The sequence below is a fragment of the Gordionus sp. m RMFG-2023 genome, chromosome 2 (assembly GCF_954871325.1).
Source record: "Gordionus sp. m RMFG-2023 chromosome 2, tfGorSpeb1-WG-v2, whole genome shotgun sequence".
In the NCBI taxonomy this organism is placed as follows: domain Eukaryota; kingdom Metazoa; phylum Nematomorpha; class Gordioida; order Chordodea; family Parachordodidae; genus Gordionus; species Gordionus sp. m RMFG-2023.
In genome coordinates, this window is record NC_088776.1 from 52,512,019 (window position 1) to 52,656,197 (window position 144,179).

The window sequence follows — 144,179 nt, forward strand, 5'->3', positions numbered from 1 at the left end:
TTACAAGAACTATCTGTTTCATCAAAAATATATATAAATGTTCTGAAGCCGTTTATGTTTTAGTTCATTATTTATCCAGTAGAAATATGATGGCGTTGTTTAGGATATAGGGGAGACCGGGAATAGGGTGTTCCCGGGGCAGGTATTTCCTTCTTAAACAATTTAACTAATAAATTTTGAGATTTGAAATTTAAACCAAAGATGTATTTAAATAAGGTGCTAAAGTAGGTCTTAAAATATTTCGGACAAAATTGCTCATGAAAAATTTTAATAGCATATTTAAAATTTAACATACCAAAAGTAACTTTTTAAAATTTTACATTTTTACTAATAACTTTTTCTAAAAAAGTTTTTCAGACTTATAATTCTAAATGATAAAAAAAATTTCCATTTTATCATATATAAAAATATTGACAATATTTGTGGTAATTTAATATCTTAAAATTAAATTTTAATTAATTGTGAAGACCTGGAGCTTAGGCGGGGTACGTATTAGCCATTTTTAAGCAGGGATTTTTTTTGAATAAAAGAAATCCACTAAATTTATAAAAACATTAGAAGCCACTAGTTTGTCTCGGGTCACGAATGACATTATGAAGGTGATTTACTTATTTTTTGTAAGTTATATGACAGTTTTAAGTATAATAATTCTTTCGGGTAATATAAGATGAATCTAATAGATTTAACATATTTGACAATTTATTTCTATTTTAGAAATAATATTTTCATATAAATTCTTTTTAAAAATCTAAAAATAAAAAAGCGTTATAATGCGCAACGCGAAAGGATAATAGGTACCCCGGGTGTTTTTCATAATTCTTGAATTTTCATTTTTTTAAAATTTCATATTAATTAAAGATTTCTTTTTTTTTTCTTAAATATTAATTTCTACTATAGAGATATATATGAAGAATAAAATTACGTTTAAACATTTTGGAAAAATTGCTTCATCTATTTTTTATAGCACTTCAATTTTTGGTGAACATATAACCCCGGTCTCCCTTACGTGATATTTTTGTCAGTAATATTACTGAGTACAATTACGAACAAAAAAACATATTGTTATACGAATGATTACTAAGATGTTTTTTAAATTCAATATTATAAAATTTAAAGTATATCACGTATATTCTAAATATACGTAGATTTTGAGGCAAGTTTGAAATTTAAGGAGTTGAAATACAATAATGTAGGCCCCGGGGGTTTCGGATTGAGTATCTCGGCATCAATGTTAAAGCACTATGATGGCCATATTTAATAATTTAAGTTATGTACCATATTATATGGACTATTTGTAGGTAAGATGAACAAAGAAAGAGCACAATGGGAGGCTGAGTGAAGTCTTAGACAGGCTAGTCAAAAAAAGTTATTTTGGGAATTTTATTATAGGAAATGAGATGAGTCAGATAAGTAGTAAGAACATTGAGAATATTATATGAGAGAGACCACGTGTAAGACATCGCCGTTACTTATTATTATAAATTCTGTGCAATTTTTTTGGTTACATCTTCAAAAAGAAGAAGTAGAAAAGAAAAAAAAAGAAAATGGCGTTCAATTAGTTTCGCTTTTTAATTTGTCGTCAAGTATTAATATATTTCATGTCACAGGATAGGCTGCTAAAAAATGATTCGTTTTATAAACGAAAATATTATTTTTTTGAGATTGTGAATATGGAATTGATTTTTTTTTTAAAAAATTATATTATTTACCAGTCACCGTAAATCCGTTCGAAACATTTTCAGGATTGACAGCGAATAGCCAATTGATAGATTCTGCTATGGGTAACAACATCTTCATGCTGTGGCTTATCTTTGGAGGCACCTGGCTGAGGGCTGTATAAATTCTTCCGTCTACCGTAACTACGTAAGAATGCAACTCTATATTTTTCAAGATCTCGCCGTTGATTTTACCATTAACTCTACCTATAACCCTCAATGGGGTTTCTGATTTAATATACAAAAAGATTGTTTAGATATCAAATAATTAACATACTTTCCTTTTTAATTGTGTATAATAATATTTTCTTTCATTTTGGGTAATATATTCCTTTGAAAGAATTTTTAATTAATATCAAATTAAATTAAACAATATTTAAAAAAAAATTTTTTTTACTTTCGATGATGCAATTGATTCCATTACCAAAATGTCCTGGCTTGCATTTGCAACAAAATCCTTTTTTGTAGTTTGTACAAATCGAATTTAAAGGACAAGAATATTCGTCACATATTTCAATTTCGTTCGATGCCGTTAAATCAGACGAGGATAACTCTGTAATAAATTAAAGAGCACGCAATTTTTTAAGAGATGTAAAATAAAATAAAAGAAAGGACCAATAAAAATTATCACTCCATTTACTTTTTTTTTAAGGTTTCGTTATATAGAATAATGGATTTTACTGTGTATTTAGCAAAAACAACAAAGAAACATGTAATAGCTTTCATTTCAAATTGATTAGATAATAAGTATAAAATTTTTTAAAGAATTGTATAATATTTCCCTTTTTTTTGTATTTTGGGACAAAATTTATTTATTTTTAATTGAATATTTGGATCAAATTAATATACTTTTGAGATGTTTTGGTTCATTGATTTGACGAACATATCCGATTTTGTATATCCATACACCAGGAATATCCACATTAGATCGCCTTGTTGAGTTTAAAATAAGAAAATACAATATAAAATATACAATTGAATATTTTATTTTAAAAAAATCAAGACTAAATTTAATAATCATTTTAATTTGTTTTTAAATTGATAAACTTCATGAGGGATAGAATGGCGTGACCTTTTGAGTTCGGTAATTTGTAATACCGGAAACCATCCCCAGCATCAAACCCAACCTATTAAAGGGTTTATTTTTAAAAAATATATATTGTATTCATATTTAATTAAATTAAGTATGGTTTATAGATATTGCATGAGTATGTTCTTAAATCTGACTGCTGTGCCCGTAGCCGTACACACGAGTTGCAGATGACACAATATTAATTAGTTCATATACCACTCGTATTAATCTAACTCAGCCCCAACATTGCAACACTCAATTTTTGTTCTTTATATCCCCTACTTTTCGTTTCTCATTTGTTTAGTTCCAAATACGAAAATGTATCCTCTTTATTAGCTCTATATCTAACTTTTATATCAAAACTCCCAATCATCAATAATCACGTTTCCAGTAGTGGCGAGAACATAATTTTATTTTTATAAACAGATAAATGCACTCAAATACTTAAGTAAGACACATTCCGCTAAATCAAATAAAATAGAGCTGATAAAAATAATAATTTGCTTGGTATATAAATACTTTCCCAACTCCCCCTCCCCTCCCTCCTTTTGGTATGCCTATGATCTATATATATTATACCATCATATGTATGAGATAGCTTGCCAAGTCAAATAATATCCTTAAAACTGACATTGAAGAATAAAAATTGGATTTGACCACATATTCAATAACCAATATATATGATATGTCTATATATTAATTAATAAATATAACTATAAAAAAAAGTACCTGAGCATTTAGGGGAGGTAAATTAGGCATTTTAGATTTTGTGGCATACCAATTAATGCCATCTTCTGGGTACAATAATATCGCATAAGTCGTATTGCCTCCGTTAGCTAAAATTATTTGAAAGGTATTGCCCTAATTTTATTATATGAAAACAGTTTTCTTTTGATTGTTTTGCAATTTCCACAAGAATTATGAATTTTTTTCTCTTAATGCATATAATATCAACTAGATCAAGAACAAGATCTATGAAAATTTGATATTTGCATTTTTGAATGTCATAAAAAAAAATTTGCATAATTTTGTTGATTATTTTTAAATAAATCATTATTTCTCATTATTTTTTTTCCTTATTATATTTGCTAAATATGCCTTAAAAATGAATAAATAGATTAATCTATTTTAAAACCTCGTTAGCCACTTGCAAATATCCTCTAACATTTTCCCAAGTAGCCGCAAATATGTGATCAACATGAAATTCCGTATCATTTTTATTTACAGTCTTAATAAGGTGATCTATAATTTCGCGCGTCTTATCATTTCGGTATTTCCTATAAAACAAAATAAATTATACTTAGCATGCAGTAGCGTCATTAAGAAGTGGTGGATAGGAGCTATCCGCTGACTATAAAGAGTCCTAAAAATATTGATTTTTTTTAGATACTGTTCTTTTTTTGCAAATTTTATGATATTTTTTGGTGATTTTTATAGAATTTTATTTTTATTTGGCTCATTTTAGATAGAATTATCTTTTTTTGGTAATATTGGAAATTTTATTTTAAAAAAGAACCCATCAAGTCGAAAACGCTAGTGACGGTACTAATAGCATGGTACATAAATTATTATAAGTTGTGTTATATTCTAACGAATAGCATTAAAAATAAATAAAGAATTGTATTTAAAGGCAAAACAATCGATAAATTGTTATGTCATCAAGTTTTGACCTGGATTGCATAATTTCTTAAATATGAAAATCGGAGAAATCTTTTATAAAACTTGAATTTATGTGGCATAAAAATGGTAATATAAGGGTTACCTTTTTTTAGCAGCCCGTAAGAACCGGGGGGAGGGGGATCAAAATATTTATGTTGAATAAAAGTAACGATATCCCGATAATATTTGATAATAATGGGACAAAAATCTACCAATAAAAGTTTAAAACGATAGGAAGGGTAAGGGGTACACTCCGAGAGTGGTTTTAAATAATCACTAATAATATCAAAGGTATACATATCATTGATATGATTTGCATGACAAAGCTATTTGATTTAACGTTTATTTACCAGCAATAGTAAGGGCAGGGAAAGTAGGAATTAGCAAGCAATTAAAATTTGTTTCAAGATTTATGGTGTGAGTGTGGAATTATTTAATTCAACGTTTAAAATTTAGGACAGAAAATTGCACTTTTGTATCATGAAAAATATGGATAATGTTTAAATTTTGTGACATATTTTTATCCACTTTTGGCATATCATACACGTATACCAAATCAGAACTCTATTTTTTAAGCTAAAATATTGGTCCAATCAAATCCACACTCTTGTTGTTAAAAGACTCCATTTTAAAAGACGTCTAACCCAATATTTAGCCAAAATAATATTACGAAAGCCTAGAGATTTCGTTAATAGATGTCCAAGCCTTTTCTGTCATCTCTGAGCAAAATATGCGGGCTTGCGTAATATTTTTTTTGCTAAAATATATTGGGATAGCCGTTTATTAAAAATCGAGCCGTTTACACTCACATAATAACTCATAAATTTATCATTTAAAAAAAAAGTATACTTAACCCATAATAAATCCTTCCAGATCTAGATAATTCTATATCACTGTATAATCCTGCTATAAGAGGGTATCCTATTGGGAATTCTTTATTAACGTAGGATGGAATTTCAGTATCGAAAGAGAGGATTCCATTGGAATTAACCTGAATAATATTTAGATTCATATTCCTTTAAGGGTTTTAAGTCATAATTCAATTCAATTATATCATTTTTTTTTAAAAAATTAATAGATGCATCGAAATTACAAAAACTAAGAAAAATTTTTAAATAAATTAATAGGTAAATTAATTTTTTTCCCTTTTAGGGGAGAATTACAAAAGTGTACAACACTAACATTTTTCAAAAATTTAAGAAAAAAATTGTATAAATTAACCCTTTTTTTTAAATAAATTTTTCCAAATTTAGCAAACTAATTTTTTTTTAACATATATTTTTAAACTAAATTCGTTTCTTAAGATAAATTGATTATTTTTGACGGAAACATCTCTATATTTTTTTTAATTAAACGATTTTGAGGGGGGAGGGGAGAGCAGTTCTATTTCATAATGAATTAGGAGAGGAAATGCCCATAGCTTTTTTTCTCTAAGGGTTTTAACATCAGCAGAATAGCGGATCTCAGATCACGGAGTTTGATATAGATAAAGGGTGCATTTTGAAGAAAAATTAAATAAAATATTAGGAAATCTGCACAATAAACATTAGTGTTTCACACTTGCAAGAAAAAATGAAAAGATATTTCTAGTAGCTTGGAATACGTGTAGATATTAAGGTGATTTTAAATTGCAGGAAGTTCCCAGAAAATTCTCCATTGTTTTCAAAGGAGCATCATTGGGTAAATCTACAGGAACCATGGTATCGATTTTTGGCTGATTTCTTTTGCACAATACATGGCTCCTATGACTTAGTTGTAGTAATGGGTGTAAAAAATTGTTAGAGATTATACTAATGAAAAGGATTATTACTGGTCTATTAATTAAATAGAATTTTGACAATTAAGATTTCCAAAAGAAATAGAAACTAATAGTGCAGATCTTAAGAATTCTAATAATTTCTTGACCATAAGTGTATAACACCTATATTTTCCCCAATTTACCATTTATATTCTAATGGGGAAGCGAAATAATGGTAAATCCGCCAAAGATGCTACTTACAAGATAAAGGATTGGAAGGAAGGTTAGTCGAAATTTTTAACTAGTCATAGGGGTGTTTATTAGCCAGTTTTTGGGGGTGAGTAAATTTTGTGGGATCAGATTTTCCCAGAAACTAATTTCAATTTCTTTGGTGAAATGAAATAATTACTATCCCAATTTCAACATTTTCGATTAGGGAATATGTACCTTTTAATAATGTAATTTTTTAATTATACCTATAGAATTTTTCTAAGAACTAAGGGACGAGGAGAGGAGATATGTAAAAAACATGCATATGTATAACTTTTTATTATTCACATATTTATTTGAAGAGTTAATTCGTCAATAAATGTGTACATGAAAAAGATCTTTTTCCACGGTAAAACATATTAAATTTTAATTAGTTCGATAATTGGTCAGAAAAGGTTAAATACGCTTTGTTATAAATATATTGTATTTTTACATTTAAAATGAATAATCTTATTTATGTCTTAACTGTCTTTAATTTTTGGAATAAGCTTTAAGCCGAGATTACCCATTTTTCAACTGTATTAATTAACATTTTCTGAAAAAAAATTTCACTTGACGCATTCAATTTGAAACATGCTTAAATGAAAATTTGAAAGGGGGTTGGGATTTAAATCGAAAAAAATTTGGAAAGCTTACGAATAGACTGGAATATTGCTTGTCATAAAAATATATCGGATATCCTAACCCAATTTCGTTAGAACTGGTTTCATCCAACGAGGCCAAACCTGTGGAAGATTGAGAGTCGTAAGGAAGCAAGAAAGATTTTTTGATCCCTGTCACGGACTTAAGTCGCTGATGGAATAGCAGATAACATATCAATATTAAAATCGAACTGCAATGCATTTGAATATGAATAGTTTCTTATTTTCTATTTTGGAAAGAAATAAACACTTTCTATAGAAGAAGAAAAACGAAAGATGAGAATAGAAATTCAGGAATTGCAATGTGTTTGTTGGTTGCTTACGGATGCGATCACGACTATAATTAAAAAATGTGTTATATTTTCATGAGAAATTGCATTTTTTTTCTTTCAAATTTAATTTTTTAACCTTGTTATTATTAGTTATATATATAAAAAAAATAATTGAAAAATATAATTATATATTAAGATTATTATGTGAATAAAAATAAAATCTTTGTTACACCATGCGATTTTTTTATATTTTTTTTTAAAAAACAATTTGTTTTAGGGATCCCTGAATTATAATTGCTTTGATAAATGGAATAATATATTCGCTATTTTAATTTTATCGGATAAATGTGATTTAGACACTTTTTCACATTCAAAATATTTTAAATAAGAAGGAATCTTAGACGAATCTGCAGAATTTTAATACAAGAATATTTTGGTTCTTTTTTTTGCTAATATAAAAAGATTATCCTAATGGATTATAAAGTATTATTAAATTAATATAAAATCATTTTTTAAAGTTTCAATAATTTTAAAAATAACTACTTTTTAAGTTAAGAAGTGTAATGCAATATGAATTTTGAAAAAAAAAAATGAAGAAAGCATTGCGGAATATTCAACACATGTCATTTGTTTATATTTTTATTTTAAATCATCAAATTAAAATTTAATGTTGATGGTTTGGTTGGGTGGTTGTATTAATATTGTAGTAGGTTTTAAGTAAGAGATAAAATAATGAAATATTTTTCATTTCAATAAAAGAAAAGAAAAGAAAAGAAAAGAAAAGAAAAGAAAAGAAAAGAAAAGAAAAGAAAAGAAAAGAAAAGAAAAGAAAAGAAAAGAAAAGAAAAGAAAAGAAAAGAAAAGAAAAGAAAAGAAAAGAAAAGAAAAGAAAAGAAAAGAAAAGAAAAGAAAAGAAAAGGGAACTCTCTATTCAAAAAACGCTATTAAATTTAAATGTTTTTATCCCCTCCCCAATGATGCCACCTCATCACGACTAACTTTTTAATAAAGGATAATATTCTTCTCTTTTTTTTGCCTAAAAAAAATAATCATGATCTAAAAATTACCGAAATGGTGAACCCAATGATTTATCTTATAACTATAACATAGTTTTCTTTATTTTGTTTTATATAAAAAATAGCACAAGCAATATATTGATTTATTTTTGATAAAATGTTTGGAAAAGTTCAATATGTAATCGGATTGGTTAATAAAATGTTTTATTTAAAAAAAAAAAAATTAGTCTAGTTATTTATAAAATAGGTTTTAAAAAAAATTATGAAAATAGTTTTGTTTAAAATAAAAAATAATTATATCTGATATAACTACCAAAAAAATAGAAGTAGACTGTTAATCACCACGCCCATTATTTCTTTTAAATTATTTTCTAAAATCAAGCATTGTCTTATGAATGAATATCAAGTAAGTAACTAGTGGGTAGAACTTTGCGAGCCGCCGCTTGGTTATTTTAGTCATGCCACGGGGGCGATAATATATCGGCGAGGCGTAAAGCAATTATGTTATGGCTATAATATCTATAATTATAATACATTCATTTTTATGATTATATAATTACATTATAATTATAATACATTCTTTTTTATGATTATATAATTAAATATAAAATTGTAGAGAAGGGCCGTACTAGAGGGGGAGATTTGGGGAGCCGGCCTCTACGCAATTTTTGTCTCGCTCCCAAAGATTGCAGATTGTCACTTTAATTGTAATAGAAAAGTATAAAATAAGGAAATAACCCACCATGTGAGAGAGAGGAACTTGGCCTTCAAATTTGTTTCTAATAACTTAAATACAAATAAATTATTGACTCCCAATTAAACTTTTGCAACCCCCCCCCCCCGAACTGAAGCTTCCTGATTACGGGCTTGCCAAAATATTACATAAATTATTTTATTATTAATATTACCTAATTTAGTCATTTACCAATTAGTGATATTTTGCTTATGTTTTTATTTATTACATAATTCATATACTAATATGTATCCTCATAAAAAATGATGAAAAGTGATCGAAATATGCAATTACTCGTCGGTGATCGATATGTGCAATTTCTAACCAATTACACAAAAAATTTATGCCCCATTCCCCCCCCCACCTCTTGAAAAAAATGCCTAGTTAATGCCATGTTTCAAAGTCAATAAAAATATGTAAACGTCTATTTGCTGTTTATATAGATTATCATCTCATTAAGCCTAAAATATTGCATGCCATGTATAATTTATTTTGTTCTATAAGAAATACCGAAATGATACGACGCGTGGAATTATAGATCACCTTATTAAGACTGTAAATAAGAATGATACTGAATTTCATGTTGATCACATATTTGCGGCCACTTGGGAAAATGTTAGGGGGTTTTAATTTATTAAATTTTAACGCATTAGCAAATATATAAGGAAGATAATGATAAGATATAATGATTTTTTTAAAAATAATCAACAAAAGTATGCATGTTTTTTTATGAGATTCAAAAATGCCAAAATCAAATTTTCACAGATCTTGATCTAAATGAAATTATATGTTTTATCCAAAAAGCACAGTTTACATTGCCCTATAGTTTTAAAGACCGAATCTTCAAGCACAACCAATACACTTTTGATCAAACCGAGCCTTTAGGCCTAAGGACTCGCCATACTTGAACCACCTGTAGAATCCCCCTGATCCAAGCTTCAATAAAAATTTTACACAATCGAAAACTTATATTCAAATATAAATGTTAACAAAACATAAACTTAAAGTTCATAATCAACTTTCATAATGTCTTTGCCCTCAGTTTTAAAACTTTTTTCCCAATTGAAACATCGGCCTATAAAATCGTCCTTCTCACTTTTCCACTCTCATCTTTAACAACCGCATATATTATTAACGATTGCTTTTCTTTAGTTTCTTATACGACTGCTTGCATTTGACAACCATTTTTTGCATATAATGATGACTGATAGACAATAATGATTGTATCTTCCATGAAGCTTAACAGATATCGATTAGCGTAACAGATATCTATTATACTGTTTTCCTTATCTAACGATAGCTTTAACTCTTAACGATTTATCTTCCTCTTTTTTCAAACATGGCTTATAGACTATTAACAATTATTTCTTCTATTACGCGTAACAGATGCCAATTATACTGTCTTCTTTATTTAGCGACAACTTGAATTGATCTCCGTCTTTTTTCAACTATTTGTTGCTTCCAAAGACCGCTTGTCAATTACCGATTAATTCTATTTTTTTCTCACGCAAGCTTGTAAACCATTAACGATTAGTCCTAATCATTTTGGATTTTATTAAAAGAAATTATATGAGTCACGAGATGATATAATCAATATTTTAGGTTTTTATGTTGTGGCCAGAAGTTAACAAAGTATAACCTTAGGGATTACAACTATAAAAACCTAACTTATTTTAAGTTGGAGTGACATTAATAAGGCTGTAGCCCTGCTTAGAATTGATGGAATTTGTTTAAAACTCATTGAGGTAAACAATAAAAAATAGTAAAAAATAATTATAGGGTGGTTTTAAAGGAGAACGTTTAAATATTTGAAGTCGATTTACTATTAGTTTAGAGTGTGCCTCAATTTTATGATATTAGAAAATTGTCATTCCAGTGAATAGAATATATGATATAGACAGATAATTAGATAAAGGTTAAAAAAATAGATAATAAGATCAATTATATGTAGGCAACACTAGGTAAAATAATGGTAGCTTGAAGTTTTGAGTGGATTAACATTTATCTTTAAGCCCAGAAGTGAGACAAGTTAGTCATAAAGGTTTGTTTTTAGTTCTGAAGATTTCACTTCTGATCAAAAGTATCAGCTCCAATTTTTAAAAGTCTACTGATTTCAAAAGATTAGGTGACACAATGTATTATTTAGATGATATAATGTTATCAGATCATTTGAAAGAGGAGCATGTAATTAAAGTTTTAGAGATAATCTTAGAAAAGCTTTACGAACTAATATGAAATAAATTATTTTTGGAGTAAAATAAAAAATATTTCTAGGTTATCTGATAGAGGAAAGCAAAATTTCTCCCAATTACTAAGAATATTAAAAGGATTATTATCATAGGATTACCGATTAAATGGGTATTATAATTAGTTAGAATAAAATGTGAAATTTATGGTTCCACGGGCGGAATTCTCATATGATAATTCGTACAAAAATTATATTTCTTTATTCAATTTAAAATTAAATCCAAAACTTTCATATAAAAATATAATTATTTTATACATATAAAAAAAACATTTTATAAAAATAAATAAATATAGTATTGGAGGATATGTTTGTGACGGTGTTAAAAAAAAAATAAAAAATAATATATTGAGGTTAGGAAGGATAATCTTGTGGGGAGAGACTGCTTATGAAGCTAATATAATTAGCCTTGTGTATTGCGATGGAGAGCCTTTGCCTTAAGAAGAAGCCCTCGCGGGGTTCACCGGTTAGTTGACGAATGTGGGAGCCGAGTTCCTTGAAAAAGGAAAAGGCATATTTCCCAAAAGTAGTAAGGGTAGTGGAAATAATGGGGATGAAAATATATTCTTGAGAGATTTCGGAATATTTCGCTATTTTGAGTGTCTCCTTTTTCTCGAGTATATTGACTGTTTGATTTGATGGAGCGAGTGGATCAATACAAGAATAGTCCCAGACCAGGAATTAACCGCGCTTCCAAGGAATTTGCGAAATACCGTCAGGCCGTTTCCCATCAGATCTGAAAAGACCGGATGGTTCAAGAGTGGAGGGGATTTGAGCAGATCTAAGAGCTCTAAGAATGATCGAATTGCATAGATTATGTCTTACAATTCGACCTTTACATGAGCGACAATGAAGACTATGTCTTCCATTGCCCAAAACTGCGGAGCCGCAACCTGAACATATGTGGGGTTGGGTAATAAGGCAATTTAAACGGATACCGATTGCATGTGTGAGCTCGTTTTTATTTAGTTGTAATTGCAGATTAATAGACGGAATGGTCTCGAGAAACTCATGGCCTGAACCATTAAGCAAAGAAGAGAATAAGGGACGGTCTGATAATTGCATTCTGGAAAGAAGTGATTCAACGCAGAGTGCAATAATAGGCCTATCCCAGTCCTTCTGCTTATTAGATTCAGGAAGAGGGTGATCAGCAGAAATTCGTGTCCTCCATTCGATGATTGCATCATTAAAAGAAGAGTCGGGTTTTAAAGAATTGGGATTTATTATGTTTTTAGTTAGTAGGCTACTGGATATAAAGGCCGTTAAGGCGAGATCGGATGGAGATCTGAGGCCCAGACCTCCCATCTTTGTGGGTAAAGAAGCTTGTGTCCAAGCAATTTCATCGAATTTAAGATTAATAAATCCAAAACTTTTATCAATAATCAAAAAATATCTTTTCTCCCAAACAAAAAGCGTTATTCATTTTAAAAAAATACCCCACACTCTCCAACATAATCACCATATCTCTCTATCATATACTCATAATTACAACATCTCCCCTCCTGTACATTTCTCTCTCGGCCTCAATTGATCTTGACTGCAATATACTTTTTCATTGTCATCTTCAACCTTGTATTTGGCACTGCCAATTATTTCTTCCATCTTTCCCATCGTCCATCTAAATTTTCTCTTGAACATTAAAATATATACTTCTTGTCCCAAAGTCAAATTTACTAGATTTCACTAATCCAGCCTTTTCATTTCCTCCTTCCTTTAACGAATCCAGCATTAAAAATGTCTTTCCTCGCAAAAAAATTTCCGCCGGAGATCTATTTCCATTCCTGCTATTATTGAAAATAATTGCAATAACCATCTTTCACCGTCACCACATCTTTCCTTTTTCAACCACGATTTCACCACTAAAACCATTCTCTCGGCCTGACCATCATATACTCATAATTACAACAATGGAGTTATAAGCTTTTTTAGGCGTTACTATTATAGTTTTATACAGAAATTTGCCGAGATGAATACATCTTTGTGTAATTTTTTTTTAAATATTATATTTGAATGGGGGAATAGGGAAGAAAAAGCTGTAGTTTTAAGGAAGAAATTATATAGAAACCCGATTTGACTTGTTTTGATGAAGCTTCCTATATAATATTGGCCGTAAATAAGTCTAAGGAAGGAATCGGATGATATTTATTCCAAGTCGTAGATGATATTGAAAATAATATTGTTAAATTATCTACCTTTGGCCAGCTTCAATCCGGCTTAGTCAAGCCTTTAGACTAAAAAGTTTACTTTAACCTCTCAATTGATTTTCATCATACAGATAGGGGCGTTTATTTTAGAAACGAAAGGTAGAGGAGCGTTTTTGAGTTGTCCAAAGTTACATGATTTAACAAAGTTAATAGTGGGTATAAAAAATTTATTATTTAAAAGCGAGATACTTATTTAGTTATAGTTTTTTAAAATAAATATTTTGGAGGGCCCATAAACTCCCATGCCACTATAAAATATATACATTAATACTCTAATGTATGTATTTGTAACTCCTCATTATTACTAGTTGTATTTCTAAAAAAGTTGCTAATTTATTTAGAATTTTGAAAATAATTTTAACTAATATATAGCTTTAAAGTATTCATATTCATGTTTATATACAAAAAAAGGTAATAAATATTCGAAATTTGATGAGCAAAAAATTATTTTAGCTACCTCCCAAATTAGTATCATCCCTTGCTTCATAAAACCTAAATCTTTCAATAATCTAAATTAACAAGAGAGTGCGAAAAAGAATTTGAATGTAACACTCATTTGAGGACACCTAAATGAATATAATACTTTCTAAAAAAAAGACTTTTAATAAGTCTAAATCTATCTGATAAAGGCTGTACGACTTGCGAACTCCTCATCTTTATTAGTTTTTAATTGTAACTTAAGGTCATTTTAGAAAAACAGTTCCAAATTATAATTTTGTTATCAGAATCAATCAATATATTTTGATTTTTGATTATTGCATTAAAATTTTTGTCTTATTTTCATATTATTTACTTTTATTTTTTTCTCTAAATTTATCAATTAAAAAGATTTTAACATTAGAATATTTAAACGCGTTAATTTTTAAGCATTAAATATTCGAAGCCTTATTATTTTATTAATATATCACCACAACAAAGGAGTATAGAAGATACTTTTTAATTATAAAATATCATTAAGCTCAATTGCGAGGATTTAGAATCAATGTATGGGATCAAAAACATCCAAAAATAGTAATAAAAACGTTGCTTATAGAAAGGAACCATCCGAAAGAAACTGTCTATCTACAATTCCATTTATAAAGAGCACCAATTCGGAGAATTCTCCCGAAAAACTGGTTTCTAAGAAGAAAAAAGACACGGAATATTATTCTCCGGCCTATTCTAAAGACTCGAAATCCCCTACTTATAGCAGTAATGACAGTTAAGTTATTTATATCTCATTAATTTTTATTTTTTTAGTGGATACTTTTTGTGTAAATTATTTACAAACACTAAAAAAAATAAAAAAATTACTTGATCACGAAGTTGGCAAAATAATAGAAGTCTCATCTTTTATACAATACTTATTAATTTTTGAAATAAATGCATAAGATTTGAGCGTAACCAGTTAATCTGTGAAAACCTGTGTAAGTAATTATAATGATTCATGAAATCGCTTAGGAGTTTAAACTGTATTAAGGAAAAGATTATTGTTTTTTTTACTCATTTTACTAGGAATGATTATAATTTAAATGTCTAATATATATCGTCGATGAGAATTTGGTTATTTTATATCTTCTATTTGTCAAAAATGATTTTTTTTTATATAAATCAATTTTTTATAATATGCCATTCTATTTATATTAAAAAATCCTAAATATTTATAAAATAACTCAAATTAAATCCGATATTAGACAATCCTTTTGAAAACAGTAGAAACTTAATTTTTATAATTCTCTCCTGTAAAATTATAAAAAGTGGAGATAGAATAATCTACTCAGGCGACGATATATAAAGTTAACATGGATATATTTAAACGTTGTATATTATAGCAACGCCACAATCTTCGTCTGAAGGATCGGTATATACTCCCTCAAATGTCTCTAGTTCCCGCCAAACTTATTCCGAAGGTGTATATGGTATACATTATTTTTATTGATGAATTTCTTTTAAAAAAACAAATTAAAGGTTGAAAATTCCGCTCTGTATAATAGTAGAGGTAGATTTGCAACCGGTGGGTTTTTGTATGGTTAAGAAATTGTGAACATTTGGCCAGCGAGTGGAATAATTATTATTTGACAAACTCAATAGTTTTTCTAAGGTTATATCTATTTTTTTCCTAAAGGGTAGAAAATTCCATCCATTTACTAAAACTATTCAAATAACATTCTAAAAGTCTACTTTTTTAAAACAATACTTCTGACATGTCTTAAAATTAATAGACGCAATTAACACATCACTCCATTCCCTTTCCTAGTAATACTGCTGACTCTCGTAATCTCCCGAAGTTGTATAGTTAGATATGGATTAGGAAGTTAATAATATTTCTATAATGTTTTGCATATATTATACGGATACACTCAACCCAAATATGATTCCATCATGATCCTATAAATTTGATATATTGATACCATTAGTCAATGAGAGTTGGTTTTAAAGCATATGTTTTTTAAAAAAGTATTAATTGAATGACGCCATGATTAGGGTACGGGATTTTTCTGTGTTGAAACTAGTGTTAGTTAAATTGCTCGATTTTTAAAAATGGTCATCCCATATTTTTAGACTATATATTATACAAGCCCGGCGAATTTACTCATAGATGGCAGAAAGGTGTAAATATCTATTAGCAAGAAATCTGGAGGCTTACGTAATACTATTTTGGCTAAAATCTTAATTTAAAATCTGGTAAATCGATTAAACTGTTGATTTTAAGATGGCATTCACCTATCCTTCATTGATAAAATATAATACTTATAGTTATAAAATAAACTTTGATTATATTTTATAAAGATTCAAAGACCGATTTCTTTGGAAAAAGGTAAACTATTTTGGTTATAACTAATAATATTTTGTCCACCAAATTTAAATTGATTTCTACCTTTTTATTTATCAAAGCTGTATCCAAAATATTAAAAAAAATTTAATTCGAAAACTTTCAAAACTTTAACAGAAAAGCAAGAAATAAGCCCCTTTTTTTAAATGTAAAATTTATAAACTTGGCTAAGATATTTTTTTAAAATTTTGTGAAAGTTTCAATTAATATATCCAATTAAATTTTGAAATCTTTCATAAAAATTTTAACACAGCCTTATGTAATACCTCATTTATTGGATAAATCTCTTTTTTTATTGTATATCCAGTATAATAAAAAAATATATTATCAAAGATTTCTGCTATAAGTAGGGAGGGGGGGGGGGGTGGCACAAAAAACCCAATTTATTTTTGAAAATTTGTTTAATTAGTTTGATCTATATTAGGCCAAAATTTCATGTATAATTATAATATATAAACTCATTGAGACTAATATCATAGTAATTTTAAATTATGAATCAAATAATACAGGTATATTATTAATAGTAACCTTTCCTTACTCCCTTCCTTAAAAAAATTTGTTATATAGAAATTAGTGTGATTTGGGCCGATTTTTATAAAAGATATTTTTTTGGCCAGGTCCGATTTTTAAAAATATTTATTTTTAATTTTTAATTTTTATAGATAACAATGTCAATTTAAATATTAGATTTTAAAATATACGGAACGGCCCTGTTGTTTTTAAAAAAAAATACACCTATGCACATGTACCCAGGGGCTTAGGACCGGGTCTGCAGGTCTCTTATTTAAATATTTCAAGATCTTGTTCTACGATTTCTATTTCAAGTTCTCCCCTCTTTATTTTCCATTTTCCTAAATAAAACATCTAACTTAAATTAAATATATATGTATTTATTATAATTATCAATTAATGTCGTCACGTTTTCAAAATATAATTAATGAATACAGGAAGTGAACGGATTTGAAAATTATAAATAAAATAACTAAAATTAATTATATTCATCATTTTAAAATATTAATTGGATTTTTTTTATGTACTAAATAAGTAACTTAATTTTAACTATAGAATTTTTTTTTATAAAAATGGTATCGTTACAAATCTCTACTAAAAAATGTATCGCCATACTTTTAATAGCTACTTTAACAGCTGATATATAATAATAATAAATCCGTCATGTCTAAACTTCTGTAACCCAATTTAATTTATATCTCGTATAAAATATCATTAATTAAATGTGTGTCTCATTACAAACTTTACGAATATGATCTAGCTCAAAAGAAATTAACTTTGTTTTCATGTGTTCACCCAGAGATATGGGTAAGTAGTAATAAATTAATTCATTGGAATTGTGTGGTATAGGGTCTTATGATTCTATATCATCAATTTCAATAATATCGGTAGGAATCAAAACACAAAGGCGGGATTTCATGCATTTTTTTTTTACCAGTAGTCTGTATTTACCCATGTTACAAAATGCATCTAAAAGGGAAAAGTATATGTTATAGTTTCCATTTTGTTTTACATATATTTTATTTGATAAAATGATTAATTTTCGAAAGAGCTGTTTGATCATATTCATTACGTTTAAAAAAGAAATTATAAAGATCACTTAATTTCGCGAATTTTTTTATGTTTTAATTTATTTTTGAAAGAATAAAAAAAGAAAGGAAAAAGTGTATCATTGTAAATTAACTATAAAATATCGCCATCAACGGTGATACTCCTAAATTTTAAATAAACTATCCCTCGTTTCTTTCGATTGTTTTCTTATCTTCTTTACAATTTCCAAAGTATATTTTATTATCTGATATTGATACATATATAATAAATAATTATAAAATGCTACAAATAAATTCAACAGATTAACAAATAAACTAAAGGAGATGAAAAAAATTTTAGGTATGAATGACGTTGAATGGACGGATGTTGTAAAGAGAGTATTTACGAGGTGTTCATTATCTGTTCTTGCCATTGAATTTTTCTTCTTCTAAAATTTAGAGCCCTTGAAAACTTTTTTATTGCTTTGGTTAAAATCATCCAACAATTATTTTTAAATTATTTTTGAAGGTGATATCCTGGATTGATCTAAGCCCTATGGCTGTTTGAATCAAATGATAAAAAAAAAGATGGTTGAATCAAATTAGACAATGATAAAAAAAATAATTATCAACAATGGAAGATATGCTAAGGGCTTTATAAGAATATAAATTTTATATCACCATAGTAAAATTTTTGTTAAGGGAGTGTTCTGAATCAATTTTAAATAAAGATACTCAATTCTCCTAAATAAAAAAAAATAAGGAAAATTTTAATGTGAAATAGATGCAACAATAAGTCATACCCAATGAATTTTATGAATTATAATTTTAATTTTTAATTATTAACTTCTAACTAAAAATTATATCTTGGATCGGATCGGACCTTAAAAAAATAATGCAAGGTTCTAATTTGCACTAACCTCCACCCCCCAATCCCCCTGTTAAGAATAAAGGAGGGGGAGGCACTCTTAAGTGAAAGGTGTTATCGATATCACTGAATGACATGAATTTTTTCTAAGAAAAATTAAGATTCCTGCATTTATACTGTTTAAATTTTTTAGATTAAATCTATTATAAATAATAATTTTATTTAATCTCATTTTGAATTATCGACTCGTAAAAGAATTTTTTTTAACATAAAAAAGAGGGCTGCAATTGGCTGGTCAAAAAATTTAAATATCTTGTGAGCGGTTTAAAAATATATGAACCAATGGGTGGGCGATTAGAGCCAAACCAATCAAAATAATTAATAAACATGCGAATGGTAGATTATACAAATTTTTTAGACAAATTGACGAGTGGGCATCAAGGCTAAAAACTCTATTACAGCGTTCTAATGCAAACCTTTTAATTTACACGAACTAGTTGAACGGCAAGATTTTGGATTTACCTTGATAGTTGAGTCAATTTTTTGTTTAATATTTTTCTTCCTTTATTACTTTACTCTTTATTTTTAAATCCCAATAAAAAATAATATCATAAAATAAAATAATATACAATAAAATAATATACAATAAATAAAAATCAACAATTGTCAACTGGAAAACATAACAGATCATTATGATTTTTAGATAATAAAAAATAAAATATTGAACGAAATATATATTTTTTCAAATCAAATTCAAACAAAAATTTTATTTATAAATCAATCAATAAAATCATTTTTTTTAAGAAAAAAAATAATAATAAAGGTTAAAAATTATATAATATTCTTTATCGTTTTTATCCTTCATGATTTATTTTCCCCAAAATACCTCATTGATTTATGAAAAGAGTTAGAGCCAATAATAATTCAAATTATGTTCGCGTTCGTAAAAATCTCTTTTATTTTACATCATAATTTAAATTATCCTAGCTTAAAATTATTCCTTTACCTTTACCTTAAAAAAATGAATTGAATCAATTTTTTGAAGACTCATAATCAAAATATTAATGGACACAGCGGCTCTCGATGCCGATATTCCTAAGGAAGAAAAAACGAAAGATTCTTTTGTTAAAAAAACAAATCATCGGTAAAAAAAATAAATGAATATATTTCTGGAGTTATAATGAAGATACATGATATTTTTAAATAAAAAAATTTTATTATTTAAATATTCACCTTATTCATCTTTAAATTTTATTTTTATTTACTTTTATATTTATAATTATTATATTACCCGAAACTATAAACCTTGTTAAAGTTATCGCCAAAAAAGAATAAATTGTTATTATTTTAGATAAATTGGCTTCTTTCACTACTTTGTATTATATAATCTTATTAAGATATTAGCACGATGCAGCTTGAACCGCTTCTAGTTATATTTTATATAAAAAAAATGAAATAAAAATTATTATTTAACTTAATTTCTATATTTTTGTTTTTTTTAATTAAAAGCTTTTATATTTTTTATTTAGATTATTAGATGACAAGATATTATAATAATGATGATTAATTTTATTAAATAAGTCTGAAAAAAAGAAGAATTTATATAAATTTTTTAACCGAATAGAACCGATAATAAATCGTTCAAAACCGAAATTGAAAACCGTTTTAAAATTTATTACTAAAAAACCGGAATGTAGCTGAACCGATGGAACTGAACCCTTATAATTATCGGTTCGACACTCTGATTTCTATATTTATTTACAAAATCGTATTTATCATAATTTTAATTACCTAATCGCGGGGAGCGTTGACAATTTGAAGACTTTTGAAGGTTAATAAAAAAAAATATAATATTTGATTTGATTTAAAAATTTAAGGAAAATATCATGACGCGAATCCGATTATAAAGAATTCTTTCCTTTTGTCTTTCTGCCACAGTATTTTTGTGTTAATAAAAAAAAAATTGAATTCTTTTAAAATATATAAGAAAACTTTAGTCGAACAGAATTGTCCTTAATCTCAGGGCATCTTATAAAAGTTTATCAATGAGGTTTTAAATTTAATATTCTATGCTTATTTTTATCAATGTAACCATTTTCCTTAGTTAAAGTTATCAAAATATTGTCAAAGTTTTCCCAATTTCTCATAAACTAATAGGGAGGGGAGGACCATGCAAATCGAGCCTATTCTATAAGCTTATAAAAAAAATTTTAATATTTTCTTAATAAAATAAGGATTAAGAAAAACACTAAAAATATAATACTTTTATGATCTAATAAAAATAATAGGAAATATTTTTTTTAAAAAAATTATATTTAGATAATATAAATAGTATAGGTTCTCACTCATGTGAAGAGATGATTCTAAAAAAAAATGCTTATATATTTAATCTTGTGATATAAAACTCAGATATCTGATAAAATAGATTTCAAGCTTTGATTTGATGGATTATTTATATGGGACTTAAGATAATTATTAAATATCATTCATAAAATTTCCAACATTGTTAAATATTTTAGATCAGCATAACTACAAAATTTATTCGAAATTGTAAATTTCAATTTCGCAATTATATAATTCAAAATTATATTATGGTTTCTTATTTTTATAATTAATAATTTTATATTTTTTTTTATTTAAAAAGTAACGCGCTATTTTACTCAACCAAATTATTATAAATGATAGATATATATATATACTTTATTATTAATACATGTTTTAAACGTTTCTTATAAAAGTTACTTGTAACTAATATAAAATTTATAAATTTTAATTAAAGGAATTTAAACGAAATAAAAATATTTATATCCCCCGAAAAAAATATAAAATACAATATAATATTTACACTTATCATAAAATTCTGGGCTTAGTAAATTTTTATTTGATTTTATTGATAATAACCTATTTTCAAAGTTGGTGTATAAAAGGTATGCTAGTTTTTCTCCAAATACAAGGTTCCCTAAACTAAGCAAATTTTCTACAGGAGAGATATTTTATCTAATAAACAATAAATTTTAAACTTGGGAAATCGTCTTATAAATTAACATATTTTAAAAAGCAAGTGACAATACATCCCCAAAAAAATAATCCTTTTTTTTTCAAAGTAACTACTTATAGTATTTGGCAAAAATGTAACTAATGACAACACTAAATTAATTTATATTTTTTTTTAAATAACTACTATTGATTTTCATTTCACATTGAACTTTAAACTTGCTAAAAAAACAAAATAAATATTTCGAAATTAATTTGTCTTTTAATTATAAATACATATTTTTTTTCAATGACAAACCTCATATAATTTTTATATTATTTTTTAAACCATATTGTAAATTATATTTTATAAATTGATAAAGGCATACCCCAAAACAAATTACCAATCTAATAACAAAATTTTTCCTATTCTTCGTTTTAGCGAGTCGAATAATTTCATATTGTAGGCCTTTGACTATATTACATTTTTAATAAAAATATAAAAATAGTTTTGGGTTTTCACCTTAGGCGAAGCCGGGTGGGAGGGGGGCAAGGAGAAATCTCCCTTCAGAAATTTATCACTTTTTGTGAATATCATATTAAGTTAATAAAAAATATCCCCCTTAGCCCCCCCCCCCTACTACCTGACCATCAAAAATGTATGTATATATTATCTTAAACAATAATTTGAAAGAAAGGATGTAAAAGTTGATATTTATTTAAACTAAAACTATTCATCATAATTTATACATTTTTGGAAAAAAGCATGCATTTATATATAAAAAAAGTGAACCAAAAATGTTTTTAAAGAAATGGAATACAAGCCAAAGATAAGTCTTAAGACAAAAGTGAAATTTATTATCATTATATTAATAGATCCATAAAATTACTAAGGACATCAGAAAATATCTTTTAAAGACATTATGGGATGAATAATATGAAGATTAATTTTTAATATCATTTTTTATTTTAAATAAATAGATGGCGTTAAATAATTGAATGCAAATTGTTGCTATATTTATTATCATTGATTAGTAAAATTTGTTAAAATATTACTGTAATATATTCTCTAACTGTCAAATATATTTGTAAAAGTAGAATTTTACCTAGTATTTTATAACCAATTCTATATAGGAGAGGAATATCAACTATATATCTACTTACTTTTTATAAATAAATTTCTTAAACTTGTTTGGAATAAATTATTACCATGCTTTTATATTAATGTTTATACAAGTAATTTATTATATTTTATATAAACTAATCATATTTGTTCCAGGCTTATTTTTTTTATTAAAATTAACCTCCTATCTTGTAAAAATATTTTATGACTATACATAGACTAAGGTAACCCGGCCAAAGGCCCTCCCAACATGGGGTCTGGGAACGAAGCCCTCAGAAATTTTTTAACCCCCCAGAAATTTTTAACCCCCCCCCTAGGAAAATCCTGGCTACGCCTATGGTTTTCACAAATTTTTTTTGGGGGAGAGCTATAGGGGGAAATCTTTATTAGCTTAAAATGATATTTACGAGAACAGGTTTTCGAAGGGGGAGGGGGAATTTCCCTCTTTTCTTCCATTGGTTACGAGACTGGTGCCCAATTGATGCTGAAAAATGAGCGTTTTCTACAATGTATAAAGACTTTTGGATAGGCTGCTTGTTTTAGTCGGTGATGCATTTAATATAAGAATATTATTCTTTACAAATTTTTATTAACAACTTTTAAATTCTGATGAGGCCCAACCCCAGTCGGTCTCAGGCAGACATTTTCTCGGACTTGAAACGGTTCGGACCTCGATTTCAAATTTTGTTTTCGGATCGGAAGGGACTCGGACAAAATTTCAACAAAATTTTATTTAATTTTATTTGATATAAATATCCTTTTCTTGAATAACGTAAAAATTTTCTCTATTTCAGGGGTTAGAACTTGTTCCGCTTTCATTAAAATATCGTTATCATCTATTATCGATCCTTCTTTCAATTCTCTTTCATCTTTCTTATTTGCTTGTATCTTATTTTATTCCCTCAGTTTGTTTAAATATGCGCGTTACCAATAATTAATGAAAAGGATATATCGCGGTTTTACCCATAATCAGAAATTTATTTTTATTTTTTGATTATCTCATAATCATCTATCCATTCTATAAAGGCCCTGAGTCTGACTTTATTTTTCTTAATTAGACCCGATTAGAGCAATATTTTTACCCTTTATAGTTAATTTGACATCATCTAAATTGCCTGTTATATTACAACTATTTAGAAACGTTCAATGATTTTAATTTGATAATATAATTATAAATATAAATATATAATAAATTTTCAATTGTATTTTATAATAGTTGGACTAGCACATGTTTTTTGCTTGTATTTTAACTAATTAAACAATAACATATTTTGTATATGGAAGAAATAGTTTTCCACTTTTCCTTCTTACCTTTTCTCCAATACATTCATAACTTTACCTCTCTAATACCATAATAGGATAAAATCTAGTTACACTCATTTTGTCAAATTACTACTGAGTTAAGGTTTGTTGGTATCCTTGAGAAAAAAATCCGCACAATTATATGAAGGGTGGGCTTTTCATAGAATTCACGTTCACTCACCTTGGGCAGGTTTGTGACTGCTAAATAAGATAAGATTAAAATAAGAAGAATATCTTTTAACATTTCGCCATTTTTTGAGTTCCGATTTTGGCCATATTATAACCTTTTATATCATTTGGTTTTTGTGATATGCCATCGATTACAAGTGTGTTGCAGGTAGAATCTTAACAATATTTATTATAAATGCTAACTTTTTATATCTAATATTATTTGTATTTGCCCCCTGTGATGCCAATTGGTGTCATTTGAACCAAAAATGTAGCACTTAAGGCCTATATTAATAAAAAATATATATATTAAAAAACTTAATTCGATAGAATCTCTATCGGAGCAGCAGGGCTTTACTTTCAATTAAATGCTAACATTTCAGTTTGCGTATTAAATAATTATCTAGAAATTCTATCCTTCTTTTTTTTTATTGTTTTTTAAAAACAGGCAACTGACGACAATCAATACATTTTTTTTTCTGATATAAAAATATTTTAAAACTTAAAAATCAATAAAAAACCAAAATTCAAAATCTTCTTTGTAATTTATATTACCACTGGGTTCACTAATATTTCGTATTTCGGACTTGTTGATATTTATTGTTAGAATGGAAATTGTTGGTTTGTGAAATTTATTTATATAACTATTTTAAAATTATAATTTTTGAATATAACATATTGCAATTTAGAACTTGTACTAGAAGTTTTGCTAATTGTTTAAAAAAATGGGGGGGGGGGGGGGGGGTAGATTTTAAGATGAGCAAATAGCATTCTTTTTACCCTTCATATGCCCCTATTTTCCCCTCCCCTTCCTCCATCCCTTTTTAAATTTTAAAGACAAAATATCATTTAAGTAAGGCTAAAAAATATTAGAACTTTTCTGTGCTTCTTAGCAGTTTTAGTTACACAAGTCAGTGTGAAAAGATGGTTTTCTTCGTAAATTTATATCATCATAAGGACCTCGAATAAAAATTTATTGAAATATTATTTGTAAATATTCAAATTTTTAATGACCATCTGAAACGCATCAGAGCCATGCTAAGAGTTCTGGCGGCTTAAAAAATGACAAAATAAGCAACTGGATTCGCCATTTAGAAAAATGGAACTCATGAATAATCAGTAACATACATAATCCTATAGCCTAAGAGTAATCTTGACAAATTATAACCCTAAATGTTCGAGGAATGGTAGAAGTTGTCAGGGTTTTTAAAAAAAATTATAATAATTTTTGCTTCTGTAAGCGTATAAAAATTTTTTAATTTATTATATTTTATAATTACATAGGATAACGGGTTGGGGCGAGTACATAAAAGGGATATTTACTATTTAAAATAAAATTTAGTTCAGTAAATAATTAAAAACAGTTTTAAACCTGATTATCCTTATTTGAAAATTTTGGTAAACAAATCGCATTTCATTTTAAAAAAATCTTTAAATCTAATATCACGTTCGATATAGCGTTTTTTAAACATTTATTTTTTTTTCCCCTAAAATTTTCATTTATTTTATTAAATATGAAAAATAAATTTATTACACTGAATTTTCTTAAAAAGTATACATCAATCCATTTTATCATAGCAGAATATTGTGCTCTAACCATTTTGCTCGATTATAATTATAAAAAATCATATATTTTTATACTATCAATTATTTATTTATTTTTAAATAGAAAAAATCTTCCAGCGATCATGCCGTCCCACGAAGATGTCAGTATTTGGAGTATATTGAAGCAATGCATTGGAAAAGTTATGTACCTTTATTTTTATATAACTTTTTTAGTCACGTAGCTTCCTTTTTTCAATGCTAATTAGACGGAAGGAGAGCACTGTATAACGGAAAAAAGATATCTTGCCTTCTTTAAACTATAAGGTTTAAGAACCACTAAGAAATTTAGAACTCGAGGTCTCTCATTGATTCTAAAATAAGGTCATCTCCTTGATTTTATCGAAAGTAGATATGGGGGTATAACGCTTGATGTTAACTAGGGTAAGATGAATGCATAGAATAAAGTCTCAAATGGGGAAGGGGGGCAAGATTTTTCTAGAATTTAAACTTTTACAGTTCGAGTCTAAGTTTTCTTTATCTAAGTTGACGTTCACTGTCCTCTAAATGAAAACTCAATTTAAATCATTTTAATTAAAAGAAATCAAATTTATTTAAAAAAATTTATTGACAGGATTTATCTAAAATAACTATGCCCATCGTCTTCAACGAACCACTAACATTTTTACAAAGACTTGCGGAATATATGGAATATTCGCAACTGTTGGAAAAGGCTGATGCCTCAGAAAATCCTATCGACCGAATGGAGGTTTGTATGATTATTATATGAAATGGCACTATTTATTTAAAAAATAAACAATTTTATTTGGTAATGATTTTATGGGGTGTCACGAGTATTAGGTAGGGTAAAATATTGCATTTTAGATTATAGCCATAAATATAATTATTTGCGCGTTATTTTTTTTTTAAAAAAAATCGCTAGTACGTAGCAGCCTTTGCCGTTTCTGGGTGCGCCACGAATTGGGAAAGACTCGGTAAACCTTTCAATCCTCTCCTGGGCGAAACTTATGAATTCGATATGTAAGGCTAAATGATCACTCGAATCTTTCATTTGCAATTATCTGCAAAATTATTTTCTTTTATCATTTACTATTAAAAAATTTTTTTTTTAGTTTGGACCTTATGGATTAGTTTATACGGAGGTTTATAGAACATCTTTGTTACAAAAATAATTAGTGTTGTTAAATGACTCGATATGTGCCAATTTTTAAAAACGGCCAATTCAATATTTCAGCCAGAAAATTATGCCCTAAGCCTCGAGATTTCTTTAATAGATGTTTAAACCTTTTGTGCTATATATGATAAAAATATTATTGAGAAAAATCTTAAGGCTTGCGTAATAATTTTCTGGATAAAATGTTGAGTTAGCAGAAACGTGCGGTTTAACCACACTAAAAATAATGATAAAATTGCATATTATATATCTAAACTCATTCTGAACTAAATATATATTCGCAATTTCAAATATTATAACCAACAACTATTTATTATTATTATAATCATCTTAATAAGGAATCTTTTTATATACTAATTGAAAATTTTCTTTAAAAAAAATAATTTTCTTTTAAAAAAAAACAGGCCAGAACAAGGTTATACAATGGTATGTGAACAAGTATGTCATCACCCGCCTATTAGCGCGTTCCACGCAGAGTCTAAAAAATATCTATTTCACGGTTCCATTCAACCTAAGAGCAAATTTTGGGGCAAATCTTTAGAAGTTCAACCACTAGGAGTCATCAATTTGGAATTACTAAAGTATTTTTTTCTTTTCTTTTAACCACGAAGTAAAAAATTTTATAGTAACTACTTCTATCTACTGATAAATAGCTCAATTCAAGGAATGTTTAACTAAAGGAAATTTTTTAATTGGATGAAATATATTTAAAATTAAACAAGTATCTGAAGTAAGGAATAGGATTAAAGGTAAGAGAGATATGGGTTAGCTTTAATTAGAGGTTTGAGGATATGGATCAGGGTTAAGGTAAAAAATTTTTTAATCAAAATTTAATCATTTTTATTAATAACTTGCTTGTCAAATCTGACAAGTTTATATTAGGGAAAAAAATCATTTTTCTTTCATACCATTTAAATTAAAGGTTAAATGAAGACGCGAATTATAGAGTAAATAAAAAGTAATAATTCTTTTTTTTTAAATATAATTTAGCCATCACGAGTGTTATACTTGGACTAACCCGAATTGCACTATCCACAACATAATAATGGGAAAACTCTGGATAGAACATGTGATCACATTCTTTCTTGATATTTTATACCATACTAAGCTTTAGTTTTGATAGCATAGGCATATCCAAAATTTTCGTAAAAAAATGGAAGGAGGATGAGAGATTTTGGGTGGTTTTTTTAAGAAAAAGGGGACCCCCCCCCCTTTATTAATTACATTTTTTAAGTTATTGTACAATTAATGGCATTCTTAACTCTTTTTATTCACATATATATATATATATATATTTATATTATATCTATGCGCGAATTAGTCAGGTTCTTTGGATATAACAAATCATACGAATGGTTACAAATGCAGCCTAAATTTCAGACCCAATGGGGGTAAAGAGATAAATAGAGTCGATGGATTCGTGTATGATCAGAGGTTTTATATTTTTTAATATTAAATATATTATTATTATATAATATAGATAAAAAATTGACATTTTATTTTAATAAAAACAAATGATGTCTTTTGATGTGATTTAAAAGGTAAGTAAGAAAGTTAGTCAATGGGTAACTAAGGCCAAATATTGATATTTTTTTTATTTAATGGGATGGCCTAATAAAATTATCTTACATCGATACATGTTGATTTTGTGGATAGCAATCGCTGCGTTTTACTAAAACAAATATCCAAGAATCTTTATTGATTTTACAATACATTTATTTGTAGGAATAATAAATCGAGGGCTTTATATGGTCATTGGAATTTAGCATTATACTCCACGACCCCTAAAAATTATGAAGATTCACTTAGCAAAAATGTGACAGATAAGATGCTAAGAAGGCGAAGTAGCAGTGTAAAACATAATTTTCTTTTTTTTAAATTTAAAATTTTTTTTTGTAAGGCTATGTCCAAAAATATCAAAAAAAATTTGATTCGCAAACTATAATTCTAGGAAATTTCAAATATTTAATTAATTTTTTTTTATTTAGGACATAGCCTTAGTTTTTAAGACTCCGATTCATGCAAATTTCCTTGTATCTTATATTTTTTAAAAATAATATAGTTTTGCAAGCAATGAGTGAGTTGGGCTAAGAAAATAAATTTTTTTAAAAAAATAAGTTTCATTCACTATTAGGCCACCCCAAAATAAGAGAAAGTAAGAAAAAAATGTATTTAAAAATGAACAAGGCATCCCAAAAAAAGGATAAAAATTTTATGATATAAAATATAAATTATAGAAATAAAGGAGTTAGAAGTATTTATGGCAATTGGAATGAGTATCTTAAATCGTCGGAGGCCACATTACTTAAGGATTATTTAACTGAAGATTCTAAAAATATATCGAATTTTATTGCTAAAACTAAATCAGTAAGTTACTTTGTTTTCGTTATTTTTAACATTGTTTTTTTTGCATTTTAAGAAATGAATATTTCGTAAACCTAAGTGTTAGATGTACAGTTTGCATGAAATTGGGGTCAAATTTACTTGAACATGTATTAAATGTTACAATTACTCGTGGGCCTTATTTATAGTATACGCGATTATAGTTATGATTGCCACGTTGTATTATTTATTATTCTCTATTTTGTAGCATAAACATCGTATTGCTAATTCGCAATCAGTGACATATAAATTCTCACATAGACCTACAATTTATTCATTAAAATTTTGAAGCACCGTGTTGAATACAAATCAGCTGGACGCCATTTTATTTTCCCATATAAGGATTTTTATTTATACATAAATGAAACTTATGAATGCGGAACATCTAAATGGCGTGCCCCCCCCTCCGATTTTAACTAATATATATTTAAATGAATTAGTCTACAGGGCTAGATAGAATTATATGTCATCTTGCTATTTATTGTGCTTACTATAAATGACGCCTTAACTTGTTTGATATAACTTGCTTTTTTTATATTTATTAAGCTATCCAAGAAGGCATTCCAATTTCAGGTACAACCAAAATTATTATTTATTCATATTACTGTTAAATATTTTAAAAAAACACATAATTAAGACATTGTTAGCTGAAAATCCCGGGTTGGTTACAACCGAAGATCAGGAGAGTCAAGAGATATCAGCAGATTATTCTAAATTTGCAAAATACGTGCTGCAATTACCTCATTCAAAACTCTTGTGGAGTTATACTCCCAAGCCTATCAATGCGAAACAGGTCAGTTAATATTAAATGGTTTATCATTTTAATCAGTGTTGTGAACGCGAATGTTAATTTAAACTCTATCAAGCGGATTTTGACAATAGGAACTAATCAAAACCGATTTTTTGAAAGAGGTTTGGACCCGCTCATGGTTTGATGGGTATCGGTTTCTGTTTATTCTGGGGTCTCAAAATGTCCAACCAAACAATTTTAAATTTGTGAACCCTAATTTGGGTTCGATACCTTGATTTTATCAGACTTATACGAGGTTATAATATGACTAAAATAAACTATGAAATATTTGGGGTTATCTCTAAACTATTGAATATATAATCGGTTACTCGTTCATTCCTCTATATTTGTTTTTAATATTTAGATGTTTAACTTCTCCTACTTCAGCCTCATGTTGAACGAACCTCCCTCAAACCCCGAAGAATTACCTGCTACCGACTCACGGTTCCGTCCAGACTTAAGACAATACGAGAACGGAAAAATCGACGCTGCATCTAGCTTAAAGACCGCGCTCGAAGAGAAACAAAGGGCCGCCGCCAAAGCTTTAAAGGCAATGGGAGCGGCTGAAATCGCCGCTATTAAAATAGGTTAGTTCCATCAAATTACTTTAAATTTCCTTTTAATTGAACACAATTATAGTTGTTTTTTAGTTACTCTAAATTTTACTAAACACGAAACCATACATTGAAAATGTTATATTTTTGTTTAAAAAAAATTATTTTAAATAGACCCATCCAAAATTTCTAAACTAATTGATTTAAATCAGTTACGCAACTGCGATTTAGTTAAAGGTCCCTTATGGTTTAGCCCTACAAAAAATCCGTACTTCAAAAGCAATTCCGATAATGTTGATTGGAAGTTTGATGAAAACTATTGGAATAGGAAATACTCGCAATGCCCTAAAATATTCGATTTACCTACTAATTAAGGCATTTCTATTTCAACATTCGTCGTTTATTAAATGCGTCATGTTATAAAAGGGCATAATTTATTTTTTAATGATTTTTGTATCATATATATTTATTATATAAGCTATATCAATCAGTCGAATGATTTTATTGATTAAATTTAAAGCGATATGAAGATTACGAATGTATTTTTTTTCTTTTAAAATGAATATTATTGATAAATCCATTATTCATGACATTTGTACATAGTATAAATTATAATTCCAGGTAAAATAAATTTGGAGTTTTTTCTCTTATTGCACGTATTCTACGATACAGTTAAGAGCTACACTAAAGAGTAAGAAACATGGATCCCAAACTGTAACGAATACCAGTTCGGTTCAGATAAAAAATTATAATATCCTTTCGGTTTGAACTTTAAAAAGTCGGCTCAAGCCATTTCGCTTAAAAACATATTAGAATTATGCAAAATTGAAGCAGATATCCTCATTGAGATATGAGGCAACTAAGATAGTTTCCTCGAAGGCGAATTGAGTTTTGTAACATTAAAAGAGGATCCATGTCCCCATTAATTTGAGAATTTTCTTTACCTATCTTAAAAAAAATGATAGCATAGGGGGCCGGTCAAGGAAGTATAAATAATATAGATAAAGTGAAAATTTGATAAGTCGTAGTACTTTTTGATCTTTTGGCTGTAATGATTGGATCAATGATTGAGTTAGAGGAAAACTAGGAGACAGAAGTGAAATGTTTTCCTCTAAACCAAGGAATATTTATGAGCCCTTCTGGCCTTTTCCTATCAGATAGGGATAAGATAACGGGTTTCAGGAGATTTGGGCAATTGCCAGTCCTGATTTGTTGAGATAATAAAGTAGCTCGAACCCATTTTTAGAATTTAAACAGGTTAAGTCATGTCCTCTTTTGTGATCGGAATTTTTCCCCCACCCTTTACATTTATGGGGTAGTCATAGGTCACATCCTAGTCAATTCTGGTCTACTCAGCTTCCCCTTGGATAGCAAAAGTTTAAAATTGATACTATGGACAGCTTCAAGCCATATATGACTAGTTTTGTCTCAAGTATTTGAGGATTGGAGATTATATCTATTATAAGGAGAAAGAAAAAATTATAGGGTTGAGAAAAATCTATATACGCTAACTTGAAGCTGGTAGCGTCAAATATAGAAAAATTGAAAGTTCTTTCAATGCTATAAAATTCATCAAAGAAAGTTTCATTTGAGATTCTGCTTTGTAACTTATTCAAATTTTTTGGCTTGAAATATTTGGAGATAAAATTTGTAATAAAATTGAAAAAAGATGGGAAATACTATAAAAAAGGTGTAAGGAAACTGTGTAGATAAACAAATATCTATTTAATATAAATTTGAAGATATTATGATAAAATTTTCAATCAATTTCATATAATAATTAACAAAATATCGAATATTAACGTATTCGTTAATTGTAACTATTCTATTCGAAGCATAGGCTTAGCATTACTAAACATTTTTATTTAAGAATATGGAACCAAACATATAATTAATGGCGCTGGATTATATTTTTTCATTATGAATGAATAATTTTATATAAAAATATAAAGTAAATTATTTTTTTTTATGCCTATAAATTTATAGATAAATTTAGAATATAATTACTAATCAAGAATCCAAGAGCCGCTTTTTATGGTCCTCTCTCTCTCCAATTGACTAGTTCCGCAATAGGCAGGGAAACATTAAAACTCATTCTTGGCAAGAAAAGAACTTGACACTGGCAAAAAAGAAAAATATGTTAAGCTGCAAGTCTTTAAGCATACAATCCTCCCGAGTGAATATGGTTTTTATCCTTCTTTTAGACTCTATTTTATCGTTCCTTTAAAAAAATTTGATTCATACTTATGTTACTTATTGTTCAAATTAATTTTAAATAAAGATACCAAATTATAGGTGTGATAAAAAAATTAATGTTATACGAAGTAAGAATATAATTTTAATAATGAAATGGTTTATCTTTATTGTTCTCAATATTAAATTAACAAAAACGAATAAATAATGAATACGAGATTAAGTTATCTCTGAAATTAATGATTGATTTTTAACTCCCATTTCTAAAATATTTGGTCAATTACATTTATTTTAAATTATTAGACTACAATAAATATTTTTTTTTTAAATATATATAATTTGTTTCCATGTGGAATAAGAATGTATCACATCGTCGCATGAGAATTAGATTATTCTATATCCATATTTTCAAGATGACTTTTTTTTTACAAAAATCAATTTTTTATAATTATACCTTTCTGTTTACAAAAAAATCTGAAATATTTATAAAATAATTCAAATTAAATCCGACACTAGAAGAGTAAGCATCCTATTGCAGATAATAAAAATTTAATTTTTAAAATTGCCCTCCTGTAAAACTATAAAAAGTGGAGATAGAATATTCTAATTTTCAGGCGATATATACAACTTTTAATTTCCTGTAAAAATACCTCATCGTACTCTGGAACGAATCATGCCTGGCTTTTGTTTCTTAGGTAGTTAGATTTTTTATTACGGTCCATTCATTCTATAAAACATTTCAAAAAATTTGAAAAGAATGAAGAAGAAAAATTTTAATGTATTTTTACGTCGAGTAGAAGAAAATTCTTTTTAAAAAAGTAATTCACGAAGGAAAAGAGATTGATCGAATCGAGTGGCTTCATTGATAATATTGGAAAGTTTTTTTTAAAAAAAAGTTTTCAATCTATTGACTTATAAGAAAAGTGTAAAGATCACTAGATTGATATAGGCTTCAAACATAACATGATCGTAGTTCCAGTGACCGACCACGGGTATTTATTTTTAAAGTTTTTGTAAGAGATCTAAACAAGAAGTTTATTTAAAACCCTAATAAATTTTAAATTGGTAACTAGAAAGGAACCTCTAGGCTTAACACCATGGATAGGGAATAACTAATGATGACACGGGTTCTCCTGGCCTCGATCCTAAATTCAAAATTGGGTTTAGACTACCCAAGTCATTAGACTTAACAGGTTTAAAACCTCAGGGCACCATTATAATTTTAAATAATAAATATTCCATGCATTAGAAGTATAGTTGGACATTTTGCTCTATTTTTTTAGCCGACTTAAAAAATATTTCTTTTTTTTTAAAAATGATATTTTTATTTTGTATAATCTCTCCAATTCTACTATTTTATAAAAACAAATATATATTATATAACTTTGATAATATAAAAATGAGATAACTATAATAATAATATAAATAAATATTTAAATATCTTCCTTCTTTGGACACAGATAAATGATAAAATGTTTATATTTTTGGAACTTTTTTCATAAAAAGTAATATACGAATATAAAAATAAACTAACCTCAAAAAAAATTATTAAATTATATATATTTTTTTAGTATAAATTTTAATTTTTACAGATATTTCAGGTACAACCTTTACAACATTTGCACCTGTTTAACAAATTATAATTTTTTGGGATTTTTTTTATAGAAAAATAAATAAATTATATATTATATAATTAAAAATAAAGAATAAAAATATAATACATTTTATGTCACCAACTATTAGACAAATAATCATTTTTTTCTTTCTTCTTGGTTTTGAAAATAGATGAATTTATAAATTTTATGAAAAAAAGACCCATCTCCACTGTTCTCATTACTTATTATTATTTAATAAAAAAAAAGATAATCTTTGGAAGAATATTTTGATTATTTTGAAAATATATAATATTGTTATTAAATTAATTAATTGCATAGGGCCATAGTTTTATTAATAAAAATATTAAAAATAAATTTCACCAAGTTAAATGCACAAAATATTTATTTTATTTTTGGGAAAGGGGGAGGAGAATGTTATATTATAATCCGTTTTTTTTATTCATTAAAAATAAGATAAAAAAATCGGTATATATTCTCGTTTATGGAGAAGGAAAAAATAAATAGCTAAATTTAGATAATAACAATTAGATATATTTGTTATGAGTACTATATAATATCAATGAGGATATATGATTCTTATACTGAGATCCACGATTATATAAATGCTTTTAAAAATATAAATAACAAGATTAATATTTTTAAATCTATATATTTTTTTTTAAATAAAGATATTCGAGGTGTGATTTCAACTATTCTATTCATAGAAGTCGTTTAAGGTTTTTAACGCTAGTTTTGCTCCCAATTTTTGAGCGGCTAGTAAAGGATTCCCTGCTTTTAGCTGAATGTTTGCTTGTTGTTCCATTGGGTTTTGTCGATTTTGATGCTAAATTATTACTACTACTATTAATACTATTATTATAATCATCCAAAATGGACATCTCTTCTTCCTTATAGGCAAGATTGGACATCGATAAACACGGGATAGATTTATGGAATTCTAATTTGCATTTGGAACAAAATTGAAAGCCACAATGAGTAGATGTGCATACGCCCTTTTCCATGATCGGTTTGAATAAGGCTGGATAATGGCATTTGGGACAAGGAACAAAATTTTCGCAGTTTTTGAGGGTTTTGGCCTTCTAAAATTTTATTTGTAATTTATAAAATATAAAGATTTAATATGTTATCCTTAATTGATTTTAAAATATTAGACGAAAATGGATTTGAAACACTGATAATAGAAAGAAATAGATAGCCTTAGAGAGATAGGTATAAAAGCCTTAATTGACATTAAGAAAAAAAAGATCAAAATATTAAAAATGATCAGATGGCCAGAAAATTCATATAAAAAATTTTAACGGGCCTGGGCTTTTCATAAAACTTTAACGGGCCAGACTTGACTTTTCGCAAAATTTTATCCGGCTCAGCCAGGCAATTATGCAAAAGTTCTTAATAGGTCATAGCGGACCTAGGCTTTGAGGACTTCTAATACCATAGAATAAGAACAATTCTATTTTGTGTGAATATTAATTAGTAAATTATTCAATTTGTTTAAAAAAATCAAATATAAAAATAATTCAGTATTCAATTTTGAATAGGGCGTACTACAAAATCGATCCAATATTTAATTGATTTTACATATGTAAGCGTCAATGTGTTATTTTTTTTTAACTTTAAATTATTTTTTGAGCGTTTTTTTTAAACATAAAAATTTGATTTTACCGGAAATATAATCCAGCATGTTTAGAATACCTATCTTATGAATTGTAGATAATTTTATAGATAACCTTTGAGTCATTTACAATTTATATGAATAATCAATGTAAAAACTAATATAAATTATTTTAAGTTCAAAAGTTCATGATAAAATTATCTGAAATTTATAGGATAGGTATTCCAAACTTGATGGGATGGAATATATTTCCGATATAATCAGATTTTTAAATTCAAAAAAATGCGCTCAAAAAATGATTTAAAGTTGAGAAAGGAGCATATTGCCGGAAAAAACACATTGACGCTAACAGATATACTTATATACCATCTTTGACCCAATGTAATTTTTTTTTTAAAATAGTAAACTGTAAACTATAGGCTAAACAACGTAAAAATTTTTAGTTTCCCATGGCAAAGGTGCTATTTGATGCATTATTTATCATGAATAATTAAGTTTTTTTTTATTTTCCAAAAAGTAATCATCTCATTTAAAGTATGGTAAATGCTTATGGCAGAACATGACTCATCAAGTATTTTTAAACCCTTTTATCGCTTCAAATATATTACAATTTTATTTGCTTACTCTTTTAAATAAATCCATTTTTTTTTTCAAAAAAATATTAAATAAATATGCAAGATTAACTTTTATGTAAACTAGAAAATGTGATGCGATTTGCAAATGACATTAATTATTTAATTATACATGTTTAGATACCTTCAAAATGACAAGATTTTCAATTTATTCATATTACTAATATAAACACCGACAGAAATTACCTAAACATTTATGGCTAGTTCACAAACATGTAAAGAAATCCTCATAAATATTTCACCAAATTTTTTTAATATAAGTTTGATGGAAATAAGAAATACGTGGCATAGCTTTGCTTATCCACAAATAGAGGGTGATATGTTTTTATTTTACCATGTATCCAAGGGTTCGAACCGCACCTGGATAAGAAAACCCGGGTTTTTGGGAAAAAAATTGGAACCCGAACCGAACCTGAACTCCGTTTATAAAATTTTCAAAACCACGAACCGAACCCGGGAATTTTATTTGAACTCGGATTCAACCGGGTTCAGTGTATTGTTTAAATTAATATAAGATATTTGTATAATTGTAAATACAAATATTAATAATTTACTTGACATTTTATAATATTTTCAAATTTCCAATTAAGTGAAGTTTTAATAAATTTTAAACAACTTAATTCATTTACTCCATTTTTAAATTTTTTAAATTTATTCTCAAAGATTCCTATTGGATTGTTAATAAATTTTAAACAATTGAATTCATTCGCCATTTATTTTTAATTTTTAACTTATTCTCAAAGATTATTAATTAGAGGAAAATGAAAGTGAACAAGTCAAAGTAAAAATTATTATATTGGATATTGTTAATTTAAAGAAATATGTCTAAATAAAAATTTTTAAATCTATACATGACTATGCTTTGTATATTTAACTATATTTTGCTTATAAATAAAATAAAAAATTAATTTTTTTTACCAAATTTATGTATAGTTTTTTAATTATGATATAAATATAGAATATTTGTTTTATCAATTCAAAAATTCTTAAACCCAGGCTGAACTTGGAACCAAACCAGGGTTCAAAAAATATTTCCTTGAACCGAACCCAAACTGAACTCACCTATTTTTTTAATCTTAAACCAAACCCGGGCAAAAATTTTGCGGAGTTCCATCCCTGCATGTATCACATAATTATGATTCCCTTTATTTAGTGCTGTAAACGTTACTTTAAAAAAGAAGCTCGTTATTTGTTACTAGTTACGTCAAAAAAAGAAACGCTTTACCATTAATTGTTACCATATGAAAAAAGGAAAGAGCGCTATTCAGAAAGGAACGCTTACTCATTACTTTAAAAATTTAATATTTTTACAAAAATTTCCTATATATAATATAAATAAATTATATAAAAATAATATACTATAAGATGAGATCTCTTTATAATAATTTTTTTTTCCTACATATAATATAAATAAAATTATACAAAAATAATATATATGATAAGATATATTTATAAATATTTTAATAACCATTGATTTTCAAAATTTTGATCAGATAAACATGAGCTCAACACATCTTTCGCCATGCTAAATACATGTTCAACTAGCGCAGAGGGTGAGAGGGTTATATCATATTAAAAATTTTAATTAGGGGAATTTAATAATTAAAGATTAATCCTTATAAAAAGCTTATTATATCATCTTCAAAAAAATCTACATTCAGATCCTCATCAAATTTTTTTTTATCTTTATCAGAAAATAATCTGGTATGTGTGTTATTTTTAAAGGAATAAAAGTTTGCTTTTTGTCAAAATCTTTTCTCAAACTGAAGTTTTCTACCTTTATTGAAGTAAATTTTATCCAGGGCTAATGTAATAACAGATGAATTATTGCTGATAGTATATATTTTTCTTTATATATGTGTTCTAATCTATTGAAGATAAAGATTATCAAAATATAAATTGTAAACAATATTTCAACTATATACCTTTATCTATGTCTTGCAGGATTGCATTAATAAATTGCTTACAACTTAAAATTATTCAAAGCAATTTTTATAGGTTTTAATATTATAATAGTTTATGAGTGAGATATCCCAAAAGTTTTGAAATCGAAAGAGCCGTAGCAACAGTTTCCATAACATATAAAATCATATATTTACATATCATATTTTTTAATTAACATTAAACATACAATATATTTATCAGAGACCAGCAGAGGTACTATTTGCACAGTCCAGCCCAGATTTTTATTTTTAATTTTTTTTGGCCCAGCCTATTTTTTTATCTTGGCCCAGATTTTTAAAAAAAATGCAGGTCTCTGATATCTCTGATATATATGAATGACTTGTCATTATCTAAAAAACTCTGCAATTCTAATTTATCATAAGATTCGTTAAATTGGTTCTCCTTATTATTGATTTCATGGAGGTATAAAAAAGAGTTCCATATTGTTATAACCAAATATTTTCCCATTTTTTCCTTAAAAATGGCTTCATAGTTTCAAGACTGTTCATGTTTATTCCTCAATTGAGGAAATATTTGAGTTGGTACATAATTTTACAAAGTGTAAATTTTTAATACCCTTAATTTTTATAGGTAAATGATTCATATTGGGGCCAGAGCAAATTGAATCATCTTCATTTGAAGAAGTACAATTGTCATAATATTCTTTATAATTAATTATAATATTAGAAAATAAGAATATAAATTAACATATCTTGATTAATTCAATATTAATTAGAAAAATAATCTTGACTGAAAATTAACAACAAAATTTTATAATAAAAATGAAGGAATTTGGTGGTTGATCTGACTTAAAACCTTGGAATAAATTTTTTATAAAAAAATAGAAATAACTTATAATATAATAAAATGTTTTTCTCATATTTTTTGAGAAAAAATTTAAAGTAACAAATAACGTTTTGCATTACCATTATTAAAAAAAAGAAACACATTAAGGTTACTATTAACCTTTAGAAGAAGGTAACGAAAGCAATTCCTACTCTTCAAAAAAGGTAACGATGTTACTTTACAGCACTACTTTTACTCACTTATTATTATTAGGAAAATATTTTTAAAATAAAAAAATCATGTAATCATATATACAATCATAGAATAACTAATAACAAAGTTATATCAGATCAGATGACTTTTATTTGAAAATATCAGATGATATTTAATGTAGTGACAGACCTAATAATTATATATACAATCATATATTGGATTAATATGGTTTTTCTTAAAATATTGTTCTAATTTTTCAAAAAATTGTAAATATCAATGTGATCCAATAATATTGTCATGGCCCAATTTTTTTTTAAACTTCATCATATCATATCAGTAAATATTCAAATAAAGTATCCCATGACCAAAAAAAAAAAAAAATTAGTAAAATCATTCTTTTTTTTATATATTAGCTATTGGCTGATTTTTAAATTTTTTGAAATATAGTTTATCTAAAATGTTTACAATCATCCTTACTTCACAAAATCATCCAAAATATTTTTTATAACACATTTATAAACATATGTAACACATATTTACTTTGATATAAATGTCCAATTTTGAGGGTTGATAATTTTTATTGACTTCTGCAAAGGGAATTTTTGGCAAAATATTTAATTGTTTTTCTAGGTTTTTTAAAGGTTTTCTTTGCTCCATATATTTGTGCTTAATATTATTGATATTTTCCTATAAATATATTATATTAATTTTTTAATAGTAAATTTAGGACATGTTTATAATTTAAAAGTTATAAAATTTTGAAGATTTTTCAACATATTTAGGTCATAGTAGCCTAAAAAAAGAAATTATGTGTACTTTCTGTTCCTGATTTTTATGAAAATTGTTATATTTCTGTAGCCCTTTCTTATATTTGTTTGAATTCTGGACTAAATGACACCACAGTTTACTAACTAAGCATATTCTAATTAAAAACATTCAAATATATATACATTAAATAGTATTTTAAACTTGCAAAATGAAGGATACTGGATAGTAGCTAAAGTTTGATCAATCAACATGTAGCAATTGATTGCATAAAATTCTTTAAAATAATCTATTTTTTCTCTTCCCATCTTTTTCCCAATTATCAATTCAATTGGAAATTTGTGAATTTCATTTAGCTGTTGATGCATCCATGATTCAATAGTTTTGTCAGATTGAAGGATCATGGATGATGGTGAAAATACTAGATATTAAGCATATATATAATAAAAATGTATTTAAATTAACTTATATCTGAGCTAGGTGTTCCTGGATGATTTTCATTGTCAGGTGAAGGTTTTGTGCATTCAATAAATGAGGAAGAATAGCCACTTTCATTGGGATATTCATGATTATGAGGTGTGCTATTATATAGAGGTTTCGAAATAATTAAATTTAGTGTATTATTATATTTGCTATTTGAATGGGAATTCATGTCTATCTATTTCATAATCTACAAAAAATAATTCTAAAATAAATTTAAATTTGGCGCTTCATATAACTCCTTGAAAAACAAATCTATTTGAACAAAAATAATAGTTAACAAAAAATATATAAAATCATAACATGTTGTTGTTATATAAAAAAATCAGGAATATATTGCGAAAGGGTCTCAAGAGGTCTAGTCTCTGGAGGGCTAAGCTGTCCTCGCCTCTTTATTGATTTTTTAGCCCTTTCTAAACTTTATGGATAGGTTGAACCTTTTCCCCTATTGTATTTAAATCCCTGATCACTTTAACATTATTATAAAAATTTAAATTTCTAATAAAAAGCTCAATTTTAACTGTGAGCCAACTATAAAAGTTTAATCCGATAAATAAATATACTATCGTCTCAAGACTTAGAGAATTTTTTTCGACTGTGTGTATTTTGCCGAGCTAATATCACTAAATCAATCTCTTAAATGTTATATAAGAATTTTAAATTTTTAAATAGGTAGTGTTTGGATAAATTTTTTATGAAAAAAATAATAAATTGAGATATTTTTCATCAGCTTCTATAAATAAATACATCATTAGTGATATTTTAACAATTAAAATATTTTCTAGGCCTAGTCTAGGAGAGGAAATATATTGAAAGCAAACCCCCTTCAAAATCTAACCTACCCGGTGGAAGAGGGGGAAGTGGGGAAGGGGGAAGGGGGTAGAACAATTTGCCAAATATTTCTTGAGAGGGATAAGTGTCGCCTTTAAGGTGTGGAGTAGGATAAATTTATGAAATAAATAAATATACTATCATCTTAAGACTTAGATAATTTTTTTCTAACTGTGTGTATTTTGCCGAGCTAATATCACTAAATCAATCTCTTAAATGTTTATATAAGAATTTAAAATTTTTAAATAGGTAGTGTTAGGACAAATTTATTATGAAAAAATAATAAATTGAGATATTTTTCATCAGCTTCTATAATTAAATACATCATTAGTGATATGCTAACAATTAAAATATTTTCTAGGCAGAGTCTACAGGAAAGGAAATATATTGGAAGCAAACCCCCTTTAAAATCTAACCTACTCGGGGTCTAGATTACCCGTGGGAGGAGGGGGGGGGGGGGTAGAACAATTTGCATCAAATTTCTCTTGAAAGGGATAAGTGTCGCCTTTAAGGTGTGGAGTAGGATAAGTTATCTAATAAATTTTTATATGAAATTGGACAAAATATATTGCTATATTAATACTTTTATAATTGACCTATCATTATACAATGATATCGCTGATCATTGACGTTATTTTCGAAATAAGACTTTCTACTATCTCTATAAATGTAATCTAAAAGGGTTAGACATTCTCAGCAAATTCATAATAGTGGTAAACAATATGTTATAAAAATGCATAGATTGTAAATGATGGGGTTTTAAATTAAATTCATGATCTAAAATTTAACTCTTATCGGGGTTAAGACCACGGGCACGAACAATGAGGGGGGGGTGTATTATGGCCAATGGTAAGGGGGTGGGCTGTTGTACCCGGTTTCACAGGATGTCTCGTTATTGTTAGGGATACTAAAATGTAACAAATTAATTTTAATTAATGGAAAATTCCCTTTTTATGCAATTATATCCTATATTTTAAAACCGAGATGCATGACGCCGTAACATACAACTGTGTGAATGCGGCTTTTCATTTCTAATATGAAATATGAAACGGATTTCTTCGCACTGCTAAGTATGGTTTTCTTCTAATTTATTCTACCGGACGGTTCGAGACCGAACTAGAGTAATAATGTGGATTAGCTTTTTTAATTAGCATAAAAATATAATCCAAAACTAATTAATACAATTTGGCTATTAATTAAATTATAATAAAAAGAAGAAGAAAATAATTTCTACAAAAATTAAATAATTAAATTTTGCGATTTCGCTTGCTTTTTATGATTTATTTATTTTTGCCTTTATTTTAGTTGTTTATAGGATTTTTTTAAATTTTAGCGTAGGGCTGTAGCCTCGGGGGAAAATCCTAAGGGACCAGACCTCCCCCCCCCCAAAAAAAAAATTGTCCACAAAATGGCCCCCATAATTTTTTCCGCCCCCCCCCCCCCCAATTTAAAAAAAATTTTGTAATTGATTATTTTTATATTTTGAAAATAAATTTTAAATATTTATTCAATAAACATGTCTTGTTTGTAAATTTCTTTCTATCCTGTTTTATTTTTAATAAATCATCATTCATTTATATTTTATCATTTTCATGTGTGTTTGTATATAACATAATATAGGAGCTTAATTATAAGGTTTAAATTGTACTTATTTCAATAATAATTATTTTATTTATTATGGTTCAATCACAATATTATTATCTTTTGAAAGTCTCTGATATAGATCTGGGTGAAAATCATAAAAAACTGGAATTTTCTGAAGCTAATCAAGTGGTTACTCAAGGCTTGATATATATAATATCAAATCTAAGGAAACAGAATATACCGATCCGTAAATATTTCTTAAAATAGAAAAGGTTCTTATTAAATTTTAATAAAATTTGGTAATTATTATGCAGTGTAGCTAAATAGCTTGATTTGGGTCGATTTTTAAAAATTGTCCGATTAAGATCTTAGACAAAATAATATTATTTAAGCCCGATATAACCAGTTATTTAAAACAGCGGCGAATATTCTAGCATTATAAAGAAAATAGTGAGATGCCAACAATTTTGGTAAGCCAACAAATTAACCATAATCTTTATGATCTTAAATCAAGATTTCATGATATTTCTTAACATACAGGAGCTACCTTTCCGTGGGACTGGTTCAACAAAAATTACGGATGCTGCAAATGTGTAAAACATAATTTATTCTTTCTGGACTATTTATAGCAATGTTTTCATACACCACCCAAAAAGATCCTGTATTAAATAAAATTACGAAATTTATTTACAAAAATATGCGATATCACCCAGATTCAAAACGATATAATATCTATTATGGTAGATTTAATGCTTGATTATATTTCAGATAAATATAGTAAAAGTGAGATGCCTTTTTTTTGTCTTAAGGCTGATGTGACAAAAGATTCATCAGGTTGTGAAAACCTGAGCAATTATTTATATTTTTTTAGGAGAAGTCCAAGAAAATTTAATAGGACTTTTAATTTACAGTGTCTTTCTGCTGAAAGCATTACAAATTGCATTTTAAAGCAACTTAATGAGTTAAATATTAATTCAACGATTATGATAAACCAGGCATAAGGTGGTGCCAACGTTATGTTTGGCCGAAATGGAGGAGTGCAAACCCTACTTCAAAAAATAATTAATAAAAAAGTTCCTTTTATACATCGCTATAACCACATGTTGCATCTTGTGGTTCCAAATTGGTATAATAAATTGTTTTCATTTCTAATTTTTTTTAATTTATTCAATGCATTGCATAATTTTTTTAGGCGGTTTAACGTATCCTGTATATATGCACATACACTTAAGAGACTTTTACACCAGAGGTAAACTGGTCATTTAGAAACATATCTCATCATTTATGTTAATTTCGAGGCTATTTATGAAGTATTAGTTTTCTTTTCTTATGGAACTCTTAATTCAGAGGTTTCCACTCATGATTCTATCGAAGCTTCTGGTTTTTTATCAATAAGTTAATATAAATTACGTTATATTAGCCATTATAATTAATGAGATATTAATAACAATAGATCCACTATATAAGTATATACAGTCTGAAGGTACTTATAAAGTGGATGCTAAAAATTGTTTTGATTCCACGATAAATATATTTAAAAAATATAAGCAATAATTTCATTGATATGATTAGAATAATGGCTGAAAAACCTTTAGCAAAATGTAATCTCACTCCCCACAAATCATCAAGCGTATGTAAAACGCCTATAAATTTCCAAGATTTTTTAGTCGAAACCAAATTAAAATTTGATTTACGAAAAAGACTCCAATTGGAGTTCTTTAAAATGGAATTATTATAAAATTATTGATTACTTTGTTGATAATTTTTTAGATAGATTTACACAAGATGTTTATAATTTTATATCAAGTTTTAATACATTGTCCCATTTTGATAGTGATTATTTTATATCGGAAAAAATGGCCCGATTAGAATAATTATTAAACTTAAATATGAAAACTTTACATAGCTAAAGGATTATTATAACTGCAGAAGTTAATGAAACACAAAATTTTGAAAATATCATAAATATTACATATAAAAAAAATATCTTCAGTCATTTAAAGAATTGTAAAAATGCTACTCAGCAGCCATCATCATTGGGGTACCAACAACCTCTTGGGTGGCTTCTTTCTCTATAATAAAGAGAGTTCTATCGTGCACTAGAGGATCGATTAAAGATCAAAATAAGCAAAATTTAGTATTGATGGCTTATGAATTAATACAAAATTTATCCTTTAATTCATTTATGTTAAAATTTAAAAATAAAAACCGTCGTATTCAGTGCGTATCCAGGATTTTCTTATGGGGGGGGGGGGGAGGGTTGGAAGCTTAGCCCCCAAACTTTCTTAGCTGGCCTTCGACCGGGTTTTATGTTTTAGCTTTTCTATTAAATTATTTATAATTTAATAATAATTATATATCTATTTTTAACTTTTATTTACTAATTTGTGCATATCGATATTACAAGCCTATTTTTTATTATTTTAAGTTAAGTATGTTATATATAATAAAGTTTATTTAAATGTAAAGTTGAAATAAAGTTTAATGTCATTTTATTTTAAAATTTGCTTTAAAAAATAGCCTCGGCTTAAATTTTCTACAATATAAGTGTTGTAGCTGTTGAAAAAATGAAGAAATAAATTTAATATAATACATCAAATGTCAGTTATTTTCTGACAGGGGAATTAAGTTTTCCTTGGTGGGAAGGGAAAAACATGATCATCACGTGTGTTGGTGAAGAACAATGGAGCTTTCTTTAGGTGTCTTTTGGGGTGAAGAATATATGGAAGCTGGATAGTTTATGATAATTATTATTATATTTGATAACTGTTTTATATTACTTAATAGTTTATAATCTTTAGATATTTTTATGAATAAATATGACGTCTTCTTTAATGTTGCCAGTGACCTAAGGATTTACTTAGGGATTGATGAGGAACACAAGGCAATGTAAAGGATAAGAAAGGTAAGACCAGTAAATATTTCATGTTAAAGATATAAATTAATTTATAAAAATGATAGCTATGTTTGTATATTTTTAGGCTAGGTTAAGGAATAAGAAATATTATGATGAATAATTCATTTTTATTAATGTTTGTATATTATTAATGTGGTCAGTAAGGTAGTTTCATAAATTGAACTACATTTGAAATAAAGGTTTATATATTATTAATATGGTGGGTAAGGTAGTTTCATAAAGTGAACTGCATTTGAAATAAAGGTTTATATATTATTAATGTGGTGGGTAAGGTAGTTTCATAAAGTGAACTACATTTGAAATAAAGGTTTATATATTATTAATATGGTGGGTAAGGTAGTTTCATAAATTGAACTACATTTGAAATAAAGTTTAAGGGTGAGTGGGTTACATAATATGTTACATATTGGTGGTTTAATTGGAATTAAACGGATAAAATATTTGGTGAATGATAAGTATATATGGGATATATATTTGAATGTAAAATAAATGTTATTATAATACGAAAAGTGATGCATGTACAGAACCTGGAGATTCAAGAGTTATTCGTTATAAAAAGGTAAGAACCATTTTTTTCATGTAATTTTGAATTTTACTGTGAAACCACAACACAAGTACTAAAAACTATATAGGGGTAAGTGAAATTAAGAGGTGAGTTTAAGGGTTTCTATAATTTTATCTTAAATATTTAGCTTACAAAGCTTAAGATAGAAAGTATGTAATGAGTATTAGGATTGAAAATTAAAATAAAATGATTAATTATTGGTTAATGATATTTGATTCATTTTGGGCCATTTAAGACAATAATATTTGTGGTATTAGATGTTTTCATTTTGGCCATTTAAGACAATAATATTTGTGGTATTATATGTCTAGATGTATCTTTTACATCCAATGTTTGACAATAAGTAATGTCTTATTATTTGGTACACCTTAAGACTCATTGAATGGTGTTATAGGTATTCCGTCATAGGAAGATAAGACCTCAAGATCAGCAGGACAGAAAGGATTGCTAAATATTTAAATATTTGAAATTTATGAATATATACAGGGTTGGGCAAATTTTCAGAAAATTATATTCGGATACAGATACAGATACTTTATAAAATTTTGTATTTAAGATACAAGATACTTTAGAAAAATTTCAATAAGATATAAGATACTTGTATTTTTTTAAAAAAAAGTATCTAAGATACAAGATAATTTTTTTAAAAACTTTAAATAGTCAAAATCAAAATGTATAAAGCTTTATTTTCTTATATATAATATAAATTTATAAAAAAATATTTAAAATAAATTGTAGAAAATAACAAATTTATTATAAAAGATAATGCGATATTCCATTTAATAATTATATAATTAGTAAATAATAATAAATCAGCATCATATATCAGCATTATTTTTTAATATTATTAATTTTTCAAATGATTTATCGTTCAATCTTTGACCATTTGATCTATTAACAATAATCTTTCAACGGGGGCTGAGGAGTGTAATATTGTGTTATATTTAATAAATATTTCTTTTATATATTTATAACTATTTAATATATTTATACTCCGCCTGTCATCTTTCATATAATTTAGGACCTCTATTTCAATATCTTTTATTGAATTTTTAGAATTGGATATGGTACTTTTAAGGCAAAAGTAATGATCATCTTCATCAATTGAAGATTTTGTTGAAGTATTAATTTCAATATTATTTTTAAAAACAATTAAAACTTCATGTAATAACAAATCCTGAAGGTATTTTTTTTATTTTTCACCATCAATCCAACGATTTTTTAAATAGGGATGAGAAATAGTTGCTAAAAATGCACTTTTAAAATTGTTATCAAAATCATGTATATTTTTAAATCTTTTATTTAAATAATTTTCTATGGCAATAGCTAGTGGTTTGCAAAATTGTAGATTGGGTTGAATTAAATTTGTAATTTTTTTTAACGACATTTAAAATTGGAGCTGATTCTCCATAATAGCAGTTGATTTCACTCTGTATTTTGTCAATCGCTATAGCCAATGGGGCCATTATATTGCAGTATTCTTCTAAATATTGAATTTCAATATCTCTTAATTTAGGAAATTCTAATTTTTGACATAATTTAGGAAGTTCGCCTTTAAATTTTAATAAACTATGAAGACTATCATACAAATTTCATCTAGTGCAACAAGGTGTAACTAATTGTTTTCCTAAAACTGCATTGATAAGTTATGCAGTTTTAGGCCTATTATTTGCATTCCATAGCTTAGTACATTTAGCTATTACAGGATGATGAATTTTAGAAATGTTAGGAGAATCCTTAATAGCTCTCTCGACATCTGTTGTGGCAATTAGACTTATCGTTTGGCACAAACAACGAATGTGTTGAGGCAATGTTATTGAGGCTTCTTTAGACCCTTAAATAAACAAATATATAAATTTATTTGAATAATTTTTTTTACTAAATTTACAATATCATAATAAATTTTAAAGAAGTATTAAATAATACTTTCAATGATTTCGAATTCTATACATTCATCATTATTGATGTCAAAGTCATTCTCTACAGCTTCCAAAGAATATCCAAACTCCTTGAAAGCTTTCTTAAAGTTTGAGCCGTTATCTGTAACAGTTGCTATAACTTTTTCGTCAATACCAAAGTCACGATGAATTTCTTTATTATGATCATATTGAAGTACTTCAAAAAATTTGCCATTAAGTATGCTTAGTTTAAATTTATTGTTATAATTTTCGGTTGAAGAATTATCTAAAAACGAAGATAAACATATTATTCTATTTTCTTCTTCCATAATTTTAAAATAGACAGATATAAAACGATTCAAATATGGTAGTTCTAATTGTTAGCAAATTGCTATATGACGACCAACGTCATATATCAAAAATTATCTTAAAATATCTAAATTTTGATTATATTTTTCATTTAAATCTTAAAACATTCATTTTAAATTTTAATACTATTTAAATTAACCAATATAAATTTTTATCTGTATCTTGAATATAAAGTTGGTTAAGATACAAATACTTTTAAATAATATGTATCTTAGATACTGGATACAAGATACTTTCCAAAATTTTTAAAAAGATACAAATATCCGCGATACTGCCCAACCCTGAATATATATATAGAAATGGACTTTTGTAATAAAGCATGTGTTATATAATTATGCATTTTGGGTTTTTAAAGGGATGGACATGTGGGATAATTTATTATTAATTAATGTTAATATATTGTATATGTAATTCAGTTTCAATTAAGGTTGATATATTATTAAGTGATCTATTGAGAGTGAGTTAATGTTGTTTATTTTGAAGTAATTAACTATTTTTATGAAATAGGATGTAATGTGAATTACACATATGATATATTTAATTATGAATGATAATTTAAAGGAATTGAAGTATGATGAAGTCAGAATAATATCTATAATGTTATAGGTGGATAGTTATTTTGATTTAGTACCTGCATTTGATATATATATAAATTGGGTATGGATTTATATGATATATTAGATGATGTGTAATATTTTTTTCCAAATTATGAAATCTTTATATTTAATATATATATATATTTTTAAATTATAAAATTTTATAAAAGTTTTTTGCAAGTATTATATTATTTTTATGATATGCAATGATGTAAAGGGAAAATTATTTTACAGATAAGGTCAGCCCATGTTGATGGATATGCCTTGAGGTGGGAATATTGTTTGGTTTGATACTGGAGAAAGTTTTTTTTGTGTAAATTTTATTTTTGTAAATTTATGCTGCATATTACATTTTTTTTAATCTTTGTAATAATTTTATAGCACATCACATTTTACTATTTATTTTATGAACATTTTTTTAAAGAAAAGACTCAAATTATTTTATATTGTGAAGGTATATTAAAAATTCTTTACATATATATCATATAGCCCATTATATTTTTTTGTTACTTTGCATTTTACATTTTTAATTATGATGGCAGAGTTAGGTAGAAATGGTATATTTTTCTTAGGATACTGAGTAATTCCTAGATGGAAAATATTGTATTTTCTACATATTATATATTTTTCCTCCCTATAAAATATTAAATTTATTTCTATACATATGTCTTTTAATTTTATTTAAAATCTTTGTTCGGCAAATTTTCACAATTATTTTTAACACCTAAAATTGGATTTATATATCTATTTTAGGAGATATTTATAAAAATGTAGCTTTGATTTTGTTTACATGACAGAAGGACAATTACATGTGTTGAAATTGCATTTCACACATAGACCATGTGTTCACATTACAGTATTATATGTAAAATCATTATTTCCTAATTACCATTAATCATACCCAAATAATGTATATTATAGCTCCTATTTCCCAAATGTCTTAAAATGAATGAATTATTATGTTTTGCTGATATTACATTGTCCATATTAATGTTCCATAGATTATAAATGCAGATACCCCAATGTACATGTCATTATTGATAATATGTGTTTTCGCGATTATATATTGAAATGTATCGGAGATATTATATTATAAATCATCATAAGGGAAGACGATTCGATAAATTCCCTGAACGTCTTCAAGGCGTCTCGATACAATTCAAAGAGGTGATTCGATACAATTCAAAGGGGCGATTCGATACAACACCACCACAGAGAGAGGGACGCTGGGCTTGTCAAGGTTGGGCGAAAGCAGACGTCATATTTATTCATAAAAATATCTAAAGATTATAAACTATTAAGTAATATAAAACAGTTATCGAATATAATAATAATTATCATAAACTATCCAGCTTCCATAAATTCTTCACCCCAAAAGACACCTAAAGAAAGCTCCATTGTTCCTCCCAACCCACGTGATGATCACGTTTTTTCTTTCCCACCTAGGAAAACTTAATTCCCCTGTCAGAAAATAACTGACATTTGATGTATTTTATTAAATTTATTCTTTTTTTTTTCAACAGCCACAACAGTAAGTAAAATAAATTTTTTTTATATTGTGCACAGTGTATAAAATATTGACTAGAAAATAATTTAAAAAGCAAGTTTTATAACATATATCAAATACAATATTATCAAAAAGCTTACTATAACTATAATGTAATTTTTAATTTTCGTGTGGATGTTGCCAATTCATCTAGAATTTCGTTCGTCGTTGGAACTAAATCTCTATGAATATTTAACATAGCTAATCTATTTAGCCGAGATTCTGAAGTAGTACTTCGTAAAAATGTCTTCAGCCTTCTCAAGTTTGAAAATGTCCTTTCATTCGTGCATGTTGTAATAGGCAAACATGCAAGAATATAAAATAACTTCAAAATATCGGGAAATTGAGCCAACATGCCAAGACATATTTAAATTTTGTATATTCTGTTCTAAAGAAAAATGAAAAATATAAAATTAGATATTTATTAATAATTAAAATATTATTAAAAATAAATTCAAACTCACTCACTAATAATTTTGAATTTCATAAAATAAATATATTTAATAATAAATTATATACCGTTTGATTTCAATATCTTTGTCTTTGACTAAAAATTTCTCCAATTTTTAATAAATTTTTTAATAATGTTAATGTACTCACAAGGAAAGGAAATTTAAAAAAAATTTATTTATAAAAAATAAGTTTTATGTTAGAAAATTGATATTCTAATATTTGTTAAATTTTGATTGGGAGGGGAGGGGGGAGTAAAATTTTTATTAGCTTAAGATGATATTTATAAAAAGTCAATTTTGCGATGAGAAGGGATTTCCCATTCCCCCTTATTGGTTACGCGCCTGATCGTATTATATTATCATTATTTTGTATGTTCATATTATAGTTTTATTTTGTATTCATATAACATTAATAATTTTTTTGCAAAAATAGACAAAAATTTATATGAATGCTTAATTATTTTTTTTATTAAAAAAAAATAGTGGCCCCCCTGAGCAGGTGGCCCCCTAACTGTAAATTCCTGGCCACGGCCCTGCTTTTTACGGATGAATTGTGCTCCTAGATTAAAATTTTAAATCTTGGATTCTAACCTAAAACCATGAGATTGGTAATACTAAATACTAAACTAGGTTTCGCTTTTTAAGGTCATCAAAATGTTTATAAATGAAATGAAGATAAAATTACACTATCTTTTATTTTAATAAAAAATAGAAAAAATCAATAACGTTTAACGCATACATCTGCATTGACATACACCCCTAGAGTAATCTCTTTAACATTAAAAGAGATTGGATATCCCAGCAAATTCAAGAAATCATCTATATGATTATTTAACCGATAATGAATATAATGTTGAATTATGATGGTTGTTCTTAGAATAATCATGTCTGTTTTGATGGACATTTTAATCACTTAGTCATCGCATGTGTTATGAAAAATACACTAACCATCGATAATGTAATTATAAAATTATCACGTATTCAGAACTTTTTATGTTCTTTACATTGCACCTCATGTACCATCAACTTAAATCCTCAATTAAATAAGATACCATCTTTTATTGTAAGGCTATATGTTAACTATTTAAAATAAATATAATGCTTAGATTCCATATTCTGTAATAGATAATTATGAAAGAATTTTTAATCTTAGTACAAATATTCTCAAAATATATTGCAAAAACCTAAAAATTATATTCTTGGAATTTACAAATCTTGATAATTTATTACAATTATGTACAGTTATTGACAATCATGGTAAAAATTTTAAAATTTATAACCTATAATAAAACCTAAGATTCTCACATATTAACAAATCTTAATGATGGTTTACCTATTCCTGATTTTTTTAATCTTGAAAAAGAATATAGCCTCTTAATATTGAATCTGCAAACATGGAAGGTTGTGGATATTAACAAGGGATATAATGTTTTTTTTTAAAACCTTAATTATGTTTTAATTTTTTTTAATTACTAGATCTGTTCATCATATCCTGAAAAATTACCTATTCCATTTTCAGTAAGTGAACATACATTATTTAAATGTGCATCATTTAGAAATAAAAACCGATTCCCAATTTTATCATTCATATATCCTGGATCACAAGTTAATTTGCCTTTGAATCAATTTAAATATAAGTACTGATAGGGATGCCTTTTAAGATCAGCTCAACCATTGATTGGACTTAATAATACACATTGCAAGTTTGATGAAGAATATCTTAATTATATATTGCCAAAGGGAAAGAGAGGATATATTGTAGACACACGATCTAATTTGGCTATTAACAATGCAAAAAATTTAGGTTTATGTCAAAATTGTTATACAAAAATTATCATCTAATTGAAAAAAAAGTTACATTGATATTTTTTATTAAAAAATTTGTAAGTATATTTTTTAGGGACCTATTGAGGTTAAATTTTAGAGCCAACTTAGATAGGATTTGAAAAATTATCCCATTTTTAAACTTTGCCTGATTAGTCTGGCTTGAATTAAATCTTGATCATTTTATCTATTATATGATTATCCAAATAATTAATTATAAATTTATTTTAAATAAATTAGCCTGTTCTATGATATTTTAGGTAAAATCCAGATTTGTAGATTTTAATATTACCCCTTTAAAGAATTGTCATTTTATCCCCCCTGGGTTATGCCTGCAGGCCTTTGATATTTTTTTAAATTAGTATAATTTATGTAGGTGGTGGAACAGAGCATGAAAGTAGGTACCCCCAATGGAAAAAAATCTACATTCCTATAGATATTACTTGTTTTCAACAATCCTACAAAAAATTGACTACTGGTAATATTCAATAAATATTTTATTATGTATTATATACTTAATTTAATTTAAAAAAAAGCCTTTATACATTAAAATACAATTCATTATTAGTTGAATACTTTTTTAAACAATAATTTATACATAAAAAATAGCCATTTTGTTGATAAAAAATAATCATATGAAATTTTTTCACATTAATATTAGCCTGTTTAGATGTCAACATAACATCTGACAAATGGTTATCGGTATTGGAAAGCTGTAATTGGTTGTCACATCTTCACACTTTGCTTAATGGAGCAAAAATTTTATCAGATTTACTCAAAAATACAGGTATTATTCATTACTAGAATAGTGGCTTATTTTTTTTTCTATTAATAATTGTTGGTATGCTGAATATGCCACTGCCTTATATATAGATGGCACATTTAGATAAATGTTCGATGTATTTTTAGCAGTGTTGTTAAACACGATATATAAAAATAAACCAAACCATGATAAAAAGATATAGATCTCCTACACTTGCTACAACATAATACAAGAATTTCCCTTTTGTTTTTTGAACATTCTTCTACCATAACAGAATATAAATATTTTGTAGTATTTGTTCATTATGAATTAATATAAATATACAAGGATATAAATTGCAATACTTTAAAAAGTTGTTATTTATGATAATTATATTTAGTTAAAAATGTTTGAATATAAATCATTTAGCACATAAATTATAAGTAGTAAATTAAAAAGTAATAATAGTGAGTTATGAATATATCAAATACATTTATTTTATGCCATAAATTGTATCCTTTATCAAATTATTGGGGGAACCTAACCACAAATGATGCTCATAATCTCCCAATCTGATATTTCTTTTAATATTTGGCCTTTTGAATTGATTAGAATTTATTGGATGGTATAATGATTGTACGGAAAAGGATATACATAGCAATAATAGACATACCAATAAAATTTATTTTTATTTTGGCCTATCCATAATATTTCTACCCTGGCCCCTTTTTAAAAATATTTTTTACACAAATTGCCCAACCAGACTCGAATTATTTTTATTATTAATTTGCATAATTCAAGGCAGGCTAAAAAAGATGTTTTAAAAACTCCAGGCTGGCTTGACCTGAAAATAATATATTGTGTAAATTCCCCAACCCTTTTATGATCTGTTTCCAGACAAAACGTTTTTTTTTGAACACCTCAAATTTTTTTTAAATTAAATATTGTATCATACTAATTAATTTCAACAAATTACTACCCTTTGTTTTGCGATGCTCGAAAACCTGCCTGGGAAACCACTTATGAAAAACTCTCTGGGAAATGGTCTAATAAATATTTTTCATCAGTTTCTCAGCCCAATATCTTTTTAGCGTTAGGCCTGCATTTTATCTCTAATTCTGATATTGTAAAAAATGAATATTAATTTTTTAAGGATCTCCAATATTAATTCATGGTACAAATGGCACAGATGCTACCTTGCAACTAACATCTTTGATACAGATCCTTTTAAACCCCGAATGTCGCACGTTCAAAGGGTTAATTTAAAAATAAATTTAAAAAATATGTTTTATTTTTTTTAAAAAAATTCAAATTTCAATATTACTATTATTTTAAAAAATTCTTATTTTTAGTTTTCAATCCTTGATCCAAAGGGAATGGATATGGGCTGGTCATCCTTTCAGGGATAGATGTAGTTCAGGGCCATTCGCTCTTTCCGATACAAGCAACAATTACATGCCTAACACCACGAACAATATCGATCCACTTTTAGAATCTTTAAACAATTTTACCAATTCTTCTACCAATTTTTCTTCTTTCCTTAACCCTAAAATTGACTCAAAGAATGAGAATAGGTAAATATTATTATCATTCTAAGAAATCATCTCATAAATTTAAAGCCGCATGGGATTGTTCCGATCAAATACCATCTTACCCATCTAAATATTATATATATACTCTCATGGAACTAAATTTTTTCATTTTTGACCTTTTACATATTATTTATCTGGGTGTATTTAAATCATTTGAAAATTTTTTTAAAAAAAGATTGGATTTTGTATTGCCAAATTTTAAACTTGGGAATTTAGGAATATAATTTTTATGCTGTCTCATTTATGTGATATCTTATATTAACGAGGAATACTTTAATATTTTTTATTTAAATAAATAAGAAAGTACATTTTAAACATTTTACAAGATTGCTTTATAAATTACAAAAAATTTTAATTGCAAAATTACATGCGTGGTTGTGTATAATGCATAAAAGACGTTGAAGATGAGGAATACTATTCGTATAATATCTGATTTTAGAAAATATTTTAAAGGATCCTCTCAGATTTAATCTACCCTAATGATTTGAGGGTTAAAACAACCATCCAGTGCAAAGAAAATTTTAGAAATAATCATTTTGCTTTAGAAAAGATCCTGGTTGACATAATAGTGAGGGTGACAGAACACACTAATAGTGTTCAAATATATTTAATAAATGGCGAATACATTATGCTAAATTTATGTAAAAGTCAAAATAATTTACTAAAAAGTTTTGAGTATTAGATTCAGAATATATTTGGAAGATTCCAATTTCAATCACATCCTTGGATGTATTACGAAAAAATCATCGAACATGTGAAATTTTGTCGACGATAACTGCACATCTAGTGTTAATAATTAAATGCCAAAACAAATCAGAAACATTTACAATGTTTTCGCCTTCCTTATTAAATAATATGTCGAATCTTGAATAGAGGAGATCCTAAAATGTAATTTTTTATGTGATATTACAGAAATAATCTTTAATCAACTCGTTGGTATACAAGCTTCTGTAGAATGGATCCTCTTTTGGCCTATTCAAATTCTAACTTGAAAACTGGCCAAGACTAGAAAAAGATAGAAAATTCTTATTTTAAATGTTTTATTTTAATAATAATAATAAATCTTGTATGTTTAAATTTTTATATAAATAGAAATGCTAGTTATATATTTGAATGTCAAGAATAGAAGATCAAATAAATTGATGACGAAGATTTATATACTTGAAAAGGAATCAAGAGAGTGGATATAATCATAAATATAAAATATCATTTTCTATCATCTAACCTATGGATTGAATTGGTATTGTATTATAAATAATTTTAGGGCTGTGGCGATACTAAATATCGGATCGGGCCGATACCTGTAAAAAATCGATCCTATCTTTTTACTTTTCTATTTTCTAAATAATTTTTTTTAAAACAATCCAAATACACAACACCCCGTGAATTTTATTTTTTTTAAAAAAATAGATTTATAGTATTTTAAAAGTTTTTTTTATAAAAATAGAAAGGAACACTCAAAGTTTTTTTTATTTAAAAAAAAATAGATTTATAGTATTTTAAAAGTTTTTTTTTTAAAAATAGAAAAAAAAACACCCAAAGTTTTATTTATTTAAAAAAAATAGATTTATAGTATTTTAAAAGTTTTTTTTTATAAAAATAGAAAGGGTTTTATTTATTTTAAATCTTTTTAAATAATAACGTCAATTTTATTATTTATACTATAATTAAAAGAATTTTTTAAATTTGGTATCTGAATTATGGAAATATTTTACAAAAGACAAAGATAATTTTGCAATTCACGGGGAGGAATAATGAAAAATTCATTTAATACTATCAATATCCGTAAACATTTTTTAATTATTGTAGAAATAAAAAAATTAAATGTATAATTCGATTTTTGCATAAAAAATATTGATTTCTATTACATTTGGTTCAAAGGGGGGTGATGAAAAATCAATATAAATATCGGATCGAATCGGTGAGAAATATGTGGATTGGCACAGCCATAAATAATATAATTATTTATTACAAGAATATCGCGAACATCATATTTTAAATAATCTAATATTTCCAATTCAAAATCTTAGGAATCATTATTTGTTGAGTTTATTTTTAGAACAAAAATAATTTACCATTTTTAAATAAATTTAAAATACAATATATCATTTGTATTTAGGGCCGTATCGATCAACAAATTATCCTTAAGATTTTTATCGATCCTATATTTTCTAATATCCTCCTCAAATCGTTCAGATAACTGGAATTTACCCGATAAATGTTGAATATCGGATAGGGAAGATTGGCATAGCTTTGCTAATATGCCTATCTTGTTGTATAGCATATATAACTTTAAGCCTACCTCTTCGCAGACATTAAAATTTGGCACGAATCAGAGAAAAAAAAATTTGCATTTCTAGTAGAAATATAATTCACTAAAAAATTTATTTATATAAAGCCACTTTAAAAAAAAATTGCGTTTTCGTATTTAAAAAGGTAGCAGAAATTTCAAGGAAGAAAACTACTCAACTCTTCCGCCCCACATTATAATTGCTCTAACACTGTCATAGCATATTTATTTACGATGTATCTTCATTTATTTTAAAACTCTTTCCACTTTATCTACTTTTATGGATTTATATTTTTCCGCAACAATAAATTACAAAAAAAAATCTTTATTTTTTAAAGTCCCACAGATTTTCAAACTACGACATCCGCTTTCAAAAATCTTGGCCTTTGGTTTGATTCGTACCTCCGTTTTCCTTTTCCAGAAGAAGCCACGCCACTTGTCCCCGATAAAATTCAAATTGGTGTTATTACAAATACAATGGACAACGGAGAATTTAGCGAAGAAATCAAAGATAATTATACCTATAAAAAGGACGATAAATCCTCAGGCGTTAACGTATTAGATGGAGGAGATACATGTATTGTGACTGGTAGAGCCTCTAATGAGCTCAATTCTGAAGTCAGCGATGCCAATGAAAATACCTTTGTTGACAATATAAGCATCGTGGATGAAGACGTAGTAAATAATCCACAAATCGCAGTCGGTTCTGACTCATCTTCGAGCGATTTTATCTTTACCGTCGAAGACGGGCTAAACGACAAAACCGAAATCGAATCTGAGATCAACCCGATAATGCAGCAAGGCTACACCATTCCTTTGCAGGCCCCAACATTCACCAGGCAAAAATGCAGTCTAAAATCCTTCTCGTCGTCTTCTTCCCACTTTAGTGCCGCCACTCAGGGACCCAAAACATATTCTAAAAAATATATCGGTCATCATAACAACGAGAAAGCTTTTCATTCTTTCCATAAAAATGGTAATAGTAATATTTATAATTACCGGAATGATGAAAGCCATTCTTCCAGTTTCGAAGTCGTGAATTCTGTCCTGCCCCAACCTAGCACTTTACCTTCAGCTGCTTCTCCCAAAAAGATGAGCACAGTCGATGGTAATTTCGCTAAGCCCGGTAATTATGCTAGTAATGGTGTTGGAGGCGGTGGATTTTTGAATAGAGCGAAAACTAATTTCCTACAGTCGATTCTCACTGGAACCGGACATATGAAGAGTATGAAAGGTCCAGTGATCATATTTTTTTAAAAAATTTACATAATATTAATCGTTTTTATGTAAATATCCAAAGAACCCTATATTAATCAAGCTAAGATATATCAAAATAATTTATTTACGAATATTTTTTTTTGATTATTTCGCCTACAGGTAATACTCGTAACTGGAATAGCGAGAAATCAGGTATAAATTTAAATAATGATTAATTTTTAGTGCTGTATCGTCGGTCTAGGAGTGATTTATTTGACTTTTTTAATTTTTGATAAAGTTGTGGATTTTAATTGATTAATTTCCCTTAAATGTGTAAATAAAAACTAGATTTAAAAGTATTAATTTTTGGCCCCGTTAAAGCACTCTCATTTTGGGTTATTTTCATTATTTTTAATGCATTATTACGATATATTATCATATTCTATAATTCCATTAAGCACCTGTTTTAAATTATATAAAATAAATTATTATAAAATATATATGGAAAAAATTATCAATATTGACAAAGTTTTTTATTTAGCTTATAATTTTTTTTATATTATGCCATTGGCCCTCTGGAAAAAGAATATTCCACCTTAAACAAAACGCCTTTGCTCACGGAAAACTCGTTATCTTCCTCTTTATCGCAGCCTAAAGATTATGAAAAGGACCAAATAGTTGCCAAGGATGACGAATTAGTGATAACCGCTCAAAATGTAGGCGTTGCTTCAATGTTACCTCATTGTGATAACGATTACGACAAATCTTTCATAGGGCTTAAATTCGATGGCCAAAAATCGTGTGCCATTTCTTCTAACGACGTAATTAAGCGCGACACTGGTATAAATAATGGCACCGGAAAACTTGGCAAGAGTCTTATCGGTGCTAGTTTTCAAAGTTATAAGCAAAATTTTAACACCCTTCTCAATTCCAACATTATCAACCCTTCAAATGCAAACTCTACCAATAAAACGAACGACGCGTTAGGCGTGAATGGGATTGAGAGAAACGCGGGAAATAGTAGCGACAATATTTGTCCAACTTTTTTGATATTTTTGGATTGCGTTTTACAGGTTTTACATATAAAATAAAAAATTTAACATAAATTTTTATTTGGATAATTATTATAATTTTTTTTTAAAAAAATATCCAATCCGATGAACAAGTACCAGGGTTAATTCTTTATATCGTTAATGGTGCAATTAACTGAAATTAAAATGATATGCCATTTAAAAATTATTTTCTGTATAAATCCATGCTAGATGACGTAATTAAACTAAAATTAATGAGATTAATATTGTCTTAGTGAATTATATCAGTGTTATTTAATTCGATTATTTTTTTTATTATCATTATAAAAATAATTGACTTAATATATTATCAGAGATCTGCAGCACGGGCAGGGCCGTATTTTAATTTTTTTAAATATACATGGGCTGGGCCTAAAAAATTTTTTTTTAATATATCCGGGCCAGGCCTAATATTGTTGAACCCGGGCCGGGCCTTAATATATTTTATAAAAAATACATTATGAGTTAATGGTTATAAGATTATATTATATTATAGTTATGATTAATATAATATGGGTGATGGTTAACACTACCTAACACCCACAGATCGATCAAATTTTTCCTGTCAATTAAATTACGCAATAAGAATTGAATTTTTTATAATTCAGCATCCAAGTCTATATTATATTTTACTACATTTAAACAAATAAATAACAATTAAATTCGCTCAAAATCTAAAGTAACTAATTAATATATTTTTTATAATTCATCATCTAAATCTTTAGCTTATATTTTACTACTTAAACAATCAAATAACAGTTAAATTTGCTCAAAATCCAAAGTAACTAATTAATTAATTTAATTTAATTATTTCATATATTATGGCACTAAATAATACCAATGATATAATCAATAAAATTAAAAATAATGTATATTCTTTTAAAACTAATCATTTAAAATCCTAAATATAGTCAAAATTTAATATCATAATAGACGAAAAAAAAAATATAGGATACGTACAATGTAAGAATTGTTCCAATTTATTATCTTATAATCATAATCATGGTTCATCTCAAACATAAATTTGATGGTAAATCCATGAAAATTAATAATTTTTTTTACACCTGAAAAACAGACCTATAAATATAATCTAAAATATTTAAAAGAAAAATTTATAGATCATTCCTTAACTCTTTGTGCAAAATATATTATGCCTTTCGAAATGATAGCTGAGAATGGGTTTCTTGAATTCAGCAAGGCTCTAATCGATGTTGGGGCAAAGTATGGTAAAATAGATGTCAAATCATTGATTTCACACACCACCACTCTATCACGCCACTTTAAGGAAAAATGTGAGAAAATAAGAAACCATTTTGTTGACACTTTTACACCAGTAATAAAAAATCGATTTATGGCTGCTTCCACTGATATATGGTGCGATGACCATAAAAAGAACTCGTTTATAACAGTTAACATGCACTATATATCAGATGACTGGAAGTTAGTGAAGAGAAACCTATTTAAAATTTAAAGAAGTGTCAAAGACTAGCAAAGTAGTTAAGGATGAACTATTAAAAAATTTTCACAATTTTAATTTTAACAGTAATGATTTTATTTATATAATATTTGTTACAGACCAAGGTAAAAATATTATAAAAGCATTGGAGTTAATTGAACGATTAAATTGTTGTTGTCATATATTAAACACAATTTTAAGAAATTCATTTAACTTCAAATATTTGGAAAGTAATGCCCCATTAATAAAATCAACAATAGATAATACTAAAATATTAGTGGGGCATTTAAAACAAAGTAATAAATGACAGCATTTGAAAGCCCTTTATCAAGATATAAGTCCGCTGGAACTACTATATGCTCAATTGTGTTTATTCTCAAAATGAAGAAATTATAAAAGTTCTTCAAGAACATGGGGGATCGGAAAAGTATTATATTTTCCGATCCTTCAGGATCTAGTCAATATTTTTGAGAATTTTAACAGAGCTATTGTTGAGTTACAGTCGGACTCTTGTACTCTTTTTAAAGTGGTAATTTGGTATTATGAACTTCTTGAAGTTTGTAATACCTTTCAAAGCGAAGAAGGAGAAATAAAATTGATTTTACTTAATATAAAGCATTTTTTAATTGAAAAATTTGTTTTACACAAGTATCATTTTATTTTTATTTTTCTCTGTCCCAAATTCAAGCAATTACTTATGTTGTCAGGGACAGATTGCAAGATGACGGAAAACTATATAAAAGATTATATTAAATTACAAGAGGCTCAGGAAGTTAATGAAATACCATCGACCAGTCGAATTACGACTGTTGCTAAATAAACTGAATCGTTTTATGACAAATGGGGCGATGGTAATTCTGGTAATATGTACCCGATGATGAATATAATAATTACATAAAAAATAGAACATTTAAGGTGGATAATTTGTTAGAGTGGTAGGCAGCTCACCAAAGCGAATTTCCAATTTTGGCAAAACGGGTATTGGCAATTTCTGCTTCAAGAGCTAGCTGTGAGCGCGATTTTTTCACTACTGGGAGAATTCTTGAAGAAAGAAGAAGTTATCTTCAACCTGAAAAGGTAAATATGCTTCTCTTTCTTCATGATAATTTGTGAATTTTTAATATCTTTCTTGAGTATAGGGTTTCGTCAATCATGCTGGTTTTTTACTTTGCAAACTGTCAAATATTTATTGCATTTATTATATTTTACCTGAGTCCTGAAAGTTTTTAATCCAACATTTTTCATTTTTTTTTTACAATATTTTATAATACAATTATATTAATATTTATGCAATTAGATTATATTTTCAAAATACTATTTATATACATGCATTTTTTTAAATAGCGATTTATTTTTATTTTATAAATTAAATAGTAATTAAAATATATTATATTCTCAAAATATTTTCCATTTTTATAAATTAAATATTAGTTTTATTTTTTTTAAATGCAATATAAAATATAGTATATTCTCAAAATATCATTATACTTCCATTTTTTAAAATATTAGTTTTATTTTTATAATTGCAATATAAAATATAGTATATCCATTTTTATAAATATCAGTTTTATAATTTTTTATAAATTCAATATAATATTCTCAAAATATTAGCTTTTTACCATGTTTTTTTTTAAATACAAATTAAAATTATCACAAATACAATCTTTTATATTCAAAAATATTATTTGTACAAATTTTTTATAGTATCAATTTGTAATTAAATTTCTGAATAAAATATGTAATATACTTATTAAATGATAATACTCGCTAAAAAATATGGTATTTTGTATATACTAGGTCGAATATAATTTTAAAAAATTCCGAGCCGGGCCTGGAAAATTTTTTTAAAAAAAATCTGGGCCGAGCCGTAAAAATTTTTTTTAAAAAATATCTGGGCCGAGCCGTAAAAATTTTTTTTAAAAAATATCCAGGCCGGGCCTTAAAAATTTTTTTAAAAAAATATCTGGGCCGGGCCGTAAAAACTTTTTTAAAAAAATATCCGGGCCGGACCGGGCTTAAATTTTTATAGCCAGACCGGGCCTAGTGCCTCTGCAGGTCTCGGATATATATATTTATGTTAAAAATATCACTTATTCTTTTATTTCGATGGAGAATATTGCAAATAAAGTTTTGGAGATATTAAAATAAAAAGAAAAAAAAAATCTTAATCTCTTATTTTTGTTCATTCACTAAAAACCTTTTTTTAAAAAATAGATGTTCTACAACAATAAATAAGTCAAATTTTTTTGATACTAATTTTGGGTTGGTTTCGCTGATGGTAATGGCAGATGCTGGCGTATCCATGCATCACATATAACTAATGATTCATTTAAATAACAAGTTAGATTGTATAAATTCTCGCCATCCTTTAAATTCATCCTCATATATAAAAGTCTTGTTGATAGAAGTATTAGATTCCTTTGGAATGGTTCATTTTTAATTTAGCAATCGTTATGGAAAGGAAGGGATACTTTTCTTATAACAAATTGAAAAGAGAAGGCTATAAGAAATCGGAGATGGCTTTCGCATATTCTGCAGTGGAAGACTAAATGGCTATACTAGGGTTGCAATTCCGTGTTGCCATGAGGTGAGAGAAATAATGTCAATGTTAAATAGCGAGTTATAGGAGGATGATACTAGTGGAGATGATTGCTGTCAATTTAATCTCCACATTTTGGTGGATATGCACCTAAACAGAAGATAGATTTGTTTTTTTAAGTAGCCTCCCAGAAAAAGCAAAATAAAATAGTGAAAGGGGCTTAAGTGGTTTGGGTGTTGATACAAAAAATGAATAAAAAAATTATGAAAGGTATTACATCATTGATTATTTCTTACATTCATTAAAAAAGATGAGCATTAGATTTACATGTAAGAGTGGTGAGGCGGGAGATATTTCGTAGTAATTGATCTTAATTAGGATTGTAAATGTTTGTGAAAAAGACGATCATGGATAATAAAAATGTATTATGGAGGATGCTACACGTTAGTGACTTAAGTGAGGCGAAAAATAATTTGTTAAGAAAAAGAGGAAAGTTCGGGGACACGCAACATTTTACGTTGGAAGATTTAGCGGTGCGCAATCGCAAACTTAGCGATTTTCTTAAAATATATTCATTTAGTCAACGATGGATTAGCGATCAATTTGAACGATATCGTTTGAAATGCAGTATTTGCCATTCAACGCAACCTCAAAAAACGCTTAATTTTGGAAGCGCTATTTAGATTTGGGGAAATATTTTATTTAAAATATAAAAAAAGTGAGAATTTTTTTTAAAAAAAGTAAGAATTTTTTTTATATCGATTTCCGGAAATTGATTTTTTTTTATTGCTAATTAATAATCTGTCATTCAAATACTTGATTAATTTGAACAATTATTTATTAATATTCAACTTAATCGAATAATTAATACCGATCTTATAGAAATAATATATTTTATAATTCGCAAGAAATAGTAAAACCCGTCTTGAGGAAAAAACGCACTTAACCCTTGGATAATCATGCCAGTTTTTATCAGCAAGGAAGCGGACAAAACTTTAAATTGGTTTAAATGAACCGAATACGAACAATTCACTGTTCGATTCATATTTATCTTTGTATATGCTTAATCCATAGTTGTTTAGTATTCAACTGGATTCAAATTATTTTGAACGATTCGACATTTGCCCTTTATTATTATTTATATTACTAAGCTAATGCGACAATTCCCGACTTCGTTTGAATTCAATTCCGATTTTATTCTGTCACTATTCCAACACGCCTATTCATCTCCATTCGGTAAACTTATGTAATTTTATTTATCCCCAAGTCTTTACAATACGAATATCTATAAAACATACTTTGTCCCTTTTTAGAAAAAATCTCGCTTTTTTATTATTTCATACCAGCGTTCTTCAAATGAACAATTATATATTTTTGACTATGTTTTTTTTGGGCGGTAAAATAATCAAAATGGGCAATATTTTTATTATCAACAAATTAATCTTTTGAGTTTTTAAATTTTTGGGCAGTAAATTTATCAAATGGTCAGTATTATTTTATCAAAACAATAAACAATTTGGGCATTATTTATATAATATTGAGCATTAAAAAAAATTAAGTTGAATTGTAACTAAAATTGTATTGTACAATATTTATTTAAATATCTTTTTATTATTAGTTATCAGTATATAATATGAAAATTAATATATCAAATATGAAAGTTAGTGAAATAAGTAAAATACCAAAAATGTTATGGAATTGCTATTTTTTATTTAAAATAATTTTTATATCGAAATCAAGAATATTTTATGGAAATTATCGTATATTTAATATATAAAAATTAGTAAATTTACAAATATAACAAAAAGCTACAATATCAAATCACACTTTATTATTGCATTGAATTGTGCAAATCTAAAAAATAGAAAATTCATTATAAATGTTTATTTTAAATAATAATTAAAACTTACATGTTATTGTACAACAGAGCCTTTAGACTTTTAAGGTCAACCCCTGCTTCATCTTTGCTCTCTTGGAGCGTCTTTGGCAGTGGAGAGGTTTTACACAGGGATCCAAACCTAACGAATATCGAGGTTCGGTTCGTAAAAAATAAAAATATGTTCTGTTCGAACCTCTAAAACCGGTTTACTTAATTCAAACCTACATTCGACTTATGTATAGGGAAGAATTTTTTTTTTTATTTCATCATTAAAATAAAGAACACATTCATAAAAGCTTCATTTTTATTAATTGCACATTATAAAATAATATTTAATTTATAAATATAACAAATAAATATCAATGATTAATTTTAATATGAACAATATTTAACTTTATTTACTTAAAATTATTTTATTAAGCCGTACAATTAATATATTTTCATTCGTCTCACTCAAATTACATCTATAAAGTGATAGTATAAATTTTATTGTTGAAAAACATCCTTCAACACTAACATGGATAGCCGACTCTGCCAGTATGATATCAGACAATTTATATAACTTCTTTTTTTAAAGAAGACTTTCTACTAAATCCTCTTCAGATGAAGATACATTAACCGGCGTTGATTCACCTTATCCTCAACTCTTATAACAAAGTTTAATTCCATGTTATGCTATATTTTAATAATATGCCATCTAGCCTTGGTTTTTTCTTCTTCAGTCCTTCTATATAATAGAAATTAAAAATAGCATTAAAAAATCTTATTATTTTTTATGAATGGATAGAAAAATATATAAAGTATAATAAAATTATTAATTATATAATATTTTTAAAACATATCTTAAATCTAGATATAGGCATGATAAAAAAGTATTGTTGTTGAAAAGTTGTTTCTCTCCGAAATTCTTAGCATCTATTGAGCCATCAAATGGTGAAGGAAAAAAGAAAATTTCTAATTTAGCTTTTAGCCATATGCCATAAAAATCCCTTAAAGTAAGCTGCTCAAGTTGTATCTTGGTAGCTACTTTAATTGGTTTTAGGATATATTTATCAACACTATAATTGCTTCCTATTCCGAAGCTATAAAATAATCACTTGTATGATACTGAATACTCCTCACACATATCTTTTAATTCATTCAATCTCTCTAGCATGTCATAGGTCATCTGTGACAATCCAATATAGGTATTTTTAAGTTTAATTTTTTTTAGTATGATTGATATCTATTTCGTCCTTCTTGCAGGCAGTACGAGCTTTAATAATAATATTAGAAACTGAGCATAATGCATGATTTATCACAAGTTCTAAGGTATGAGAAGCACATCTTATATTTATAATATTATATTGAGAATCATTAAGATTGATTGTTAATTCAACATATACATTTGTGAAATTAGTAGAAACATCATTAAAGTTATCTATATTCTGTATTTGTTCCTCTTCATCATTTTCAAACATTTGGTTGTGATAATCACTATCCTCCATTTTTTGTCATGCCTATATCTAGATTTAAGGTATATTTTAAAAATATTAGATTATATCTTATATAAATTTAATTAATAATTTTATTTTACTTTATATATTTTTCTATTTATTCATAAAAAATAATAAGATTTTTTTAATGATATATTTAATTTTTATTATATAGCAAGTGCTTCTGACTGAAGAAAAACAAAGGCTAGGGAGCATATTATTAAAATATGGTATAACATGGAATTGAACTTTGTTATAAGAGTGGAGGATTCTATTGAAGGTGAATCAACCTGTTAATGTATCTTCAGCTGAATAGGATTTAGTAGAAAGCCTTCTTAAAAAAAGATGGTAATCAAACAACATCTGCTACAAAATACAGATTATAGAAATATTTTAGTTGAATTTTCTAAATAACTTAGCTTAAATAAAAATATGAATATTTTAGACTATTGGGGGAAATCAGAGTAATTGATACCCATAATCATGTAAATTGTCTTATATCATACTGGCAGTGCTGGCTACTTAGTGTGGAAAGATGTTTTTCAACAATTAAATTTATACTCTTCACCTTATAGATGTAATTTGAGCGAGACTAATCTTGAAAATATATTGATTGTGCGGCTTAATATAAAATTTTTAAGTAAATAAAGTTTAATATTGTTAATATTAAAATTAATCATTGATATTTATTTGTTATATTTATAAATTAAATATTATTTTATAATGTGCAATTAATAAAAATGAAGCTTTTATGTATGTGTTTTTTATTATGAAGAAATAAAAAAAAATATTTTTTTAAAACGGGATAAAGGTAAACGTTCTCTAAGAGTATTTTCATCTTTAATTACCCGATTACTTGCTTCTAGTGCATTGTTTGATGCTAGGTGTAAAGTGTTTAAAATCTTCATACCATGTGTTGTTTAAATCTAGCCATTCCATTTCAAAATATTTAACAAAATCAGGAACTGCTGATTCCCATTAGCAAAAATAACTTGGTTTTGAGCTAATTGTAATTTATTAATATCATCATCTCAGCTTGATGTAATTTTGGTACTAGGGAAAAATTAAAACTCCAAATAAAAAAAATTGGAAAATTATTTATAAACTGCCCAAAAATTTAAAATATCTATCAAATGTGTTTTATACTGCCCATTTTTTAATTAAAAATACCCGAATAATTTGTTCTGTATATTTTTAAAAAAAAACTGATTTAACTTCGTCACAGCTTCGCCAAGCTTATTCTGTATCCTTGTTCAACGTATTATTTGGACGTTAAAATTAGTGAACCTTTTTTTTGCTCGCTTATTTAAAATGGAGGATTTTGTACTTTTTGTTGTCACGGTCCATATTATATATAATTAACCTTATATTAGAGCAAGAAAGGGGAAATATATTTTTTTTAAAAGGCTTTTTGGGGGACTTTTATATAACATTTTAAGATATTTTATGTGAGTTACTTTACTACATCGCATAACAAAATTTAAGATTTAACTATAAATTTTTTTAAAGCAATCTTTACAGGCGCGTAACCAATGGGGGAGGGGGGGGGAAGGTAGAAATCCCCCCCCCCTATCGCAAATTTGACTATTTTCATAAATATCATTTTAAGCTAATAAAAATTTTACCCCCAGACCCCCCCCCCTCACCAATCATTATTTTACAAATATTTGAATATCAATTTTCCAACATATTATTCAAAAATATTAATAAAATGGAAAAATATTTAGTCAAAGAGATTGAAATCAAACGATAATTTATAAATAAGGCTGAGCATGAAAAAAAGTAATATGTCGTTAGCAGCGATATCATTATTGAATTCAATTGATCAATCAGAGTTTATCATTGCTGCTAATTGCATCAATAAATTATTTTTAGCTCACTACTTTGTAGAAATTTACAAAAATCAAATTTAGATTTGGTTTAGGTTATTGATTTGGCGGAAAATATTAATGAACAGGTAGATACAATAAGAATGAATGTAGATAAATATTTTCATAATATTTATCTAGACGTTGAATCGAAGGCTAAATTTTATGATATAATACTAATTAAACCTCGTCTAGCACCTAGGCCATTATTGAGATGAAAATAAATATTGGCTCAACTGAAGAATATTATAAAATATCTATTTTCATCCCATTCTTAGATACTTTTTTATCGCAAATAAAAGTACGGGGTTTAGATAAAAAACAAGTCTTTAGCAATCTTCAAGTTTTATTACCCAAAGATCCTTCTTCATTTTCTAAACTATTGGTAAAATTAAATATTAAGAAAAATTTTATTCCTATGGGATTGATACTGAAATAAATTTAATCAGTGAATTCGAATTGTGGTATAAATATTTATACGTTTAGCTATTTTACCTGAGCATGCTATTGATGCGCTCAATCGGTGTAAAGAAACCTTGGCTCAATTTCCTAATATTTCGAAGTTGTTTTATATTCTTGCATGTTTGCCTATTACAACATGTACGAATGAAAGGACTTTTTCCAACTTGAGAAGGTTGAAAACATATTTACGAAATATTGAATCTCGGCTAAATGGGTTAGCTCTGTTAAATATACACAGAGATTTTGTTCCAACGACAAACGAAATAATTAAAAATCTTGTATTTGATAAGAAGTTAAAAAAACTTGTTAATTTAATTATTTTCTAGTCAATATTTTAAACTACTATTAGTATTTTCAATAAAAAAATTATATTCTACTTATATTGTATGAGAATTCAAGCTAAGGCTAGTTTTTAAAGCAAATTTTATAAAAAAAATGACATTACACTTTATTTCATCTTTACATTTAAAAAAACCTTTACATTTAAAAAAACTTTATTAAATATAATATACCTAACTTGAAATAATAAAAAAGAGGCTTGTAATATCCTATCCATAAGCACGAATTAGTAAATAATAGTTAAAAATAGAATTATAATTATTATTGAATTATGAATAATTTAATAGAATAGCTAAATAAGACCCGGCCGAAGGCCGGGGGAAAGCTGGGCGAAGGCCAGGTAAAGGGGGTTTGGGGGCGAAGCCCCAAAAATTTCCCCCCCCCCCTATAAGAAAATCCTGGATACGCCACTGAATCTTTATATACTATCAAATGCCCGAAAGAAAATATGGTATTAATAATACTTTAAAGAAAAGGCTCTAATATTAATATCTCAAATTTCGCTGAGTATAAATTGCGCACTGCGCAATAAAAAACGAATACAGGGGTTGCTATCCGGTCAAACTCCGTAAATCAGTGAAAATAAAATATAAAATAATTTAAATCCAAAATAAATGAAAGTTATACAGATTTAAATTTGGGAAATGGTATTTTTTTATGTCTGATTTGGGCTAGGGGTTAGTTGTTACATGAAATAATTCGGGGCTAGATTAATATACCAGCCGCAATTCTCGTAATGGAAATGATTTTAAATCACATATGCGTGTTGTCTTATATTTAACTCACTTTCCACATTTTTTATTAATGCGTTTGTTTAAAATAGATACGTTTTCTTGGAATGATTGTAGGAAAAGAATAACGCGCATGCCTACTTCCAAGAATATCTCATATTGGTAAATGATTTATATTTTATGAAATGTCGTTAATTTTTTTTTATTTGGCAAATTACATAAGATTCTTAATATTAGCCTATATGTTTTAGATTAAATTATAAGGCTTTGGTGTAATTCGGGAAGGGTGCGAAAACACCAATGGTAAAGGAGAGAGCATAATATGTTAGCTTTGATATCATATCAATGAGTTAAATAATTTTATTAAATCTTAAAGCTTGTTTTTTTAGCGGTAAATAAAAAAAAGACGAAAAACCATTATAAAAAAGTGTGCTCATAAAACCAGTTTTGATCGCTTCACTAATTGGTTTCATAACAATATTAAATGTATGAGGAGTAGTGTTGTTAAACGGCTCATTTTGAGCCGATTTTTAAAAACGGCTAACTCAATATTGTAGATTGAAAAATATAGCCTAAGCCTTGAGATTTCGCCAATAGATGTCCAAACCTTTGTTCCTTCTACACACAAAATTTGAGTTAGATTATTCTGGATGAAATAGTGAGTTAGCCGTTTTTAAAAATCGGCTCAAAACGAGCCGTTTAACAACACTAATGAGGAGTTAATGACATTTCATTTTTAAATTGGGCGGTTTTATCAAATTTACAAAATCCTGAGACTGCTGTAAATCAAACTTATGATTATAATCTTAAAAAAGTGACCACATTAGCGGATTGTTATCACCCTTGTAATTATTGTTATGTTTGACCAGAACCCGATAGGTTATAAATAAATAACTTGGATGATAATTTCCATATTTGGAAACTTTAATACACTAAATTAATTGTGATTTGTGTAACATTTTTTTTTTTAAAAAAAAAATTATTTTTGTTAAATCAGGCATTACGTCAATATGAACGATGTTAAAATCGGTTTTATGAATATATTTTACGAGTCTCATTTACAAAAAACGCGATGGGATTCTCTAAATTTTGCCGACGGCTCATTAGATCTCAGTACTAATCCTCAAAATATTGTAAGACTTTAAGCTTATTATTTTTTAAAAAAATATATTCTAACGAAAATATTATATATACCTTATAACTTTGTGTAGTTGGTTTTAAAATATTAGATTTTTTACTTTTATCCTTCATCTTATATCCAGTAAGTTAGTGGTTGTTGTTAAACGACTCGATTTTTAAAAATGGCTAACCCAATATTTTAACCAAAAAATGTTACGTTAACCTGAATTTTACTCGTGGGTGGGCAGAAAGGTATGGACATCTATTAATGAAATCTCGATGCTTGCGTAATAATATTTTGGCGAAATCTTAATTTAAAATCAGTTAATTCGAGACGTTTAACAACATTTCCAGTAGCCTTCTTTTGAAGCTTTAAATTTCATATAAGGATTAGTCATTTTGTTTATCAGAATTAATAGAATTTTACTGTAAAAAACATAGGATTTATAAGAAACTCTGAAATTTTATTTTCTTATATTTCACGTACAAATTTTAAATAATAAAGCAATTATCTTCGGAATTATTTTCTCTGTGGACCATGTATGACTATCCCAATGAAACATATCTCGATTTAGATATGCCCACTCCGCCATTTACGAAATACGCTTTAACGGAAAATTTATATCGAAATATGTCGCAAGAAATATCCATGTTGGAAGCTAAAATAAAATTAATCAAAAAATGTTTATGATTTTTTTTATAAAATGATTATATTTTATATTATTTATTAAATATTATTATATAAATTATTAACATTAATTATATTTATTATTGAATATAAAAAATAAAGAAATTTATTTGTAATAATAATATTCTTTTCTCATTATTTTACATAAATATTTTCAAAATATAATAATGGACTTTTAAAATTAAATGATTTCCATTTATACATATTTAAGATTAATCATTAATTTTAGTGGAGAAGGGGAAATCATCTATGTCTTAATAGGAGGAGGTAGAAACGGCTATATTATGAATTCTGAGACACCGGTAGTGATAGCTAGGCACTTTGAGTGCTCAGAACTCCTTATTTAATTTTTTTAAAACAAACAAATAATATGTAAAATTTATAATGATTACACGATGCGATGTACCTATTATTTGCTTGCTTTTGATAGATATTTAGCGATACTTGCTTAATAAGGCCTATTACATTTCCTGTTGCATGATAGATAATTTGATAATAATTTAAAGTCCCTTTTCATCTCCATTTCTAAAATTCGGCCAAATAAGGTCCAATTTTAGTGATTCTCCAATCTAAAAATTTTTTATTTAAAATAGTCATCTTCTGGTGACGGCCATGAATCTTTAGATAGTTTAAAATATACCCTAATATTTCAAAGTGGTTTTATGTTTAAACAAAAGTGCCCAAGATTGTTGTTTTATGGCTCTTTTGGCTAATTAGTTTGATTGAAACCACAGGTATAAATATATTGTCGACTAGATGTGAACATTTTAGGAATTTATTTTTCCGCTATACCTAGTGGGTGGTAATTATTATTTGATGTGAACAAAATGCTTATACACGTGAAATCTCATTACATGTGTTTCCCTATACCAAGGATTACCCAACAGGCCGCGAATTATTAATAACAGAAATATCCCATGGTTAAAGTTGTGAAGGAACATTTGCTATGAATAATGAATCGTGTATTATTTTATTTGCCATACATATTTATATTTATTCACGAGACAATGGAGTGGACATCTAGCTTTAGAAAATCAACCATTGTCCCACATCTTCACAGTTGTAGATTTTAGATGTGTCTAAGTCAAGCCTGGTAACCAAAGTATATCTAAATTCCTTATTTGTCAAGATCTTTATTTACATTGTATACGCTTAACCATTCGTGACCTGATTTATCCATTACCAATGAACGAATACCTGTGCTCTGATTTGTGTCATTGCTCTACAGTAGATGATAGACGGAGACACGATTACAGTATACGAATTCTTGTGTAAATTAGTACATGGATAAATGGCGCCAAAGGACATGCTAGCAGACCAGCTTAACAAAACATTGTTTAACATGATTCTAATTAATTTAAGAATTCCATTTTGTTTTTTAATAATGGTGAAATAAAAGGATCTTAGGAAATGGGTAATGGTGATCGTAAGCCTAGTTCCGTCAGATTTTGATGGTAGAGTAGTTTACAACCAACCATTTTGGTATATTCTCCAATATCGATTTAAATTTTTGTTCATATTCTAGAAGTATAGATGGAAATAAATAGGCGACTGCTGAAGCAGAATTGTATATTGGGAATGTTAAATTTTTTTTAATTTAACAAAATGTCTGACGGGAAAATAAATACTTGAGAATATAATCTTTTGAATTAATCATATTGTTTTCCAAAAATGTATGGATACCTGAAGATCTTATTAGAACTGTGATTTTTTCTTTAATCAGTGATTAAAATCAATAATTGGGAAAGAAAATTTTTTAGTCGAGTAAATTTCACATTTTTTATAATTTAAGGACAAATTTAGCAATTTAAAATGATGATATCTACAACTTTATTATTTAACTGATAGGACCGATAATGTGCCATCATCCAAATACCAAACATTGAGATCGAGATTATGGTTTATATATTTCGAATGATGTTGTTTATAGAAAAGCCGATTAAAGGCGGACCAAGTGGATCTCCTTGTATTCCTTGTGCTGAAATAATAATTTGATTTCCATATTTTAATGTAGTAAAGGTACAGTAGCTTGACTGGATATAGTTAAAATAATATAGGAAAACCTCGAAGACTCTTTGAAAAGATAGGAATTAAAGGATTAGGTAAACCTATATTACCTATCATGTTGCAGAGGTCAGCCTACCCTGCAATCGGATTAGAGAGCAAGAATTTTCGATATATATAAGCTGAGCTAGAGCGGCGTGATTACAGCCAATCTTCCTGCAGAGTTTAATAATAATGAATAAATTACTTCGGAACTTCGTCTAAAGTTAATTTGATCAATAATGTCTTTAATAAAGAGAAAGGATTGTTATTAACATTAGCTGGATGTTTGGAAAGCAGTTCATTAAAAATTTGGCCTGTGTCAGGTGAAATTTGTTTTAAAAAACATTTTAAAGCACTTTTGCCTATGAAATTATTAATTTTTTTTAAATATAATTTTAGATAAAGATTCTTCTGAAAATTGTTTTTTACTATTTATAATAAATTATTTATTACCCACATTAAAAAACATAGGCGTATCCAGGATTTTATTATTGGAGGAGGGGGCACATTTAGGGCGTATATTTTATTGCAGATCTTTAGGTAAAAATTTTGGGGTTTCACCTTTATTTTTTTATAAAAATGTTTCATTCTAAAAATTTTGAATTATAAGTCGTTATTTTAAAAGGATTTTATTTGCGAATTTTTCTTCATAGGATATTTTTGTGTGGGGTTTGTAGGGGTAAAATCTTTATTAGCTTAAAAGGATACACGGGAATAGACAAATTTACGATTGGGAATGGGGGGTTCAGATACACGCCAGCTAATAAATTCCTTATATTTTACTTAAAAATAGATAAGCAACGTATTCCTATTGTGTATTAATAAATTATCATTTATAATAAAATATTAACTATACAATATTACCGTCATTGTAGGGGGGGCACGGGTGCTCGAGCCCCCTGAATAGCCCATTGAAGCAAAAAAATTTTTTTTAATGGCTCCCTAAAATCCCCTTGAATTAAAATAAATTTTGACAGCCCCCTGAATGATTTAATTTATAATTCTATTAAGTATTATATATAATTTTTTAATTTTATCATTTAAAAATTAATAAGATTATCTAAATTTTTATTAAAAAAATGCTATTTTAATAATAAATTAGATCATATTAATACATATAAATTAAATTTCCTCTATGCCATTTACAATCATATTCTGAAACACTTGAATTTTAATCAATTTTTATTTAAATTAATTATTAAATAATCCACCCTTAATTAAATAAATATAATCATTTATTGATTGAAAATTAACAAATTTAATATTGTAATTTACAGGGTTCAAAATCACTAATTAACTATACTATTTAACTCCCATTTCTATGACTAAAAATGTGGAATACTATATGTCATAAATGATTAAAACACAGAGCATAATATATTCTTCAATTTACTTTTAATATATATTTGTAAATTCATTTATGAGTGAAATTATATTAAGAATATCATATATTTATATAAAACTTAATGAATAATATAAAAATGGAATAGAATAAAATGTGTGATTGTATTGAATAAGTTACGGAGGAATTCACAATATGAAATTATAGTCTTGAATATTAAAATTGGAACGATTATGGTAATTTACAATATATTTTTATATATTAAAAAAGAAAAACAAGTATCCATCATAAAAGAAAAAAAACAAGTAATCACAAAATGAAAATATATATTAATTTATATATATATTTTGTTGCCTTATACAAATAAATTTTACTGGACTTTAAATATAAATTATTTAAGTATTTAAATATATAATAGTTTAACTGAACTTTAAATATAAATTATTTAAATATTTAAATATTTAAATATATAATAGCGCATATGCAACAAAACTATATCGCAATTTTAAAATAATACTTTGAACGTTAAAAGTAAAACATATATACATAATTTAAAAATATATATTAAAAATATCATGTAAACTATTTGTAAATTAAAATCTATATAAAAAAAACTGTATAATAAAAAAAATAATTAGTGTAGTAAATTGTATGTTGGGTGGGAGGAGGTGAAGAAATAGAGCCGTGGATGGCAATATTATATTTTCCCGCACTTTAATAAACTAATCATAGAATGGACAAAAATTATTCGATCAATTGTCTAACTTTCATAGGCACTGAAATTATCTATATAAATCAACTCCAAATATTGGGCGCCATCGATCTCTCTTTCTTAACATTTAAATTTTTCTCTTTCTTGCTTCTTGGCAATGTCTTATACAACTTGTTATTAATATTATGTATTTATATATTTTAGAGCTTAATATAATTTTTAATTTGGTTATTGTGAAGTTATTAGGTTATCCCGCCCTGAATTTTTCCCCCCTTATTATTGTAATCATTTCCTTTTCCATAGTCTTCTATTAAATAAAAATTTTGTAAAGGTTTACTTTATTTTTTATACGCTTAGCTGTATTTTATTTTCCCTTCAATTTTTTAAATCCTTTCTATTATAATGTCCATGTCAACTCGTTTTCCAAATGTGCACAGAGATATGGAGGTAATTTTTTTTTTTTTTTTCCTATACAGTTTTAAATTTTATTTGTTTTTCTGTATTAAACCATCTTTATCTTTATCTTTTTCACTTTTTATTTTTTTTTTCTCTTTTTCTCTCTAAGTTTTTTAGGTGACCTCATCTTCCAACATTTTGGTCTTTTTATATTAAATCTCGGATCCCAGTAAACACTCCGGATAAAAGGTTATTATCTCGCTTATTTATTTTTCTCTCCATAATTTTTTCTTTTTGTCACTTTCACCCAAATTTATTTTATAAAAGATTTAATTTTCTTAAGATATATAGGTAAACGGAGTGCATTGCCCTCCCCTTTTACAATATCGTCAATTATCTTTTGAACACATTTTTCTAAAAATATGGTTATTAATGATAGAAACATTGTCAGAAGATGCTAGGAAAACAATTATAGTTAGCAATTTTAAATATCTTGACGTGAAAAATTATATTTAAACAAATATTAATTTCCTTTGATCTCTGAAAGTAACACTATTATATTTTCCTTCCTGATTTTTAATTTTTCTAATATCTCTCCGGAACTCCTATTTTATTCTTTATTATCCTACACTCTCCGAATAAAAAGATAAAATATTAATAAAAAAATAAATAAATAAATTAGAAAAATTAATTACAATCAACATGATAGGGAGAAGGAAAAGTAAAACTCACAAAAAACTCTTTCGCCTACAAAAAATATATATATCTCAATACATTACTTAAAAAAGCAGACATATTTCTCAATTAAATCATTACCGTATAATTTTTGTTCTAATAACCCGTGCACATTCTTAATTCTTATAAGGCGAACTCTGTAAGTTAAAGGTAACTATATCAATGATAATTAACTTATATAATTTCTTAAGTTTATGGACCTTAAATATATAGAAATTGTTAATATAAATCTACGTATTGTGTACCACTTAGGTTAAGGATAAATTTTACACTTGTACAAATTTTTAAGCAGATTGACTCTAACAATGTTACGCCATATTATATAACATTTATACTATTCGAATAAGATTGAGTATCTTAAATCCCATGGCGTGGATAAACTTTATAACTTAACCATAATTTACAATTATACTTCTATATTGATCATAATTTCTTATACTCATTTCCCTCCTTCCTGGTGTAGAATCGCACGATAATCATAGAAATGTTTTTTTATATACAATGAAAGACCATAGTATTAGGATGATTTCCTTAAATATAAGATCGCTAAGTGACAAACTCACAATTCTTAGGCAAACTATAAACGATCAACGATACGACATCCTCCTTCTACAAGAAACTCACTTGAAAGAAACGGAGGTAAGAAATCTCTTAGAATACACCTTATACTGCAGCTCGAATGCTGAACATGTTTGGGCAGGTGTAGCAATCTTAATCCATAACAAACTAATTAAATATGTAAGCTTTAATCCAATTTCCAGTCGCATTTGCTGTCTTACCTTAAATATTGGTTACTAGATAATTCACCTGTTCAATATTTATTCACCACATAATAATAAAGTTTTTTACATAGAGCTGGAAAATATCTTAAAAGAACTACCTCATCGAGATAGTATCATATTAGCTGGCGATTTCAATGCCTCGGTTGGGAAGCCTAACAATTCTACCTGCCTCGGGAACGCCACTCTAGTACAAAGTACGAACACTAATGGCAAAAAACTAATAGAAATTGTGAACACTTCCATTTGAAAATAGGAAATACCTTCTTCAATCATCCTAACCATCACACCATGACCTACAAAAGCCCATCTTTTGGCACTACCTCACAAATTGATTTCTTTGTAATTTCCAACAATATATTTAAGTGGGTGAAGGACATAAGTCATCAGCAAACTGAACTTCACCTTATTTACGGACCATTACCCACTAGGATGCGAGCTAAGGATAAAAAATACCATTTTTCCAAACCGAAATCAACATAGCCACCTTAACTCTACACACTTCATAATGAGGAAAGACTTGGCACAGCTGAATGATCCGGTTATAAAGGAAGAGTTCATCACCAATCTAACAACATGGAGAAACACCCAAAATGGCATGATCAATCCTAATATAACTTGGAAGGATATGAAACTAAGTTTATCAAGCTGTATGAATTCATGCTTAAGACCACGAATTAAGCGTAAAGAATGGCTATCCCCTTCAACAATACAGATAATTAAAAACTTAACAACAAATATCTCCTATAACCAATATACTAAACACCACAGAAGGTACATAACTCACTGCATAAGAACAGATAAAAGATATTTTATTGCCAACTTATCTAGATCCATACAATATAGCTTTGACAACAATAATATTTACAAGACTTTCCAATCTCTTAAGTTACTCACTACCTTTAAATCCAATCCTCTACCAAGATTACACATTGAAAATAATAAAATTATAACGGACCCCAGGGAACAATTAGCGATATGGACAGACCATTACATGAACCTTTACAGAACAAGGTGGCCTAAACCATTATGTGACTATCTTTTCCAACCACCTAATCGGAACCTGAACAGAATAGATATAATCAATGCCATTAAAAGACTAAAAACCCATAAAGCAGCCGGAATCGATGGGATTTTTGCGGAACTTTGGAAGATAGATGCTGATTTAAGTGCTAGTCTACTGCTTCCCCTCTTTAATGAGATATGGAATACTGGCAATTTCCCAGAGGAATGGATGACATCGATAATACTTAATTTCCCTAAAAATAAGAACCCGACTAGCCTGAAGGACTACAGAGGAATTGCACTGATCCCAGTTACCCTAAAAATGTTCACGTATATTATAGCCGCCAGGATTAAACCAATCATCGATGGAAACCTCTCAAACGCCATCACATCATATAGGAAGGGCAGGAACACGACGGAACTAACCATGGCGCTTAAGGTTATTTTGGAGAAAGCTAGAATGCATAAGTCCCCAATATTTGCCCTAATGATTGATCTAAGTCAAGCCTTTGACTCCATCATACAGCATAAGATCTGGCCCTTACTGGAGGACATAGGAATAGATAAACATCTGATTTCGCTTATAAAAATAATATACGATAATCATAACGTGATACCACAACATCTGAACTTAAAATCACAACCATTTAAGGCCAACAGAGGACTGAAACAAGGATGCATTTTATCACCTATGCTATTTAATGTAATAATGAACGATATTCTGAATAAATCCTTCAAACAAGAACATGCTCTTAACCCTCGATATCTGAATCAACAATATGATAATAACATACACAACTCTCTAAATTTTCTATGCTATGCCGATGATGTATGCATATTAGCTAACTCTGAGTACAAATTAAGAAACTTGCTGTCATTGTTTGTCAAAAATTGCTTTGGATACGGACTGAAAGTCAACTACTCAAAGACAAAGTTAATTGTATCCAATATCCCTCTATATAACAGCGACCCCTTTAACTTTGAGGATAATGTGGTGGATACGGTCTCGGATTTTAAGTACCTAGGAACCAGAATAATGTCATTAGGCACCACCATTTTGGATACTAAGTCGAGGACCAACAAGGCCAGATCCCGATATCATCAGCTAACTAAATTATGGTCGTCCAACCAGATATCTACGAACCTAAAAATAAGACTCTTTAAATCCCTAAATCTACCCATCTTAAAATACGGGTTGGAAACATGGCAGGACACTAAAAGCAACATCAACACATCCCAGACCTTCATAAACAAGTGCTTAAGAAGAATCACTAAGACTTACTATCCATACAACACACCAAACACAACTCTCTGGAACAGGTGCGACATCCTACCTATCAAAAGACTCATTCCTTTGAGGAGATTAGAATTACTCGGCCACTGCTTAAGACATTCACGAGATAATATGATATTTTCGTCCATGGAGTGGACCCCGAATTATGGAAGGCGAAGAATCCCCAAATACTACTGGCTGGCAAAATGTCTGAAGGACATGGACTTGATCAATCTTACGTTTATAGATTTTCTTGCACTCAGCAAAAACAAGAAACATTTAAAGGAACATCTGCAATACATGCTTAAATATGGTTTAAACTAGAGCAGGAATATTGGACGTATCAGACTATTTCCACTGCCTTATTTCCAATCTCTTATCCCCAGTCTAATGACAACTTATGTTTTGGCGCAATAGGAATTATGATTTTTGACGAAGTCAATGATAATCTTTAAACCGTGAATATTGATAATGATAACGATCTCCAGGCTCAATATAATAATGATAATAGTGAATAACATGGATTCTATAGACATTGCGTTATCTTCCAAGGATATACTTACCAAACATTAAGAAATTTTTTTTCCCATCTCTTAAATCTAACCAGGTGTCAGGTACATTATTATTATTAATATTAGCTACAATACTTAACACTATTTTGCCGGTAACGGAACTAATAGATCCCCTCTTTCTTACTCCTCTCTTCTTTACTATGCTAGCTGACTACATAGTGGTACCGTCCACTATAATAAAACGGGTATACATCATGTATAGGATCTATATACTAGTGAATATACATGGTGCACGCTACAACTCCTGGTGGGTGATGAATTTCTGGTGTGGTAATGAATGAATGAATGAAATCAACTGTAATCCAAAATGATATGCCACTTTTCTTTACTAAACGCCTATTGGGTTTTTTTTACATTTATTATTATTTTATTACATATCATTTCTCTTCTCCCGGAGAATAAATATACAAATTATGTTATTACCAATTTTTATTATTATGGAAAAGCCCGCACTAATAAAAATTTAAAAAATTTATCTCTTCATCGATTATTGAGTTATCCTAAAAAGTATGAGAATTAAGTATATGTTCACATGTATGTAATAAATTTTTTACAGGTTGTTTTACACTTTCTACATACTAGCTGTATTCTGGTTTGCCTATTTATTTTACTTCTTAATTGCAGTTTATATGCTAAATAAACATCCCCCATACATAATGTCTATATTGAGATATAGTTGTGTCGAGTTTAACAAAAGATCAACAAATATAGATGAATTAAGTAAATTTACTTTATAATATTTTCTCTTTAAATATTATTTTTATTTATTACAGTTTTTCATAAATATAAGCATAAAATTTATATAATTTATCCTCTTAAATCTGTCACTTCTTTATAATATTAAATTATTATTTATCTAATATATGTTTATTATTATATTTAATACATATTAACCAAGGCAGATCCTTAAAAATTGATCTAGATATAGATATTTTATATAGGAAAATGTCTATGATAAAGATAAAAGTATCTTATTAAAAATTAAGGATAAAGATATTTGAATAACAAGAGTAATTATAATTCCTTCCACACAATAGATTATAAATCTGATGATAAAATCATAACCCTTCAACTTATTTTTACTCAAATTTAAAAATTATAGTAGTTATTTGAATTAATAGACTTGCTTTTGCTTTTTTTTATTATTTATAATTATAGCTTCAGAAATTAATAAAGCCTTTAGGGTGGATCCTGGTTTGACTTATTTCTAAACAGCCGACTGTTTAGCTGGCTATAAGCTTCATAAACAACTTAAAAGGGAAAAGAAAAAATACAAAAAATAACAATGCCACCAAACATTTAAAACAAATCAAAAAAGGCTTCTTAGTTTAAAATCTGTTTAGCATCTAAATAAAAATAAGTATAAAAAATAAATTGAATTAGGACATGGTCTTCAATCTTTTTCCTTTACCAGCTTGAAATCTATAATTTTTTTATTGAATAAAAGGATGGGAAATTATAGCCAAAGAGATAAAACTTTCTTTTGCAATTAAATTCAAAAAATTAATAATTGGAGTCCTAATTATTTCCCTTAAGAATTGGTGCACAGATGTGTAGGGACAAATTCTGAACTTACGACATGATACTTTGTTTGAAATAGAATAGGAGCTAATTCTCCATCATAACTCCCACCTAGAGGTCTGCATTAAGTGAGTTTTTGTACCAAAAGCCCCCATCCGATGTTTAAAAAATTTAACCTGCCCACCCAGTACGCCCATAGTTTTCAAAAAAATATATACCTGCCTGCCCATTAGTCTAAAATTTTTAACCCACCCGCCCATTATTTATAAAAAAATTTTAACCCAAGCCTGCTTATAAAATTTAATTATGGTCATTCTTTCATTTTTTTAAGCATCTAATAAAAATATTTCAGCATTACACCTCTACAAAAAGTTTATAATTTAGGAATTTAATATAAGTATAAAAATAATCAATGTAAATTATGGACAATTTATTTGATCAAATTGAATATTTATGAAAAAAATATAAATGTAAAATTAATATTATATGTAATTATAATGCAAAAATAATAATGAATCAACATTTTCTGGATTCAAACATGTTCTTTGTTCTAAAAATCTTCCAGCGATGCTAAATCCGCGTTTGGAAGAAGCACTAGTTGCAGGAATTGCCAATATTTTTCTTGCTAATTTTGATAGCTTTGGCAAATCTTTTTCTTGTCGTTTCCACCAAAGTAGGATATCCGTTTGAAGTATATCCTCTTCCTCAAGTGAGATCTTTAAATAAAAGTGAAACCAATAATAATAAATTTAAATTAATTTCTTTTAATTTATATAAATTATTTTTTATTTTTTTAGATATATTTTCTTTATTCATAATAAAATTTTAAATAAAAATTAAATTAAAATATATTTTATTAAATTATGTTATAAAAAATAAAATTTATATATTATATAATAAAATGAAAAGGGCAATTATAAAGATAAACAATTATTACTAAAATAAAATAATACAATGCAGATTGCAAACCCCAAAAAAGGAAATTTTAAGAGAAAAGTTTTATTACATTCCCATAAAAGGAAATTTTTAATAGACAAAAATGTTTATTTATTCTAAGAAAAAAGTTTTATTGTTGTGTTTATTATATAATATAGTTAGGTAAATGTTCTTCACTTAAAAAAACGATTGGTACAATAAAAAAAGAAATATTGTTATAGATCATTTAAACAATTATTTTTTTTAGTTTGTTTTTGAACAAAAATTTTAAATTTCCTTAACCCGCCCGCCCATAGTTTCAAATTTTTTAACCCGCCCACCCGCCTGCCCATTCTCGAAAATTTTTTTACCCGCCCAATGCAGACCTCTACCCCTTCCCCATAGCTTAACTAAAGCCATAGCTATAGAGGATTCAATTTTTATACCTCTACCCCCCTTCCCCCCTCATAGCTTAATTAAAGCCATAGCTATAAAAGATTCAATTTTTATAAAAAAATTATTTCGAAATATTTAATATTTCTTTATTATATAATTTTATTTACATTGCTTACTTATAAAATAAAAAATCAAGTATTGGTATTATTTTTTTGTAATTTATTACAATTACAAATTACTTTTTCACTTTATGTAATTGATAGCAATTATCAATTAAAAAAGTAATTATATTTATTCAAATTACATATTTCTATGACCGTAATAAAATATTTTAGAAATAATCTATGTAACTTTAGACTGTGATTAAAAACAAATATAGGTGTCATAAAAAGATATTATAGAGATAGGAACAACGACGTTATCAAAAAAATGAAAAAGATATAAGATTCTTTTAAAAATAATATTAAAAAATTCAAAAGGTATAAGATATAAAAGGATCTTTTATCTTGATTCGAGTATTAACAGAAGCCCAATTCTATCACCATTCCCTAAAATTAATCCTATCTTTTTATTTGTTTCTAGCATCATTGTTAAATGGTCATATTTAAGTCGATTTTTAAAAATGGCCCGATAAAGATTTTAGTCAAAATAATTCTGTAGATTTTGGGCTGAAAGGTTTTGACTTCTATTTTCCAAATCTAGAGGCCTACATAATATTATTTTAGCTAAAATCTAATCGGGCCGTTTTTAAAAATCGGGTCATATTACAACACCATTTGTTTCTCTCTATATAGATGGTTTTATTTTACTTAATTATAACAGAATTGCAAATTAAAATATATAATACGATTTATTGAAACATCACCTTTAAACTTATAAATTAAATTAAAAAATTTTTCTTTTACATATTTATTTAATTTCACATAAATATTTAAGACTTATTTTCTATTAATAAATCATAAACTTGCTACGACTACGACAAATAACTAATATAGTTCTTTTTAAATTGATCATAATAATATTTGAAACATACGAACTTCTTCAGTATGAACTTGGAAAACTTAGCTCGAAAAACGTTCCAATTTTGAATATTTTTTAAGAGAAGTGTTTTTGGCTCCTACAAATGTTAAAAAGAGATGGGAGGCTTCTAGTTCAACTTCTGAGGGTTTCAAACTATGTTATTTATAACAATAAAAATTTTTTAAAAGGAATCGCCCTACATTTTGAACAAATATATTTAAAATTATTTGTTAGAACTCTTTTCAGTTCCCTAGACATTTTAAAAATGGGTTTTGGTTTCTTGTGAAATCGTGATTACTAAATATGTTTCAGTTCCAGGCTGTACTTTAACACGCAATAATTTAATATTAATTAATATGTTTATATATATCCCCACCCACCCCTCCTTTAAATATATTCAATAGTTACGCGTATCTATTTAGTATGCTTTTTAATGATGTGCCACACTTCCCGCCGACTCTACGAATGCATATTCATTAGCATTTATTCCTCGGACGCTAAAACTTCTAAAATAAGTATTTCCCATTTAATCTTAGGTTATACGTACTATATCATGCTGGGCTTGTCTCTGATATCCGCAGCACCACAGATAGATAGGTGGAAAAAGTAAATATTATTTTTAAAGATTTTTTTTTAAAGTAGGGGGGGGGGATATCATCATTGGGGAGGGGTGTAATCTTCTTATTTTGTCAATTTTTTTGCCAAAAAAATTTAAACCTATATTTTTTTCGAAAATAAATATTTGTAAACATATGATTATCACAATATTGTAAGCAAAAAATTTTTATCGTTTTATTAACCCTTAGCTTACTAGAAAAAAAATATCATTAACCACACGGCTCCAATAGACTCTTTATACAGAATGATAAACCTTTTACTTTTTATTTCTCATTATTAACATATTTAAAATAATCAAAAAAAATTATAAGTTTTTAACAATATGGGCTGAATATAATTGAAATATTTTTGGTTTAGATTTACGCATTCAGTACCTATTTTCAATTCATTAGCATTTATTTTACATCTTTTGCTTTTTTTGCCTAATTTATTCAACCATCTGCATAGATATATATATATCCGATTAATGGCATTCAAAAGAACGATAGAAATGAGTACGCCTGAGCATTGCATTATCTAGCAGTAAATCAGTTTATAGTTGGATATTTACATATGATTGGTATGTCATTTTACAACTTTCTGAAAATGGGTTTGAATATCTTTTTTTAAATTTTGGATATCTAGAATTTGATTTGGTGTGATATACATGATGATTTTCTCACTCTTCCAGAGAAATCTGAACTTTCGAAGGATTGATACCTTTAATGGGTTGAATTGAAATGACATTCAGATTCGTTATCTTCCTGCAGAGAATATTCATAAGATTCTAATTAAATTTATTAGTGGTTGAGCGCATTGGATCTAGTCTATAACTTGAGTTATAAATTATAATTTAATTATACCTATTTCTATAAACGCATAATATTAAGAGGGGGATAATGGGCTACATTGAGCCATGAACTGATAAAAAATTTGAATGGGAAATTTTTAAACTTATATTCTGACAGATATAAATATTCTTAAAGGCATATCCGTAAAATCTAACACCCACGCTTTAGGTGGCAAAAATAAAACAGTTAAATAAGATTATATTCGTTCCGGTTGTTTCGGCCACTAAGCATTTTCCTCCCAGAGTAAGATAGGAAGAAAAATTATCCAACACACTTTTCGCAATTTATATGAAAAATTTATATAAATTAAGTAAACTTCAGAGGTTCTTCTGGGTAAAATACTCTAAAATTTACAATTTAGAGTGGATGCTTTATGTCTATATACACACGTTAGAATGCATTTCCTATCCAATCAATTTAAAAATTAAAAATCGCTCTCAATGAATGATTTAAAATTGAGATATTCTGAATCCCAATGGATTTCATATCCCAATCAATGATGTGTATATACTACTAGATTGGCCATTCATTTATTAAACGCCTTTAAAAATGCCCAATAGGAATTAGCTGTAGCTCCATTTTGTCATTTGTATGTCGATTTAAATAAGATTATGTGCATACATAGATAAATAAATACAGTTAGTCGAAGTGCAAATAAATAAATCGCCAATCCGATATATACATCATTGATCCCAATACGGCATATGTGTGAAATTATTGTTTTAAATACATTTTAAATAATATAATTTTATATAAAAAAAATTTCAGCTAATAAAATTTGCCTGAAAGTTTTTTTTATTAATAATTGGATATGACAAATGAGTCCATCGAACCCTATTGGTAAGCGAAGGTTTAAGTCTACCATTTAACATTTTTTGACAAGTTATTTATTTATCTATCTAATACCAAAAAATTATCGTTTAAAAGACCAATTTTTCGGATGAATTTCAATCATTTGATGGGATTTAACATACTATTCGGCGTTGGTCTATTCGTGTTAGCCAACATTTCTCAATTCAAGTGTCACACTATATTGGCTAATTTAAGAAAAGATAATAAAGGTAAATATTATATGAATGTATATTTTAAAAATTAATTTTTAGTCTTTAGATCAATTAATTCATATTTTTTTTTTTAAATGATCATCCTGTTGTGTTTGGAGTTGTTCTCTATGCCCATTTTGCTGTCATTTTGAAATAATTTTTAAATCAATGTTGTTGAATACTAATTATCTGATAATTACTTCCTTAAGTACCTACCTTTCAACTTTGGCTTTCAGTAATAATCCAGTGTTGAATTTCGAGGTTAGAGTATAATTTGTATAAATACAAAGTAAAATATAATAATACCTTTTAAGGATATCACTTCTAAGGATATGACTTTATTATTACCAAATATACATTATGTAAAAACAAATTCAAAATAAAAAAATTGAATGATCATTATTTATAAAAATTACGAGTTTATATAAAAAAATTAATATGCAAAAAACATTTTATATGCAAAATTACAATAGACCATAGTATTATCCGTACAATCAAGTTCGTTAAGAATAATGGGTTTTTATATTCAAAAAAAAAATTCTTTATGCAAAATTTAAAATAAACAATCATATTCTCCGTACATTCAAGTTCATTAAGGATAACTTTAATATTCATCTCTTATTTAAATATTCAAATCATATCATAAAAAAAACTATTTTTTTAAATAACTTTAACACCTTTGCACTTCGACTTGATTCTACCCCTCATAAACTGCTATTTTGTTTTCCCATCGGTTCTTCCTCTTGTACTGCTAACATTGTGCTAATCGTGGGACACCTACGTAAAATATGATCTCCCCCACAATACCAGCAAGACATTCTTCTTCGAGATCCCCAATCCCGTTCTCTTCTACGATTGTACGACCTGGCTGTGGGTCTATCTACCGTCATATCCCCATACCATCTGTGCTTCCTCTCTGGCGGCGTCTACCCATCTTCTCGATTCGGCTGATCCATCAACCATCCTAATTTCGATCTTCAAAATAAAATTGCCCACTCGCATGTACGACGACATCTATAACGGACTTAAGCTAAAAATATACTATATTTATCATTTATTTATCTCCTATAATTCAACTGCTTCCTAATTCTCAATACTCATAATCATTCTCGTATTACCTATGCCTCTCTCATTCTCTTTTACCTTATGTCAGATGTAATATCAAATTGTTTATACCTTCAGCCGATCTATTCTACTAATTGTGTACTTCATACGTCAACATTATGATTATTATAACTCTCGCAGACTTTAAAAAAAACAAATCAATTATGTCTACCAACATTTTCTACATTATGATTCTCATAATTCTTGTAGACTTGTTAAAAAACAAATCAATTATGTCTATCAGCATTCTCTATATTATGATTCTCATAATTCTCGCAGACTTGTTAAAAAACAAATCAATTATGTCTATCAGCTTTCTCATAATTCTCGCAGACTTGTTAAAAGGAACAAATCAATTATGTCTATCAGCATTCTCAACATTCTGATTCTCATAATTCTCGCAGACTTGTTAAAAAACAAATTAATTATGTCTATCAGCATTCTCAACATTCTGACTCTCATAATTCTCGCAGACTTGTTAAAAAACAAATCAATTATCTCTATCAGCATTCTCAACATCTCAGGAATTTAATCGATTCACAACGCCATTTATTACTAACCTAGACACCTAGGTCTTAATTGTTTAATATGCCTCGAAACTAATCCTATTCTTCCTTCAATTTCTACTTCTACCTTCTTTCTTCCTATATTCTTTTTCACTATACCTTTCCCCCATTTAACTGGGCCATCAAAAAGTAGTAACCAAACTAGGCTTCCGATCTTAAATCTGTCATTAACTATAACTTCTTTCTATTCTTTCTTTCAAAAAATCTAATTCAGTTCTAGTTTTTCTACCTAAAAATATCTCTGCTGGTGAGTATCTTTTGCTTCTCCTGGTATTGTTGTACGCTAATAGTAATACCCACCATTTTCCTTTTTAACCAACTCTTAACTAGAGCTACCATTCTCTCCGCTTGTCCATTACTTCTCGGGTAATGTGGTGGTGCTAATAAATGCTCAATCTTCCATCTATCACAAAATTTGTCAAAATCTCTGAAGAGAAGTAGAGATAAAATGAGAGACATAAAGATAGAGAGGAGAAATTTTGATATATATAAGTCGAAAGATGAAACGTTGGTAGACGTACGAAGGGTTGAATTAGAGGATTTTTTAATGATAGATGCCCGAGAATAAGGATAAAAATTGAGGAAGCTGAAATATGTTTTTATTAGATACAAGAGCAGAAATTAGTTATAAAGGATTTTAATAAATTTTGGCCAGGAAAAGAATTTGTTATAAAAAAAATAAGAGCCAAACAATTAGATGGCAGCGTAGTGAAAATTTTAGGTTATTACAGAACAAGATTACCTGGAATTAATAGAGGTATAACTTTATGGATAACTACTTTGAATATTGAGCCAATTTTAAGTTGGGAAGATATAAAAATATTAGATCCGGTCTTTATTGAAAATATCTTGAGAATGAATGATGAAAATAAGGAAACGATAGATAGTGATTTCGATAAACGTAAGTTGTCTAATATAGTAGATAAACAAGACGTAGTTCTCGATAAACTTAGAAATCGAACTCCAGAGTTTTTAATTGAATATAGAGACAAAGAGAATAAGAGTTCAAGAGATATAAAGTCTTTAGAGGTAACACCCGTTGAAATCAACAGACAGATAATTAAGAAGACAGTAGAACAAGAAGAGATTATCGAAAATAAATACAGCCATGAAATACAATACTTGGAGGTTTTTAAAGAAGAGTTAGGGACACTAAAAGATGTTGAAGTAAATATAAAATTATTAGAAAATTACCAGCCTAAATTTTGTGGAGTAAGGAGATTGCCTTTTTCTTGGTTAAAAGAAGTCAATAAGGAATTAAATAAATGGTTAGAGGAAGTCATAATACGACCGATAGTGCATAGCGAGTGGACGACACCGTTAGTCCCCATTAGAAAAGCAGATAATAGTTTAAGATTATGCATAGATTATAGAGTTTCGTTAAATCCATGGATTAGCACAGTTAGTTATCCATTACCGAGGATAGAACAATTATTAGCAAATCTAGAAGGAGCAACATTTTTTTGGAAGATTGATTTTTCTAACGCTTATTTACAGATTAAAGTGAACGAAAACATGAGTAAGATGTTGACAATTACGACGCATAGAGGATTATTTGCATTTTGTCGCTTACCATTTGGTTTGAAAGTTTCGGCTGCGATATTTCAGAGAACAATTATCTTTATTTCAAGGGTTAAAGGGAATTATGTATTATTTAGATGATGTTTTAATATCAGGTAGAACCGAAGAAGAACATAATGCTAGATTAGTTAAGGTGTTAGATATAATATTAGAGAATGGTTTAAAAGCTAATATGAAGAAAAGCGTTTTCGGAGCAAGAGAAATAAAGTACTTAGGACATATTATAAAGGGAAACGTAATTACTCCGATTGCCAAAAATATAGACAAGATAGTAAACATGAGAGCTCCAATTAATAAGTCTGAATTACAGTCATTTTTAGGGGCTACAAATTATTACCATCGTTTTATTCAAGATTTTGCGGAAATTGCTACACCATTATATAGTCTATTAAAGAAAAAAAAAGGTTCGAGTAAGGAACAGCTCAGGAAGAAAGTTTTAAAAAAATTAAAGATAAAGTTAGTAGAGAAACCTATGTTGATGTGCTTTAATGAGGAATTAGATATTGTTTTAGCAGTGGACGCATCTAATGAAGGTATAGGAGGAGCTTTATCACAAGTAGTTGATGATGTAGAAAGACCGATTTTATTTGTGTCAAGACAGTTTAATAAGGCTGAAAGAAATTATTCAACTATAGAAAGGGAAGCCTTAGCAGTCAGGTTTGGTTTAACCAAATGTAGAGAGTATTTGTTAGGCCGGAGATTTGTGTTATATACAGACCACAAACCGCTGGTAGGGCTTTTTAAAAGAGATAATAACGAGTTGATGATGTCTCCAAGGTTACAGAAATGGCTGATGTTGTTAGGGAATTTTGATTTCGAAATAAGATTCAGAGCGGGTAAACAAAATTGTTTACCAGATATATCATCGAGATTATGGGATAAGGACTTAGAAGACAAGGAAATAGAGCCAATAATAAATAGTTTAGAATATAGTGAAGAAGTGGAACTAAATAGTAATGTGATAAGAGCTTTAAAGAGAGACACAAGAGAAAGGCCGATAACTTTAGAGCTAGTAGACTAGATTTTTCAGCAAGAGAATTAATGAGAATTAGAGCCTATTTGAAGGGAGATAAAGAATGGGAAGATAGAGACCAGGCCTTTAAGAACAGTAGAGGTGAATTGAATATAGAAGACAATTGTTTAATGAGAGGATATCGTTTAGTGATACCAAGTAGGTTAAGGAAAGACATGTTAGCAGCCGTACATACAGGACATCAGGGCATAGAAAGAATGAAGAATAAGGCGAGGGAATACATTTGGTGGCCCAGAATGAATAATGAAATTGAAGAATTATCTAAGATTTGTGAAACATGTAATAAGTGTGCGTGCAAAAGTTAGGGGAGACAAATGACCAGAAACAGATGTACCCTGTGAAAGAATACACGTAGATTTTTTAGAATATGAAAGGAAGAAATATTTTATAATGGTAGATGCAGATTCGAAATGGATAGATTGTCAACAGGTATCTAGTCTGACGACGAAAGTAGCATTGAATAGGGTAAAAGACCGTAAGCAAATATGGATTAATGAAGACCTTAGTATCAGATGGTGGTCCAGCATTTATAGGCAGAGATTTTGACAAATTTTGTGATAGATGGAAGATTGAGCATTTATTAGCACCACCACATTACCCGAGAAGTAATGGACAAGCGGAGAGAATGGTAGCTCTAGTTAAGAGTTGGTTAAAAAAGGAAAAATATGGAGAAGGAAAATGGTGGTTATTACTATTAGCGTACAACAATACCAGGAGAAACAAAGGATACTCACCAGCAGAGATATTTTTAGGTAGAAAAGCTAGAACTGAATTAGATTTTCTGAAAGAAAGAATAGAACAGAAAGAAGTTATAATTAATGACAGATTTAAGATCGGAAGCCTAGTTTTGTTACTACTTTTTGATGGCCCAGTTAAATGGGGGAAAGGTATAGTGAAGAAAGAAGGTAGAAGTAGAAATTGAAGGATGAATAGGATTAGTTTCGAGGCATATTAAACAATTAAGACCTAGGTGTCTAGGTTAGTAATAAATGGCGTTGTGAATCGATTAAATTGCTGAGATGTTGAGAATGCTGATAGACATAATTGATTTGTTTTTTAACAAGTCTGCGAGAATTATGAGAGTCAGAATGTTGAGAATGCTGATAGACATAATTGATTTGTTTTTTAACAAGTCTGCGAGAATTATGAGAATCAGAATATTGAAAATGCTGATAGACATAATTGATTTGTTTTTTTAACAAGTCTGCGAGAGTTATAATAATCATAATGTTGACGTATGAAGTACACAATTAGTAGAATAGATCGGCTGTAGGTATGAACAATTTGATATTACATCTGACATAAGGTAAAAGAGAATGAGAGAGGCATAAGTAATACGAAAATGATTATGAGTATTGAGAATTAGGAAGCAGTTGAATTATAGGAGATAAATAAATGATAAATATAGTATATTTTTAGCTTAAGTCCGTTATAAATGCCGTCGTACGTGCGAGTGGGCAACTTTATTTTGAAGATCGAAATTAGGATGGTTGATGGATCAGCCGAATCGAGAAGATGGGTAGACGCCGCCAGAGAGGAGGCACAGATCAGGTATGGGGATATGACGGTAGATAGACCCACAGGCAGGTCGTACAATCGTAGAAGAGAACGGGATTGGGGATCTCGAAGAAGAATGTCTTGCTGGTATTGTGGGGGAGATCATATTTTACGGAAGTGTCCCACGATTAGCACAAACAATAACATGTTAGCAGTACAGGAGGAAGAACCGATGGGAGGACAAGGTAGCAGTTTATGAGGGGTAGAATCAAGTCGAAGTGCAAAGGTGTTAAAGTTATTTAAAAAAATAGTTTTTTTTATGATATGATTTGAATATTTAAATAAGAGATGAATATTAAAGTTATCCTTAATGAACTTGAATGTATGGAGAATATGATTGTTTATTTTAAATTTTGCATAAAGAATTTTTTTTTTGAATATAAAAACCCATTATTCTTAACGAACTTGAATGTACGGATAATACTATGGTTTATTGTAACTTTGCATATAAAATGTTTTTGCATATTAATTTTTTTTTATATAAACTCGTAATTTTTATAAATGATCATGATTCAATTTTTTTATTTTGAATTTGTTTTTACATAATTTATATTTGGTAATAATAAAGTCATATCCTTAGAAGTGATATCCTTAAAAGGTATTATTATATTTTACTTTGTTTTTATACAAATTATACTCCAACTTCGAAATCCAGTAATAAATTTTCTTAAAACGGTGTATTTGTTAAATTCAATATTATATTTAGGACTATAATAATTTTGAAAAATCAGTCGCGTAACCAAGTGGAGGGGGGGGGGGGAATTTCCATACATCCATATCAAACTTGCTTGTTCTCGTAAATATCATTTTAAGCTAACAAAATATTTCTCCTTCCCCCTCGCCCCCAAAATGTACAAAATATCAGTATAAAGCAGAATTTGAAGTAAAAAATTTTTTAAAATAACGACTATATTTCAAAATATAGAAATATTACATAGACAAAGGCCTATAAAATGTGGACCTAAAGACCAATCTTGTTAAACGGCCCGATAAAGATTTTTGCCAAAATATTATTATGTAAGCCTCGAGATTTGGCAAATAGAGGTCCAAACCTTTCTGCCATCTATAAGCATTTTGGCTAAGATCTTAATCGGGCCGTTTTTGAAAATTAACCCAAATGGGGTCATTTAACTAAACACAACCTAAGACCTCATAAAATTTTTGGTGGAAAACCTCGTTTTATAGTGTTTCTCCCACTATAGAAAAATCCTGGATATGCCTACGTGAAGAATGAACACGGTTTGAGTATATAAAATCGACAGGATGCTCCTTTCTATTCATTTGCTCATCTCGCTTTGGTTAGCGAATTCGGAGAGGTAGAGTCTTCTGTGTAGATTGGATCGCATAGAAGGTTTAAAGATAGCTCGATAAGGGATAGCATCGCCAACCCAGTTCCTGGACTGCTAATCAGTAGATTCTCTTCATTTTTTAATAAGTAAAGCTGCTTCCGGTTACAAATTTTTAATATACACAATTAATAAACCCTTTAAAATGAATGGCACAATTTTTAAACACTTTTGTTAAAATCGGTTCCTGCAAAGTTTAAAATGGATTCTAATTTTCTATTAACTTTGAACTCTCGTTTTTGCCAGACTTATAAGAGACCAAATTTCTTAGTTATTTGTGTTATAGTATGTACAATTTTAAGTGAAGGTAATTTAGAGTTCCCTTAACTTACGCCAGATAATCAACATCATGACTACGACATGGACAATATAGGAGATAGAACGGAGTATCCATTCGATTTTGTAATTAACATATTCAAGTGTTAATTGTTATATAATTTTATTCAAAATTATAATAGTTTATACTGTGAAAAGTTTTGATGAACCAAAGCGCAACCCGCAGAGTATTTAAGCCAAATGGACCACGCCAGAATCTTTAAAAAAATTATATAAAAGGTTTTTTAAAAAAATACATTTTTCGGATTTGCGCCAGAAATTATACTCTATTTTTACTCTTTATACGAAAAAGGTAGATATGATATAATGGGTATTTATACTTACAAGTGTCGACTCCTATAATTTGGTTAGGATTTGATAGGATTCACGCTGACACAATAGAATAAGTGATCATAACAATAAAATATGCATGAATAGAATCAATTGCGTAATTTAGGAAATCAGAGAAAAAACAAATCAGAATCCCACCATCAAGGCCAATGTTAGTTTACCATTATAAATATCAGGGACCCAGAGTGAACCGTAACGAACCGTTAAACCATTATAAACCGTTATAAATATATGAACCGTAACCGAACCGATAGAATTATTTTTTGAAGGAAAAGAACCTTTATAAAAAACGGTTAAACCGGTTCAGTTTTTATATTTTAGAAAGGGAAATTATCGGAATATCCAGAATTATAAACTTGCTCTTATAGTACTGGCGGTTCCCGCAACGCAAGTTTCTGTAGATAGGGCTTTTTCGGAGCTAAAATTTGTGTTATCGTCACAACGAACAAAAAGGAATCCATTTATATTAGAAAATATATTACTTATACGTTCAAATAATGAGTTATTTTGAATCTTATATATATTTTTTATATATAATTCATAGATGCTTATAATAAAAATAAATTAAAAGATGGTGTTGCTTCAATAAAAATAAATTAAAAGATGGTGTTGCTTCAATAAAAAAAAATTCTAACCGTAATGAACCTTTATAATTAGCTGAATCGAACCTAACCTTTATAAATTTCTTCTTAAGAACCGTAACCATTATAATTTTCTACATACTGAACCGTAACCAAACTGAACCGTTATAAATAACGGTTCGGGTCCCTGTTGAATAATGACTTAAAATACTCGTATAAATAAGCAAATTATATATATATATAAATATATTAATTATTATTTTTTTTAGATAAAATAATTAATCGGAACTCATATTTTATACCACGCGGCTTCTTATTCGAATACGTTACTTGCCCTCATTACTTTTGCGAAATTCTGATATACATCTCAACTTGTCTAATTTTGGTAGGAAATTATGGTTACGAAAATTATTCGACTTTCCTGACCTGGTATTTAGCTAGCTTTTTCGTTGTAACCAATCAAATTTGTGCAGCAATTATGCAACATGATTGGTCGATCAAAAAATTTGGCGCGGCTTATCCAACCAATCGTAAAGCAATAATTCCCTTCGTCATTTGATTGAGAAATAATAAACTTTAATAAAATTTTTTTGCTATTGTATATTTATTATTGTTATATTTTTTATAATTATAATAATTAAGGTTAGGGCTGCACCGATATTAGATCGGTGTCAATATTTAAATTTTGAACATATGAAATCAGTCGATATTTTCATAAAACTGATCCGATTTTTAAATAATAGAATCGGTCGATATTTTTATAAAATCGATCCTTTTTAAATAGGTTTCTCTTAAACATTAATTTATATTGTAACTTCGGTTTTCATAGTGTTTTAATAATATATTATAAATATCGTACGCTGGTAAACGGTGTTCTTTTTAATATTTTAGAAGAACCTTGAATCGAGCCTATTTTTCAGGTCTATTCCGAATTCCATACAAGTTGCAAAAGATTTATTTACAAAAGATTTGTTTTAAAAAAATTTGTCATTTTTAGGTAAGAGTTGGTCAAAAAAAATTGGCTTCTTTAGAAAAATGCATAGATTTTTGTTCTCAAACTCTGCTATAGAATGATAGTATACTAATACTTTCCAAGTTTTAATAAATTTTCTATTTTTACCTTAAATATTGTCAAATAATTTCAAATATAAACATCTTTTGTCCATTATTTGGGGATTTTAATAAAGACCTTTTTCAAAATGTAAAAATTATTTATCAATGCAAATATCGGATCGGTCTTATGTCAATTTAAGTTCTCATCGGCATCGTTGAAAAAAAAATAGTTGATCAATGCAACCCTAATTAATAATATATTGTCATAATATTTTAATTTTTACTTTATTTACATTTACCTTTTATTGTAAGAAAAAAATGTGATTTTATTAGTTCTAGTGATTATAATCGTGGATTTTTAGTAATTTTTATTTGTGAATAATATAGATATGATAATTATTATTCTGATATATATCAGTAACGAAGCGTCAAGTTTACTTTAAACCATGTCTGCCCTTGACAGTAACCTGTAAGGTAGAATTCAGGCAATTATGAGGTTGGACCATGTCGCAATCTAGTCTATGACCTAGTGTAACTCTTAGTTGTTCATTAGTTAAGAGATTCCCTAAGTTTTTACTACAAATTTCAAACCACTCCCACTAATTTATCATTATTTTGAAAGTGTTGGATGTCTTAAAGGGAAAAGAGGTGGATAAAATATAGGATTTTGGAATTAAGGGTAAAAAAATATTTTTATTTATTAGGAAAAAATGTATCCGTTAAAATATTATTCTGCCACGTTGGAAGGTCGTAAGCTATCATTTAGTAAGATCATGCTGTAAGCCAATATTCATGTGCCCCCCCCCCACTCAATAATTTTATATCTTAATTGTATATTTGAATAAAGATTCTTAGTTTCAAACATTAAATAAAACTAAGGAAGCAATTCTTTTTTATTAGCGAAACTATAAAATATTAATCCATTAGTAACAGAATTCGTCTTTGTTTTTGAGTAAAATAATCAAATTCTGAATTATAAAAATTATTGTTTTAGGTTTTAATTTTTTAACAATTTTTCAATCTAATTCAATGATAGATTCGATTTACGATTTTGATTCATCCTGTGTCTACAAAAGTTTCTATGCCTTAAAAATGAAAATTCATGATCTGCACCTACCGTTATTGGGGCCAATTAGGATGAATTTGCATAATTTGGAAACTTTTCATCAATTCGTTTTATATTAAAAATTCCAGGATTTTATTGATATTGTAATTCGTTTAGTAGTCATGTGTAAATTAAAAGGTTGAGAATAGATTTCATTCAAATTACCAATAGATATTGGGAAATATTTGAAATTCGCTACCCAGTTCTTAAATTTTTTGTAACTATCGATAAAAAAAAATTAAGAGTGCATTAATTTTTATCATAAAATTTCTTGGTATAAAGGACATTTTTTTAAAAATTTAATATGAAAATATAGAAAAGTAAGATTTTCATCGGATTATAAATTCTTTGAATAAATTACATATTTTCTAAGCATAAAAATATTTTTATATGGTCTTTTTGGTTGGGAATTTTGATGGCAGTTCAAATTTTTTACCAGGCCCAAATCACCTCTAATAAAAAAAACTCTTGACTGATTTCAAAACAGTATTTAACACTTTTTTATATTTTCTTTGTAGAGTTTTAAAAAAAAGTAATGGCAGTGTCAATTTCATACTATTTCCAAAGATCTTAAAACTTTTTTATTATATCAAAACTGTGCTTAGAATATAGCACCTGGCATTTTATATTTTCCTTGTTTAAAAAAAATATTAGTAGTGTTAATTTCTTAGCTGATAATAAATATAACATAGTGCAATATCAAACAAACCAAAATTTGATACGATAGAGATAACAAATGTTCATTTTTCTTATTGAAACGAATCAAAAATCGAATTACTCATCGTTTTTACAACTAAAATAGAAAACATTTATTTTTAAAAAATATCTTTTTATGAAAACACAAAATGATGAAATATATAAGGTAAAATAAAAATTTCTAGTATTTTGAGCAATCTTAAGGAAGAAAATATGAACCCATTTAATGGATAAATGAATACCAATGTTGATTTTTTTTTTTGAATTCACATCAAATTTGCAATTTAATGCCAGGCCTAGTCTAGTGAACTGTAATTCGGTAAAAAAAAACTAACAGATACTTATTGAATGTATTTCTTCCTTGCGGTAATTAGATTTTACTGGTGTCAAGCATTTCTAAACATTAACCTTTATCTTTGTTGCATAGTCCTAAGTTAACCGCTAATGTATCCATGGATGATATTAGGCCTTAACCTCAACAGTGTAGTTCGATAAAATTAATTTTACCGAATGTAGTGTAATGGATATGGTATCTAATATCTGCATCGGGCCTAATTTTCAAGCCCAAACGAAATTTTTCCCAAAAAGCCTAACACGAAATAAAAAAAAACACTTGTCCGCCTGGCCCCAATTTATTTCAATAGATAAATTAATATTTTTTTAATTATAAAAAAATTCTTCCATAAATAAAATATATTGTCGCCTTTTTTCTAGAGAGATTATTAAATATAAAAATTTATTTCACAAAATTCAGTGATATATTTAGAAATTCAAGTTTTTTAAAATATTAGGCCCGAATCCAAAACTATTTTTTAATATTAGGCCAGGCAAGAAGCAAGTTTGGACTGGGATTAGCAGATTTCTAATGGTCAAAGAAAAATAGTACCTCTATATAAATACTAACCTTTATATTTGCTGCATATCCCTATTGCTAATGCGGTCCATCATCAAGCCTAAACAATATAGATACATATTGGCTGCTTAGCAAGCTTTAGTATATTAGATTTGCTAGATTCTCGAAAATATAAAAATTTATATATTTTCTTATAAATATTATATATTGCTATATGCCTCACTAAACTACAAATTTAATAGGGATTCCAAAAATATAAAGTTAGTTATAAACGATACTACAAAAAATAAACGCGTTACATTTTACGTTTGAAAAAAGGTACGTATTAGATTACCTTATAAAAAATAGTAACGACTTTACTTTACAGCACTAGTATTTATCAATTAAGCATGCTCAGTTTGCTTATGATTGCTCAAAATACTACTAGTTTTTATCAGCAAAATGATTCTATTTTTACAATTTTTAAAACCTATTTTACATTTCCTATATTTTGGGGCAAAATGATTCGTTTTTTGATACATTTCTGTAAAAAAAACAAAAAAAAATCTCGATATGTTAGGTTCGTTATCGCAGTTATATTTAACATCATACTAATTTAACCAAATTTATTAATAATACAAAAATATAATATATTACATAAAATTATTTAATATTAAATAGTTTAAAAAAAATTACATAATAGTTTAAATTTTTTTTTATTTAAAATAACATTATAACTGATTAAAATGACTAGGTAGTGTTGTTAAACCGCTCGATTTAAACCAATTCTTAAGAACGGCTAACTCAATATTCTAGCCAGATAAATGTTGCCTAAATCGAGAGATTTGGTTTATAGATGTTCAAATCTGCTATCTATGAGCAAAATCATAAGGTTCTTAATATTTTTCTGGATAAAATATTGAGTTAAACGTTTTTAAAAATCGGCTCAAATTGAGCCGTTTAATAACCTATGAGTAGGGAATCAAAAGTTGAAGTTTTATGACAAAAACAATAAAAAGTCCAACAAATATGGGGTCATTATATATTCCATTTTTCATATTTAAATGTTTATATTTTTTGCCAAATTGCAAAGTTATTTCTTTGACATTTTTCTTTTACTTTTCTCCAATAGCAGTGCAATACTTAAAAATGATAATTAATAAATTTTAAAAAATTTAGTCTAATAACACTGATAAAAAACATAATTAATATTATGAAGTTATAATTATAATGATAAATACATTTTAAAAAATAATAGTAATGATGTATTATATCTGTTTTTTTAATAATAAATATAAGAACCCGACCCAAGCTCAAGCTTGCCTAAAAAAAATTTAAATACCCAGGCATCATCAATATTAGCTATAAAAATTAAATAAAATATATTTAAAAAAAATTTTTTTTTTTAAAATCTTGGTGGTCCTGAAAATATTTTAAAAACCAGGCTGGGCAAATGGTACCTCTGTATGTATGATAAATATATCATATTATTATTTTGGGTATTTGGGTGATACAAGTTTATTGTATTGATGCTATGTCTATATTAACTAAAAAGGTGGTATTTATATATTCCTGTAACAGCTTTTATGGAGTTAGAAGAGCCTATTTAATTTTTTGTTGAATCTTCTGGGATCTTTCATCAATTTATTCCTTCCCTCATTCTTTCAACTATATAGATTTCCTTTTAAATTATTTTTCTAAAATATTTTTCCTAGATTGAAGTTCTAGTGATAGAGGTTCAGAGAAGTGGAATGTTTGAAAGCCAAATAGAGATATCTTAGGAAATTCAAATTATGCTTGATAGTTTGCATGGAGATGGAGGTTAACCAATTACTACCTCCCTCTTAGAGAAGGAATAAGATTTATTTCATGCCAAGAGGGCATAAAAAGATCAAATAAGAGTCAGATATACATATGATTTTTTTTATACATAAATTGAAAGAATATTATAATTAATGGCTTAATATAGGTTTTATACATTATCTTTAGGGCATTCACACTGCTTAACTAGAAAATAAAATAAGTGCCCTTTGACAATATTAACATAAGAACCAAAATAACTGTAGAGATGAAAAATTCCTTTACTTTCAGTGGGTATGATGTTTATATAGTGCATTGGTGATGTGAGTCATCTCAATGTTACTCAAAATTTTAGAATGCAATGAAAGGTTGTTGAAATAGTATTTGGTGTCTTATTTATTAGTTGACTTGATGTATGATGTGTGTTTACATTATATGACATTAATCATAACTAAATAAAAGTTGATTTGTTTATATTCTATTATTAACAATTAAATTTAAAATGCACAGTCTACGATCATATAAATAAAAATAGATGAAGTTTACAAACCTACTTTTACAATGAATTACCAATATTTAGATAATTATAATTGTAATATTTCACTAATTAATTTTGAGAATATAAATAAAAATTATAAGACACTTTCTATTACCTTCGGTAGCTCAGTTGGTAGAGCGGTGGACTGTAGACTTAAACGATAGTTATCCATAGGTCGCTGGTTCAAATCCGGCCCGAAGGAATTTTTTTTCTCATCAAAAATTTATGTTTTTAGATCTATAATAATATCATTAATAAAATACTCTATTTTTTTGATAATAAATAAGTTTATAAAATTGTCTTGAATCCATTATACTCCTTCCTTATCCACCTGACAGGAAATTATCTGGAAGCAAAAATATTAGTATACCTAAAAAAAAATTACATTATAAATTACTTTTATAAAATTATAATGGTACGCCCTTCAATAAATTTATAAAACAATAATTTGAATTATTAATGCTATCATATCAACCATGGTAATGTAAAAATTTATTTTAGAACATGAATTAAATTAACCCCCCCCTCTCCCCCCTCTATTTACAATGAATGTATTATTATAGTATATTGTTCGTCATGAATATGAGTAGTTGGTTTGAGGAATAGATTATCGCGGGTTTAGACATCTGGAATCTACGGGTATTTTAATTAAAAACTCGCCTGTGCATTGTTATAAAAAATTTAACCCACTCGCCCGCCCAAGTCAGCGTTTATATGACAGGATTTTCACGATGCAAACCCCTCTCCCCCAAACCCTATGCCTAGCCCCCTAAAAAAATTTGCCTCCTTTGGGGGCTATGTTTTCTTATTATTTATTACACCCTTTTAATTATAATGATACTCCTTTCAGAAATTTTATACAGAATAACATAAGTCATTTTATCTCTACTATCTACTATCAAAATTTTGTCATTGTGATTATAAAAGTTATTTTTAAAACCCTCTCATTTACAATGTTTAGCATTCTGTGATTTCTGAGAATATCTAAACCTTTTCCATTTAAAAGGTTCGCAGATAGTTTTATTTGGAAAATAATGTCTATGATTGTTTGCAATATAGATTTGGTAGATACAATATCATTGTATTTATTATAGGTCTATAATAAAAGTATTGTTTTTTACAGCAATGTATTTTGTTTTATTTCAATTTAAAATTGGATGAAAACTGTTCTTACCCCCCCCCCCCCCCTTAATTTTATGAGAAGAAACAATTCCCGTTTTAAAAAAAATATGGCTATTGCTGTCTGCTTTAAAAGCTTGTCCCACTCTTGAAATTTTTAGAAAAAGTATTGTTCAACACGGAGTGCCTATATGAGCTATGGGGGGGGGGGGGGGGGGTATGATAAATTTGGGGAGATTCCATAAAATTTTTAGAAATAGGGTAAAATATATTTCTGTAAAAAGTATATATAGATCTATTATAAATGATATTTCTAAATATCAACCAAATTTATATAGTGCAAACAATCATAGCCTTTATTTTTCAAAAATACTTATTTCTGTATAATTTAAAAAGGTTATATATACTATCAGCAACTCAAATTTATATCAACCATTTTACTATAATAATGCATACTTTGTAAATTAGGGGTTTTTTATTATTCATGTTCTAAATAATAAATTTTTTACATTGAATTTTTTGATATTTGGTATTAAAACATATATAATTTTGATTATTTTTAAAATATATGAAGGTGGTACCATTTTCATTAAAAAAGTGTAATTGATAATGCGGGAATATAACCGCCGAATGTGGCGGAAATTTTTTAAAGGGTTAAATATAGATTTTGAAGGGGGTTTGTTCTAATGAATATTGTGATCTACTATATTTTGAATTGTACAGGGCTCTAAATCTTCTGAAGCATGGGTATCAAGTATTTGAGAGAATATTAGAGACAATTTTTAGCTAGCTTCGAAATTACATTTAGTATTAAAAAAATATTAAAATATTGAGGGGGCTTTTCAAATTTTCTAGGGCTCAAGCCCCCGCCCCTTCTAGTGACGCCACTGATTAGAGGATAGAATAAGACATCAAGTGAAAATCTGTGATATTTAGTTTGGCTTCAGTCTGAAATGAGTCGTTTACTCTAAACCTTAAAAAGGTCTGTGAACAGGCTTAGCATTTTGTTATGTTAACTCTTTTATGGGAAAACTTTAGCATGTAGAGGATCTTTTATAACTGGCATATGTCAGAGTCAGCGTCAACGTCTACATGACAGGATTTTTACTGGATGCAAACCCTGTTAAAAACCTTTGCCTACCCCCTTAAAAAATTCCGCCGCCTTCGGCGGCAGTGTCTCTTTATTATATTTTCACCTTTATAATTATATTGATACTCTTTTCAGAGAATTTATAAAGATAACTTAAATTAATCTATATTTACTACCAATTATCGATTTTGTGAATATAAAGAATTTATTTTTTAGAAAAATTCAATTAAAAGCTCCATTATTTACAATGAATTAATTATTATGGCATTGTGAGCTTGCTGATTTGGAAAACAATGTGTATGATTGTTTGCAATATATAGATTTGGTCAATAATTGTATTATAATAATTCTATAATAAAAGTATTAATTTTTACAGCAATAAATTGTGTCCTATTTCATCTCAAAATTAAATAGATAACCTTCCAAAAAATTTATCCTACCCCCATTAAAGCAGCATACCCCCTACCCTCTCAAAAAAATAGGATGAAAACTGTTCCTACCCCTCCCGCTCATGTAGACGCTGGTCAGAGTTAAGGAATAGGATAAATATGTCAAAGACAGTTATAGGAAAAGAATGATTGGAAGTGAATGAATAATAATTAGAGTTGAGGTGTAAGGATTATGAAATAATGGAAGAATCAGGTATTTGGTAAATGTGTAGGAACTGCTAGAAGTTCAATAAACACAAGCTGCCTGAAATTGATAAATAAAAAAATGTAGTGGTGAGAAAGGAGGCTTGGAGATAGTAAGCGATATACTTAGCTTTAGGCAGAGATTAGGCAGTATCTCGAATACATATAGTAAATTTGTATTTGGTATTTATTTGAATAATTTAGAAAGTATTTAATATATTTTTTAAATACTAAAAAATAAAAAGTATCTTTTTAGATAAATATTTTTATATTAGTTTAAATTAAATTATAATTATAAATATAAATTCCCAATTTATAAAATTGTGTTCTAAGTTAAAGAAATAAATAAAGATTCTTATCCGTTTCATACCATTTTGTTAAAATAAGCGAAGTTCATAAAGTTAAGAGAAATTATTATATTTTTTAAGAGAATTAAAAATTATAGGTTCCATTCGCATATTTTTCTTAAGATATTAGGCTGTTCATATTAGCATAATAACTGTAAGGTCTCAATATTATCTATGCCCCATTTAATCATAAACGGAGGATTCTTCAAAATATCTTTGAAATAAATGATAAAATAAATTTTATACAATCATAAAAATTTGCAATTTAATAAAGCAAAAATTTTTTTAATTTAGCATAATGCTTAATTTAGGATTCCATTGTTAAAATTCAAATTTCGATGAATTAAAATTTTTATAATTGATATCATCTACAAATGTATAATCGAAATGCTGATTGTGAGATTTTAATAATTCATATAAAAAATTTAAAATGATTATAAATAATTATTATATTTTAATGATGAAAATTCTCAAAAAATTATCATAAAGGCACCCCATTTATCTGTAAATTTTATGCCACACTAAACTCCTTCTACCGAGGCACTTGTTGGTAGAATTGATTTTATATTTACCCATACGGATATAATCATTAAATATAAATATATTAATGACACTCGTTTTTAAAAAAATTATTCAAAATTGACTGTCAAAACATATCAATATTTATATCATTTAAGGGGTGTCCAAAAATTTAATATTAAATTATTTGATTTCATTTTTGTCTATAAATATTTATCTAAAAATTATTATATATATTTTTTTAAAATTTATTTTGATGCAGATGTCACATTTTTTGTATCTAGATAAAAATAATGATATCATTTTATTTAAACAATAATTAAATTTGATTTGATTTTTATAAAATGGTCAAAATATAAGTTAAAAGAATAGCTTGTGGATAGTGGTATTGCATAGGTGTATCAGGATTTTAATAAAGTGGGGGAGGGGTCTATTAAGTAAATTTTTTCCCTATAAATTTTATTGGAGATCTTTAAGTCCACTTATTGTTGGCCGTTGGCTATATTAGATTTTTATAATAATTTTTACTTTTTTAAAATATTAAATAGCCTTTTCTAAAGATTTTGCAACATAGTAATTATTTTAAAAAGTTATTAACTTTTACTAATTTTTCTTTCATATTCTTCCTTATAATGATAGATTATACATTGGATGGAAGGGGGGGGTAAAAAACGATATTTACTAGAACAGGCAAATTTATGATGGTAGGATCTCCCACTCTCCACCTCCATTGGTCGCGCGCCTGTGGTATAGTATATTGCCAAAATCATTTTCTAATATTCGTAAAAATATTAGCATTTATATATCTTTATATTGAAAGGACAACTTGGAGGTTTAAATCAATTTGATCAAAATCTACAAGCTACATTTTTTTAACTTTTTTATAAACTTTTATTAAATAAAAAAGAAATATTATTATAAACAATTATGAATTTTGCTAGCCTTTACATTTATTAATTAAATTTTTTAATTACGATTTTTAATTAAATTGTTTTATATACAATCTAAAAGATAAGTTTTAAAGTACGATATTTATTTACACTTTACAAGTAATAATATTTTTCCTATTAAATATTTGAAGGTTCAACTACATATATTTTTTCTTTTTAATGTTTGAGGTTAGAACCTCAGTAAAAATAATACTTTATTAAAACATTGTTTTGATTAACTTTAGATTATTGGAGTACGTTTACTGCATAATTAAGTGTAATAAGTTATAAAGCCAAGTCTTAGATAGAATTCTCAAAATAATTAATTTTTCAAAAAAATGCTACTTATTTTTATATCTTTTTTTTATATATTGAACATCTCGTCAGAAAATCAGCTAAAGACTACTTCTATCTCAGGTTAATAAGTTTAATTTATGAAAAAAATAAAAATAGTAATTGATTAAACTAATTATTTCCCAACATTTTTAAAAATTGATTATCTCAAACATTATTTTTGAAAATTAAAAAAATATACTAAAGCGGTTAATATTTTTAAAAGAATTTAAGACAATATGTTACTATCTAATATGTTATATTAAAAAACTGAAACATTTATTATCCTCCATCAATGGAACGTGATTTTATTTTAAAAAGAACCATATGAAATCTAATGGTATAAGTGTAATTATATTATTTCAGAACATATCTTTAGTTTGTTTTTTTTAAAAAAATATTTGAAATGAATTCCAACTTTTTCTTAATTTGTTCATTATGTTGGTTACTAATGACGCGTGAAAAACTTTGAAATGTAGAGAGCCATTAATTGCGTATATGAATGTAAACAAAAGGGAATTTATAGAGAAAGAGTTCAGAATATTATATTCATCAAATAAATACAGTTATACATATTTTTTTTAGCAATTTTTACTAGAAAAATTGAGAAAAACGTTTAAAAAAATATTAACTGTTCCAGTTAAAATAATAGGTTTAAAAAAAGTCTTAGAACACTAAGGATATCTCAAATGACTGTATTTAGAATCTTCGTAAGATTATCTCAAAATTTACTTGTGTAGTAAAAGAATTCATAAGATGGATTATATGTTTTATATAAATCAAAAACTACAATATTTTTTATAAAGTCAAAAAAATGGCCATCAAAAAAAATTGAGACTGGACAATTAAAAGTTTGAATTAGACTTACTAGAATGGGATCAACCAGTAAATTTGATTTGAAATAGATAACAAGTAAAAAATACTCGTATTGAAAAAAAATAAAAGAAGTTGAATAACGGGTCAAAAACTTTTAAAGTATAGTTATCAAGATTGAGTTAGATTGATTAGTTTGAAAGGATATTCCAAGCCTTAAGGATAAGTATTTTATATTGCTAAATATTAGTAAGTGGGGTAATAAAAAGTAAAAATTAAATATTTCAGGAGGCTTATAAGGTATTATTATAATACCATCTAGAGAATAAAAATTGTTTACTTGCACTATATCAAAACCGAAGGGTTAACTTTTCAATGGTATTAAAAAATAAGTTCAAATTATTTAAACTTTTATAATAATAAAAACACTTTTGGATTAACTTTAAATTGTTTTTTTGTAAACGAGAACTATAAAATATGTTTGATAAAAAATAAAAACCAGTTGCAAATAATAATAATATTTTAGTATATTTTGTTACAAAATTTATTATAAGTTCTTAATAGTAATCAAAATTTTACTTTTTTTTCCTCCACGCGAAAAACGAAGATGTATCTAAATTTTATAATGTTCTTCTTTATATTTGGAATAGCAATGGAATATCAATTGGCAGGAATGAATTCAGGTTTAAAAACAATGTTAATTTGTAAGGAGTAGCTAAAAATGTAAATAAGAAGAATTTGTTTATAGAGAGTAAGAAAAAAGACAATACATGTGGATTTGTTTATGAAAAAACTATCTATTAGGGGCGATTTATCCTAACCTTGTGCTTACTACGATAAAGTCATTCTTATCGTAAAACTACCAATATATTCTTTTAGTTGCTAACCAATAACAAATATGTCATTTTCCGCAGAGGAATGCGCATTTCATAAGGATAGGGCCCATGTCTTATCAAAATCCGCCAAAAAATGCTGAATAGATAATGGAATAAAGATATAGAAATAGTCTAATAGGAAATATATGGATTTGAAGTAGGTATAAAAGTATTATTCATATACAAAGGAAGATTTACTGAACACCTAATTTTATTAAAAATTTATTTTAAAGGACAAGGCCTTTAATTATGATTTAAGGAGGTTTCTTTTACACACTTTTTAAAAGAATATATAATATAAAAATATAATAATTTTTATAAATAATAAGATTACATGACACCAATATCTCAATTTCCTAAAATGTTAACTGAAAGTTTAAAAATTGTGAATACAAGTGCCGATGCATGCACCGATATTTATAAATACGCATGCGGAAATTATGGCCCTTATTTACGGGATAAAACGATCAAATATGCAAGTGAAATCAAAGATTTATGGCACCCAATTCGACAAATGGAATTGGAAATGAGACATGAGATTGGTAGTATTTTAGGTTAATAATTGGCCCTTGTTTATACACATTTATTATATTTAAAAATGAACCTTATATAATAATGTAGCAAATTAATATGATTACATAAAATAAATTTATAAAAATATAGGGAAGTATTAATTTATATTGATATTTTTATTTTTAAATTATATAATAATTAATGATAATTTTTAATGAAAAAAAAATTATATCCGCCATAAAGAGGGAGCGATACTGGAAGATCTAACTTCCCAGCACCAATATCTCTTGCGACAAGTTCATTCCTTTTATAAATCTTGTATGAATGAAGAAATTGATTCTCCAGTTTTTACAGATCTTATTAACGAGTATTTCAATGATAGCGCCATCTTAAGCGAAAATGCAACAATTTTCACAAGTAATCTATTAGATTTAGATGAAAAGTTGCAATGGGACCTTGGATTAGAATTGATTTATAGAATATATATAATAAGGCCAGCAACTGAACAACCTTATATATATATTCACATACCGTTTAAATTAATCATCAAGGGTGACATATATCGAGAACATAAGAAAGAATCCTACAATGCATATTCAACTTATATACAAAAGACACTGGAAAAACTAAACATGGATGTTAATTTGGCCCAGGATATAATGAATTTTGAAGAAAGTCTTTTACAGGTATACTAATAAATTAGTCACCAATCAGCTTAACATTATTTCTAAAGAAATTTATAAACAACCCCCAACGATGTAAAGTGCAAAATGATTTAGTGTGTGTCAACATGACAATTGCAAATGAATCTGTCCAATTTGTGAATAAATAAATCATTAAATTTCACTATTATTATAATGTTCTTTTAAAATTAAGATAAATCTTGAGAAGCTACTGAGAAAAAGATCAGACGCACCTATTCAGAATGCTAAGGTGTGCTACTGTGAGGAATTTATCAAAGCGTTAAACGAGTGGTTCAAAAAAAACTTGCCTTACAATAATAGGTAAATTTAAAAACGTTTTTAAAAAATAATATTATAATTATCATATATGTCTTATTTTATCTATTTCTTAAAAACCCAAAATTAACAAAAAAAACAAGAATCTTTTATTACTATCTAAAAGTATTTGTGGCGACTAAATTGATGCAGTTTACAAGTCGGGCAGATGATATGGTACAATACTATAGCGAAATTCGTGAGCCATTTACGATATCAAGAACAGATTATTGCCAAGATGAAGCAACAAAAATATTTAACCATATCTTAACTGCTACTTATATACATAAAACTGGATTTAAACGGGGTGATATGGAAGTGAGACTTTAATATAAAATGGCTTGTTATTAAAGTTGGCAGTAGATTTTTTTTAAAAACATTGTCTCTTTTATGTGGCCTCCATTTTGTCAGGCCTTCGGTTAAATAAATTTTTTTGTAATTATTTTAAAACTGAATTTTTTAAAAAATTACCGAATTCTCTACTTTAATATAAAAATAAATTAGCATTATATTAAAAATTCTATTGACAAAATATATTTTATAAAAGTTTTTGAAAAAATTGTATATAATATGTATATAAATTATGGAAATAAAAAATATTGATTCGTAGATTGAACTAAAATGTGATTGATAAATTTGAATTTCGAAATAGATTTTTACCGTAAATCAAAACCCTCATGAGGAATGTCGATAGTTAATTTTTGGTTTGAGTTGATAAATGAGAGGTTGTTTCAAAATAGTTTGACATAGTGTGATGATATATTTAAAGTACGCTCAAAGGTATTCTACTATTTTTTGAATCAAAAAATCCCTATTCATAACAACCATTTAGGATTTTAATAAAGAAAAAAGTGGGCAAAATGATATAAAAAATATGAATTTAATTATTAGTAACATTTGAAGGAACCATCGACGATTTGGATAATTAGCATAAAAATAATTTATTAAAGTATTCTTTAGAGGCATTAATTGCCAAACCATTGTCCTAGATAATTTAAAGTAAAATCTTTTTGACTTGAGACATTGTTACTAACTTTTTAAAGGTTAATAAATTTTTATCTGACTGTGGAAGAGGTGAATTTAGAATATTCCTCTAAAATTCAGAGGCTGGTTTAAATAACGATCTTTCCCCTCTTAGCTATAATCTTCGCGCACAGTCTAAGACAGGAAGAGATTAGAATTTTCTTTTAGTCACAACGACACCAAATTAAGAGTCCAATTGAAATCGAAAAAATTTTGTTGAAATTAGAGTTTGCCTTTATAAATTTAGTAATAATATTTTTTCATAATAATCATATTTTTCTCTTTACAAAGTTAAAAAACCTTATAAAAGAAGCTAGCATTCTAGTCGACGAATTATATCTTAATATGAAGAATGCAGCACAAAGAAACCAGGTTAATGCATAATTTATTATTTGTATCAGTTTTAAGAAAATATTGTTTATAATCTAATCAACCCATAAGACCCATAGTTTAAAGGGGTGTCATAGTGTAGAGTCCTACAGAGCCAAGCCAAGGTTCTATCTTGGGCCTTGCTCCTAACATCGTTAATATGATATTGGCTTGATATTCTGAAATAATTTATATGCTTCAGATATTAAATTAATTCCATCATTTGGCGAATAAAGTATATACACAAAACAAGTTTCCAAACTTAATCAGACCAATTTTTTTTATATAATATATATTTTTTAAATTATTAAATGCTATAAATATTTTATAAAAATAATATAAAAAATGGATATGAATAGTTTTAAGGTAGCTAATGAAGTCCCATGGAAATAATTATTGTATTCTCTATTTTTTTCGTTGGTAAATGAAATCTTTTAGATTAATAAATTTATTATTTTTTTGTAACAAGGTTTTTAAGAATTTAAAAGTGATTCCCGAAGAGTTGACTTTTAGTTGAATAGATCATTATAGTAAACATCTGTGATATGCATGTATAGTTTCATATCATTTCCTCAAATCCATGGGATTGTTTAGGTCATCTGCTCTAACTGTATTTTTTTAATAGTGTTGACTCAAGCAGGTGTATGATAGGCAGCAAGGTTTTAATGCTATTTGTCTATACAAACAAAACAGTTGAAACCATGTCTACTATCTGGATTTACAAATGACTTACAATTCACACAGAGAAGCAGATGCACGATGTCACTTGATATGAGATTATTTCCAAGATTACAAAAATATTTTGTTTGAAAAAAATAATATTTGAATGAATATAATCTAACAAACTTAAAAATATAATTATTGATTATTTCTATTCATGTCCTTTCTTTCTTTCTTCGATTTCTAATTTGCGTATCTGTGCATATGAATGTCTAGCCAAGTCATTACCCATCTCCATCTGATAGATAATTCTGGGTTACCATCACTAATACAATTTGAAATTGCCACATTTCCTTTGCATATTTATTGGTTCTAGGAAGTGACAGGCAGTTATACCCAAGATCTTTCTGAAGTCAGGTGAATTTATATTGAATCTCAAATTTTTTGACAAATAATGCAATCCTTGTTCTCCTTCATGCCACGGTTAAATTAGATTTTGGCTAAAATTTTGGTGACAGAGAAAATGTTAATAATTTTCATTTTGTTCTTAAAATTGAAATTCTTTATATTATAATTAAATTGAATTAATGGTTAAAAAAAACTTTTCTTTCGATTGGGAAAGTTCTGCTTCTTCGAATATGTTTATCCCCAAGGTCAAATAAGCATATAAATAGAGTTCACTGGGGAGATTTTTGACATACCAAAATGGTTATTGTTACTCCCTAAATTGATCTAACTAATGCAAGCCGGGCAGCTCGGCCAGCTTGGCTCGCACGAAAAGATTTGTATTTGCGGGATTCTACTAGAGGGATAGGGATATTTATGGCTTGGTACTGAGGAGTTTGTAGAAAGAAAACGACTTTTTTTATGATTTAATTTGAGATTTCTAAGGAAAAAAAATTACCATAAAAAATTGATGTATTAAATATTTCCTTCATTTCTAAAGGTAGAGAATAATGACATCGAATTAGGATACCCGAATTATATCAACAATATGTCAGGATTATATGAATATTACAAACATGTAAATTGATGATATTGAATTTTTATTTATGGAAATATGTCAGGGTAACTTGATTGGAAATCAGGTTTTGCTGGAATCTTTTAAATTTAAATCATTTTATTGTGACATATTTTTTTCTAGACTTTATTTAATTGCTATAAATTTTCAGACAATTTAGTCTTTAAATGTTGGTAGTTAACTTAAATTTTTTTTTTAAGAAAATTGGTTTACATGCTTGATTTTCAGCATTTCAATGAAAATCTTAAATTCATAGAATCAGTGTTAAACGCGTATCAGAATGCAATGGCGAAAAAAATTAAGCCTTTAAAAAAATTGGGGGCCATAAATGATCTTCATTTTAAAGATTCTAATTTACCCTAAATTCCAGACAACTATATTTCCCGGAAATTTGGCAAAATAGTAGTAAATGTCTATTTGTACCTTTAAAACTGCCAATCTGTTATCTTTTTGAGAGAAATATATAATCTGTGATCATATATTTAGGTAAAACAAGTAGGTATTTATATTATCAAAATTAAAATATTGCAAAATTGGGAAGATTAGAGAAATTTGAAATCAAAGAACCCGTTAGTAAACTAAGATGATAAAATTATATAAGGCGTTTCAAAAATCATATTATAAGAGGAGACTTAAAAGCCATTTTAAGCCTTGGTAAATTAAATATTTATATTATTCCTTTATAATTTTTAAAAGTTTAACATGTCGGATGATTATTTGAAAAATGCTATACATGCTAAAAAGACACTTGTGCAACAAAATTTCCAATTACTCAAAGAAAGTTCTCTTTTCCAGATTGGTATATTTTTAAAATTCTTTTATGTTTTTTTAAATATAATTTTTATGAAATTTTTGAATCAGATTTGGATAAAAATTACATGGATCCATATTTGGAGACAAAGCCAAATTTGAGTAAACTCATATTTAGCATAATTTTTTTTTAAAATTGAAATAATTGTTGTATATTGATAGAAATATCAATAGGCTTCATAAAGTACTCGTTTTATTCATCAAAGGCCCCCGAGTAAGAAATTATTGATAAATTTTATTGTAAATAGAATATTTATTTCATTTTTTAAGTTACTTCAATATTGCTGGCTTGATTTTCAATATAATCAGAGAGCTATTACCTATAAGTAAATACCTTTTTTGTATCTAATATGCGATTTATTATTGAAGAAGAAATGAAAAATACAATATATATAAAATATAATAATCAAAGTATGGTTTGCAATCTAAAATAATAATTAAAAATATTTATAATTAAGTAAAAGAGAGGCGTATAGTAGGGTTATTAAAAAGCCTGATTCGGGTCGATTTTTATAAATGACCCGGTTTAGATTTTCGCCGAAATAATATTATGTAATCTTCGAGATAGGAAAACTAGAGGTCCAAACCTTTCTGCCAACCATGAGCAAAATCTCCAGGCTTACATAATATTAATATAATTAAAATCTTGATAGGGTAGTTTTTAAGAATCCACCCCATGGGCCTTTTAAGAATAGTGTATAGACAGGAAATGGCTAAGTTATAATAGCCGTTTTCCACTTAGCCATTATAAAAAATAACCTTAGCTATTTGTAGTCATATAATTAACCTTGGCCAATTGAAACAACTATGACTAAAGGCCATAGTAAAGGCGAACCTAACTCTTTCAAACATTTCCAGGAGCTGACAGCGGCATTCAGATTAAGCTTCAGAAACCCAATGATATCTCGTTATTTTATTCTGTCAAAATTGATCCGAACGAACACTTTTTTTGAAGGTATTTTTAAATTTAAGATTTCCTATTATGGAGCCTAATTTGAACCTATTATGGTTAACCGTTAAAATGAATTCGCATGAATTTGTGTACTTCCCTGTGAATTCGCGCTAACTATGAATGAGGTGTAAATTTCACGAGACCCCATTGATTTAAATAACTACTACCAATAGGAGTCAATTTTAATTAGCTTTTTAATTAAAATCATACACAGATTTGGATTGCTATTGAAATAATTTTTAAAATTGATTTTATTCGTATACATTATACGAATACGATAATAACAAAAATATTTATTTAATTTTAATTTAGCCGATCATTTTGAGGTATTATTAATTTTTTACTTGTTATACATGTGCATTTGTAGCACATTATTAATTATATAAGATTTTAAACCTGCCCATACTTTTACCAATTCTTTGTATTGTATATATGAAAATTTTATACGCGATAAAGATCAGGATGATGCCTATTCAAAATTTGAAATCCCACAAAATATTATAATAGATTAATAAAAAAAATTTAACTGTGGAAAAAAATATGTTATCGCACAATTATTTCACTAAGAAAAATGTATGGCCTAAAGGTCTTCCCACTCGTTATTTGGAAATTTTTTAACCGAACCGTTCGCTCACTTATAATTTTTAAAAAATTTTTTAACTCGCCTGGAACCCACCCAATGTTGGAAATATTTTAGAAAACCCGACCAAGCTGTCCGCCACCCAATGCTTACCTAGAATATATTTCTTCGTTAGTTATTTTCCCTCATTATTTATTTCTGCATTAAAATATTTATAATATAATTTGATTTATTTAAAAAAAACGATTAAAAAAGGTTTATAAAAAATTTTATTTCATTTTTTTAAAAATTTGAATAAAATTTTCCTTATTCATAAAGTTCAAACATCAGAAATCTCTAATACTTGCAGGATTTTTATTAGATAAAAATAATGTAATTTGGTTAATTAAAAGATAGGCTTCGTGGGAATTGATGTAAATTTTAAATCGAAGGCGGGCTCTGTCACACATAGATAAATAAGTGTGCTGTACAATGCTTACATTTTAAGTTTATTCAACATATAGTTGGCATACCACATAAGGTGCTTGAGATATTAAATAGATCTCCTGAAGGTTTGAGAATGTCATTAGCATCATTATTAAATATATAATTATCTTTTAAAAAAAATAAAATAAGAATGTTAAACTTGAAGAAAGTGGAAACGATATAATAGCTCTTTTATTATCAAGTCAAGTTTAAATATATATTCATAATCACATATTCAAGATTCGTTTAAATTTAGATAATCAAAAGTAGGTATGCCAATAAAAGCTCTCTGACACAATATACCAAAAATAGCATAACACCAATGCAATGGTTTTACATAAAATATGTCCAGGTTAATAAAATTTTCTCCTTTTATTCCTTTTTTTAATGATATTTTTTATTATCTTTATTTTATTTAGTTGTCTATAATTGATTAATTTAAAATTTTAATTTTATATAAATTTAGAATAATTGCATTGTTAACACAACAAGTTACAGTTTGATCGATAGAGAAAGGATATTCAGATACATATTCAAGTATAAATATTATTGGTATTGTCATTATCTCGTGGTAATAATCTCTATCGTTTTGTTTACAGCTACGCGCCAGAATATTTCATGGCCTTCAATTGTTCTACAACTAATATGATCAATATAACAATTCCTCAAAGTCAAAAAATTTATAGGAGTTTCGAATGAATATTTAAGAATTAACAATATAATTTTATAACTTCATTTTTATCATCTTTTTAAAAAAAATATATTTTATAAATTTTTTTCCCGGTCCTGGGTTACTTTATTTGAATATTTACTGATATGATGTCAAAATGTATTAGCAAATAATTAATTTTTTAAAAAGGTAAAATAAATAAAGGTGTTATATTATTTTTCATTACTATAATAAAAAAATTGGGTGATAATGCTTTTATAGTAGATTGATATTTGATAGCTTTTTGTCTAAATTTGCAATTTATACATTAAAAGGTTTTTAGTATATATATAAATAATTTGGAAACTCTTATCTAAACTGAAGATTGTTATTCATTAAAATTTGAAACCGACATTAAATAAAAATCAGCTGGTGACACAATGTTTCCAAAAGAATTTTTTTATATAATTAAAACTGAATATTTTTTTAAAAAAGTTTTCATTAAATAAAATTTTCTACATGCGAAACAAAAATGACGTGGCACCCAGTGGTATTTATATTGATATAATAAGTTTGATTGTTGAACGAAAAAAAATTTTTTTTTTGCTTAAGCATTATCCTGACAATAACTACTTCAATCCCAAATATATCAGCGCAACCCTGAACCTTTTTAAGTATTTCACATAATTTTTTCTTATATGCACTCTGACTGACTTCACTTAAATTTATTGAAACAAAGCTCGATTCCCAAATGTAGCTTAACAGACAAATATGTATAATTAAATTTAAAAAAATATAATCATTCAAGAGAAAAAATTTTTTTAAGAAAAAAGTAGTCTTAAGAAGTATCAAAATTTGTTTGAGTTTTTTATTTTAAGCTGAGATTGACTTTAAATAACTTTTTCCAATCTTAGTCATGAGTCATAGCCTTAGTTGATACATAGTCTGCCTATATTGATTTTCCATAAAATTTAAAATCCATCATAAATAAAGTAAGTTCGTGTAAATTATTAGTCTGAATTTAACTTTGATAATTGCTAAGCTTATAGAAACAAATATTTTATTTTTAAAAAATGGTTCGTAAATAAAAAAATTCATTCTAAAACCGAGTGGTTTAAAAAATTTCTATTTCCTTCGTGGAGTAAAAAAAAGGGCAATGTCAATTTTAGACTGCTTCCCAAAGGTTTTAGATTACTGTTCTAATATCCAAAAACTTTTATCGGGGTCCAAAATCATTTTTAAAATCTTTTCTTGCCTCGAGAATGAAAAAAATGGCAGCTATCAATTAGCATTCCGTAATACTGATCTACTATTCAGAATTTTTTTTTGAAAAGGTCATAATTGCTTAATTTTTTTTAACTGATTATAGCCAATTAAAATTAATGCATATAAAAATACGTTTATTGATTTTTAGATAAAGATGATATTATTGTAAAATAATATTATCAATCTTTTTAAATTTATTTATGAAAATATAATTTAAGAACCATTATTTTTATAAAATATTTGTTTTATAAAGCATAGCAATTACTAGTGTTATTGACCTAACTAGTTGCTACTCACATTCTGAGAGCAACATTCCTATCTTTGTAATATATAACCTCATATCTTTATATGATTTAAATTTAACAAAATTAAAATTGTTATTTATCTAATTAAAAATATATATAATTTCGATTTCTGGAAATACCAGGTAAAAAGTTTTAATGTGAAAATATTTTGTCTTTTTATATAAATGACGTTTGATATAATGAATACATTAAAAATTATAATTTAAGGGAAGAAAAAATGGTAAGAATCAGAATAGACTTACAAGATAGGGCATGCTTCTTTATTTACGATGAGCAATGTATGTATATTTAGTCTGAGGTAGTTTATAGTGCTGCAAAATCGCTCGCGTGAGCGATTTTTTAAAACGGATAATTCAATATTTAGCCAAGAAAATATTGCTTAAACCACATGATTTTGCTAATGGATATCGAAATCTTTGTGCCATCTAAATATAATGAGTTTGTCGTTTTTAAAAATCGGCTCAAATGGAACGATTTTGCATAACTTAGGAATGCATCCAAAGTCAGAATCTAATTTTAAAAAATTAATTTATTATTAAAATTTACAATATCAAGTTTGGGCCCATAATATATAAATCAGAAACTTGCAGAGGTAACCATATGCTCGGCCTGGCTCGGATTTTTTTTTAAAAAATGTTTCTGGCCCTGCTGGGGTATATTTAAAATATGCGCCTGGCCGGTCTTAGAGCCGAGCCTGCAGGTCTCTGGTATAAATACGCGAATCATTTAATATTTTGAAAAACATTTTGACTAGGAAATTTCCTTTATAGTTTAGCCAATTTTTATAATGTGTTTTATGCAGGGACCCGGAGTGAACCAGAATAAACCGCTAAACCTTTATAAATATCTGAACCGTAACTGAACCGATGTAATTATTTTTTGAAGGAGTAAAAAGAACTTTTTTAAAAAAGTTCCTGTTTGAACCAAGCCAAAATAAAATAAATAATACATTTTATTACACTTTTCCTTATGGTGTTATTACATATATTACCATATCTGCGTCTTTATTTATAATTATTAAATGAATAAAATATTTGTTCACTATCCATAAGAAGTTTCTATTAATTTTTCACTATGACTTAAATTGATCCACGATCCTTTAACTGCTTCATATAGTATTAGGGCATTCCTTCTTATATTTTAGTATGTAAAATATCTAATAACCAATTTTTGATTTAGTTGTAATTAATTAATCTGAAAAATCATCAGTTTTTATATATTGGGAATCAAAGAAATTTGAATATCCAAAATTATATAAACTTGCTCTTATAGTGCTTGCGGTTCCCGCAAGTTTCCTTTAAAAGGGCCTTTTCGGGACTAAAATTTATGTTATTGCCACAATGAATAAATATGAATCCATATATATTAGAAAATATATTCCTTATACGTTCAAATAATATTTTTAGAAATGAGTTATTATTCTTATATATTTTTTTAATATATTATTCATAAATACTTATGATAAAAATAAATTAATTTATATAAATAAAACAATATTATTAACTTAACTAATGGCAAAAATTTTAAATTTATAATTAAAATCATTATACGATGGTGTTGCTTCGATAAAAATAAAAAATTTCTAATTGTAATGAACTTTTATGAACCTTTAGAATTAGTTGAACCGAACCAAAACTTTATAAATATTTTCTAAATAACCGTTACCGAACAGTAACCATTATAATTTTTTACATACTGAACCGTAACCAAACTGAACTGGTATAAATAAAGGTTCGGGTCCCTGGTTTCACGATGTTTATTACATTTTACTAAAATATTTTTTTTAGTGGTTCAAAACTCATAATAAATATATTTTAATATAAATTTATATTAAATTTAAAATCCAGCAATAATTTATCGATATTTAAATAGATTATAATAAATTAGTATAATATTAATAATTAATTTAAGTAAGCGAAAATTTGTGAATTCTTCATCTAAAAAGTAGCAATGGCTTTGATTTGGTGGCCATTGATCGTCTCGATTTCTGCTCATCTTTACTCACGTTTTTTTTTGTCATTAATTTTTGCTGTCTTTTATCGCTTGATATCCAACCTTTTTGGCACCGTTATAATTGGGAGCAAAATAGCCTAAGCCTATCAACATGCAAGGATTAAAAATATCTATAGTGATCAAAATAAAAAATTTAACCCCCATTAGTGATGGGTGGACAAATATTAGAAAAGAATGCATTATAAATTTTATCATAGCAACCCCAAGCCCCATAATCTATAAATAAATTGAAACAGGGATCAGTATGAATAGGGGATAATATACATCTATTGAAGTAATTGAAGAAATAGAAAGCACAAAAATTAACATTGTAATAAATCGTATTTGAGAAAACGTGGACACTTGTAAGAAATAGGTATCTAAGAACGGATTGGATGTACAGTGATGAACTTAATTTGCTGTTAAAATATAGCAAATAAAATATTAACGATTAATTAATCTTCCATTTCTCCTTATAATTTCTTTCTTTCCTTCTCCTTAGTTTCTATTTACTCGTTTCTTCCTCTTTTTAAATCTCTTATCTCTATCTAAATTTAATTTATATACTTTCCATCTTTATTTGTTTTATCCTATAAAAAAATAATTATATTACCTTTTGACAATATATTATATCAGCTATCATTCAAATAAAGAAACCATTGATAAGTAGGTTTAGATTTTTTTCCGTTCAATCTTTTATCCTTATCATCATTCGTATCATCTAGATTATCTAACAATTCTATGATTTCTGGCTTCATGTGCCCTACCGATCGTTTATCAGACGACGCTATTGACAAATGGAAGGCAAACACACCCATTAACACCGTATTACCATCAATCATCACACACAAAAAATTTTTCACACCTTTAATCTCGAAATACCAAACAGATATATCAGTCAATCCACCTTTGATTGCATTCAACTCCTTCAATTATCTGACAGACTTGGTGGTCATGAATGGTTAGAATCACTCTCTAGCAACCTTGGTAATCTCTTATCAGATGAACAACTAAGAGTAACCATTGTACGACTAGGTTGCTATATAGTACAGCCTCATGCCTGCATCAAATGCAAATCACCCGTTGATTCAAAGGGTAGACATGCTTAAATTGTATTTTAGTCAAGGGCGACATCAACGCCTCTCAGCTGTAAACCATTAGAAGCTTAACAGCTGCACACATTCCAAACAATTTTGAACCATCAAATTTATCTCAAGTAGATGGTTTAAGACCTGATGGTATGGCAACCATACCTTGGGCCCTCGGCAAATCACTCATATGGGACTACACGTGTGTCTCATCATTCCCTTCAAACATAAATTTCAATTTAATAACAGAGGCAGAAATTAAAAAGACAAACAAATACAAAAATTTTAAAAACTTCATATTCACTCCAGTAGTGACTTCTACTAACGGGCATTTTTCGCCTTCAACATTTATGTTTTTAAAAAATCTGGGTAATAAAATACGACTTTTGACAAATGAACCCAGAGAATTTCTTTTTATTCGACAAAAAATTCAAATAAAATTTTTTAGACACAATCATGGTTCCTTTTTGGGGACTCTATTATAGAATTTTTATTTTTATTTATATAATTATAAATTATAAATCTTTTAATTAGGTTTTATGTAAATCTAAAAATATAAATAATAGATATTAACTAAAAAAAAAGTCAAAAGGTAATTGAGATATGTAAAAATCCAACAATTTTCTCTTTTTTTAAGGAAAAACAATTACTTAGAGATAGAAATAGGATTGTTTGCCTAGTCCAACTCATGGAAAAGAAGGTATTTTGCAGGAAATGACAATACTCGATATTTTAACGGACAGAGAGTAATTCTTCTTCATAATGAAGTTTTTTTTTAAAATGATCCTCTATTAAACATAAAAAAAGCCTTATCTATACAAATAGATAATTAAAACTGATAACTCCAATTTATCTAACATTCTTCAGGCATTTGCTTATATCAGAAGATTTTTAATAATCATTGAGCAATATTAAATCTCCTGTAAAGCGAAATTATAGATATTTAAAAAATTTGAACAATGATGATCTTACTTCCCTAAATAATATGTTATTATAAAATACATATAAATACGCCATTAGTTAATAATCTATATATTTTCAATAAATATGATAACAAAATTTTTTTAAAAAATAATCCCAGTTTTTCCAGGCGTTTTTCTATTTCCCCTAATTTTCCCCAAATTTCTGGGAAATTTACCTCCCTAAATAGGCATGATTTGTAAATAACCTGAGGAAGTCAAGTGAACTAATATTTTAAGACATCCAGAAAATAAAAAGAAAAAAAAAATAAAGTTAATTAATTTTTTTTAAAAAAAGGTAAAAAATACGAATTATGTTTTGAACTCTTTAAAAACTGAAAACCTATTATGTTGTTTACGTACAAAATTAAACTCTTTATGATTTGCATTCGCTATAGAAATTTAATACAATTTTCAATTTATGGCAATTATATTATATTAATTTTCTTTTAATAGATAATATCTTAGGTTTAAATATCCCTATTTTTTATCTTTAATTGTATGAGGTTAGAACCTCAACAAGGCAATAAATTTTTTTAAGAAATATTATTAATTTTTAAAAATATCAAGCATAAATTTATTATAATTATTCCTAATACACAATTCAAAATTAATGTGAATTATAAAAAAATTATATGTTGAATTTTTTGAGCCTTTACACAAAAAGTTTCTTAGGAATAATTGTATTTTGTATGTTATATATTTACAATGTAAAATCCAATCTTCGTTGGGATTGAGCTAATTTTTCAATTATCTCATCCTTGCTTGTCGTCAAATGCCTATGAATATTCAAAAGATCCAAACCTTTCAATCTACTTTCAGAAGTTGTACTTCTTAGTATGTTTTTCAGAGACCTGCAGGTCCGGCCCCTGGGCCGGACAGTATTTTATTTTTTTAATTATATCCGAGTCGGGCCCAAAATTTTTTTTAAAAAACACCCGGGCCGGACCTGAATTTTTTTAAAAAAACACCCAGGCCAGGCCGGGCTGTATTTTTTAAAAGAGCCTATATTTGAAATCGTTATTATTAGCTATAAAAATCAAAAATAAATATAATTTATTTCAAAAAAAATCCGGGCCGGACCTGAAAATTTTATTTAAAAAAAATGCCGAGCCGGGCCTAAATTTTTTTTAAAAAAAGCCGACCGGGCCTGAAAATTTTTTAAAAAAACCCAGGCCAGGCCGTAAAAAATTTTTAAAAAAAATCCGGGCCGTGCCCTGCAAATGGTACTTTTGAAGGCCTCTGTTATTCTTCTTAAAAAAGAGAATGTTCTCTCATTAGTTTATTAATGGGAAGAGTTTATAAACCCTTTTAACACATTGGGAATTTAATCTAAAATGTGTTTGAAATATTGTAGAGCATCCATAGCATTTTTTGGGACTATATCAACTATAGTTAATCTTATAAACATAGTTAGATACTTTAACATCTTCATAATAAAAATCTAACAAATATTTATTTTTCTATCACCATCTGAAAAAGGTTGGGAAGGCTTTTGTGGAAGTAATATTTGCAGATGTAAGTGCTGCATGATGAATTAAAAATTCATTTATTTGGGTTATAAATGTATCTGCATCTAAGATATACTCTTCTACTGATCCTATATTAATGTTTTAACGATGAGCTTGCCTTGCTACAAGTCGAGGGAGACAAATATTAAACACGTATAGCTCTGCTTTTGACTCAATAATAAAATATAAAATATGAAATTCTTCATCAACATTAGCCCTAATTTCCTTGAGTTCTGGTAAAATGCTCTCCACTATTCTCATCTCTTAATCAAATTAATGTCATGTTTTTGAAAAGTAATACTTAAAATAGTTGTATAATTAAATAATGCATTCTAATGAGAAATAAAATTTGGAATAAGCATTGAATCCAATAATTTTCTTGCTTCTGGAAATATTTCTTTCAAGCCATTGTGATATTTCATAGCAAATAATTGGCTCTTCTATCCTTAATAGCCGTTAGTGCTTGATGGAAGAGGCTCTATCTCGTTGGACAAGGTTGCAATTTCTTTTTCCCGTTGGACCAGAAGTTTCAGAAATAATTATTATTATTTGACTATAAATTTGAAAATGCTAGATAAATATTACGCCACTAAAAATTTGAAAATAATAAATAAATATTACGCCGGAAAACTTGAAATCTAAATTAATTGATAAAATAACTTATGAATGTGATAATAAATGTAATAAAATATATATTTAATATGAGATACGAATAAATATTAACTAATATAAATTAATATAAACAATAATATTTTTGAAAAATATATCCGGCATTTGCATTTTTTGGCTTGGGGGGGATTTGTCCCCCTGCCCCCCCGCTGCGTACACCAATGTAGTGTAGCTTTGTCTAATACCGTCTCGGGGATCCTTAATTGGGTTACTATGAATATTTTTAATATAATTAAGGAAGATTTATATGGATTTCCGATGGTTACAATATTTTCATTCAAAAAAAATAAATGGATGCTAATATTCTGAGTAATGGATGCAATTTTGTCTAAATTCGTGGTCCATTATATATTGAATATATAATATAATATAAATAAATGTTCCTTTATCCATTTAATCCAACCGTTATTAAATTTGGTAAATATATTTGTTTTTACGTGTTTATTTGATCCCTCCCTTAAAAAATTTATTAACTTTTTTCAAATTGGATATTATCAATATGAGATTATAATATAAGATAGAAGCATGAGTAAACTAATTTGATCATTAAATAATTAATCTATAACAAGGAAGTTCTGTAAATTTGATCGTAATCCACTCAGTTCCACGTAATTTAAATCCACTTAATTTCCTTTCACTTTATTTTCTCTTAATTTCCCTACAATCATTATTGGTTATCTTAATTTCATTTCGCGTAATTTCGCTCCACTTAATATGGCTCATTACAACAAATAAAATGCATCTTCCTCTGAAATATTATCTAAATAGTTTCATGTATGGAAAAAAATTTTTTTTTATAAACTTTCTTATATAGTAACCATTCTAAGAGCAATTATTTTCCAAGTTCAACATGTTAAAAAGAATCCCATTTTTTTTTAGGCGAAAAAGACCAGATGAGTTTACTGCAATCCTGTACTTCAAATTAAATAAAAGGACAAAGGGTAAATAGATATGATTTATGACACGGATATAAAAGGGCTGGGCCATTTAAAAAAAAACCTGGACCGAGCAGCGTTTAAATTCATTTAAATAATATAATTAGTTGAATTTATCAAAAATAATAATATCTAAAGGGTTGAGGCTAGAGATATGCAATGAGCGAGTTCATACCTCGGTCAACAAAAACGAATAATCACGGGCTTTTTAAAAAAATAAATAAAATAATAACTCTGGGGTGGGGAGCATCTTATAATGGGTGTCTCAGCACTCGAGTTTATCTTATTCCCATGGCTATTTCAACAAATTTATAGGAGGAAAAGAAAACATATTTAATATGAATAAAAACATTTATTTATATTCATATGTTAGATATCAAATAATTTACTATTTATATTATTAAGTCAAATAATAAATAATTTTATTAATTGGAAATCGATGCAATCCACGTTAATTCTTCATAGGGGTTATTCAAATAGGTCAACTAACTCGCGTCTAACTCACACATTGTTATAATATCCATATGAGACCTCTAGGAAATTTCATATTTAAATATCGAAACAAGCAATCTATTAAAAGTTCCGTTATCAGTTTACCACGCACATGAATGAGGATTAAATATTATCTATTGGTACGGGCATATACGTGGCGAGGTCTTCAAACTTATCGTGTATCAGTTAGTATATAATATGATTAGAAAACCTGATAATGCATATACGCGCTGTAGAGAATAAGAAATGAATTAAAAACACTTTATTCACCCAAAATAACGAGTAATTACAGCGATAACTATAACATTGGTCCATAAATAATAATTTGTATGTCACTATCTTTGTTGGCCAGACCATTGCATGAATGGATTACTCAACGTCAGATTTCCTATATTGATATACCTTACATTAACTTAGAATAATTTAAATTTTTAGCTCTCAACAATTCCCAGACAGAATGATTTAAATTCTGATCCGATGATATATCATTTTAACATAAATATTAAATTTTTCGATCCCTTTCCTCTAATTTCGTTTATATGATATCTTATACATTATTATTTTAATTTTTTTATAGATGATATCCAAATTATTCAGTGGCATAATTATATTGGTATTAGCGTCCAGATGATGATAGAAAATATGGGAAAATTAGAATCTTTCTGTTTATTACAATATGATTTAAAATGTAAAATTTCTGTTTATTACAATATGATATAAAATGTAAAAAAAATAGGAGAAAACTGAATATAAATAGTTTATTAGCTTTCGGTAACCTTTTTAGTTTTCAGTCTAAACCCTAACAAAAGTAAAGGTAGAGAAGAGCTGCATAGCCCGAATGATATGCTATAAAAAAATTAATCAATAACAGAGAACGTCAAGATATAGCGTTGCAGAATTAAGATCAATATTTTAGAGTTACTATTATTGAGAAGGGAATTGATGGTGAATATGCATGGAGAGAACATAAAAGGGTTACTGTAAGATAAATTAAAAGAAAGGTGATGCCACATAAGAAAACCGTCATTATAGAGAAATTAAGGTATTGTCAAAATATTAGCCTATATTTTGAAAAGAAAATCTGACTTAATGTAATCTGTTGTGTTGTGAGTTATAGGAGAAAAGTTTTTATTTAAATTATAAAAATCAAGTTTTATAACCAATGGAGAATTGAAAATAGAAGAGAATATGAGAACTGTTGGCAAGCAGTAAGAAATATTGGACAGATATAATAAATTGTAAAATATTGATTAGGAATCTAAAATAAAAATAATTATAACTCGTAAATTAAAAGGTATAAATAAACAAAATAAAAATAATTATGAAAATAAGTAATTGCCCGTTTAATAATCTTCATTCATACTATAATCATAATTATAAACCCTTAAAGTAAAAGTTATAAACAACATAAAAATTATAAAATTAAAATATTATAAAATTATCTTTTAAAAAATAAAAAATGGCTACAAAACATTCAAAATATCAAATCATAAGAAAATATAAAACTTTCTTTTAAAATTAATATATACCCTTTTTTCTCCTTTAACATATGTAAAAATTTCATAAATTAATGAAATAAAATGTATATATTCATTTGCATGTCTATAATATATATCCTCCAAAAATCATATTAATTTTTCTAATTTTGCCTAATATTCAAATTATTCATATAATTCATGTACTCACAACAAAAATGCCATAGGGTATTATAGCCAGAAAGAAGAATATTTATATGTAAATATGGTGTGAGGCAAGACGAATCAGATTCATATAGTAAAAAATGTAAAAATGATAGCTACATCAGTATATACCTCGAGAGGGCTAAAATGTTATCATAAATGGTTGAAGTTCCCAATATATCTTGATCTAATAGTATCAATTTCTCTTTTGAGCGACTTTTTATGATTTATCAAATTAAAATATGTTTATTATATTATAGTCTTATTTAAAAAATAAAAAAATTCTTTTCTTAAAAAACCCCCTGTGAAAGGACGAAATATGTTTTCCACAATGGCAGATAATAAATGAAGTTTATTGAGAATAATGAATTAAAGTTGTATAATTTTCAACTAAAAGCGGGGTTAAAATATCATTAGTTACTCTGGATCGGGAAGGAGTACACCATATAATCTTCCTGATAATTAATAAAATGATCAAAAAGCTTAGGTAGGCCTTATAATGTTTCATTTTAAAAAAAATGAGACCGGATGTAGAATCAAGTAAAATTTCAATGGGTGATAGGATAGACGCGAATCTTCATGTAAAAAAAAAAGGTAGAAGATGATAAAAGAGTCAAGTGAATGATAGGGCGGAATAGCGTCTTAAGAGAAAATAGGTAGAAGATGATAGACAAGGATTCGACATGATCGCCTCTCATTTCTGAGCAAATGGCTTGGGAAATTGATGAGAAATTTTGGTTGAATAAAAATAAGGCTGATAGAAAAGTCGGGTAAGAAATATATCATTTTACAAATTAGGTTCTAACAAAGAAACAAATTGTAAACGACATTTAAATAAATTTAGCAGAGAAAAAATGAGATGAAAGGAGTTGAAAGCTGAAAAAGGTGTAAATGGGTGACCATTTTTAGATATAAAACCGTGGGCAAAAGATGAAAGTCATTATTTAAAGTGAGAATATATTATGAAGGCACAAATTATCATTGACGAAAATATTATTCAAAAAATCCTAATTTAAGAGGCTTTAATATAATATAATGTAAAAAGTAAAATTAAAATTAAAATGTAAATATAAATATTTCCATGAAAATTATATTGGAAACTCGAAGTAGTGTTGCTAATTTAAACGATAGTAAGATTCAAGAGACAGTGTGAGATTGTATAGATTGAGGTAATATCCAAAATATTAAGGTTAATTATCTGCTAAATAATAGTGAGTGATAATATTTTAGGAATCTGATAAGGTATTATTATAATACCATGTGAAAAAATAAAAACTGTTTACTTGTACCAAATGAAAATCAAAGGGTTAAACTTTCACTAGTATTAAAAAACAAGTTCAAATTATTTTAACTTATGATATTATAAGAAACATGATAATATTATCAATCTTTATCAAAATATTATTGGATTAACTCAAAATTGTTTTTCTTAAACGAGAACTATAAAAATTTTAATTTTTAATGAAACTAAAAACAAATTGCAATTAATAATAGTATTTTAGGTTAGCTCATAATTTATGTTGTATATAATATTAAGTTTATAATTTGGAAATAATCAAAATTTTACTCTCTTTTCATACACACTAAAAAAAAGATGTTAAATTTTATAATGTTCTTCTTCATATTTGGAATTGCAACGGAAAATCAATTGGGAGGAATAAATTCAGGTATAAAAAATAATTTCTGAGAACTAAAAAATGTATAAGATAAATTCAATTAAGTATATATGATATATGGCATTCGACAAAGACAATAAAATAGTTTATAGAGTGTAAGAAAAGAGACTATAAATAAGGATTTGTTTATGGAGAAACCACTTATATGGAGGCGATTTATCCTGGTCGTCAAGTCAATCTCAAAAATACCTTGCAAAAATTATTTTTTTTAAAAATCAATTAAAATAATGAAAGCTCACCTTATATCTCATCTCTACACACAATTAAAAATAATTTTTGTTTTGTTTGAAAAAAAAAATTGGCAGAAATAGCTAGGTTTCCAGATATTTTGACCGATAGTTTAAACATTATTAATGCCAGTGCCCACCCGTGTACCGATGTTTACAATTACGCGTGCGGAAATTATGGCTCTTATTTGAAGGATAAGACTGTCGATTATGCCAGTGAAGTTCAAAATTATTGGGATCCATTCAAGCAAGTAGAAGTGGAAATGAATCATGAGCTAAGGAGGATTTTAGGTTAATCAATTATCAAATTTTACACAGTAAAACAGGGGTCTGGACTCGAATTAGAGTTGAGAATCCTGCATTAAATTATATAAAAATTAGCATATTATCTTCATAAAAATTGAAGAAATTTATAGAATGAAATTTTTTTTAATAATTTATTAGTTAGGCCATATTCATCTTGTAAATGGGAATTCTTGTAACTAAATCATTTATTTAAAATATAATGTATTTACAATAAAGAAGGAAAGATGTTAGAAGGTCTAACCTATCAGCACGAATATCTATTGCGACAAGTGCGTTCCTTTTACAGATCTTGTATGAACAATGTAAACAGCTTTCCAGTTGATATAGATTTAAATAACGAATATTTCAATGATAGCGCCATTTTTAGCGAGAATGATACCATTTTTATGAATAATCTGTTAGAATTACATGAAAAGTTACACTGGAATCTTGGATCAGCAGCCATTTATAAGATATACGTAATAAGACCCCCCAACAAACAACCATATATCTACATTCACATCCCTTTGAGTTTGGCCATCAAGAGTGATCTTCATAGGCATCAGAGTAAGTCCTACAAAAAATATTTAGCCTATATACAAAATATACTGGAAAAACTAAACATGAATGTGAATTTAGCCCAGGATATAATGAACTTCGAAAAAAATATTTTACAAGTATATTTTTGGTCACAAATATAAAAGATTTAAAAAAAACAATCATTGTTTGTTAGGTATTTACAAATAACAGTCAAAAATGTAGAAATGGCAATGAGATATATGTAAATATGACAGTTGCTAACCAATTCGTTCAATTCGTATAGAAATTATCACATTAATTAATTTTATATAAAGTTTTTTAAATTTATTTCAAGGTAAATCTTAAGAAATTGCTGAAAGGAAGGTCAAATGCACCAATCCAAAATATTAAGGTGCGCTATTGTGCCAATTATATCGAAGGATTAAATGAGTGGTTTAAAAATAATTTAAATTCCAAAAATAAGTATTTTATACTTCAATATTTCCCACTATAAACAAAAAAAAAGAATCTTTTATTACTACATGAAGGTGTTTATGGTTAGTAAATGGATGCATTTTATATCACCAGGATATAATTTAAATGGCACTCTCGGAAATACACTTATGTCCAAAGCAGATATTTGCCAAAATAAAGCAGTTACCACATTCCACCATATCGTGATTGCTACTTATATTCATAAAATTCGATTTAATCAACGCGATTTGGAGGTAAGGCTTGATATTATATTGATAAAATTTTAGAAATAAAACGCCCAGAACTAATTACTTAATTTTTCAGTATTTTCTTAGTATTATTGATTAGAGTGGTAAAAATCAATATAATCAATTAATTACCTTATTCGCTTATATTTCATATCAATATCAACATTTTAACACCCAGTGAGATGAGTATGAATGCAATCAATTAAAATTTTTATTATTGATTTGATATCCATATTGAGATATTTACTATTCCCTTATTACCGCCCCCCCCCTCCACATTCACCTGGATTCATGGAGCGATGAACAATCGAGGTCTTTAAAGGGCGGGGTTTTTAGCTCAAAATCCAGTCCACTTTCTTTTTTTTAACCCCCAGCCCTCCCATTATTTTAAGGATGGTTTAGCTCTTTGTTTATTTATTTTAACGTATTTTAAAGTTAAACATATATAATATGCAATATTATTTAATAAAACTTTTATTTTTAAGTTTTTATCAAAGTTTTATATTAGTTGAACTCAATTTAAAGTATTATAGAATTATATATTTTAAATAAATCCTATATGATAAAAGTTTTTATATATTAAAAATTAATAAGATATTATTTTATTACTTGAAACTATTTAGTTTAAACATGGCCAATATTTGGCTAAAAAATATATGGTATTAATTTATATTAAATTTAATTTAAAAAAAATAATTAATAAAGTTTTGAACGAACGTGAACGCGTTACTTATAAAAAGTGATGAAACGCGTTTTTTATAAATGTTTACAGCACTATTAAATACCAATATAATCAATTTATCTTTTTATTATCTTTTACATAATATCCATGTTAAGAAATTGTATCAAATACCCCCCCCCCCTCCTTACTCTATGCCCCCTTTTCCCCTGTCACCCACCACAGACCCGAGAACATACATTAATAAAAATCACCAATTCAATTGATTAACCCTAATTTGAAAATAAAATACTCTAATAATAGCAAAAATTACTGAGCGATTAAGTATTTTCTCTTTGAAATTCAATAAAAAAAAATGAAAATTTTAACTTTGCGGATGGGCAAATATCCTGCTATGCATCGTCTTTGATTTTAATCAAATATCTGTAAAATTCAGTATAAATCCTTATCTTTAAATATTTATTTTTATTCTGTGCAAAATGGTAAAAGTCTTTTTTAAATATTATTTTTATTAGCTAACCCTAAAGTTATCGTTTTGAGAGTATTAGTGTTAGAAAGAAAAGTTTCCTCAAACATATGATCAAATCCTAACTTACTGCATTTTAGCTCAGATCTATAACCTCTGAGCCCTGCTTATCATTTTAAAATATAGTTTCACTTTTTATAAATATTTACTATCGATGATCAGGTATTTTACGATTTGAACTGGTATTTTTGCTTTTTCAAGCCATAGTAAAAAAAGAAGAGATTTAAAAAATAAAGAAATAATCATTTATAATGATTGCAATATATATATAGTTATAATATTTTTTGTTCATTTAAAAAGTTGAATAGCCTGATCAATGATGGTTTAGTTATGGTTGAAAAATTACATCTTAAATTAACCAATGTATCACGAAATCAGGTTATTCTATTATAAAAAGATTGTTTCAGTTTTGAGTTATTATAAATATGATAATTATAATTATCTATCAGATTTATCTCGATTCAAGTGCCCCCTCCTCCCACCTTCTTAGAGTTTTAATATTATAAAGGAAATAAATTTAAGGAATGAGTTAAGGTGGGTTAATTATAACTAATGGAATTCATTCATATTAAAAAAGATTAAAAAGTTTCAAAATTTATGAATCAGGCAATAACTAATATAATATTCTATTTTTCTCCCCTATTTTTAAGATCCAATTTAAAAATCTAGAATTGGGATACCCGGACTGCCTCAACAATATATCAGGATTATACGATTATTACAAACATGTAACTTAAATGAATTAATTGATTATTATTTATATTTCAATATATAACAATCTTCAGATAATTTTTAGTTTTATTGGTCAACTTTAACTGCAGGGGAGTAGTTTTACATTTATATAGAGAATTGATTAATATCTAATTACGTATTTCATAAGTAAAACTAGTAAAAGTAGGTCTACAAAAAAACGAATAGAATTGAATAATTCATTATTCGTATTCATACAAATAACAAAATCATTATTCGATTCTATTCAATAAATCCAAATGATTTTATAACTTTATCCAGATAAATTGGCCCAAAACATCCAATTTTAGAATTGGAATTGCTTATAAAAATTCTAGATTTTTTTTCTATACCTTATTTTTTCGATCTAAATTCTCAAATTTTATTTTAATTTTCAAAAATACAATGATCATTTTATAAACATCAAAATATAATACAGAAATATATAATTATGCTCTAGATCCAAATTTGACAACAAACAGTTTAAAATATTAATTTAGGCACTAAAATAAGAATTTTTTTTGAGGATAATATATAAAAATAGAATTAATAGCCATATTAGGCCCTGATAAAAATTATGTATTAATATTTTAAAAGTACAACATGTCTGAGGATTATTTGATAAACGTTATACATATCAGAAAGACAAAGATGCGACAAAATTATCAACTTCTTAAAGAAAGTTCTTCTTTCCAAAATGGTATATTTTTAATTAGGAAAATTATTTATTTCTTAACCATTTAGTGATGCATATTTAAATTTGTTATTACTAATTAAGGTGTAAAATGCCTGATATTCATCTTTCAATTTCAGTAGCCTTTTTATGTTATACACTGCATAATTTCATGCACTAAATTGTTTTTCATATATAAATGTTTCTTTTCTTGAAAAATAATTTGTATTAATATTTAAATATAGATATATATATTATATCAATTTTGCTAAATTATGATGCAAATAATTAATTCATTACGATTTTATATGAAAACCTAGCATACGAATGAAATAACAAATTTTTCATAACTTAAGGGTCAAATTAACTATTATTTTTTGACGATATAACTTTAAATTTTTTGGATTAGATTGGAATAAAAGTCCCTTAGAGCCATATGTGGAGCTGAAAACAATGCAAAATTTGAGTAAACCTTTATTTAACTATGAATTTATAAATTTTTATGATAGAAATATCCCTAGGCTTCATAAGATATTCGTTATATTCATCAAAGGCCCCCTAGTTAGAATTTATTAATATATTTTTTTAATATACATATATATAATCTGTTTAAAGTTATTTCAATGTTGCTGGTTTGATTCACAATATGATCGAAGAGATAATAACTGAAAGTAAATGCTCATTACATTTAATTATAATTATGCAATCAAAAGATAATATTAATAATCAGTAAAGGAAAACCATTTCTATATAAAAAAAAATGCTTGTATAAAATTTAATGATGAGTTTTTTGCAAAGTATTTGTATAATGATTTCTATTTTAAAAATTAAAGTTAAATTAGAAAAAAATTGAGGGTAAAAAAAGGCACTTTTTTTTAAATTCTAAAGAGAGAGAGAGAGCTAGTTATAGAAATCCCTAAAATCTCAACAGAAAAAATATCAAATATAGGAATAAATGTATATAGTTGACATTGCCAATCATTAAATTTATTTCTTTAAATTGATAATATTCAAATATAGTGTCCACTAATTTCAAATTTTTTAAAATTATTTAGCCATTCATATTGAGGTAATTGAAGCCTATTTTTCTTTATTTGTTAGGTGTTTATAATAGTTATGTATATTTATATAAAATTTCAGCCAATTCTTGTTTCAATCTTTTTTTATATACTTCTAAGTATAAACGGCTCATGGCCCCCGAACAAGTAGTAGCTCGATTTTAAAACTTGAAAAGGTAGCCCAGATATTTATCGTTTATGGAACTCTGAAGGGACCTGTCTAAATCCACTCGTCAGATGTCCAATTTAGGATTGGATCTATTTTTTAAAAAAAATAGGATGACCAGGGCGGGGCTATATTTAAAATTTAAATTTCGAGCCGGATTTGATATTATTTAATAAAAAAAAAATTAAACTCAATTTTTTATTATAAATCAATATTTGCTTATTTTATTTTCCTCTTGCTTTCAGATTTATCATTAAATTTTTGTAGTTCCCTTATATTTCATTTTCTCAAAATTTGATCTCTACAAAAGCTTTCTTGTTTAACATTTAAGTATAAAAAGACCTGATTTTATTTGCTGCTTAATAATTTAAAAATTTTTTTAAATAGGTTTATTTGAGAAGTCTCTAATAATTACTATTCTAAGTTTTTTTAGCAAAGTTAGTTTTCAGCGTTTAATATGCTATTCTGGGCACTCATTTTTTAATCTTAACAATTCAGTTATTTATATTCATACTTTTTTTTCTGAATAGTATCTAAATTTGTATTTAAACTAGGTAATTTTCAAATAAAAATTTAATCTGATTTGCCTTATCTTTGAAACTTATTTCTGTTTAGCCAGGCTTAACGATTTTGAACTAGGACATCTTATTTTTGGTTTGATCAAAGTTTATAAATTAAATAAATATTATTTGTTATTAATATATTTTTTTTTATTATAAATAAATTATTTTTTGCACTAAATGGCTTCTTTCTTGTTTAGAGGAAGTTATATAGACTGCTAATGACTATTTAAAAATAAGGCGAACTAGGATACAACCTAAGTATTTTCTCTGAGAGTAAAATATTTTATTCTGAGTGTTTAAGAAATTTTTTTTTCTAAGTATTTCACTTCTAATTCTGAGCGATTAAATGAAGTCTTTCTTTAATTAATACTAAATTAAAAATTCCTTCGAATTTTCAAAATACAAAACTGAGGAAAGAAAAATATTATGAAATCGTAAAATGTTATAAAAAAACGACCCGATTTAGGTAGATTTTTGAAGATGACCCGATTAAGATTTTAGCCAAAAGAATGTTGTGTAAGCCTCAAGATTTGGCAAATAGAAGTCCAAACCTTTCTGCCACTTATGAACAAAATCTCGCTTACATAATATTATTTTGACTAAAATATTGATTGTTCCGTTTTTAAATCAAAAAAAGTATAAAATAGATTGATAACGTGACTTGTAAATATTAAAGTATATAGCTAAACGAGGCTTAGCATAGATATTCAAAGTATATATATATTTTATTGGTCGATAGAGCAATTTGCTAGAGAACGATTAAATTTTATTAATATACTAAAATATGTAAAGATATATATATTTATTTATTAATTAAAATGCTCAATCATGTAATTACAATGTTTGCCCTAAAATCTGGAAATTTTTATCAACAATATTATTATTTTTAATTTTTTTAAAAAAATTTTCTATGTTTTTTTTTTACATTTTCTATATTTTAACTCAATTTTTAGTTAGAAAACGTTTTTTATTATCTATATTTTGGGGTATAATCATATCATAATTAATGATGGGCTATTCATTCATTAATTGCATTTAAAAGTGCCCATATATAGGAGTCAGCTGCGATTCATTAATATGCATTTATATAATAATAAATAAAGACAATTACTTTTATTAACGACAAAATGGCGCCACAGCTGACTCCTATGTATGGACACTTTTAACTAATCCAATCTAGATATCATTGATCATACCCATTAGCACGGTAACACTTACTTGGCTTCAGAAAAAATCCCTTGCTGGATTCGAATTCATGTTTTATACGGAGTGCACTCACCGACTAAGCCACAAACGCTACTTAAGATTTTTTTTTAAAGATTCTATCATTATCCAAATTTTTTATTTAGACTTATAATGTATGGGGGGTAATCCCCATCAAAGATTAAAATTCCTCGAAAACGTTATATTTTATAATCGAAAAAAAGTTTTCTTACTTGATGTTTGCTTATAGGGATTCAATTAGAATTTGCCACTCATCCCATATCCACTTCTAAATCCAATTCTTTAGCTTTTATATCTTATGAGTCCATATAAATTTGAAATATTAGTGATTTTTTTAGCCTCATTCCTTCATAAGTATTAGCTTTAAAAAGATTTGCTACCAAATTGATATAGTAAAGCCTCGCACAAAATCTAATCTAAGTAGTTACATTTTGAAATAATAAATTACTTTGGTGGGTACATCTTTTGGCAATGTAAGATTTAATTTTAAAAATAACCAGTAACTTTTAGAAACATTATTTTTCCATAGATTTTTTAATATAAAATATAAAAGTCTTAATGTTTACCGGCAAAATTGTCTGGAATTCACAATATAAATATTCTAAGCATGCTAGTTGAAAAAAATAACATATTGCCCGAAAAAACATATTGCCGCTAACATATAATAAATAGTAATATTTTAACTTTATTTTTAAAGAATTTAAGATATTTTTATTTTATTACAAGGAAACACTCGAATATGGACACGAAATAATTGCCCTCATGTTGTCGAGTCAAGTTTGCACATTTTTAAGTATTATTTAAAATTTTTTTTTAGATAATCAAAAAAAGATATTCCAATGAGAACTCTCAAGTGAACACCTACAAAAACTTAACACCAATGCAATGGTTTTACATAAGATATGTTCAAGTTAATAAAAAATAATATCTTTTAGAAAATTTACTTACGGAAACCTACAAGAGATCCAATTTTTAAGCCAGGCTCACATATTTTAAATTATTTCCCTTTTTAAAAATAATTAGGACTCCAGCATGGCATAGGTTTTTTAAATTTTAGATTTTTTTAAAAAAAAATAAGCCGATTCTGTAATTTTTTTAGCATTACAAAATTTTACTGTCCGCTTCTGGGCGGGTTCCGGGTCAGAAGATTTCATCTCCGATAATTATACATGCCTGATTATTTTATATTGATTTTTTTTAAATATAATTTTAGAACCATTGCATTGTTAACGCAACAAATTTTAATCTGATCGATCTAGGAAGTGAATTCAGATATAAATTAAAGTATAAATATTATTTATTTGGCTTTTTAGGATGATATTCAATCTTTTTATATTTCTAGCTATGCGCCTGAATATTTCAAAGCCTTCAATTGCCCTACAACTAACATGATCAATTTAAACATTTCTCAAAATAAAATGAAAATGTCGGAATCTTGAAGGATAAAAAAAATGTTTATGCTTATAATTTCATAAGATTTTGTGTTATCATTTAGTATAACATATATTTTTTTTTAAAAAAGGGGGGATTATAAATTATATTATTCAACAATAAAAACAAATGGGTATTTATGTTAAGAGTTTTACAATGAGATTCGTTCGTTGTTGTCAGAGATTATCTAATTCGATATTCGGGATTATTTTTTCTTTCGATATTGTATTTGCAGGATTTTTTGTCTGCTAATTATTCTTACAAGCCTAATTAATCTTTGCGGTAAAAACAAATAAATATTTATGTTTAAAGTTATAATGAGATTCATTTTTATCCAAAACTTCATCTAATTCGATATTCGCGCCAATTTTTTATTATATTCGCGCCAATTTTTTATTATATTCGCGCCAATTTTTTATTTCCATATTGTCTTTACAAGATTGTTTGCTAATTATTCTAGCAAATCCAATTAATCCTTGTCGTAATTTACGACTACAGACTGTAACTATTCAGAGAGTCTAGTGTTTATTTGACCCTTATGTTGATTCAAGTAAATGAATTATATCACCAATAAAACTTATACTTTAAGAAAATCTCTCATTAAAACTTAGTTATTTGGTTTAGTTCTAAGCTGATCTCAATTAAAGAACTGCAGAAGTAGGCCCGGCCCAAACGAGTTCGGGTTGGGTCGGGCCTAATATTTTTTGAAAAAATTTGGGATAGGTCGGGTCGTGCTTTGGAAATATTTCTAAATATATCTAATATCTATTTTATGTAGAACTTTTTGTGTAAAATAAAAATATTTAATTTTTTTTTTAGAAATTAGACGCCATATGACATATATATTTTGGGTATAATAATTCTTAAAAATTAAAATTTTAAAAAAATAATTAATTTTTACATTTAAATAAATTAGGGCCGGCAAATTTTTTCTTAAAAATTTCGGGTTGAGGCCGAGTCGGTAAAACTTTTTAAAAAAATATTTGGGCCGGGCCGGGCTTGAAAAATTAAGCCCAATGCAATGCAGATCACTAATATATTTATAATAGGCAGTCCTCTCTATCTTAAGTTGTGTCTTTTAAAATGATTTACAGAACCGACCATTTTAAAATATAAATCGCTAAAATTAATTTAATATAATGATAAGAAAACTTTATTCGAAAATCATTATTACATAACTTGTTGAAATAGAAAGAGATTGCTTATAGAATGTATAATACTATAAAAATAAATATCTATGGAATTCCTATTTTGTTGATATAACAAAAACAGGAGTGGAAAATCTCTGTTTATGATGACTACGAACTTTTGATCTACATTTGCAATCCATGCACGGTGTAGCACTATTTTCTGCACAGGTTTTACACAAATTCTTGCAAATTTTTGTCTTATTATTTATATTTAGTGTTGACGTAGCATTTTTATGTTTATATTTGTGAGCATTCCATCTGCATTTACATTTTCCACACGATGTAGTGCTATTTATTGCTGTACAATTTGTACACAAATCTTTGCAAATTTCTGTAAAATAAGGAAATAGTTGGTTATTTCAGTAAGAACTTAAATACTAACTCAATTTAATATATTAAAAATAAAATTATCTTAAATATAAATAATACATCATTTTATGCAATTTTTAATCGTTTGGAACTGGAACTAGAAATCTAAGAACCGAAATACTTAGGCTTCGGAACAATAACCGCCTATAAAAAAGATACCCAAATCTCTCTTTATTTCCAAATTATAAAATTTATATTAAATTTTTTCTCATGATAAAATCACTACTTTCCAAAGAAAAGCAAAATGAAATGCAAATATTGAACTGATATTGAGAACTTTACCTAGTAAAGTAAAGAAAAGTAAAATAAAAAAAATATTTTTTACATACCTGAGTTACCAGATCCATGTTTCCAGGCCGTATTCGCTATGGAAAGAAGCAAAACCATAAATATGAAAAAACTTCCTATCATTTTGGAAAACCACAATTTAAAAAAAATAATATAAAAAATAAAATAAATAAAACTATAAATTATAATGAACAAAACTTATGTTCTTACAAAATATTAATTGTACTAAATTAGAATTCTAATCATCTTTATAGAATAGATAGTTAAATTTATATTATTTAAGTTTGTTTGGCAAAAAATTTTAAATGTTATTATTTAACAAGTATCGACTGAGCAGGAACACAGTTTCAGTGGCGTAACCACCTTCCAAGTGAGTGAAGGTCGTAAATATTTTGGGATATTTCTCTTATGAACCCTCATTTGCCCGGCATTCGGCTGGGTCACATCACCGAAAAATGTTTTTAAATTATTTAATATATATATATAATCTCCGTTAAAGTTGGCGGAATGAATAGTATTTCTAAAAACTATGCCAATGTTTAATACTATTAGCAACATATTTTTAGGACGTTTTATGATCATGAAAAAAGAATAAAATATAAATAACAACTCAGCACGACATTATTTTTAAATAATTTATACACTAATTTAAGGAAGCGGATGAATGATCTCCGCTCCATCCCAAAAAGGAGCCTTCATCTTCCGTTCCCGATTTTTGAAATGTCGAATCATGAGACATTTAATATATTTAAATGCAATAGATTATTGAATCTTTATCGGATAATTTTGAATCAGTAAATTATATTTAATAAAAACCTTTGGTTTTTGGAGTTTTTAATAATCCTGTTTTTAGTGGATTTTATACCCCATGCCCAATGGTACTCTTAATCCACCTAATTTTTGGAGATCGCAAACACTCGTTTGAGACTCAAAATGCCCCAGGCTTGAGCTTTCTTGGTATTACCGATCCTTATACCCTCGCCTTTTGGAGCCCATAATGCCTATATCTTTTGTGGCTCTTAATGTCCTAGCCTTTTATGCAGAATGTTTCTATCTTTTTTCTTAATTCCCTTCTTTTGGAGTTCTAAATAGCTTAACCTTTTGGAGCTTTTAATGCCTTTGCCTTTTGGCACTCTTATTCCCTGTTTTTTGCAACATTAATTTCATTAATTTTGTCGTTCACTATGTTTTTGCCCTAAGCTCATAAAACCCCTGCCTGCGTGCTTAATGTTTCTAGCTTTCTAAATTTCCTTACCTTTTGTACAAATAAGGAAACTGCCCTTTTTTAAAAAAATCCCATTTTTTAAATTAAAATTTTTCAAAAACAAGTAAATTATTACAGAATAAGTTTGGGAATATTTATGTTAATAGGGGTTTATATAGTTCAGGAATAGTCGATCTTAAAAATTAAATCATTTATAGAAAACATTTTTTTTATGATTGAAAAATCTCATATTAAGTAAATTTAGACAATTTTGCCTTGAAGTTTAGCTCATTTTTAAAATATTAAAATAAAAAATAGCGTTGTTAAGTGACTTGCATTTAAAAATGGCTAACTCTATTTTAACCAAAAAATATTACATATGCCTCGAGATTTTGCTAATAAATGTCCGATCTTTGTACCATTTATATACAAAATCTTCAGGCTTGCGTAATATTTTTTCTGAATTAAATATCAAAGAAAACCATTTTTCAAAATTGGCTCAAATTGAGCCATGTAACAACACTAATGAAAATATATTTCAAATTATAATAATCAAATGAATCATTTTAAATAAAATCATCAACTGATATTCAAAATAAGTATAATCTGAATGATATTTAAGTGATATAAAATAAATAAATTTTTAACAATTTGATTTAAGGTAGCTTAATATTTTGGACAGATCTAAAAGTTGGAATGATTCAATAAATTTGATTAATTTTACATTTTCAATATGCTTCAACTCTCCCTCATCTGATTGTTTGTGATATAATTTCAGAGTAAAACGACTCATATTGATGTGATTATTAGAATCGTTAAGTTTGTCCTCGAACCATAATTCGAAAACGAATGCGCTACTAAAAGAGGGTTTTGAGGAGAATGAGATATTAAGATATGTTAGTAAGGCTATTAAAGTTATATCGTGAGCCATATACACGTTAATTATTTTGGTGTCAAGTGTATGGTAAGTCGAATCGTTAAAGCTATGAAATAATGCTAAGAGATCAATTTTGCGTTTCATATCTATTATCAAATGATTTACGAGTACCCCAATAACATGTCTTAGAAGTTCTCGATCAAATCTCAACAAGTTCACGCATGACAAATATGCAAAAGTGGTTATTTCTTCGAAAATATTGGCACGTGTTGAGCGTTTAATCCAATCGGGAAGAAATTCTGGATTTTCCGCAAAATCGCAAGAGAATGCATCTTCTAATCGATTCGCATTAATTACCAACTCGTCTAATTTAAAACCCGAATTCTCTGATAATATTCTCATTAAATCCTGATTTCTTAAATAATAATTTAGAAGTGTTGAATTTTTGTTGAGCAGATTGCATTGAATTTTTCTCGCAATATTCGGACACTCAAAATAATTGAAGATCGTAAATAGGAAATCTATGGTAGTCGAATAGCGCGTTGCGTATGCTTTGGTCGGAGCTATAATCAAATAATTACCGATCCAACTTGAAATTTGATGAGTTCCGGTATCTAAAACTTCTTGAATATCTTTTTTCGATAAATTATGGTATGGTTTATGGAAATCGCAAGATTCTTGCGTGGAAAAAAATCCCTTGAAAAATGCATGAGAACTACTTATTGTTCGGCTTTTATTACTCGACACCATGAGCGCATGTACCATGGGGTCAAATTTTAGAGCAATTCCCTTCGATATACATGATAAGTTTAAAGATTTTATCCCTTTGTATAATCTCCAACGAGCACTCAGGTTTTGACCGTAACGAATTCGGAAGTGTTGACCCATTCTATACATTTGATTACAACCCTTGTCAGTCAATTGTGATAGGCCATTCGGCCATCTATCCAATTTTAAATCGTATTTTGGGGATAGAAAATCTGGTGTTGGAGCTCTAGATCCATGTCGAGCTATTAAATATACACTTACTAAATAGCCATTCGGTTCTAAGGGATAAATTTATAGTAAAAATTATTTTTATAAATGTTTATATTATACATAGTGTTGTGAGAAGGCTCAATTTGAGCCGATTTTTAAAAACGGCTAACTAAAAATTTTAGCCGGAAAAATATGTTCAAACTTCTGTGCAATCTATGGGCAAAATCTTAAGACTTTCATAATATTTTTCTGGATAAAATATTGATTTAGCGGTTTTTAAAAATCGACTCAAAACGAGCTAATTATACATATTATTTCTAAAAATTTATTATTGGGAAACAAAACCTGATCTACTATTTAAATATATATCTTTGGGTGAAATTATTTCATCATCAATTGTAATGCATAAAAAATAATTGATTAATGAGAAAAATTTGATTATTAAATGAAAATTTTTCA

The 144,179-nt window shown here is 27.1% G+C and overlaps 6 protein-coding genes and 1 non-coding gene across 9 annotated transcripts in view; 5 read left to right on the forward strand and 2 right to left on the reverse strand.

The window, feature by feature from the left end:
* The window catches only part of LOC135924450 (nidogen-2-like), a 21,282-nt gene extending 8,616 nt beyond the window's left edge, over positions 1–12,666 (reverse strand). Inside the window, exons 1-10 of the mRNA XM_065459507.1 lie at positions 12,048–12,666; positions 11,770–11,987; positions 7,091–7,246; positions 5,301–5,437; positions 3,923–4,064; positions 3,517–3,648; positions 2,763–2,842; positions 2,565–2,647; positions 2,113–2,268; positions 1,710–1,943 (exon numbers count right to left, since the gene is read on the reverse strand). Coding sequence (XP_065315579.1) covers positions 1,710–1,943; positions 2,113–2,268; positions 2,565–2,647; positions 2,763–2,842; positions 3,517–3,648; positions 3,923–4,064; positions 5,301–5,437; positions 7,091–7,246; positions 11,770–11,987; positions 12,048–12,666 — 1,957 coding nt within the window. The remainder of the gene's footprint in view (positions 1–1,709; positions 1,944–2,112; positions 2,269–2,564; positions 2,648–2,762; positions 2,843–3,516; positions 3,649–3,922; positions 4,065–5,300; positions 5,438–7,090; positions 7,247–11,769; positions 11,988–12,047) is intronic.
* A 7,033-nt stretch (positions 12,667–19,699) lies between these two features.
* On the forward strand, positions 19,700–31,186 carry LOC135924451 (oxysterol-binding protein-related protein 2-like). The gene is made up of 12 exons (XM_065459508.1): positions 19,700–19,927; positions 26,019–26,094; positions 26,526–26,660; positions 26,835–26,932; positions 27,491–27,667; positions 28,077–28,155; positions 28,408–28,520; positions 28,812–28,938; positions 30,015–30,041; positions 30,106–30,261; positions 30,623–30,845; positions 30,987–31,186. The coding sequence occupies exons 1-12, from the start codon at positions 19,848–19,850 to the stop codon at positions 31,184–31,186; spliced, it is 1,491 nt and encodes a 496-aa protein (XP_065315580.1). The 5' UTR covers positions 19,700–19,847.
* A 4,133-nt stretch (positions 31,187–35,319) lies between these two features.
* LOC135924452 (F-box only protein 43-like) lies at positions 35,320–41,225 on the reverse strand. Its single transcript, XM_065459509.1, has 5 exons — positions 41,039–41,225; positions 40,778–40,994; positions 40,625–40,730; positions 40,349–40,495; positions 35,320–35,700 (listed from the first exon to the last, which is right to left on the reverse strand). The coding sequence occupies exons 1-5, from the start codon at positions 41,223–41,225 to the stop codon at positions 35,320–35,322; spliced, it is 1,038 nt and encodes a 345-aa protein (XP_065315581.1).
* An 11,517-nt stretch (positions 41,226–52,742) lies between these two features.
* On the forward strand, positions 52,743–79,575 carry LOC135924453 (uncharacterized). The gene is made up of 19 exons (XM_065459510.1): positions 52,743–52,874; positions 52,918–53,068; positions 53,109–53,239; positions 53,288–53,416; positions 53,459–53,615; positions 54,012–54,113; positions 54,297–54,422; positions 55,531–55,633; positions 55,730–55,951; positions 58,598–59,493; positions 59,637–59,669; positions 60,042–60,529; positions 65,673–65,757; positions 71,368–71,437; positions 72,273–72,408; positions 72,900–73,077; positions 78,822–79,103; positions 79,155–79,289; positions 79,349–79,575. The coding sequence occupies exons 1-19, from the start codon at positions 52,743–52,745 to the stop codon at positions 79,573–79,575; spliced, it is 3,783 nt and encodes a 1,260-aa protein (XP_065315582.1).
* A 2,622-nt stretch (positions 79,576–82,197) lies between these two features.
* On the forward strand, positions 82,198–98,454 carry LOC135923573 (polyprenol reductase-like). 3 transcript variants are annotated; one of them, XM_065458399.1, is made up of 5 exons: positions 82,340–82,449; positions 82,499–82,662; positions 86,199–86,400; positions 88,170–88,303; positions 96,989–98,454. In XM_065458399.1, exons 2-5 carry the CDS (start codon positions 82,572–82,574, stop codon positions 97,276–97,278), a joined length of 717 nt encoding a protein of 238 aa, XP_065314471.1. In that variant the 5' UTR covers positions 82,340–82,449; positions 82,499–82,571; the 3' UTR covers positions 97,279–98,454. The 3 variants fall into 3 exon arrangements, with proteins under 3 accessions (XP_065314472.1, XP_065314471.1, XP_065314473.1); XM_065458401.1 differs by having other exon boundaries at positions 86,331–86,400; XM_065458400.1 differs by lacking the exons at positions 82,340–82,449; positions 82,499–82,662 and adding an exon at positions 82,198–82,285.
* Positions 98,455–102,857: 4,403 nt separating this feature from the next.
* Positions 102,858–102,945, forward strand: Trnay-gua (transfer RNA tyrosine (anticodon GUA)). Its single transcript is given in 2 exon segments — positions 102,858–102,894; positions 102,910–102,945. It is a non-coding gene; the product is annotated as a tRNA-Tyr (tRNA).
* A 6,188-nt stretch (positions 102,946–109,133) lies between these two features.
* On the forward strand, positions 109,134–111,241 carry LOC135924454 (uncharacterized). Its single transcript, XM_065459511.1, has 6 exons — positions 109,134–109,208; positions 109,730–109,954; positions 110,157–110,599; positions 110,647–110,733; positions 110,790–110,917; positions 111,016–111,241. Exons 1-6 carry the CDS (start codon positions 109,151–109,153, stop codon positions 111,239–111,241), a joined length of 1,167 nt encoding a protein of 388 aa, XP_065315583.1. The 5' UTR covers positions 109,134–109,150.
* Positions 111,242–144,179: the final 32,938 nt, after the last annotated feature.

Excerpts from the sequence above, each read along its gene's own strand:
- LOC135924451 (XM_065459508.1), top strand. The coding sequence starts at position 19,848 with ATGGACACAGCGGCTCTCGATGCCGATATTCCTAAGGAAGAAAAAACG. Across the intron at positions 26,095-26,525 it reads TGAAGCAATGCATTGGAAAA|GATTTATCTAAAATAACTAT; the intron begins GTTATGTACCTT and ends ATTTATTGACAG. Across the intron at positions 30,042-30,105 it reads AGAAGGCATTCCAATTTCAG|ACATTGTTAGCTGAAAATCC; the intron begins GTACAACCAAAA and ends CACATAATTAAG.
- LOC135924452 (XM_065459509.1), bottom strand. The coding sequence starts at position 41,225 with ATGAATTCCCATTCAAATAGCAAATATAATAATACACTAAATTTAATT. Across the intron at positions 40,731-40,777 it reads CAGTATCCTTCATTTTGCAA|AATATGCTTAGTTAGTAAAC; the intron begins GTTTAAAATACT and ends GTTTTTAATTAG. Across the intron at positions 35,701-40,348 it reads AATTGGACATTTATATCAAA|AAGGCCAAAACCCTCAAAAA; the intron begins GTAAATATGTGT and ends ATAAAATTTTAG.
- LOC135924453 (XM_065459510.1), top strand. The coding sequence starts at position 52,743 with ATGAAAAATACACTAACCATCGATAATGTAATTATAAAATTATCACGT. Across the intron at positions 53,417-53,458 it reads TCATATATCCTGGATCACAA|GGATGCCTTTTAAGATCAGC; the intron begins GTTAATTTGCCT and ends AAGTACTGATAG. Across the intron at positions 71,438-72,272 it reads TCCAAGAATATCTCATATTG|GCATTACGTCAATATGAACG; the intron begins GTAAATGATTTA and ends TTGTTAAATCAG.
- LOC135923573 (XM_065458399.1), top strand. The coding sequence starts at position 82,572 with ATGCTAAATAAACATCCCCCATACATAATGTCTATATTGAGATATAGT. Across the intron at positions 86,401-88,169 it reads CAGATAGATAGGTGGAAAAA|ACCAATTTTTCGGATGAATT; the intron begins GTAAATATTATT and ends ATCGTTTAAAAG. Across the intron at positions 88,304-96,988 it reads TTTAAGAAAAGATAATAAAG|ATAAAATAATTAATCGGAAC; the intron begins GTAAATATTATA and ends TATTTTTTTTAG.
- LOC135924454 (XM_065459511.1), top strand. The coding sequence starts at position 109,151 with ATGTTCTTCTTTATATTTGGAATAGCAATGGAATATCAATTGGCAGGA. Across the intron at positions 109,955-110,156 it reads TGAGATTGGTAGTATTTTAG|AGGGAGCGATACTGGAAGAT; the intron begins GTTAATAATTGG and ends TCCGCCATAAAG. Across the intron at positions 110,600-110,646 it reads TTGAAGAAAGTCTTTTACAG|AAATTTATAAACAACCCCCA; the intron begins GTATACTAATAA and ends TTATTTCTAAAG.